The 144,179-nt window shown below is 45.6% G+C and overlaps 1 protein-coding gene and 1 long non-coding RNA gene across 2 annotated transcripts; one reads left to right on the top strand and one right to left on the bottom strand.

The window, feature by feature from the left end:
* Window positions 1-37,586: 37,586 nt before the first annotated feature.
* On the bottom strand, window positions 37,587-81,143 carry LOC106006537. The gene is made up of 4 exons (XR_001180639.2): window positions 80,932-81,143; window positions 63,966-64,120; window positions 40,886-41,009; window positions 37,587-38,062 (listed from the first exon to the last, which is right to left on the bottom strand). It is a non-coding gene; the product is annotated as an uncharacterized LOC106006537 (long non-coding RNA).
* SIAH3 (siah E3 ubiquitin protein ligase family member 3) lies at window positions 70,574-142,140 on the top strand. Its single transcript, XM_004759217.3, has 2 exons — window positions 70,574-70,867; window positions 136,018-142,140. The coding sequence occupies exons 1-2, from the start codon at window positions 70,733-70,735 to the stop codon at window positions 136,684-136,686; spliced, it is 804 nt and encodes a 267-aa protein (XP_004759274.1). The 5' UTR covers window positions 70,574-70,732; the 3' UTR covers window positions 136,687-142,140.
* Window positions 142,141-144,179: the final 2,039 nt, after the last annotated feature.

Here is a 144,179-nt window from a genome sequence, read left to right as displayed (position 1 = left end):
GCACATGGAGAGTCCCTCAATGACCAAGAACAGTTTGAAGCAACACAAGGGTTATCCCCTGACTAGCACCACAATGTCCCAACAGACAAGACACAAGTGAAGAATTGGTTATCATGATCTGAGCCTCAACTAAACCCCATTTTACACATGAACACGAGGTTTGCATTTTTTTCCTTTTTCTTTTCTTTTTTTTTTTTTTTTTTTTTTTTTTTTTTTTTTTTTTTGCACAAACTAGAGTTTCCAAGGACACAGCTGCTGTGTAAATCAAGGAAAGATTGCACTTTGTTTCTCTGGAACATTACCAAATGTTGTTCATCACTTCAGAAATTCACAGCACTGTTGGCAATGTTGCTCATGGTATTTGAGTTGCCAGCATAACACACAACCATCGCCACCAGGCACCGTCATTCCCAACCCCCTAAGAAGTGTAAATTTCTGCCTACTTCCCTGTATCTTCTAGTGTAAGTGTTTTTGAGCATATATAAAAATGCATAGCATTTCATTTAAATTACTTTCCCTTTGGGGCACCTGGGTGGCTCAGTCAGTTAAGCGTCCACTTTGGCTTGGGTCATGATCCTGGGGTTCTGGGATTGAGACCTGCATCAGGCTCCTTGCTCAGCGGGGAGCCTGCATCTCCCTCTGTCTGCTTCTCCCTCTGTCTCTGCCACTCCCCCTGCTTGTGTTCTCTCACTCTCTGTCAAATAAATAAAATCTTTTAAAAAAATCTTTCCCTTTGATCCTTCTATATTACAACTATAACTTAATATTGATTTTTTTTTAAATGTGTGTGGATAAATTATGCTACCATAAAGGGGGGTCTCACAAATTTTCCCGCCAAAAAGGCACGTATCTGATAGAATTAGAAACCATCCCTTGAACACGTTCAAGGGAGGTACAGGGTGACTAGGATGGTGGGCCAGGAGCAGGGTAGGTACGATCAGCAATCCCATGGGAGCCCAATGCCTTGGATGTTGGTGAAAGAGCCCTGAGTACATAGAAGAATGCACTTTGGAGTCTGGCAGATTTGACTTCGAGTCCCAGTTCCACTATGGGCAAAGAATCTGAATAGATAGTTCTCCAAAGAAGACATAATAAACGACCAACAGTGGGTAGAAAGGTGTTCAACATCAGTAAACTTTGAGCAAATCACATTAAGCCAAAATCACAATGGGATATTACCTCACACCAAGGGGGTGGTTTTTACATAGAAGGAGGACAAGCTGAGGATGTGGACAAGAGGGAACCTCTGCGCACTGCTGGTAGGAATGTAAATTGATGCAGCTGCTGTGGAAAACAGTATGGAGGCTCCTCAAAGATTTCAAAAAGAACTACTGTAGGACTCACCCCTCATACTTCTGGGTATTTGTCCAAAGGAACTGAAATTAGAATCTTGAGGAGATATCTGCACTCCTAGGTATACTGCAGCATTATTCACAATGGTCAAGATTTGGGAGCAACCTAATCGTTCACTGATGGATGAAAGACTAAAGAAAATGTGGTATATTCATATGATGGAATATTAAAAATACTAAAAATATTAAAAATTGAAGCCTTAAAAAAGGAAATCTGACATTGCAATGACATGGATGAACCCGGAAGGACATTATGCTCAGTAAAGTAAGTCAGACATGAAGATATGACAGGATACCTCTTATATGAAGAATCTAAAACCATCAAACTTACAGAAACAGAAGCAAACTTACAGAAGGTATTTTCCAAGGGCTGTGGAGGTGGGATAAATGAGGAGGCATTAGTCAAAGAATACAAAGTTTCAGTATGTACCAGATGAACAAGATACGTAAATCCTAGAGCTCTACTGCACCGCATAGTGCCCAGAGTTAAGAATATTGTGTTGCATACTCAACACTTTGTTTAGATGGTAGATCTTATGTTAAGTCCTCTTACCACACACAAATATGGTGGAAGGAAATTTTGGAGGTGATCAATGTATTTATGGTATCGATTATGGTGATGGTTTCACAGATATCCACAAATCATCAGGTTATATGCATTAAATATGTCAACTTTTTGTATGTCAACCATACTTCAAAAAAATGGTTTTTTTTTAATTAAGAAAAAAGTAACAAAGACCAGTTGACCAAAAAAAAAGTTAACCTCATCGAAAAACATGCCCACAGAAAAACCAACAATAATGTTTGACCAAGTATCTAGGCACCCCAAGGCCCAGTCAAATTAACATATAAAATTAGCCATCACAGGGGCACCTGGGTGGCTCAGTGGGTTAGGCCGTTGCCTTCGGCTCAGGTCATGATCTCGGGGTCCTGGGATCGAGTCCCGCATCGGGCTCTCTGCTCAGCTGGGAGCCTGCTTCCCTCTCTCTCTGCCTGCCTCTCTGCCTACTTGTGATCTCTGTCAAATAAATTAAAAAAAAAAAAATTAGCCATCACAGTTAATATAATGTGAGCCCACTGACCTGTGAGCTCTGTGAGAACTAGTACTAGTGTTTGTTTTATCCCCAAATCAGAGGGTGAACCACAGCCAATAATCATTTATTGACCCCGTGAAGGGCTGTTCTGGTCCCAAACAGAGAGCTCACATCTCGAGGTAAGAAAATGCTACCTCCCCTGTTTTATCATTCTTCTTTCATGCAAAGTCATTAATGTGTAGGTGTAACAGGAAGCTCTGAACTCACACTGAAATGTAAGCCCACTAAGTCTGGCATCGTGGTCCGCAGAGGACGGAGAAGTTTGCCACGCCTCCACAGTACTAGGCTCAGCATCACCTCGAGCAAAGGAGGATGAGAGAGCTTCACGACGCTTCCCCTAGCGGCCTACCCTCATTCATCCGAGATCACCACCCCTCCCTCGAGCAGGAGAGCCCTCTCGTGGACACATGTCCGCTCCTCGGACACATGCATACTGAGAAGGGGACAAAGACATCTCAAAAAATAATTAAGGACCACATACTATATAGAGAGTGTCTAATTTAATTAACCTCAATAGCCATAAATATTATTCTTCACATTTGACAGCTTCAGAGAAGGGACTTGGATTTTGGCAAAGTAACTGGTAAACCTCTGTATGGTGATAATGGGACTCCAATCTGGCTCTGCCTGGTGTCATGGCTCCTGCTCTTCTGTGACTGCAGGAGTGCATGGCAAAGCCTGGGGACAGCCTCCCCAGGGAGTCGGCAACATGTGGGCCGGTACAGGAGGCTCCTCTTCCCCCAGCAGAGGGCCTGAGCCAAGCTCCCCGGAAGGTCCCCAGATGTGGGCAGCAGACTTCCCCAACCACAGTTATAAACAGCTGGTGCCAAAGCTCAGATCATTCAATGGACAGATGCGGACTGCTTTCTGCCCTGAGCTTCAAGTCCACTGTCCTACGTATTCCACAGGAAAGGAGAGCGTTCTCCCTGGGAGGAGGCTCTTCTGTAGCCCAGCAGGCCCTGCTCACGTGCACCTGAGCATACCTGTCCAGGGCTGTCCGGGAGTGATGGCTGCACAGCCACAGGCTCTCCTGTCGAAGGTTCCACTCTGTACCAGCGACATCTGCTGGAGTTCACCCGAGCCTGTCATGTGGCCTCTCATCCCCCCCTTACTTTGAGATGGCACTTTACAGTCTACTTTCCCATAGATAGAGTTCTTATTTCATCTGCTAAATCAGGAGCTGGCAAACTATTGCCAGGGGGCCAAATCCCGCTTACTGCCAGTTTTTCCTATTAGAACATACCCAACCCCATCCTTTCACGGTGTGTCTAGGGCCACTTTTCCTCACAGCGGCAGTAGAGACCATTACGGTCCACAAAGCTTAGAATATTTACTATCTGTCTCTTAACAAAAATTTTGCTAGCCTGCTCTAAACAACCCCAGGAGGTAAATGCAATTACTATCATTTCCTAATTATAGGTTAAAAGAAATTAGATAAAACCAAGTTGCTTAGAAAATCTAAATGGTTTCTTAAGGATACAGAACCCGTTGGCAAAGTCAAACTGAAAGTCAAAGTCATATTTAAGCGATGGGTGTACAGCAAAGGTTTGCACTAGGGAGGGATTCTCTTAAGATGCCTTCTGGGTCCAGTGAACTTGTGTTGGTGAAAAGAAAAGGAGAGGCAAGTTTCTGTTCTTTAAAACATGGTAGACAGTCAATACCTTCTTAGCCCACGGATCAAGAAAGCCAGCCTTGAGCTTGAGGCTGCAGAGTCTGAAATGCCAGCCGAAAGGGCCTGGAATATTCAAAGTTGATATTCTGTTTACTTTTAGTATCCTATTTCAAACAGCAAATAAAACCCATACAACCCCTAGATGTACAAGAAATAAATGTGAGAAAGGTGTGTGAGGGGAAGGATGGCATGAGTTCTTTGGTGTGGCCAGGGAAGCAAATTTCTGGGGGTGGCTTTTCTCACACATGATTCACTCCTTCCTCGGGCCCAGCCCCTCAGCACACACATTTTTAAATGCTCAAAGTCCGCATTTCCCCACACTGTCTAGAACCGAGATGTGTCTTAAGGGCTGTTTTCGTGCTGATTCGTGTTTATCACACAGAGACTTGGAGCCTTTTGTCTCTGAAAAGAATTTCTTTTCTAATGACATTTAATAACAGCCACACACTGTCTCCTTATAGCTCCAACCAGGACGGTCTCCTTGGCACCAGTCAGCCTGGTGAGTTTAGAATGGTCTGGGAATGGATGGCCAAGAGCCCACGGGAGACTTTGTTCTCAGTCTTGGACACCAGGGACCGGCGGAGCTTTAAGCAGGTGGGCCAACTTGTATAGACAAGAGGGGCCCTTGCTGGGGAGCAAGTCCTAGTCTTAAAGCAAACAGATGAAGGAGGAGTGCCTTCGAAGAGAGACCAAAACAGAAACAAAATGAACAAACAAAAACAGAAAGCAAGGCCTGGGCTAATGAGCAAAGCTAACCAGGAAGGGAGAAGGGAAGAGGCTGCCCACAGGAGTCAACCCTCCTGGGCTAGGGAGTGGTTGAATCTGCAAAAGACTCCTTCTGACTGGTGTAGTGTGCAGACTGTGCAACCATACATAGCAACCCTGAGAGGTACCACCTTGGTTCAAAAACTTCCAGAAATAGATTTTGGAAAGGTAAGATTGACTCAAGCTTAACCCACATAAATATACATGTCTTTGTGTATAAGAAAGAAGCAGAACAAAAATAAAAGAAGCACCTCTGGGCTCTTTGTGCTTAGCTGCATTATTAATGATCATGGCCTTGCCTGGGAGACAGCCGTCTAATAGGAGTTTTAAGGAGTCATTTTGCACAAGCAGGTCAAAGGTGAAGAGCAGTAGAGGGGACGAATGGAGAGGCAGGTTTCTCCCCGGCGCCGGTGGTTGCTCTTCTCTCAAACAGAACCTGGAAACAGGCCCGTGTTTTCCCAGCCAGCCCCATTCTTTACCTCCACGTCAATATTTTCCAAAAATTTCTTTCTAATGCCCTTAAAAACCAGCTGTTATTTGCTATAGCCAATTTCTTACAGAATTTGAGGAATTATACACAGGGCTTGCTGGGAGGCAGGAGTGCAATGGTTCTTAAACTTGCTTGTGCTCAGAGTGCCCCAGAGGGCTGGGGAACTCCCGGATGACTGGGCCCCAACCCGAGTTTCAGATTCAGTAGTTCTGTGCGTGGAGCCAAAAGAATTTGCATTTCTAATACATTCCCAGCTCTTGTTGATGCTGCCAGTCCCGGGAACCACACCCTGAGAAGGAACTGCATGATAAACCAGGAGACTTAAAAGCCAGGGCTTTGGAGGCGGAGTGCCTGGGAGTGGGTCCTGGCCTGTCCTTTACCACCTCCATCTCTGTGGAGTTATAAAATGGTGTCCTGACAGGGATTAAACTAGTCAGTCATACACACAGAGCCCTGCCCACAGACTGAGGAGAAGCCATTGCCTACCTAGCCTCCTTCGAAAAGAGAAAAAGTTAAGGAGGCAGCAACACAATCAAGGGAGGGAAGGGGAAGGGGTGGAGGGAGAGAGGCAGACAGGCAGGGCCAGGGACACCTCTGCCCTGCCCCTCAGGGCAGGCACAGCCCTCTCACAAAATGCCCACTGAGGGCCATGTTGCTGCCTTCCCCCCCCACCCCCCCACCCCCGCCAAAGGGAACAGGAAGTAGAGGGAGGCGACTGCTAATGTGACTTCCTACCTGCAAGGCACTGCCCCATCTGCCGTCTCCTTTGGTCTTCCCCACACCCCTGTGAGTTAGGTCTTACAGATGCAGAGCCCCAGGGCCCAGAAAGGTCAAGTGACTCCCCTGCCAGCACGGTCAGGAAACCAAGGCACCCACTGGGTCCAGACCAGCCGCACCATCAGGCACCTTATTTGCACAACTGGCCAACAGCTCAGCTAGCGCCTCTTCCCCTTTCTTCTTCTAGAGTCAAGAGTCAGATCCATGTTTGCGGGCGCTTTCTGGGAAAGTGGCCCTAGCAGAAGGTGACTAAGGGTGACTCCTCTCCATTGAAGAGGTCTGGGGACATCCCAACCCAGAAACTTCTCCAGCACCCTGAAAAGGCCTAAGGGAACCACACGGGGTGGGGTCCTGTCCATGCACTTGGCCTCGAGTGGCAGGGCTCTGCTCACTGAGAGTTCATGCAACAGGGTAGTGGGGCGAGCCCGAAAGCTCTCAGGCACACCCACAGGCTGCTGCGCAGAGGCTCAAGGTTGGTGTCAGGAGGGATGGGGGTGGAGGGGAGAGATGTGGGGCTGGGGAGGCTGGAGAGACGGTCTCAGGTTCACCTTGTGTTTTCCCCTGGCCACCACACATTATGGAAACCTGCCTCTAGTAAGGGGTACTTGCGTGTGAGGGACAAGGTGGCAGAATCCAGAACCTTCTCACTCCAGGCCACCCTCACCAGTTTCCTTTCTTCCTGTCTTGCCTGACTACCCTCCATTTGACCGCCCTCCCGTGAACTGCTCCAAGAGCTACTGCACAGTGGGCTGGAGGTCCGACAGGCTGGGCCTTTTCCTCCCATGGACAATCTTCTACCCTCTTCAATTTTGTTTGGTGCATCCAGTGTGGGTAAGACCATTAGAACACTGGGGAAGCCCTGTGGATGTGCCCACATCCATGGGGGCATCCTGCCTGTTCAGGCAAAGTGTCTTCTTGTTCCTGCTTTCCTTCTGATCTGATTTCAAACCAAGTAACATCATCAGAGGGACTTGCAATGCCCACAGCCCAAAGGCTGTCATCGTGAATTGCTTTCTGCCCCACTCAACACGAAGTGTGATTCCAAGGAACATTGTAAATTGCAACTGGTGACTAAATACCACACAAACATGTCACAAACCTCATAAACTCTGTTAGAGTGATGGAAACAAGACTGAAAAATTAATATGTCATATACACATCTCTGGCTGCTCTGTTTTTCTGGTTTAACCACATTTATGCTTTTTTATCAGCACAAGATCATCTCCAACCACCACATGGTCCTTCTGGGACTGTAAAGATCTTTGAAATGAACGTTTACCCTGCACAAATCCCCCACGTATCAGAAGAGCTGGAAGGTAATTCATGATGGGATTTGAAAGGTGCTAAAAGGCACTCCCTGTCCCCAAACTTCTTCCTTGCCTGCAATTCCCACCATCATCAGAGAAAGACCATTATCATATGATCTCACTGACACGCAAAATTTAAGAAACAAAACAGAGGGTCCTAGGGGAAGAGAGGAATAACTAAAACAAGACAAAACCAGAGAGGGAGACGAACCATAAGAGACCTAATCATAGCAAACAAACTGATGGCTGCTGGAGGGGAGGCGGGGGGGGGGGATGGGGTAACTGGGGCATGAGCATCGGGGAGGGCGTGTGAGGACATGAGCACTGGGTGTTATAGAAGATTGATGAATCACAAACCTGTACCTCTGAAACCAATAATATATGCTAATTAATTGAATTTAAATTAAAAATCTGTTTAAAAATAAAGGCACTTATTTGGGAGAGGATATTGAATTGAAAAGGCATCTTCTAAAATAAATTCAATGACATCACTCAAAATAGGGAGCAAGCTGACCGAATAGCACACAGCCCTCCCTGTATCTCCCTTCCCATTCTTCCTTCTTAAATATTGAGTGTCTGCCATGGATGACCTTGGACATTCTTAAATGAGGGGCCCAGATATGGGCTTCAGGGGTTCCATGATATGGGCTGCCAGTTTAGTGCATGTATTATGTGCACATAGATCTCTAGAGAGAAGTCTCTAACTCTCATTGCTTTCAAGGAGATCTAGGACCCGCCAAAGGGTGAGTCTCATTAAATTTACTGTATTAATGTAACCAGTTTAGAAGGTGAACCCAGGTCCTCCAAAAAGAGACAAAGACCCAGTGACTTGGGAGGAAGAGGCTCTACACTGTTGCCTGGAGAAAGGGGTCAAAGTCACATTTGAACTTCTTTGATTACACTTAAGATGACCGCTTCTCACCCCTCATCCTCACCTTCCCCCTCCCAACAACTATATATACTCTGCAGAACAATATATAATTTATTAAACATTTATTAAACAACCATGCTTGGTACTACATACATTCTCTTAATCCACACAGCGTTCTGAGATCCATTCTGTTGTTGCTTCATTTTACCGACAGTAAAACTGAGGCTTGAGTAATTGAGTAACTTGCCAAGGTCACCAGCAAACAAGCAAACTGCAAAACCAGGCTCAGGCTGCCTTACTCCAGAACCCATGCTTTTAACCATGATGTCAGTGGTTCTTAAATTTAAGTAGGCATCAAAATCACCTGGAGGGCTTGTGAGAACTCTGATTTCTGGACTCCACTGAACAGGTCTGGAGTAAGGCCCAAGAATTGGCATTTCCAACAAACCTCTCCACCCCTGCCATCTCTACGGCGAAGCCCCTTCCTTGCACAGGCTCTTTGCACAGACTCCTCCCAAGGACCCTGGAGGGATCCTAAAAATGTATCCATAAGATCATATAATTTTGAAAAATTTACTTGTATATTCTTAAGGCAGATCCTTAAAACTGTATTTGCTTTGGGCCCTACCCCCAACTGAAGCCTGGATTTGCCCCAGACCCTGGGGTCTTCCCTCAGTTATATTTCTCTTACTTTTATCTCAGAACCTGGATCAAGTTACAGGTCACACTAAGAGCCACAGTTACCCCAACAGGCTTGGGTTTCATGAAGTTCCTCAGTCCATAGGGGTATGTCCACAGAAAACATCTGAGGGTTTTAGATAGAGACAGATCTAACAAAACTTAATACATTGAAGGGTCTATCTCAGACTTCCACCAGAACATCCTGATGGCCGAGTTGGGATCTAAGGGATGTCACACACACCCCTGCAGGAAGGGAAGAAAGACAGGGAGACCCCTTCTGATGCCTGGGCCAGTGATAGTGAGGGCACCCCTCTCTTTAGTACAGGATAAGGCCAGAGGGAATGAATGTCCATCACATCTGTTGCTTCAAATCTTATACCTGGAGAGAACCCAACACCACCTTGAAGGCCTGTGAGCATAGTGTTTGGGAAACAGGAAACAGACAAAGAAATAAAAGCTTGACCAGACCTTTCTATGGGGACTAGAAGATCCGTAGGAGCTTGGGTTACTCCCTCCCCATTCCCACCACTTTGAGGCAGGCCAGTGCTGTCCAATAAAGAAACACACCTGGAGCCACAGATGTATGGGTTTCATTTTCTGGCAGCCACATCAAAAGGGCCAGAGACAGGTAAAATGTTAATATATTTAATCTAATATAGTCAATATTTTATCATAACACATAATCAATATAAAAACTATGAATGAGATCTTTTATGTTCTTCTCTCCTCCATAGTAAGTTCTAGAAACCTGGTGCATCTTTATACTTACTGTGCATCTCAGTTCAGATGCTGAATTTTCAATGGGGTCCTAACAATACCTTTGTGTTTAATGGAAAAATATTTTCTATTACTTCCATTTTTAAATTTATATGAAATTAAAACTTCAGATCCTCAGTTGATCTAACTCTATTTCAAGGGCTTGGCTAGTGTTGGAAGCACAGCTCAAGGATAAAACAAACTGATTTTGTGGGCCTCCTGGAATGAGAATATCTCTGTTTTAAGACAGTGGTAGTAAAAGTAGTTGTCTGGAGACATCCCAGGGAAGAGGAGGAGGGATTTAGAATTTGGAGAAAATCAATCTGGCGAGGATTCCTAGAAGAATTGCATTTCTCTACAAGAACTCATTTGTTAGTAATTACCATGTTGATATGTTGTATGATTGGTTGTTTAGAATGGGACTCCTCTAGTAAACTGTAAGCTCCGGGAGGGCAGGAAATGGGTCTCATATTCAGGATTACAGCTCTTGAGCCCAGCATAGTGCCTGCTGTCATAGTTCTCAACATGTTGAAAGAGTGAGTAAATGATACTAAATCTTTGAAAGACATGTGGTGTATATAGGGCTGCCTGTACATAAGCAAATCAGCCCGCAAAAAATTATCATAGCAAGACTGGCAAAATCTGCACACAGCCTATAGTTCAGCTAGAATCAGGGAACTACCAAGTTGGGCTGAATATCTCCATTTTGTAGATTAAGTAATTTGAATTATTGATACTAATGGTGACTTTTTAAGTCCTAAATACCCACAGAACCTGATGTGTTTCCATTACCCACAACCCTAAGGCCACTCTCCTTCCCTCTCAGGCCCTGTTTTTTGGGTCCTTCTTCTGTTATTTCCTTCAGCTACAGGGAAATCATGGCCAAGCACATCAGATTTTTAGTGGACACTGGGAAAGGGCCACTTATCAATGGTAGGTTTTGTCCGCAATTTGGGGGGCAAAGGACAGAAACTGAACCTGACATTGAGGGGGATTCACTTCAAAAGGCAGGCCAGAGAACCCTGGACAAGAATAGAACTAGGGTTGCACACAGCCAGTCGGTCGGCCATCTTGCTTTGTCTTTCTATCCACACAGACTGGCTTCCTCTCCATTCTGAGCCATGCGTTAGTGAATTCCCTGCACCACCATAACTGAGCTTTCGGGCTTCAGTTTTCAACCACCAGAGATCCCTCCCAGACGCTGGCACAACCTTCCCAGGTCCAAAAATTCCAGAATCCCTCAGTGGGGCCTCTTTGGTCCAACTTGCCCAGGGGCCCTACCCTGGATAAATCAATGTGGCCAGGCCCAGAAAAGGATACGATAGTACAAAGGATGTTGAGGAGACTCTCCTTTTGCCCTAGATTTGTTGAGTCCAGCACTAGGAAAAAATACGAGGTATTTGTACACCCACTTGGTCACTTCCAGAGCATGTCCAAGGGACTGCAAAGCTGGCCAGCCATCACTCCAGGAGGGCCCTTACCGGAACATTTAACAAGGGAGAGAGAGAGGAGCAGTCATCTGAGTTTTAGACCTTGAGTGGAGTGAGAGGATTCAGGGGATAGAGGGGGGCGCTTTCTTACCCTCAAGCCAAGAGAGGAGGAGAAGACCACTGTAGTAGTACACTGGCAAGGAGGGGAGCTTGGCAGGCAGGGCCAGCTTCACAGGGCTGAGGGTCATACAGTCACTTAGGAAGATTCCATACTTGGAGACAGGACAAGCTGGGCTATGAAAATGCCTGGGAGACTGGAAGTTTCAAAGGGGGCTGAAATAATCTTTAAGATCTAAAGTGACCTGAAAGTTGTAAGATCTGGCCTAGATGCTCTGAAGACATCTTTGATGCCATTGGGGTGCAGTGAGCATCCCATAGGCCAGCTGGAGCAGAGCTTTCCATATACAGAGGGCTGAGTTGAGGTCATTACTTTGACATAGCAGCACCATGGAATCCATGATGGGGGGGGGGGGTCCTGGCAGACCCGCCAGACATGCCCACACCAGGAGAGGGTGTACTTCATCCCCATGTCCCATACTTGGGCTCAGGGGCACTCAGGCCAAGTTCCAGTGCCCTGCTAGCCTGGGGTCCTAGTGCCACAGGGGAACTGTTCTGAGACCCATCTACCCTCCCCCTAATCACTCTCTAGCCTTATATTCTGCACATTGCAGTCTAAAAATATCTTCCTCATTTCTCGGTTTATTCTGTCTCCTCCAAACAAATGTGAGGCCAGGTTCAGGTATCCCTGCTTTTTTGAAAGTTTGCGCTATATTATGCTTTTACAGAGGATATATAATTACTCCCTGTCTCCACTAACTGATATCCAGAAGATTTTCTCTTTTGGGAAAAAAGGCACAAAGTAAGAATAACATTCAGCATTTATTTTGCAGCAAGCCATTATAGAGGCAGCACACACCCTGAGCAACAAGAGTGGCCCCACCAAACTCCTTCTCCAGGAACTACACTCCAGGAACTACATCTCAGCAGCCAGCCGCCACAGTTTTGAATTGTGTTTGTGAGTACATGTGCTTTATCCCAATTTATTGTGTACGTTCATTGGCAAGACCTGTCTGAAGATTTCAGAATAGCCTCTTTTAGAAGTTATTTTTTGGGCCTGGGAATGCTCAAAAAATTTTTCCATATAAATTAATGATAATTGTTTCTTTATGCCATCGGTTTACAAAAGATTTCATAGGAACACTACGCTTTTGGATAGCGGGTGAATACTGTACCTTTTCTGTCTTAATCACGGCAAACCCACAGTATCTACAATTGTGCCTGGCATGTTGTAAGGACTCAAGTATTTCCACTGAATGAATGAAACATAAATATCTTAATAAAATGTATGTATAACTGATATTAGCAAGAGAAATATTCTGAGACATTCACATTTCTCTCAAGTATATATTCTCTCTCAAAAAAGACATCCAGTTCTAAAAAAAAAAAAAGACAAAACAACACTGAGTTACTCCTCCTAAGTGACTGACTCCAGCTCATCAGTTCTTACAAGGAGTCTAGAGCTCAGATGTTAATTCCACAGATGTAAGGTCTCTACTCTTTCCACAGACCTGAGATGGATAGGAAAGGACTAATATTCCATTAGGGAGTCAAGGTCTTTGTGATCACACTGATAATTTTCTTTCCATTAAGATGTTGAAGCATCGTAGCTGTTCTAAGGAGGACAGTAACACTTTCCTAAGTAATGGTCTTTCCTGGTACAAAAATGCTGTAGGTAATAAGACTGCGGGGAGGGGATTGGGCGGGTGAAAAGAGGAGAGGGGCGTGGCCTCTCACTTCATCTGTGTATGCAATTGGTGTTGCTGTCCCTGGTTCTGAAGTTTTCATAGGACTACCCCATGGATCACAGAATTTTCAGGAATGCTAGATGTTGTTTTATTATTTTTAGATCTACTGACTGGAAACTGAACAGAGTAAGGTGATAACTTGTCCTGAGCCTGAATCAGAGCCAGCTAGGTTGGGCAGGGAGGTGAGACCATGAGCCATACAACACAGACCACTAGGTTCAAGACAAAATTTCTGATTGTGGTTTGGTGCTTCCCTCCCCTTCCCTGTAGTTCCCATAGTCTGTACATGACATGCACTGCCTGGCCTTTCTCTGAGCTGCTTTTCTTCTACCAGACTCAGCTCTCTGCATTTCCTGTGGTGGCAGTGAGATTAAATGGGAAGAGGAAGGGACAAGGGACCCAGCCCAGAGGAAGTTAGTAGACAGGACCCAGGTGTGGCCTTATAGGAGTTCTACTTAGTGCCACTAGGTCCCATCTATCATACCTCCTTCCCACTCAGGTCTGTCCTCTCAACTCTTCTTCACCAAGCTGAATTCCCCCCTCCTTCTCCTCCTAATGAATCTCTCTACCTGACCTAGATCACTATCTTCCCTCTGAGATTCACTGACTTCTGTCAGGGCTCTAAGAACTGATATATCCATCTAAGATGGGCCTAACTTCTTTGAGAACATCTTCTGCCTCTAATAAGCCTAAAACCCTTCCTGTATTTAATAAAGATGATGGGTGAAGACGAGGGGATGGGGGCCCACAAGGAACAGCATCAGAGGAGCTTAAGGAGGTGAGAAACAACCAGAGAAGTTGGGTGATCAGAGCAATGGAGAGTTAAGGATGTTGGATGGAGAAGGGAAGATGAGACAGATGATGAAACTATGCAGAAACAGGGAAAGAGAGAAGGAGAAGTCACCAAAAGGGAAATTTTGGATTCAAGAATTAAGAGATCACCAGAAAACTTGGAGAAAAGCAATTTCGGCATAGTTCCAAGGAAAGCTAGATTAAAGACACTAAGAAGTAAATGAAGGGCCGTACTCAATGTCGATAAGATGTCCTTCCAAGCACTGCTCAAATATAAATTGATGTGATGGCATAGTGAGGGCTTTAAAAGTTATTCTAGGCGTGGCATATAGACAAATTTTATTTCTAGGCATAGCATATAGACAAGATGTAAGCATAAGAATTTTAACAGAACACTACTTATAATCATAAAGTGAAAGAAATTATATTACATTTACAAAGTATAATCACCTAGGATTACAATATCAGGTTTAATCAAACTTCAGAATATAAAGTGCTATATTCAGTAGGAGTTAAATTTTATAAAATAAAAAATTGGGTTAGATCTCTCCATCCATCCATCCATCCATCCATCCATCCATCCAACCATCTACTATTTTTGTATCTAGCCCCAAAAGACTAAAAAGGAAACCTGCTAGAACATTGGTAGTCAGTGGTTATATATGCACTGTGGGCTTATGGGTAATTTTCCTTTTCTTTTTTTTTTTTTTTTTTTTTTTTTTTTAAGATTTATTTATTTGACGGAGAGAAATCACAAGTAGACAGAGAGGCAGCCAGAGAGAGAGAGGGAGAGGGAAGCAGGCTCCCTGCTGAGCAGAGAGCCCAATGCGGGACTCGATCCCAGGACCCCGAGATCATGACCTGAGCCGAAGGCAGCGGCCTAATCCACTGAGCCACCCAGGCGCCCCCCTTTTCTTTTTTAATATTTTATGTATTTTCCAAATTTCTGTAGTAAGTATGAGTCATGCTTATAATCAGGGAAACAGAAAAGGTTGATTTTAAAATAGAATGAGGCTGTGGTGAGGAAGTAGAACCAAGGATTAAAGATGGTCTTTTAAGAAGTTCAGAAGATGCGAGAGGATTTTGGTTCAAGATAGTAACATAGGAAACTTCTGAATTCACCTCCTCCCAAGGACACACTGAATCTATAGCTACATATGGGACAATTTCCTCTGAAAGAAATCCATAAACTAGGTGAGAGACTCCTACACATCAGGCAAATGAGGAAAATCCCTTATCTCAAGGAAACGGGTAGGAGAGGCTGAGAAACAATTTCACCGTAAAGCCCATGCCCAACATGGTAATCAGCTACTAGGAAGGAACTCACAATTCCCAGCTTCTTCCTGAGGAGTAAAGAGTCTGGACAGTGGGGCTGCTTGGGTGGCTCAGTGGGTTAAAGCCTCTGCCTTCAGCTCAGGTCACAATCCCGGGGTCCTTGGATTGAGCCCCACATCGTGCTCTCTGCTCAGTGGGGAGCCTGCTTCCCCCCTCTCTCTGTCTCTCTGCCTACTTCTGATCTCTCTCTCTGTCAAATAAATAAATAAAATCTTTTAAAAAAGAGTCTGGACACCATATCTGGTGTGCAAACTTTTAAGACTCCCACCTGAGAGATGGGTTCCCAAAACATCTAGCTTTGAAAGTTAATAGGGCTTATCCAGAAGACCCACTAGGCTATCAGGAACTAAGAGACAACTCTTAAAGAGGTCACATGGGCTCCCACACATTCATCACTGCTAACTCCTCAGGGCCTAGTGGAAAGGCAGGAGACTGAAACAAATCCCGTCTTTCCACGAAAGAGTTCTATTGGCTTATCTTAAAAGCTCTGGACTGAGAAATAAGGCTACTACTTTAACACATAATTAAGGGATGACTACTACACTTTCCAGAGACCAGGGATGCTAGAAGGCACTATCTTTGGGTTCTCCCTCTGCCTGGCTCTGTGTTATTATTATCTTCGAGAAAGGAGTTTATGCACATGTCTAGCATTCTGGGTTTTGCAGCTACTACCCAAGGGACACTCTGCTTGCCTGGCTCTGGTGGCTAATGAGGCTTATGTTCATGGGTCCCACAGGGTTAGAACAGAGAAACAGTACTTAACCAGTGATTCTCCCAGGACACAGCTCAGAGGCAGCAAACAAAAATACCCACCTCACACTCTTCCCTTGAAAGAGGTATATTTGTATACTTTACAAGGGGCTGCCTGAGGATCTAGCTTATAGTTAGCCTGCATCGATGTGCTGAGTGACATTCTTCCCTGTAGGACACTACCAGATCTTGGCATACCCTCAACTACTAAGTCCACTAAGAACAAAAAAGGTTGTTTAGTTAATCACAAAGATTTGAGAGACTACCAGGAGGTTGCCACACTTATGGCTCGGTGGGGAGGGGGACTCAAAATCACAAATGAAAGAGGACAAACAACAGAGAGTCATCACCTAGTAATTGCTCTACTGGGTACATAATTCCAAGATGCAAAAATGCTAATTCAAAGGAATACACACACCCCTATGTTTATAGTAGCATTATTTATAATAGCCAAACATGGAAGCAGCCCAAATGTCTATCCATAGATGAATAAAGATGTGACACACACACACAGGAATATTATTCAGCCATAAAAAGGAAGGAAATCTTGCCATTTGCAGTGATGTGGGTGGAACTAGAGAGTATTATGCTAAGTGAAATAAGTCCGTCAAAGAAAAAGAAATACCATATTTCACTCATGTGGAATTTAAGAAATGAAATGAATCAAAACAAAAAGAACAAAGGGAGGAAAAAAAGAGAGAGACAAACCAAGAAATATACCCTTAACTATAGAGAACAAACTGATGGTTACCAGAGGGAGGTGGGTGACAGAATGAGTAAAATAGGACATGGGGTTGAAGGAGTGCACTTGTGATGAGCACTGGATGATATATGGAATTTTTGAATCACTATATTGTACACCTGAAACTAATATAACCTGAAGAACAGGGGTAATGGAACAGTTATTGAACAACCAAAGACTGAGAGAACAGCAAAAGAACAGGAAGAAACAGACATGGTAACAAAGGGCACCCCCCTCTCCCCAACTCTGAATGGCTGTGGGGAGGAAAAGAAACTAGGAGCAGATTCCTTTGTCCCTTTGCACAGAAAAAAATCCAGGTTTAAAAGAGTGACTAACATGTAAAAGAGAATGCTAGAACTCTGCCAAGTGGTGGAGGAGCCATGAGAAAGTGCTCCAGTTCCAAGTGACCAGAGAATACCATGCTTTATGTTCCTACTCTGCTTTGAAAGACTAAACTGGAGCAGAACCTAGACACCATAACAAGTGTGTCTGGTTGCTGCTGTTGAGCTTGTGACCCAGGATTAGCAAATCAGACCAGTCCCAGTCATGCTGGAAGACAGAGAAAAAGCCAGGATTTAAACAGGCTGAGGAACTGTGGGAACGCTCTCTCCCCCTCTATCCTAAAAGCTTAGGCTAAAACAAGGTCCTGCTCATAGTGAGTTTGTGACGTCAATGAGCCCATAGCTCTTAAGTCCATACCAGCTTTTGTAGTGCTGGAGCTCAGAAAACAAGCTCTTAAACAAGTTTTTAAGGTTTGTTTGTTTGTTTAACTAAATTTTTAAATTATTTTATTTCAATCTTTTTTATTTTTCTAATTTGTCTTTTCTTGTTTTGCTTTAATGTTTGCTCTTAGGGGTTTTGATTTTTTTAGCTTTATTATTTTCATTATTATTTTTTTTCCCTGTAAAAAGCCATGGTTTAAAAGAGTAACTAGCATGTAGAGCCACAGCTTCAGCCAACCAGCAAAAGTCACCAAACACACAAAGTCAGCACAAAGGACACTAGACACAGATCACTCCTTCAAGTGTAGAAGTAGCCATTCCACCTAATCCATAGAAATAAGCACAGAAAATCAAGCAAAATGGGAAGACAGAGAAATGTGTTCCAAAAGAAAGAATAAGGGGAAAAAACTCAAAAAAAAAAAAAAAAACTAAACTAAGTGAAATAGAGATAAGTAATATACCTGATAAAGAAATTAAGTAATGATTGCAAAGATGCTCACTGGACTAGAGAAAAGGGTGGAAGATCTCAGTAAGACCTTCAATAAGGACGCAGAAAATATTAAGAGCCAATCAGAATTAAAGAATGCAGTAACAAATAAAAAACACTAGAAAGAATAAACAGTAGATTAGAGGATGCAGAAAAATTGTTATCAATGATTTAGAAGACAGGGAAATGAAAAGCACACAAGCTGAAGAGCAAAAAGAGAAAAAAAATTAAAAACCTGAGGATACATTAAGAGTTCTCTTAGACAACATCAAGTGACCAAACATTCTCATTCTAGGGGTTTCAAGAAGAAGAGAGAGAATGGTATAGAACACTTATTTGCAGAAATAATAACTGAAAACTTCCCCAACCTAGGGAAATGAAATAGACATACAGATCCAAGAATCACAAAGTTCCAAACAATAAAAATTGCAAGGAGAGCCACACCATGGCACATAAAAATTAAAATGTCAAAGGTTTATATAAATAGAATCTTCAAGGCAGCAAGAGAGAAATAAAAAGTTACCTACAATGGAAGACCTATAGGCCATCAGCTTATTTTCAACAGAAACACTGCAGACTAGGAGGGAGAGGTATGATATATTCAAAGTGCTGAAAGGAAAAAAAAAAAAAAACCTATAACCAAGAATACTCTACCCAGCAAGGTAGATTTAAAGTAATATCAAGAGTTTCCTAGACAAACAAAAGAAAAGCAGTTTATCACTATTAAACCAGCCTTACAAGAACTATTAAAGGTACTTACTTAGGTAGAAGAGAAATAGCCATAAATAGCATACAAAAATTATGAATAAAAAGATGGACAACATACACACAAACATGGAGAAGGGAATAAAAAGGGAAGAAAAGAGGGAAGTCTCTTTTCCTTTCTTCTTCTTTTTATAAGAGTAGTTTTTACTGTGAGGATTGTGGGAGGGTGGGCAAAATGGGTGGACAGGAGAGGGGGATATAGGCTTCCAGTTATGGAATGAATAAGTCATGGGAATGAAAGTCATGGCATAAGGAATACAGTCAATGATATTGTAATAACAGTGTAACAGGAGAGAGGAGTGAGGCAATTGTAGTGAGGCAAAGCATAATGTATGAACTTGTCAAATCAGTAAGTTTTACACCTGAAACTAATGTAACATTGTGTGTCAATTATACTATAAGAAAAGCAGTGATAGCTTGAGAGACTTACAGGACAACATAAAGAGATAAATGGTCCCAGAAGGGGAAGTGAGCTTGTTTGAAGAAATAATGGCTGAAAACTTTCTTTACAGGGAGAGGAAAACAGACATCCTGATCCAGGAATCCCAGGGAGTTCTAAACAAGATAAATCCAACAAACTCTTATGAAGACACATTATAATTAAGTTGCCAAAATTTAAAGAGGAGAGAATCTTAAAAACAACAAGAGAAAAACTTTTTGTTGGATATAAAGAAACTACCATAAGACTATCAGATTTTTTCAACAGAAACTTTGCAGACCAGAAATGAGTGGCATGATGTATTCAAAGCTCTGAAAATACAAGCATAGTCTACCCAGCAAAACTGTCCTTCAGAGTTGGAGACCAAAAATTTCCAAAGAAGCAAAAGGTAAAGGAGCTAACACTGGACCAGCTTTACATAAAATGTTAAAAGGACTTAAAGGGACTTCTGTAAGCTCAAGTGAATAGGTGCTAATTAGCAACCAGAAAACATGTAAAAGTATAAATATCATGGGTTTTAAATGATAGTTAAAATTCTGAATTCTTAAATTCAGAATAACAACCTAGGTTGACAAGTCACTTACAAATTTAGTATGAAGGTTAAGACAAAAATAGTAAAAATGACTACAGTAATTTATTAATGGATACCCATGATAAAATGATGTAAATTGTGACATCAAAGATAAAGGAGGGGGGTAAGAATAAAAATGTTGAGCTTTGGAATGCACTCAAACTTAAGTTATTATTAAGTTTAAATAGACTGTTATACCTCTAAGATGTTTTATATAAGCCTCATGGTAACACCAAAACAAAAATCTGTAGCAGATATATGAAAGAGAAAGAAATCTAAGCATACCACTACAGAAAATCATCAAATTACAAAGGAAGAGAATAGAAGAAAACAAAAGAATTACAAACAAGACAGAAAACAACGAAATGATGATAGTAAGTCCTTACCTATCAATAATTACTTTAAGTGTAAATAGACACAATTCTCCAATTGAAAGACAGCAAGTTGCTGAATGGATAAGAGAAAATCTAACTATGTGCCATCTACAGGAGACCCACCTCAGCTTTAAAGTACATGCTGTCTACAAGAGACACATACAGACAGAAAGTGAAGGGATGGAAAAAGATATTTCAAGCAAATAGAAACCAAAAGAAAGTGAAGACAGCCCTACTTCCATCTGATAAGAGACATTTAGACAAAGAAAGTCATTATGTTAGGGTAAGGTGGTTAATCCAGCAAGAGAATATAACATTTCTAAATATTTATGCAACCAACATACAAGCAACTAAATAATAACAGACTTAAAGGAAGAAATGGACAGTGATATTATAATAGAAGGGGACTTTAACACCCCACTTTCATCAATGGATAAATCATCCAGATAGAAAAAAATCAATGAGCAGGCTCTAGAATTAAACAACATGTTAGATGGATTTAATAGACATTTACAGATCTTTCTGTCCAAAGAGAGCAGAACACACATTCTTCTCAAGTACCTATGGAACATTCCTCAGGACAGATCATATATTAGGCCACAAAACAAGTCAATAAATTTAAGAAGACTAGAATCACATCAAGCATCTTTTCCAGACACAATGGTATGAGTCTAGTAATCAATTACAAGAAAAAACTGGAATATTTGCAAATATATAGAGATTAAATAACATTACCAAACAACCAAAGGGTCAAAGAAAAAAAGAAAAAATATCTTGAGACAAATGAAAATAGAAATACAATATTCCAAATCCTACGGGAGGCAGAAAAAGCAGTTCTTAAAGGGAAATAAACAATGATAAAAGCCTACATTAAGAAACAAGAAGGGGAGCACCTGTGTGGCTCAGTAGGTTAAGCATCCAAGTCTTTCAGCTCAGGTCATGATCTTAGGGTCCTGGGCTCCCCGCTCACCAAGGAGTCTGCTGGTCTCCCTTTCCCTTTGTCCTTCCTCCTTCTTGTACTTTTTCTGTCTCAAATAAATGAATCTTTAAAAAAAAGAAAGAAAGAAAGAAAAAAAGAAAGAAACAGGAATGATGTCAAATAAAAAAACCTAATTTTATACCTCTAGGAACTAGAAAAAGGAGAATAAGTCCAAATTTAGAAGAAGTAGGCAAATAAAGATTAGAGTGGAAATAAATGATATAGAGAGTAAAAAGGCAATAGAAAAGATCAGTGAGACTAAGGGAAGTCTTAAAAGATAAACAAATTAGTCAAAATTTTACCTCAGCTCAAAAAGAACAGAAGATGGAGAACTCAAAATTAGAGATGTTACATCTGATACTACAGAAGTATCATAAGAGACTACTATGAACAGTTATACCAACAAACATAATCTAGAAGAAATGGGCAAATTCCTAGAAACATGTAACCTACCAGGACTGAATCATGAAGAATAGAAAATCTGAACAGAGCGGCGCCTAGGTAGCTCAGTGGGTTAAAGCCTCTGCCTTTGGCTCAGGTCATGGTCCCAGGGTCCTGGGATCAAGCCCTGCATCAGGCTCTCTGCTCAGCAGGGAGCCTGCTTCCCTTCCTCTCTCTGCCTACTTGTGATCTCTGTCTGTCAAATAAATAAATAAAACCTTAAAAAAAAAGGAAAGAAAATCTGAACAGAGCAATAATAGTAAGGAAATTGAAACAGAAAAACAAAAACAAAACAAAACACCCAACACACACAAGTCCAGGAGCAGAGGGTTTCACTGGTGAATTCTACGACACATATAAAGAAGAATTAATACAAACTCTTCAAGTTCTCCCAAAAAAAAGAGAATGAAACACTCAAACTCATTTATGAGGCCAGCATTAACCTGATACCGAAACCAAAGACACTAACAAAACAAACAAACAAAAACAAAAACTCAAACTTCTCCCAAAACCAAAAATCATTACAGGTAAATATCCATGATGAACACAGATGCAAAAATTCTCAAAGTATTAGCAATCTGAACTCAATATATTAAAAAGATCATATACTATGATTAATTGGGATTTATTCCAGGGTATAAGTATGGTTCAACATCTGTAAATCGATGTGATATATTAATAAAGCGAAGGATAAAAAGCATGTCTTGATAGATGCAGAAAAAGAATTTGGCAAATTTAACATCCATTCAGGATAAAAAAAACTTTCAAGAAACTGCATAGAGGGAAAGTTCTTCAACATAATAAACCCATATATAAGCCAGAGACAACGTTGTATTCTATGATTAAAAAATTGAAAGCTTTTCCACCACGATCAAGAGTGAGATAATGATGCCCATTTGTGCCGTGTTTATTCAACATAGATTTGGAAGTCCAAACCAGAGTAATTAGGTGAGAAAAATTTAAAGACATCCAAATATAAACAGAAGTGAAATTATCTCTATTGTAAAGGACATGATATTATACATAGAAAACCTTAAAGATACCACCAAAAAACTGTTAGAACAAATAAAGTTGCAGGGTACAAAATCAATATACAAAAATCTGTTGTACTTCTTTATACTGATAATGAATTCTCAGAGATATTAAGAAAATAATTCCATTTATAATTACATCAAAAAAGAATGAAATATATAATACATTTAACAAAGGAGGTGAAAATTTGTACCCTGAAAACTTTACGACACCAATAAAAAAATTGAAGAGAACACACAAAAATTAAAAGATATTCTGTGCCCATGAATACAAAGAACATTGTTATAATGTCCCTGCTCTCCAAGACTATCTACAGACTCAATGCAATCCTTATCAAAGCTCCAATGGTGTTTTTTCACATCGAGTCAACAATCCTAAAATTTCTTTGGAGCAACAAATGACTCAACAGCTAAAGTTATCTTGAGGAAAAAAAGAACAAACTTGGAGGTATTGTAGTTCCTGATTTCAAAGTATATTACAACACTATGGTAGTTAAAACAGTATGGTATTGGCATAAAAACAGACATATCCATCAATGGAAGAGAACAGAGAACCCAGAAATAAATAAATAAATATATATATATATATAATCTTTTTTTCAATTAACTTATTAGAAAGGAGCCAAGATTATACAATAAGGAAAGTATTTTTTTTCAATAAATGGTTTTGGGGAAACTAAACAGCCACATAACAACAACAACAACAAAATTGGACCACTACCATATACCATACACAAAAATCAACTCAAAATGAATTACAGACAAACATAAATCCTGAAATTATAAAACTCCTACAATGAAAAATGGAGGTAATCTCCTTGACATAAGTCTTGGTGGTAATTTTTCAGGTTTTATACCAAAAGCAAAGGCAACAAAAACAACAACAAATGAGTAGGACTGCATCAAATTAATAAGCTTCTCTATAGCAAAGAAAACTATGAATAAAATGAAAAGCAGCCTACCAATGGAAGGAACTATTTGCAAATCCTATATCTGATACAAGGTTAATGTCAAAATATATAAGGAATTCCTAGAACTCAATAGCAAAACAAACAAAAAAACCCTGATTTTAAAATGGAAAGAGAACTAAATAGACATTTCTCCAAAGATATCCAAATGGCAAACAGGTACATGAATATAAGCTCAACATCACTCATCATCAGGGAAATGCAAATCAAAGCCATGATGAGATATTACTTAACATCTGTTAGTAAGAAAGAGTATTATCAAAACCACAAGTGTTAATAAGAATGTGGAGAAAAGGAATCCTTGCACACTTTTGGTGGGAATGTAAATTGGTGTAGCCAATATGGAAAACAGTATGGAAGTTCCTCCAAAAATTTATAAGATAGGACTAATATATTACTCAGCAATTCCACTTCTGGGTATTTATCTGAAGGAAGTGAAATCACTACCCCAAAAAGATATCTGCACTCTCATGTTCATATCAACATTATTCACAACAGCCAAGACATGGAAACAACCTAAGTGTCCACTGATGGGTTGAATGGATAAAGAAAATGTGGTACATTTAGAGAATGAAATATTATTGGCCATAAAAAGGAAGGAAATACCGCCATTTGTGACAATGTAGATGGCCCTTGAAGGCTAAGTGGAATAAGTCAGACAAAGAAAAATAGTGTATGATATTACTTATATGTGGGATCTTAAAACAGCCTGACCCATAAATGCAGGGAACAGATTGGTAGTTGCCAGAGGCAGAGGGTGGGGTGGTTGAAACAGGTGAAGGTGGTCAAAATGTACAAAGTTTCAGTTAAAAGATGAGTAAGTCCTGGGGATAAAATGTACTGCATGGTAACCTTTGAATATATATATATGTATGTATATATATATATCTTTTAAGATTTTATTTGTGGGAAGTGGGAGAGGGAAAGGAGAAGCAGACTCCCTGATGAGCAGAGAGCCCATCTTGGGACTTGATCCCAGGACTCCGAGATCATAACCTGAGCCAAAAGCAGACGCCTAACCAAATGAGTCACCCAGGCACCCCTGTATTTTTTTCAATTTAAAAAAAAAAAAGTTCACTGGGTGAGGTGCATAAATAATGAATTTTGGAACACTGGAAAAAAATTTTTAAAATTTCAAAAAAAAGTTCAGCTGAACGGATGGGGAGAAAAAAATGGTAATTCAAAGGGTAGCAAGGTTTGGGAAGGATTGATTAAACTTTTTCTTAAGGCAAGGTACAACAGAGCATCCTTTTAGGCAAAGAAGAATACAATAGGGACAGTGAAACCAAAGACTCAAAGGGCAAGAGTAGTTAATGAGAATGACCATGGCCACAGGAGCAGATCAATAGCTGGAGAAGAGACAATCTTAGAAGGATGAGGGACTCTCCATGCCTGAAATGTTCCAAAATCAAGAGGAAGGGAGGGGAGAGGAGCCCAGAGTAGCCTCAGTAAGGATTGTGTTTTTGTTTTTATTTTTTTTAAGATTTTATTCATTTGAGAGAGAGAGAAAAAAAAAAAAAAAACATGAACAGTGGGAGGGCAGAGGGAGAAGTCCCGATATGGGACTCGATCCCAGGACTCTGGGGCCATGACCTGAGCTGAAGACCGCCACTTAACCAACTGAGCCACCCAGGAGCCTCAGGACCTGTTCTCCGGTGCAGAGCATGGTGTCCATGATTGATGTTAGGCTTGGCTTTAGTAGAACAAGAAGCACCTCACTTTGTCCTTGAGTCACACCTGAGATCAGGGTCCTTCTTACCTTATTAAAATACATTCTAGGCACACAGAGCTGTGTTCCTGCTTTTCTCCCTTCCACAAAATGTTGCATAAGCCACCGACATATGGATGTAGTAGGTTACTGCCTGTAGGCATATTGCGTGTGGCAATATGCATCTTGGGAGAACACAGAGGAATGGCATTTCTTCCTGGAAGACACTGCAAACTCAGCTGGTCTAAAGCTGAGGCCATCACCACCTGCCCAGGCCACCTCCCCTCACAAATTGCTATTCTTCTGTTAAAAGGCATTGATGACTGGACATGGGGCTGAAAACCAGAGCCATCTTTGACACCTTCCTCCTTAAGGGTCCTTAGAACTCTTCCTCCTGGTGTTTTCTGTGCCAATCTCAGCGATATTCTCACTTCCACTGTTGGCCTCAAGTCCTGATCACCTCTCAAAGGGATGATAAAATTACCTACCACTTGGTCTGTCTGCCTCTAACCTATTGCTGCTGTCCCCTCTCTGTAATGCCTTGCTCTCCTTGGACAATGCCGTTCTCTCCCAGTGAAATGCCCTGTCTTTTCTTGGCCAACTCCTAGTCATCTTCCAGATTCAGCTCTGACCCTCCCATTTTGGGCCCAGCCTCTTCCTGACCCCAAGTGAACTCTTGTTACCTTGACTTCTCTATGTAACCTTCAAAGTGGTGTGAGGACAGGAATGCAGTTCCACTTTTTATCCCTGCATCTAACCTGGTATCTGGCACTTAGTAAGCACTTGGTAACTGTCTGTTCAAGAGTGAGCTGAAGAAACGGGTGCTGGTCACAGCTTCATCTACTCAAATGACCAAGGGATGGCAAACAACATGGCGCTAGGTCTACTCTGGGCATTACACCAAATACAGTATCCTAAGTGCTCTGGATATACAGTTTCAGTAAGTCTCAAATTAGCGCAGGGAAGTAGAGGTTATTATTTCTCCACTGCAGAGGAGGAAGCCAGCTGAGAGGGAGAGAATTTATTCAAAGGTACCCAGTTTGCCCTACTGGCTCCACAGTCCCTATGGTCATGGTCTGTGTATCATTACATTCCATCTCCCTCCTCAATTAGACACTCTCATAATTACAAAGCTTGAGGAACTAGAAAGCTACTCCTTCGCATTGCTTAGGGCTTCTAACAAATAACTTAAATCATTTGTGCATCTTTAAGTATCTATTTCTTAACTTTACATCAAGCTGAGAGGTCCCCACAGGCAGGAACTATGTCTTATTCATCTCTGTACAACCTACAGTTCTTGGCAACTTGTAGGTATTTTGTAAATATTTACGGACTTGACTATCAATCAAATTATTTGTTGATTTATTAAGTGAAACTATGATGCTGGATTTTCTGGAGTCAGGGCAGGAAGTGGTTTTGAGCAGATGGCCCATTCCAGCACCCATCAAATTATACTAGATGGGTCATTTTTGAAACATGGGGCCAGCCCTGGGGATGCAGCTAAAACAAATTTAAATTCATGATGAATTCATTAAAATTCCCAGGGCAAGGTATCGTTCAGGAGCGCTAATGACATCCACATTCAAGACTACATTAATTCTGTATGGTTTAAATGTTATTAAAATGAAGTGCAAACAAACATAATTGTGACAAGGCCCTGCTTCTGAAAAGGAATCCATTAAGAGACTAAATCACAGCTCTTAGCTATTCTTTACTACTACTTGATGACTTCTATGTTGCATCATTTTTCTCTGTTGAGTTTTCCAACGTTTCATTTATGGAACACTTGTTCAAACAACACAGGGGACGTGGAGAATGCAACACAAACTAAAATTGTGGTCCCTGTGCTGTAGGTCTTGGCTGTGCCAAGGGTGGTCTGAGAACCAGCATGTGAAGAGTTCAGCCCAGATACTCTAGGATTTACTAGCCTCAGCATCCATCTGGTGTGGCCAAGCAGTCTGCTGGTACCATGAACTGCCACTAGCTCCTCAGGTGGGCACATGCCCAGGATAACAGCCCAGAGAGTCACAGGTAAATTTAAGATCCTGATAGGACTTCTCCAACAGCCCTTGTGATAAACATTCTCCCCTGCCTCCCAGGTCTTCCTCTTGGCTACCATGAAGACAAAATTCCCAAGAAGCTTATCAAAATTCCACTCTTTTCATTTGAATGGACTCATCTTCTCTTACCCTAGGAAGCCCAAAACACTCCACCACCAATCCTAAAGTCATGTGCCCAAGCTTCTGCGACTCTCTCTGCCTGCACCCCACCTTGACCTCCCCAGGTGTCCCCTCAAAGCATGCTGTGTACGTCTTCCAGGACCTGTGAATAATACACCTAGGTCAATTTCCTCTGTGGTCTTCTGTTGAACTTCTGTTCACCATCCCACACCCCAGTGCTGTATGTACTAAACAAATATTTACCAATGCTAAGAGAATACAGCAAGCACAAAAATGCAAAGGGGTTTGTGGTGGGAGATGGGACCCCAATTTTCCCTTTTGCTTCTTGCCCAAACACAGCTTGGGCCTCAGTCTCAAAACAAAATCAAAACAAACAATTCTCCCCCCTCACCTTCCTTTCCTCACAACTCCCAAATATATAAACATAGCTTTTCTTTTGAGGGAAGCACATTTGATTTTTGTCATGAATATTTAACAAACTGCTGTGAAGGAGATACCTGTATTATGTTACGTTCCCTTCTGTAAAACAAAAGGCGCACCAAGAATCCCGTCACTGGAACACACCATCTGCCTCAATAAAGGTATTACATAATGTTTTGTGTTGTTAAGGTACCCGGTCCTGGCTCTTAACAGAGTTCTAAGCTCTTGAGGGAGGGAATCAGGTCATAGATTTCTGCATCAGTGTGGAATCATTTTAAAAAAAAAAAAAAACAAAAACTAATTGAAATGAGGCCAAGTTAAAAAGTGTTTTATTAAGAGTTTATGGGACCACCTCACAGAATCAGATACAGGAATTCTAGTCAGGCCTGAGTATGATGGGAAAGATAGAAGGCATGAAGCCATCTTGCCATCCCTCAGGGCCAGTGGTCCCCTTCCTTACTGGGTTTCTGTCTCCTTTCACAACACTGGCTTGCTGTCCATGCCTGTGCCCCCAATACCCTAACCAATTCTTTCTTAGAGATCATGTTTTTCCAGGGGGGACACCACTGGCAGCTCAGTTGGGGCAATTCTTCACTGAGCTATTGGTCCAATGCATAGCTAGAGTTTTAGCATGCCCTGCACCTGCCCAGTGAAAGCTAGTAATGTCTCCTTACAAATTCATTGTAACAACCAAAAATACCTTCATGCCTTTCCCAGCACCCCGAAATCTGTAATGGAGGTAAGCTTCCAACACAGGGTCTTAGCTCCTGATGCCAGAAGAGAAATTGATTGATAATTTGGAGCCATTAAATCGGACCTGAGTCTGCTCTAGCCATGACTGCAAGTGTGGATTTGAGTCAAGCACAGTCACAGGATACACCCAAACCTGCCAAGACCTGCCTCTTCCATGGGAGCTAAGGGTGGGGATGGTCCCAGACAGGGGACGATGCCTAAGGGACTAAGAATCTGAACAGACTAAAGCACAGAACTAGTGGGAGGAATGCTTGGGGATCATTTCATTTGCTCAGCGAGTCCCACCACAATGTTCAGTATCTTGCCATACTTTTGGAATCGATGCCCAATGAAAGGTCATCTAATTCCCTTTCCTTCTCCTTTGAATGCCAACTTTACTCCAACTTTCTATTCTATTTCCACTAACTCTCATCTTATAATAGCCTAGGTCACCCCGCAACCTTTAGGTCCATAAACATGGGATCCTAGTGGTCCTGGCTCCCCTTGCATAACAGATAACATAGCATTTATTTACTGAGACTTGAATGAACTATTCTGTTGTCCTAAGAACATAGGATAATGCCCTAATTTAGCCCCCAAATTAACATAGTTTTTGCTTATGCGTTTGCCTTGCACAGCTGTTCAGCATTTGAAGAGGCCATCATAGTGCTCAAAAGATAATCAAAGAAGCTACTTAAGAATAACAGGCTGCCTTTCTAAAAAACCAATGCCCATGCTGAACTCAGAATGCTAATGAGCTCAGGCAGGAACCCAACTGAGACCTCCTCGGCCAACCCACCCAGCTGGGATATTTGCATTTTATACAAACCATTTTATGATGCTATAAATTTCCCAATTTTACAGTTACAGGTCTTAATCATCCCAAATACCATTTCTGCACGTATCTGTGGTAGATGGAATTAAAATTTCCACATGATCTGAAAATGCTAAATTGTTAATAGCTTCTCTAGGGCTTTGTGACTTGTTCTGACCTCTTTGATGGTTTCATCATTGTTTATGCATATAAAAAAATCACAATTTAGGCTCATGAGCCTAATATAAATCGCCAGGCATTTTTCAGTCCATTTTTGCTGCTTTTTTATATTCTTCAAGACAGAGAACAGAGGTTTGAAGGGCAGGGAGCGTATTGGTTGAGATTTAGAAATCCCTTTCTCATACCAAGTTATGTTATAAGCAATCAGAGTACAAAATAATGAAGACACCAGTTTTTAACCCCAGCATATATTATGAACACTATCACCTAATGCCACACTTTAAAGCATTTGTTTGTAACATGCATTCACAGCCGGTAATCCATTTTTGGTCTTCTCGTTCAGTATTTGGCTCTTAAGTAAATCTGCTTTTCCACTTAGAACCTCTTTCCTAGAGACTGCTTTAACTGCACTCATTTGTGATTTTCAAACTGTTCTATCTACATTTGCCTACTTTTTCAGGTCACAAAGCTTTTTGGAACAGACTCAAATTTAACTCTAGATAAGCACAGGATTTAAAGATTATTTTTGAGCTGCTTAATAACTATTTGTGTGCATTACAGGCTATTCAATGGGAATTCTGAGTTTTTCATTCTCTTGGGTTTTCTTCATCAGTTCTGTGTGTTTGGGGAACACGGAGAATATATTCACAAGACAATAAATTTAATAAGCGGTTTTCTATTTAACCATGAAAGGAAAGCTTGTGCTTCCTTGAAAAACATCTTTTGCATGAAGTCAATTCTTTGTGTCGTTATCGCCTGCCAGGGTTGGTCAAGGAATACTTGGTAAGTTCTAAACGGTCTGGCTCAGGAGCCAGATCTTCAGCCCTCACGCGATCTTGAGGAGGCGGGGCTTGAAAAGCTATCAGTGTGTTAACTGAGGCTTATAAATCCCTTTTCACACAGGTGGGTGTGGATGATGGAACAATGGGGCAAGGAAGAGCACGACATAGACTCCCATGGGAATAAATGGGGACTGAAGAATCTGGACACATTTGTAAAAGGTCTGAAGAGTCTTGCCTGTGCGTCGGACAAAGCCATCTTGTCCTTACAGTACTGCGCCTTCAGAGATGCTGAGTCAGTCTTTTTTTAAGTTAATGGAAGAAGAAGGGGAGAAAACCCTAGCTCATCTCACTGGCTACAGCCTCCCAGCCATGCCCCTAGTTTATGGTTCTCAAATGGAAATGAAATTTTATTACATCCCCTCTGAAACTCTGAAGAGTTTCCCTATGGCTTGCAGGGAAAACCTGCAAAGGAGTTGGCAAGACCTCTCGAGCTAGCAGCATTTGGCCTCTGGCCACCCCTTTGGCCACATGTCACAGCACTTCCCATTGGTCCACTCCATTCCAGCTGCGGGAAACCATGTGGAGCTCCTGCAATGAGCTGTTTTTCCCTTCCAGGGTACATATCCATCCTACCCCCTCCAGCCTTGACCGGTCCCAATAGCCTCCTAGCAGACTCCTTTTCTACCCTTTGAGACCCAGTCCAAACAAAATTTATTTATTTGAGACAGAGAGAGAGAGACAGAGACAGAGAGAGAAAGCAGGGGAAGGGCAGAGGCAGAAGGAGAAGCCAGCTCCCCACTGAGAAGGGAGCCCCATGTGGGGCTTGATCTCAGGACCCCAGGATCATGACCTGAGCCGAAGGCAGCCTCTTAACCGACTGAACCATCCTGGCGCCCCATTTTGAGGCCCAGTTCCAGCATTACCTGGGTCAGGTTTTCCCCAACCACCAACCCCCTCCCAGCAACTGAATTCTGAGACCCTTCCCTGCTGACACAGCTCTGTGTTCAGGACTCTATTCCAACCCTTACCATGTAGTGTGGCAACTATTTTTTTTTTTTTCCAACAAGCCAGTAGTTCTCTCGATTATGTAAACATCAACTGGAAAGATTTCCCCCCACCCCACACCACCTATTGTTAGGCTGCATCCTTGAAGATTCTAGCTTAGTAGCTGGGGAAGGCCCAGGAAATTTTTTTAAGGGTTCCGAGTGATTCTGATGTGTACTCTGGTTTGAGAATCACCATACTGAGCTAGGAGTTCTGAGCAGGTCAGGACTGGGGACTGGGTCTTACTCTTTTTTTTTTTTTTTTTTTTAATTTGAGACAGTGAAAGCATGCGTGCCAGCAGGGGGAGAGAGAGAGGGAGAGAATCTCAAGCAGATGCCCCATTGAGCATGGAGCCCCACGCAGGGCTCTATCCCAGGACCCGGAGATCGTGACCTGAACTGGAACCAAGAGTTAGACAGTCAGCCAGCTCACCACCCCCCACCTCTTGTTCATTTTTGACCTGTGGCAAAATGGCACTTCGACTTCCAGTCACTATGCAGTGACAAAAAGAAAAAAGAAGGGGGAGGAGGGGTAAAGCAGGGAGTGTTCTAGGATTATCAGAAGAATGCTACTCTGGGGGTGGGGAGGGAAGTATTGCAAGTTAATACAGGAGCTTTGTGAAAAGAAAACTTCCCGGTTTAGTTGTAAGGAGCAGATCTACTCCTCAAGAATTTAGGAGCCAGAAGATAGAGCCACTGAGAAAGGCATGCTGGGGTCTGGTGCGTGGGCACAGCCAAACCATGGAAGCTATTCCTGGTCTTCTAAGCACCGATCTAAACCAACCACAGAACACACATCAACCAGCCTCCAGAACTCGGGGGGCAGTCCCTCACTTCTCTCATAGTCTAGCATCTAGCTTAAGCGTCTTCTACCTCTGTGACACACAAATTATTTCCAGGCCTTGCCCGATGTTCCTACACTTGAGCCAATATCTTTGGCTCCCCCACACCATTCTGCAGGACGCAGGGACCAGCCTCTGGGCTCCACGGACCTTCTCCCTGCTCTGCCCCCGTCCTAGTCCCCAGCCCCAGCCCCCCAGCCAGGGTGATTTGCTCTGCTGTCAGAGATCTGTACTTGGAGGGAATTATGTAGGATTAGACAGGCAAGAGGAGACTGTGGAGTGGAATGGGAGAGAAAGCTTCCCCCCTCTTGAGGAGTTTTCCAGCTGCAAGGAATGCTACCATTATTGCCTCACACCAGGACTGGACCTAAGGGCCAGGCAAAACCAGCCCCCCCGGGGCTGCCAGACTCGGACAAAAGCAGAGCTTTCTCAACTTCCAGGACCACTCTGCCTCCTGGTTTTCACGATCACTGGAAAACAGACCTGAGGACTTCATCGGCCAAGAGGCCCAGCATAGCAAGTCTGGTCGGAGCTGACCGGAATTGCTAAGGACTGCAGGTTTTTTTGTTTTTAAATACTTGCCCTGGTTAGGGAAGGAAAACTCACTGTGCGGGGTGTAGCATTCCAAGCACAGGACGTGATAGGAGGAAGAGTTATGACTGCAGCAAGCGCAGTGCAACTCCACGTTGGGACTCTGCCAGCGTTCCCATAAAACCCTCCTTCTTCTTGAGTCTACACCACGCGCTCTTATGTGATCAATTTAAGAGGCTTTTATGAGATGCCAGAGCACGTTACTTAAAGCAGTCCCATTTATTTTGCTTCACTTTATGTTTTTATTACATAGAATTTGAATTAAATCCATTTGGCAACGTTTTCCCATGGAGGGAGGTGGGGTCCTTCTGGAGAGGAAAAGAAGTGTGTTGTTGAGGGGAGAGCTCCCTTGGACCTCAGTGGAGTGAACAGAGGGAAGGGGCCTCCGGGTGAGATTTGGGGAGTTCCTGATGGGTCACCAGGCCTTTCCTCCCTCCTACGATCTGTGGTCATTTTTCTAAAGTTCCGCCCATGATTGTTCTGTTCAAAAACATCCAAAGATGTCCAAGATTGTCATCAGAATAAAGCCCAGATTCCACAGGGAGGACAGGCCTTCCATGACGAACATTATAATCTGCCTCCACAATCTGATTCAGGATTTTTCCCTCTCCTCCCTCTTGCTCTCCAGCTAAACATGAGCTACTTCCTGTTGATGCCTCCTACTCAGTCTTCAAATCCTACCCTATGATCAGGGCCCAGACAAAATGTCATCTCAGCCTCCACATTTCATCTAATCCTTCTGGAAGGAAGTAGTTGCTTCCTGCTTGGAATGTCTGTGGCATTTTATTGTACTTCTGCAGGACAATGATCACTTTTTACCCGAGTTCCTACAGTGCTGCATTTTATTTTCCAAAATTGTAAATCTAGAGCAAGAGTTGCCTGAACGTTTTCTCTTTGAAGCATGCTCAGCCCCTAATATGACTTGAGCATCAGAAGGGACCCAGTAAATATCTGTTCAATAGTTATGCAGATGCTGACTCCAAAAAGCAATTTCAGAATTCGGAGGCATTTGCCACTTACCTATAAATGGGCCGCAAGTGCTCGTTTTAGAGGCTTCTACCAAGCCACAGCTACCCACCTACCACCTCAAGAGCAAGCCTGGCAATGACAGAGATTGAGCCCGGCGTTCCACTGACCAGCCCAGAGCCACAGTCAAGGCTGACTCGGTTAAACACCAGAGGGCCGCCCTCGGAGGGCATCTTATACAAGAGGACGGATGAGCGGGATTGGGATCATTTGGTTGCAATAAAGAGAATCTTGCTTGGCCAGCATTATTGAAACAGGGCTCACCTTGAGGATTCACGTAGACTGTAATTAGGCCAAGCTTTGGAAGACACTCCTGGAGTCCGGATCTGGGGAAACTTCCCTTTGGCCTTCCACTCTGGTCAGGCCTGGCCACACCCCTCACATCTGCTTCTTCTGGCAGGACCACCAGCAGCCCCTCCATGCAGGTGAGGTCTCCCTGTGTCTGCCTCCACTCCATGACCATCCAGAGGTAGTTCTTAAAACCAGTGGGCTTTTAATTTCTTAAAACCAGTGGGTGGCTCAGACGGTTAAGCCTCTGCCTTGGTCCTGGGTTATGCTACCAGAGTCCTGGGATGGAGCCTGTGTCATTGGTCTCCTTGCTAAACAGGGAGCCTGCTTCTCCCTCTCCCTCTGCCTCCTGCTCCCCCTGATTGTGTGCTCTGTGTCTATCAAATAAATAAATAAAATCTTAAAAAAAAAAAAAAGTGGGTAAATGAATGTGCTGTCTCTATTTTTCTTTAGTTTGAATTTCTGAACGAAGGAATTTGATTGGTTCAGCCAGCCTGAAAGCCAGGGGACTATAGTCCTTAGGTCAGGCACCTCCCTTGGGGGGGGGTTCAGTTGCACACACAGGTGTGTGCACTAGACACTGATGGGCAGCAACCACTACACCCCTTTGGAGTATTGCTGTCTGCTTTGCATGAGGACCCTTCAGCCAGGGAGACGGGGAGGTGGGCTCTGCTCCCCACGGCAGCAGCAAGAGAAACAAGGTCATCAGAAGATGGGGTGGCTAGTTCACCCAGGTGTCCAGGCTCTGATGCCCTGCATGAGGGCTGAGGGCAGAAATGAACTGACTGTAGGTGACCCCAGATTTGCTTGACGCTCAATACTGAAAACACACACAAAGGAGAAAGAAGGGAGAAAACAAAGTACGTTAAGCCCCCTAATTAGCAGCTGAAGTCCAAGAAGAGTCTTCTGAACTGAGTGATACACTCAATAGCTTATTAAAACCTTTGAGTTCATTTGGTCCTGGGTATTTTTGACTCATAGTCTGCCCTGGGTCCTCATTTTTTAAGACATTAGAGATCTGTTGAGATTTGACTTTGGCTATTTTAAAAGAAAGAAAAAAAATAACATCATAAGCTGTTGCCTGATTAATGCCTAAGACACAGCAGTTCCTGATGTTCATTGCAAGTTCTGCTTCTAGAAGGGGCTAATGCTGGCCGTTCTTAACAAGCTCCCTGTGCTCACGTCTCTCGCGACTTCGCGACTTTATAATCACAGATGGAGAGCCGTGATTAGCTGCTCAATCTGGTGACCACAAGCACGAGTTATTTCCCTTGGCAGGTTCAGGCAATCGCCCTCCTGTATCTCTGAGGGGAAAAAAAAAAGAGTCTGCTAAGATCTGATTGCCGGGCACTAACGATCTTGGGGGGTGGGGCGGGCACGGCCCCTCCCCTGTGCTCCAGGAGCTTCTTTCTCTTTCTCCCTTCAGGAATACTCCGGCTGAGAGGACAAATCCAATCATGATCATAAGAGCCCACGTCCACTGAATGCTTAATATGTCCCAGGCACCCTTATAAGCACTCCCATAATTACCCCCTTGAATCCTCAGGACAGCGCTTCAAGGAGGGCACAGAGCGCATCTCTAATTTAGAGGTCTGTTCTATTTTCAGAGGGGGCTTCTGAAGCAGAAAGCAGGTAAGCAGCCTGTTCAAAGTCCCAGCCCTGGCAGGAGGATGCCACCCACGCAGGCCGACCCCAAGCGCAACTCCAGGTCCCCAGAAGCTCCTCCACTTACGGTCTGTGCCCCTCTCTGTCTGGGCGCTGGGAATGGAGTCGGGAGAGGGGGGGTGAGGGGTTACAGAAAAGTAAAGGCAGGGCAGGCACCACACGCAGCAGACTTGGCAAAACTGACAAGACTGGTGACATGAAGCGAGTTACTTACCCTCTCGGTGCCTCATTTTCCTTGTGTGCATAAGGAGAAGAGAAACAAGACCTACTTACTTCCTAAGGCTGTTGGCAGGATTAACTCACACCTGGAACGGAGGTTGCCATTCACGGAAGTTTCAAACATTGCCCTGACGTTATCGTGTTCTCATTCCTCACGCAGGTGTCATATGTGGCCCACCCCAGGACGGCCGTGTGTCCTGGGGCAGTGACAGCAGCAGGAAGCAATCGACACCGTTGAGTTCCAAAGGGATGCCCGGAAGGGAAGCTTTCTCTGGGCGGAACTTCTGGATCTACAACCAGGTGATGGGACAGGTTGTGGCAGGGAATATTAGTTCATTTAATTTGCGCCACAGCTGCAGAGATAATCCATGCTCTTACCTGCCTATAACAGGTGGGGAAAGTGAGACACGGTGAAACTAATCAACTCATCCAAACTGGGTAAGTGGAAGAGCCGGCATTCCAACCCAGGCGCTGAACCGGTCGCCCCCCCCCCCCGACCCCATCTCAGCTCCCTGGATGGTAGGGACAGAATGGAGAGCATGGGAATATATCCTAAGGGATCTGCATTTAATCAAAGTGATGAAGTTCTTGAACCTAGGTGAGGTTCGGTGGGGTGAGGTTCAGAGCCGATGGCTAAAGAAAGAATTCTTAAGACGTCTCTGGTGCAAAAAGGTGGTTTATTAGAGCACGGGGACAGGACCCGTGGGCAGGCAGAGATGCGGCTGCCCAGGGCCTGTGAGGAGTGTCTGGTTATATACACAGGAGTTGGGTAGGTGAGGACAAAGGGGTGTTCAGAAGGGCTACTGGGGTAAAGAAGACTGTCAGGGTATTGAAGTCCTCGTTACTATCAAGCCAAGGCCACTTTCCCTCTAATGAGGCACTAACATAAAGACAATTGGAGTCTCCTGGTGGAATGTTACATTCCTGCTATCAAACGTCCTTGTTAGTGAGATTTAGGTCTTAAAAGAAATTTAACTTTATTTACTTTTCCTTCTACCTCCGTCTCCTTCGGTTTTTTATGGAGGGGAGGGTGACGTTAGGGCTTGAGGAACTGAATTATGTGTCTTTGGAAATTGGTCTATTGATAAGGTAACTTCTTTGTTGTAAATCTCAAGGACATTTGTAAACCAAGAGAGACTCCTGCCTTGCAGGACTGTGATCTTTGCAAGATAACCATTTGTTCTTCTTTTAGGGCAGTCAGGGGTGCCTGTGAAATGTCACACATATTACCAAGGGGAGTGGGTGGAGAGGGGGTGCAAGGCGCCAGCCCCTGCTCCGTTCTCAGACAGCCTCCTACTCCCTCATCAAAATGGCCCTCTGTCTTTTTGGTTTTGGTCTGGTTTGGTTTGGTTTTCCAACAAACAAATCTGCTGCCTCCTGCTCCTGAAACTGGCCCATCCTCAGGGTCCTTGGTCCTCCACGGTGAAGCCCAGCCCAGCTGCTCTGTGGACACACCTCCTGCTGGGGGGGGGGGTGGTTCCTTTTCACCTTTCTCCTCCCCCATATCACCCCCACACCACATACAGGCCACAAAATGACAGGGAAAGAAAAATACCCTTTGTGCGGCCCGGAAGATTAGATTCAGGCATTAATCCCACTTTGGCACCAAGACAACAGAAATACAGGATGATTACAGGATATTTTTGTCAATGGATTTTAATTTCACCTTACTTGTCATTTACGATCTCGGGAAGACTTTTACAATCTCCTCTTCTGTCCCGTGGGTGGGTATCTTGAGATCTCTCTCCTGTCCCTCTTATTATTTTTACTTTCATCCTCCTTGAAAAAAACATCTTTTCCACTCAGTCATTTCTTGGGGCTCGCACGAAACCCATAGCCCCAGTTAGAACCGCAGCAGCATTAAAATTGACATCTGCGTTGCAAGTCTCACCTGCCACCTGCCAGACATTTCTCATCTCCTCACAGCCCAGGCTGGGAACACCTCCCCGTCCTTTTCTTTTCCCGTATCTGCTGACTGAACTCTGCTTCCTTTTGAGGTCCATAAGCTGAGCGCAGAGCAGCGGCTCAGCTGAGATGAGTTCCAACATTTGCTGCCTTTTTGTCAAGACAGCTGAGGTGATTTTCGAGCAAAAATTTGACCAGTTATTTCCATCTCCTGAAAAAGAATTAAACTCTGTTAAATTCAGTTTTTGTTCTTCCAGGAGAAAGATCCCTAGGGGTATTGTTCCGGGTATTTCAAACTGAGGCGAATTCCATTTCATAAATAACTCTCTCAAAGATAGGAGACCCTCAGCCAATCAAATTTGGGGGCTTCACCCATGGCCCGAGACCGTGGGTGTCCTTTGCACTTTTCCTGTCTTGAGGGAGGAAAAGCAGGGGTCTCCTAGCGCAGAATCTTTGGAGAATTCATTGTTTAACATGGAGAGCACCTCTTCTGTCCCAGGCAGTGTGCTAGGCACAAGGAGGGAAAACAGACACTCCTATGGCTCTAGGAAAGAAAGAAATTCTACTTCCTTTTCCATTTTCAAAGTCCAGAACCCATGGAGAGACACATTCGCACGTGAGACAAATGGAGATGAAAATATTCGCTTTATTATTGGTAAAAGCAGATGGAGGATGTGGTGTGGATCTGCAGCCTTCTATTGTCTTCCACACCTGTCGAACCCTCTGCTGCAGAGCCAGACTCTTGCAGGCTTCCAAAAGGGGTGGAGCGTGCCCCAGGAGCTCGCTGCTGGGCCCCAAGCAGGCTCCTCCCCAGGGCCAAAACACAGAAGAGAAAGAAAGGGGACAGCCCAGCAGACCAGGCACTTTGCGAAACACCCTGGGTTCCCCACACTGCAAAGAAGGATCGAATGAGGATGACAGTGGGTCAGGAAGGTACAATGTCTGCCTGGAAGCATGGGACAGGGGACTAGAGAGGTCCCTTAACACACACACTGCATCCCCTCATGGAGAGGACACCCCTGCGACAGGGAGACCAGAAAGGAACTCTAGAACAATCAGATAATTGCTTTACGGAGCAGGTGGTCTCTGGGCTCAGGCCAGGATGAGTGCGGCCCTTGCCAGCTGGACAAAGTTGCACAAGGATGAGGATGGGCCAGGGCTTGGGGCCCGACATAAAGAGGGTGAGCGCAAGGCCAGGGGACATGCAGGAAGCCATCGAGGTGGACTTTGTCCCTCTGGCCCTCTGAGGACCAGCTTCCTCCACTCCATCTCGTTTGCAGTCAAGGAATAAGGAAGTGAGCATAGGAGCCTGGAGGCAGATGCTCCAGGGGGCAAAGACTGGGGCCTGTCATACGTGGGCGCACAGCAAATATTTGTTCTTCAGACTTATGTCTTATCCCTCTGCACGCCTGGAATAGACCAAGCTGCCTTTATGCCTCTTGCTCAAACTGCAGAGACCCCACTCCAAGTCACCTTCTCACTTCCCTGAGCCTCTGCAATGATCCTTCCAGAAGTTATGTTTGCATAAGCCTGATGCTCTCGGAAGCACGGTTCTCTGTAAATACAGAGTTTTATTATTAGAAGATGATGAATTTTTAAAATGCTAGTTCTGGCCTTTTCACCATGACAGAGTGTAACTCAAGTCTGCATACACTTTGCTCCTTCTTTGAAGAAACCTCACAGGTCTCCGCTCCAGGCTGAGGGCATGACTTTGTGTACCGGTCCAGGCTACGACGCCCAGGGAAATCAGGGACATCTTGTGAATGATGGAGCCCGCCCAGCCACCCAACTCCTGGGAATACCTGGGAGTATTTGTTTTCCTTTTTTAAGGAAAAACAGAAAACTCTATATTTTATGTAACATTTCCTGAATGTTAGTGACCTCAAACTCAAAAATTAAAAAAGAACACTGTGAGGCCCTAACACAACACATCTGAGGGCCGGGTTTCCTCCCTCCCGACATATGGGGCCCGACATAAAGAGGGTGAGCGCAAGGCCAGGGGACATGCAGGAAGCCATCGAGGTGGACTTTGTCCCTCTGGCCCTCTGAGGACCAGCTTCCTCCACTCCATCTCGTTTGCAGTCAAGGAATAAGGAAGTGAGCACAGGAGCCTGTGCTTACCCCCTTACCCCCTTACTTCCCTTACCCCCACACCCCCCCACACCCCGTCCCATACCTCCCATCCTCGCTGCCAGCTGGCTTCTGATGTATGCAACCTTGTCCTAATACGCAGTTCAGTCGTTGGACCCCGTGGCTGGAAGGTCTCGAGGCAGTGAGCCTTGGTCACCAGGGAGGGCAAGGTCTGGGCCATGCATATTTTAAATGACTAGTTCTTAATATTTTCAGCTTTCTGCTAATGTTCCCTTTAATGTTTTCAGTTGGAGGGCTTGTCCTAATTCAGGTTTAGGCTCTGTAGCACTGGTTCTTAGCCAGACAGGAAGGCTGTGGGGTGAAGCCCACACAAAGAGCCTGTGCAGGGCCCCAGGTCTTGGGTCGAATCCTGACTCCATCACTTCTTGACTTCGTGATTTAGACAGATCTCTTCATCTTTCTGGGCCTTGTCAGCAAAAGAGGGATGGTTACAATGCCTGTTTCAAAGGACAACTCTGAGGAATACCTACAGTGAAAGTACCGAGCCCCTTCTTGGGCAGAGTGAAATCCCTAGAGGATCTCCTTCCCCTCAACACCTCATGCCCCTAACAGACCACCCCAGAGCCTGTGGAAAGCCAGGCAGGCAACTTCTGGAGAGAGAAAAGTAAGAGACCAGAATCAGCCCGCAGTTGGAGCACATCCCTCATTCTCAGCAGGTTGCTGATCGAACCCGGACACTACGTGCCAGGTGCCTAACTGGCCTCTTCTACCGATGGAATAAAATGCGAAGACAAAGCCTGAGGCATGGCATCCTCATAACCATGGGTCCCTGCGTGGGTATAAAGTGAGTCCTTCTCCTGGATGGAGATTCTTTCCTTTGCACCTCCTGGGCTTGCACCAGAGAGTTTGATGGGACCGTCTCCCAGGGCATGCACTGCTCTACCTCATTCCACAGTTGTCTGCGGGCATTAGAATGTAAGCTGGCTAGACAGCGGACAGTCTTCATCCCATTCATCCTTGTAACTCCTTCCTCCTCAGTCAGCTTGCCTGGCTGCCAAGTGGTTTTGCTAAAAACAAAACAAAACAAAACAAAACAAAAACCCAAACAATTCTGTTAAGGATGGGGCCATGGAGCATTAACACCAAAGGAACTAAATTCTCTGTCAGTCCACTCTAGTTCCTGTCCGTTGATGGTTTCCTCATCCTTCTCCACTTTAAAGCTCTTGTTGATATAAATTATTGCTTCTATCATAAGATTATTGCCTGTCTCCCTCATTATATGATACATTCTTTGGATGCCCATAAAACTTTTTCGAAAGATTTCAGTTATTTATTTGAGAGAGAGAGAGAATGGCAGGGAGAGGCATTGGAAGAGGGAGAGAGAGAGAATCTCAAGTAGACTCCCCACTGACCGTGGAGCCCAATGCAGGACTCCATCGCAGGACCCTGAGATTGTCAAAACAAAGAATCAGCCACTTAAGTGAAGGAGCCACCCAGGCATCCCATGGGTGCCCATAAAGGTTGAAACATGAAACTCTGGAAATAATGGACTGTGAGGAATAGGAACTGGTTCTTTTTAAAAAAAAACTTCTTTACTGAGGCAAAATTCACATAACGTAAAATTAACCATTTTAAAGTACACATTTCAGGGCCATTAGTACATTCACATTGTTATGCAACCTGACCTGCCTCTAGTTCCAAAGCATTTTCATCATCCCAGAGTAGATCCTGTACCCATTCAGTGGTCACTTCCTGCAGCCCTCCCCCAGCCCCAGGCAACCACCCATTTGGGTTTGGTCTTCTTAGACTTACCTGGATATTTCATGTAAATGGTATCCTATTATATATGGCCCTTTGCATCCGGCTTCTCTCATTTAGCATAAATATTTTTAAGGTTCAACCACGTCGTTGTATGTATCACTACTTCATTCCTTTTTATGGCCGTGTAATATTCTATCCTCTATGTCATCTCTTATTTATCCATTTCCTGTTGAAGGGCATTTTAATAGTTTCCACCTTTGGGGATGATGAATAACGTTGTTCTAACCATTTTCGAGGAACTGGGTCTTTTCCACCACCGTACTCTCAGTGCAGTGAGCTTGCCATAAATACTTGTGGCTGTTCAAAAATTCGTAATGTTCAAAAACTGGTTGTGAAAAAAAAAAAACTGGTTGTGAAAAAAAAAATATGCCAGTGTCATATATGTATGTTTCCTTATAAGCTTAAAGGGTCCTGCTACCTCATCTCCAGCTCCAAAGAAAACTGCTCCCAGTGTTCAGGGTTTGGCAGATGTTATAGATACTGACCATGGGGACAATCATCACAATAATAACAAAGAAGAATGATGTAGCACTGGGCGTCACACAATCATAGATGATGGCAAGATTGGGTCACTTCTTTTATTTACTGTCGTTTTTAAAAAAGATTTATTTATGGAGGGGGAGGGGAAGACGGAGAGAATCCCAAGCAGACTCCACACTGAGTGGGGAGCCTGAGGAAGGCTCCATCTCACGACCCTGAGATCATGACGTGAGCTGAAACCAAGAGTCAGCTGCTGAACCGACTGTGCTACCCAAGATTGGGTCATTTAAAGATAGGCTGCCTGTGTTGTAGATGTTCCTCAGCTCCTGCAGAAGTCCATAAAAAGAAAACAAAAGGTCTGAGATAGGAAAGGACCTTCATGTTTGCCCCACAGCTGCACCAAGAGCCCAGAGAGAGGAGCTGGAACATGGTGGGATATAAGCCTGGTGGAGTCAGGCCTCTGGAAGTGATAGGTGGTGGGCACTGGGCTAGCTGGGGGCTGACAACAAGCTGACCTTCAAAGAAAAGAAGCTGTGGATGGAACCCCAACAGGCCCTGGGACAAGAGCAGTGTAGCTGTGAACCAAAGAACAGTCACCGCGGGGAGAAAAGCGTAGCATGCCTTGGTCTTTTCGGTGGAACCTGAACAAATGCTCAGTAACTACTCTCAATGTATCTGTGGGAATATAAAGTGTGTCCTGGTTTATGTCCCGTTTCGAAGTGCAACGGATGGCGCAGTTCTGTTGTTAGCCTGCCCTTTTCCAGTGGGGAGAGCTTGAAACAACCAATGATGCCATGTTCATGTATTCTATTCACTCATCAAACATTTACGGGCCAACAATGATGTGTGAGGCACTGTGCTCCATAGTACGGGATGACTAAGAGGATCTCCAAGCCTAGGGAGGCAGGCGGTTTATTCTCAAAGACTGAATCAGAATTTACCAGATGGACGTGAGTTGAGGAGAGGCAGGCACAGGACTGAAAGCCAAACTTTGGAGAGGTGGGAAGACAGGACACAGGCACGGGGTTTTTTGTTCAGATAATACAGTGATTGATTTTAAGACCTTTGAGATAATCTGTAACTGGACAGTATTTGAAGAAAGTGATTTTGGAGTAAAATATCTTTCGTACTTGTAATTTATTATATACTAGTTATCTGCCAATGTTCAAAAAATAACCGAACTGATTTATAGTAAGAATTCTCTGTTCTCAGTGCAAGAGAAGGCTCCATGACCTGATGTTACAGCAGAGGCTGCTGACAGTCAACGTATGGGCCTCACCATCCCTGCACTCAGCTGTTTCTGACTGCCGCTCTACGGCTCTGCCAGAGGGCTCTCAGCCCGTGAAAGAAGACAGAAGAGAAATCCTCCAACTTCCCCAGGTGGGACAACTCTGAGATGCATTTGACACTGTCTCCTGGAGAACCCCAAAGAGGACTGAGCCCCAACTGCCCACAAAAGCATCTTGTTCATTATTGCACTCCATATTGGCTTTCTTCCCTTCTCTTTCTCACTTCTCTACTGACTCACCAGTACTTCCTGGGATCCCCTCAAAAATCTATCATTTGCATCCAAATCTTTGTCTCAGGGTCTCTTTCAGGAGGAACTCAGCTGTTGTGGATTGAACAGTGTCTCCCAAAAAGATACGTTGAAGTTCTGATCTCTGCCCCTAATCTGTGCACGAGATCTTATTTGGAAATAGGATCTTTGCAAACAAAACCAAATTAGGATGAAGTCACCCTGGATGAGGGGAGGCCCTAATGACTGGCATATGAAGAGGAGAAGGGACACAGACACACACAGGGAGAAGGTCATGCGAAGATGGAAAAAAGAGACGGGAGTGAGGCATCTGTGTGCTCAGGAAGGCCAAAGATCGCCAGCAGCCATCCAAAGCTACAAGAACACATGCAAAGGATTCTGAGAATTTCCCCCAAGGAACCAACTCTGCCAATACCTAGAGTTTGGACTTCTGGCCTCAACGACTATGAGAAAATCAATTCCTATTCCTTTAATACATCCAGTTTGGGGTCTTGTGTTAGCATTTCCCTAGGAAACTAATACACCAGATCTACAGTAAAAGTGAATGCTTCATTCTTCTGGATTTTCTGAATCTGGGGCTCTTCGGTTATTTGCTTCACAGTCCCCTTATAGCGGGAGTCCCCCCTTGTTCCTGCATGGGGGGTCATACTGTGATATCAGGAGGGATCAGGCAGATAGAGATGGGAGAAAGTGGTGAATGGACACTTCTGGGGGTCTTCCTGGGTGATTACAGCCGTGAAAATAACAATGTGACCATACCTTACAAACAGAAAGGACTGGACGTGGCTGATGTTTCTATATTTGTAGATCTCTTCTATGCACTCACATGCCTCAACTTTATAAAATCCATCTATGAGAAGCCCACAGCAGATATCATTCTCAATGGGGAAAAGCTGAGAGCCTTTCCCTTGAGATCAAGAACACGACAAGGATGCCCACTCTCGCCACTCTTATTCAACATAGTAATACAAGTCCTACCAACTGCACTCAGACAACAAAAAGAAATAAAAGGTATTCAAATTGGCAAAAAAGAAGTCAAACTCTCTCTCTTCACAGATGACATGATACTCTATGTGGAAAACCCAAAAGTCTCCAAGCCTAAATTACTAGAGCTCATATAGCAATTCAATAATGCGGCAGGATACAAAATCAATGCATGAATTACATATTTCAAATATTTTGGCTGTGCGTATTTCTATTTCATCTCAAGAAGGGAGGGGGGAGGGGAGGGAAGAGAGACAAAGAAAGAAAGGAAGAAAGACAGTCATTGAGCTCTGCTGAAACTTATCTTAATCTTTTATCAAAACCCAATTCCAGTTTTCAAACCTTCAGATGTTTCTATCTTCTTTTTTCTCCCTTGATTGAGCCGGCTACCTCTTCCCTAACTTGCACGGCAGTGTTTTTCTATAAGAAATACATCTACTTTTAAGTGTTTGACCTTGAGTCTGGAAGATGAAGGAAGGACAGAGGAAAAGAAGCATAGCCTGACAGAGACATTGCAGGGGCGGGACGGGGGAGAAGTAGGGGAAGTGTGCGTCCTATGTTTTGGTAGCATTGACTTTTCCTCCTGGACTCCCCAGACCCTAGACCAGAGTCATCAGCTAGGGACCCAAAGCAAAACGCTGCGTGGGCCTGTGGTTGAAAGTGGCCACACCAATTTGGAAGTCTCTTTTTAAAGATCTGATCCTGTCGTCCTGGAGGCGAGGGTTGCCATGGTAACTCTCCGGGGGCATTTTCAACTAGACAGAGACATTCCACCAGGCAGAGACGGGTGGTTAAAAAGACAATCTATCATGACATAGAGTTGGCGTTTTAATTTGAGGCCAAGTCAGAAACTCTGCCTGCAGCTTTGAGTGACCCTTGGAGCAGGAGAACGCATGATCAAAGTCATCCGTAACGTCGATAACGAGACTCCCAAAGCGGGGAGAGCACGGTCCCCGATCCCTTTTGGGGGGCCTCTCCCTAAGAAAGCAGCTCAGCAGGCTACACAATCTGTAAGTGCTGGGAAGAGCAGATGTTGCTTCCACCTGGACCCGGAGATGGGCACCACCTGTCTTTTACTCTCTGACTCACTCACCCTCACCATCTCCCTTCCAGAATCTTCCTGCCTTTGCAGGTTCTCTCTCTCTGCAGTGATATGCCATATCGGATTTTGGATTCATTTGACGGCGGGGTTCAGTCCTAGCCGTGTGACCCTGTTCCTTCACCTCTTTGGGGCCACAATTTCCTCACCGTGACATGAAACTAGCCCAGTGGAGGAGGCTTGTAAATAGTAAAGGAAAGGCCATCTGTAAGTGGCACGCAAAAGGCGCACAGAGCTACCCAGCAAACGTTGGTCCCTTCTCCTCTTACAACTTTTCTTTTCCCTTGTAGTCTTTGTGTAAAGAAGAGTGACTATAAATTAGAGAAGAAATCTGTCCCTCTACTTCTGTGGGCGCTCTGCTGAAGTAAATGAGCTTGCTGGAAATGACTCTCCAGTTGGAGGGCAAACTCTCACAGGAGAAAGGCACGACCTCCCAAGAGAGTTGGAAAGGGACAAGCAGAGATACCACTGAACAAAATCTTGCTCTGACCACTTCTAGTGAGTTGGGACCACAAAGGGTGCAGGTAGGAGGAATCGCAAGTGTCCCCAGTAGCACGACAAAGTGAAATGTCCCAGATGCCACTATATAGCTCACTTAAAAATGCAGAAGACTGGGGTGCCTAGGTGGCTCAGTGGGTGAAAGCCTCTGCCTTTGGCTCAGGTCATGATCCCAGGGTCCTGGGATCGAGCCCTGTATCGGGCTCTCTCCTCCGCAGAGAACCTGGTTCCCCACTCCTCTCTCTGCCTGCCTCTCTGCCTTGTGATCTGTCTGTCAAATAAATTTTAAAAAATTAAAAAATAAGAAAAAATGAGGAAGATGGGGAATTTCATGTCATGCATGTCTTACCACAATTTTAAAAAGATGTGTCACAAGTGATTGCCTGGGGATTTCATTCCAGATTTTTCTTAGAGTCATGCAGTTAACTCATTAAGGGGAAAAATCCATTTAGATTTCTTCATTAATGACAACAGTGGCATCCATAATACAGGTGAACTCACAAAGGAAAAAAGGCACCGTAAACTTGGAAAAGCTGGTAAGAGACTGAAAACTTGTTAAATCCCCCAAATCACGAACCTCTGCTCAGATTCCTTTGAACTAGGATCTTAGGCACACACAATCCCGGTTCATCTTTAAAACGTGGTTTTTGGTTTTCTTTCTGAATGTGTCCTTAGTTCACCCCCGAAGGTAAATTAACCTGCATGAAATTGCAAAGTTATTCAGCAACTGCTTCTCTGATGTCGGGGCTGGAAAACATCAGAGGGCTTCTGGGTTCTCTTGCTACCCAGGCATCCAGTCCCAGGGAACACAGCCTCCTTCCCAAAGAAGGCAGCTTCTCACCTGCCTGAGGGGCTCTGGTGAGGCACTGATAAAATTTCTGTAGTAAAGGTGGCTCGAAGGCTGGTTGTATTAAATTACCGCTTAAAATGGCAGGTGCAGTAAATTATTTAGTGAATCTTCTGCTATAGCATGTGGGCCGTTGTTTTCTTCAAATTAAAAATGAAGAAGAAGAAAAAAAAAAGCAATTTCAGTGACTCTGCTCAATGCTTTTCAAGCCTGTGGAGTTTCATTACCACCTCTATCCCCAGAAAAAAAGCACGTCACTCACAGATCCAGGAGCCGAAAGGGGACGAGCTTTCCAGAGGAGTTCTGGCTCAAGCACGGGGACAGGCTCCGGCAGTCACGAAAAGGTTTTTGCTGGTTCTGGGAGTGAATGAGGCCAGACATTTGAGGCCACTCATTGGCACCGAAAGGGACAGTAAGAACTGCCCAGGAAGAACCTGTTCCTGCCCACCGGCTCACAGGCTTTCTGGAAGGGGGAAGGGAGGAGCATTTCTGGAGATGCTGAACTTGAGTGCTCTGCACCTTTCTCTGAGACTTCACACTCACTTTGCACAGGAGCTACAACTCAGCCTCTGATGCAGGTGGAGAATGGCTCAGAGTGAGGACACAACTTACCGAAGTGAATCCAGATGGTAACATTTGGGACTGGAGGACTCGAGAGCTCTCCCTCCTTCTGTCCAACTACCAGCCCCATTCTGTAACCCGCGGAGGAGGTGGTTTTCAGTTCAGGGGGACTGTATGAGGTAGAAAGCAGCAATGCAGTGCAATGCTGCTAAAACGAAATAAAACAAAACAGCAAGAACGCCCTCAAGGCCAAGTGCTTACTGCTTGTGTTGAGTAATTAATGGGGAGCCATTGAGGGTGTATGAGGAAGGGTGTGCCCATGCCAGATCTTGAGTCTGGAGGGGCAGACTCAAATGGAAGGATTTTGGAAGAATGCCAATGGTGTGGCAGTGAGTTGGCTGCCGGGTTTAGACTTTCTCTGTTTTCTGAGCAGTTAGAATTTCTCTTTTCTGCACATATCCCTTCGTAGGAGGAGGCAGAATGGACAGCTGGTCACTAGCTCTGCCAAGATCTGCCTCCCTGTAGCTGTGTGATTTGGGGTAAATTACTTACCCTCTCTGAGTTTATTTTCCTCTTCTATAAAATGGGGAAAATAATATGCATCTCCTAGGGTTATTGTGAAAGATACGGGAGGAAAAATCCATGTAACACTTGGCAGAGTGTTGCATATTTCTAAGTGACGGGAGCTATTATCACTGTTAGGAATGGACAGTAGTCTTTGCTCTTTCAGTACACCATGGTGAGCAGGTCTGACCAGAATCGAAACTGCAAAGTAAATGAAATTAACCTCTGGTCTCCCTCTATCGCTCCCATCTATACCCCCAAGCTCCAAAAACTCATTTGGCTGCAAAATGTGACCTGAAGTCAAGGGAGCATAGCAACAGACTTCATGTTACTGTGAAATGCATTCATTCTGCTGCTGGGACTTCGTGTGTTTGATGACGGGGCCTCGGCTATGGTGCTCAGGTGTTCGGTCAGTCACTAGTCTAAAAGTGGCTGTGAACGTATTTTAAGGATGAAATTAATCCCTGTAATCAGCTGCCCTTTATTTTTATTTATTTGAATTTTTCCTTTTAAGTAAACTCCACACCACACGTGGGGCTCGAACTCACAACCAGAATCAAGAGTCACGTGCTCTACCGACTGAGCCAGCCAAGTGCTCCTTAGCTGACTTGAAATGAAGATTACTCTCAATAATGTGGGTGGGCTGCCATAAAAAAAGATCTCAGCCTGGGGGGCCTAAACAACAGAAATTTATTTCTCACGGTTCTGGAGGCTGGAAACCCAAGACCAAGGTGCCCATAGCTTTGTTCCCTCCTGAAGCCCCTCTCCTTGATTCGTAGATGCCTCCCGCTTCCTGTGGCCACGTGACACCACGTGTATTCCCACCCCCCAACGCACCATGTTACTTCCTTTTCCTATAAGGACACCAGTCCTGTTGGATTAGGGCCCCAAATTTGTGATCTCGTTTAACCTGAATTATGTCTTTAGAGACCCTATTTCCAAATACAGTTAGGCCTTAAACATATGCTTTTGGGGCGGACACAATTCAGTCCAGATCAGCCCCACCCAATCCACCAAAAGTCTTAAGAACAAATATTGAGGATTCTTGAAGAAGATGGAATTGATGCCTCAAAACTATAACACAGAAATTCTGAGTTTCCAGCCTCCTGTTGCAAATTTTGGACTCACCAGCCCCCCACAATCACATAAACCAATTCCTTAAATCATATCCCTATCTATCTATCTCATACATATGTGGTATAGAACATAAAATATATACTAAGGGGCAGGGCTGTGCACATACCTGCCTTCTGGTCCCCCTCAGGCTCTCCAGACTGCTGTCGAGCAGCTGAAGGCCGAGCACCTAAGGACTCAGGGTGGAATGCTCTGGGACCAGAAAGAATGTGGGGGAATGTTGGTTCTCCAGAGAAGTTCACTGAATATAAGTCCTTAATCAATAGGGACGGGTCCTTTGAAAGTGAGTCCCATTTGAGTCCATGGAAACTCCGTCATGTTATTTCCCTCGATAACACATTTTCTCAGTCTTCAATGATCAGTCCTTCCCACCACCCTCTCTTGCCCCCTGGACTTACAAATGATTTCAGTTGTGACTCTGAGCTACTAATTAAGTCTGTGGAACACAGTGAATTTCCTGCTTCCAGCAGTGCTATAGAAATCGACGCTTTTGCTGGTGACTAATCTGTCTGAATATATTTATTATTGCGTGAAATGTTAAAGCTTTGTGAGCATTCTAAAAACATCCTAAGAATACCTTGATAATGAAACATCTCCCCCATGATGGGCCTTTTCATGGTCAGGAGAATGTCTCATACCAAAGGAAAGCTTCCGTCTGTGTTAGGCACATCAAAACAAGCCCTCAAAACCAGAATGCACAAATGTGCTTCCATATTTGCATCTGTGGGGACGGGCTGGATTGTCCCGTAGCAGCAATCTCCTGCATTTCCTCAGGGTGCCCAGTAAATGTCTGGTGAATGAACGAAGATTGTCCTCTCTCCCTGCTCCCATCCATGCTGGATTTAGTTTTGAATGAAGGGGAACCATTCCTTGCCTACAGGGAGCCCCCTTAGGTCTTGTGAGAAAAGTGTGGTGACCTGTTTAGGATAGCGTCCAAAAGAACTCCCACTGGGATGACCACTCAGGCACTGTCTTTGCCAATGGAAGAGCCAGCCCTGCTCTACTCTGGCAATCTGTGGCCAAGGTGGGAAAAGATTTCTTCTGTGCAAACATCTCTCTCTGGCAGCAGTTCAAGTAGCTGAAATTTCACCATTAGGAGCAGTATGGGGTGGGGGGCTGACACTCACCTCTCCGTGCGTGGGAGCGGACACGTGAAAACGTTCAGAGGGGAATGGCTGATCCAGTCCTCGCAGGGAGAGGGCATTGCATAAAGAGCAGAGATGGTGAGGAGCTGGGGAATGGGAGGAGAGGTCTAAGCACAGGGCAGGAGGGGCGGGTGTGAGGGTCCGAGCGTCCGGAGAACAGGTGTGAGCTTGTGCCTGAGTGAGAGATAATGGGCACTCTCCGGAAGACATGAGGTTTCCTGATTAATGGTGCATCTCCCCCATGAAGCCAGTGCAGCCCTGGGCCAAGCCCATGAGCCAGTGAGGCAAGGAAGCGCAGCCTGGAGAGGCAGAGGACTTGGGAAGAGCGCCTAAGGTGGGAAAAGTGGTCAGGCTTTGGAGAACGACCGGCCTAAGGTTCAAATTCCAGCTCCAGCATAGCCCTTGCTACGCACGTGTTCTCTGTTGTCTTTGAACCTCAGTCCTTCTCTAAGTGGGATTTACCACATCTCACAAGGCTGATGTGATGACAAGAGAAAGAGGGGCAGCTGGGTGGCTCTGCCGGTCAAGCATCTGCCTTCGACTCAGGTCATGGTCTCAGGGTCCTGGGATCGAGTCCCACATTGGGCTCCCAGCTCAGTGGGGAGCCTGCTTCTCCCTCTGCCTGGGCTCCTCCCCCTGCCTGTGCTCTCTTGCTTTCTCTCTCTCTCTGTCAAATAAATAAATAAAATCTTTTAAAAAAGGATTTAGGAGAAAGCACTTCTAATGTGGTAAAGTGCTGTGCTCTAGGCATGGCAGGTGACAAGTGCTCAGTGACGTGAGCATCCTTTTATCCCTTTTCCTGCCCCGATTTCCTCCAAGCTCACCTACACACACACACACACACACACACACAGAGAGCACAATAGAAAATTCTTAGTCTTATAAAAGGACCATTCTTACCTTAGGGTCTTCAGACATGTTTTCCAACTTTGAGGGTCACGGACCACAGTCAGAGATAGATCTGAACAGAACCACATGTGGGCTGGTGGGGGAGGGGAGGACGGGCAGAAACACGGACCTCCACCCCATCACATAGAACACGCAGGAATCACAAACCCAACAGCCCTCTCCCATGTGCCAGCGAGACTCCTCCACAGATGTGCCAACGAAATGAAGGAGAAGGTTCATAGTGGCACTGTTTGTAAACACCCAATCTGGAACCATCCCCAGGTCCACCAGCCCCAGGCTGGTGCACACATTGTGACGCAATCACAGGAAGAAATGCACACACCAGCAGGACAAAATCTCAAGAACACAGCCTTGAGGGAAAGAAAATCCCCGGAGAACTGTTAGGAAGAGCTCAGAGGCAGACTACGCTACACTCTATTTTTCCTGATGGGTACGTAGAGGGTAAAATTCTACCCAAAGTCAGGGGATGATTATCGTACAAGTCAGGATAGCCGATGCATCTAGGGGAAAGAGAGGATGAGGTGAGGAGGGTCAGAGAACAGGTTTCTAAGGTCTCAGCTCTGTCCTAGATCCCCACCATAGTGTTGGAAATTCAGGGGTTTTCTTAGTCTTTAAAATAGAAATGGTATACACGTTGCTAGAGTTTAACAGTATTTACAATTAAAATAAAGGTTAAAAAATAAACAGAAATACATTAACGCCACACACCAGTACACACATTTACATATCTCTGTGTGTCTGTGTGTGTTTATACTAAAATGAAATTTTCACAAAGAAATCAACCTTTATTACATGAGCTGTACCCCTGTATGTCTCTTCCAGTCTATTTGGTTCGATTCCATTTTTTAATGCAGTTGTAACCTACTAAACTGTTTTCAGAAGCCCCTAGTGGATCACGACCCATAATTTAAGAACACTGCCTCAGACCGATGATAAATATCAACATTCCCCCTAGCCTAGATGAGCAAAGCTATTTGAAATACTTGGCAAAGCCCAATGTGGCAAAGACAGAGCTTGTTCTCAGAAGGGAGTTACTGCTTTTGATCAGCCATTTGCATGTCAATGGCAGAGCTCTTCCTCTGGGAAGCCTGTCTGGTAAGTGATTGCAGGTTACGGTGGAGGAATGGGGCACCCTTGTCATCTGATTCAAACAGCCCAGGAAGAAGACCGCGGAATGCAACAGTTTGGGGGCTGAGTCTCTGGAGTGCAATCACAGTGTTTCCAGGAGACAAACCGAAGTGTATCATCAGGAAATATACAAGGGAAGCTACTTACTGATGCAGCCGGGAGTGAGAATTGCTGCAGGCGTACCTAAAGGACAGGAACGCTGAGATGAAAATGGAGCATAACAGGGCATCCCATGGAAGACCATTTTGTCCTGTCGCGGTTGGCAAATTATGTGGAGGGAGCAGCTTGTGGATGAGAGAGCTGCTTGCTGGCCAGATCACAGAGCAGCAGTAGGAACAATCAACAGACAACCAGTGAACACTCCTTTTGTGTCCAAATTACTCAGAATGTTCCTCTCCAGTGCTACGGTGTTAGCGCTGCTTTTAAGATTCAGCAGGACCCTGGGCAGAGCCAACTCTCACAACTCAGGTCCATGTGAATCATGCATTTGCTCTAAGAGACCACACACCTGCTTGGATGGCCTCACGCTCTTCAGGACCCCTGAAAGGGATCTGGCCTCTGGCTTTCTTGCAGTCTCCTAAGTTCAGCAGATGGTGACTCTCTCACAGGCTCTAGAACCCAGACTGGAGTGGGAGCCAATGGGATGCCGTCTCGGAGGCTCCCAGTCCGTCTAGCAAAACCTCATATGGCTATTTCCGATACCTCTACCATGAGCTAGTCTCAGGTCCTTCTCCAGGGAGTGACCAGAGTTGGGTAGACTCTGGGTGCACGTAAGTTCTCTGGGACATTCTGTTCCAGCCTTGAAAAGGCAAATGGATGGAACATCCAGGCGCTACCATGGGAGAAGTCAGAGTTAACTGATGCCCTGTCCCTGCCCTGAATCAAAGAAGGCCGAGCAGGTGGGCTGGGGAGATAGGCTCCGAACTTTCGACGTCAGCTGCCAAAAGGCAAGGGAACCATCTGGGCTGTAAAAGGTCTCTGTCATGGTGATGTCAGGGTGGTCGGAGTCCTGCCTAATCACAGGGGCAGTTTGCAGTAAGACAAGGGCAGGAATGAGAGAAAATGAGAAAGGAGAAATGACTGAACTCTCATGTTCCTCTCTTTTCTTGACAATCACTGAAAATTTAGAGCCAGAACAATAAATCTTAAGTTCCTAGACCCTTTTCATCCCAGTGCTTCTCTTCCTAAGAGAAGAGAGATGTTCTGCAACATTATCGGCACTCTGTGAACCTCATATTCTCTTCTATGTGGAGGAGACCATCCCTGGGTGCAGCTGGCCCATAGGCACTCAGAGCCTTCCTTGGGCATCAGGGTATATTGCAAGGCAGGAAATTAGGAACCTTCTGTCATTTGAAAGAATCCATGAGGGAGGTCTGCTGAGATGACTTGAAAGGTGTCTCCTTCATCCCCAGAAAACGTTTTTTTCATCCCCGGAAATCTATTAATGCTTCTTGGTTTGCGTTGTGGATAGAAGGTTGCAATGTTGCAGGTGTGTGTGTGTATGTGTGTGTGTGTGTACATCCGTTTGTGTGCACATGTGTCCACAAACTGGAGACAGAATAAGCTTCTGCGAAAGACCAGAAAGGAATGGAAATACAGTCCGTTAAGCAAATGTTGACACAATCAGGAGCCAGGTACCACCGCCGGTTTTAGATCAGGGGGCTCTCTCTCCCTAACAGCAGGGGCTCTTGGTTCTTAGCCCAGCCTCTTGGTCAGTAATGCCTGCTTCTAACCTACTTTATATAAAAGACTTATATATACATTTTAGGTAGCTCCTTAAAGGAAAATCAAGGTTTGAGAAGCTTTCTGAAACAAAGACAATGATTCACAGGAATTTCACTGTTCTTGATGATACCAGAAATTAAGCTGCAGTAGATTTTTCGGATCCTACTTGTAAATGCGTCCAGAGGGTAATTAGCCATGAGCACATCCAATAACTCTAATAATTGAATAATAAATAAGCATCGAGTCAGCACAGACCGTGTGTGAGGGAGCGAGGCCAACAGGCTGAGCAGCACCTCGCAGAGTGGCACGGAGGCAGGCTGATCCCGATCGAAGAGGAAATATTAGCACAACCCTCTGTAGATTTCCTGACCTTGGCACTGGTCCAGGACAACGCAGCTGCACACAAACTCCTAAAGGCGCACCTAGCACACGCCACTGACCTCCTTGCCACTCTAAATGAGCCTGCTGAGCATGTGGCGGTTTTAGCGGGGGCTGAAGACAGCTGCTGGCGGGTGCGGCCCAATTGCCTGGAGTACTTAGACCATCACAAAATTGGATGGATTCTGACTTCAGCATCAATCAGCCTCTTCCCTGGGTTAAAAAAAAAAAAGTGCATGTGTGAGTGTGTGTGTGTGTGTGTGTGTGTGTGGCAGGGGAGTGGAATTAGGGTACTGAGTTAGAAGAATTAACATAATGGAAGGAAATGAGGAGCTACACGGAGTGCACGAATTCATTGCCATATATAACTCATTCCTGGAAAATTGTTTTTTCCTTTATGATTCCTGGCAGTGATTTGGGGCATGTCTGAGGCTCCATTTAAACCCGAAGTAAGTAAGGGAGAGGAGAGTGGAGCTCCTTCAGTAAAGAGAGATCTACAGGCAGCCCCAGAGTTGGGAAGGCATGGCTGGTACGTGCGTGAGCTGGAATGCGTCATTCACACGTGTCAGGGGAGCTCAAGGAGGCGACACTACCTAATTACAGCGCCAGCCTCCCTCTCCCAGGAGCTTCTATCAGGGACACCATGGCCCCTTTAATAGAAACACCTGGAGCTTGCCTGTGCCCACGCTCCTTTGGAGCCTATGAGAGGGAAAGAAGCACAGGGTCAGCAAATTGTTGTACATTCTATTAATGTTGTTAGCATGTCCTTCAAAGTAGTGACAAAGCACCAGGCAATCTTTAGAAATGGAAGATGCCGTCTCTGTTTCAGTCCACAATGTAAAACTCAACCAGGAAAACGGTTCTTTGGACAGGCATATATTGACCTAACACTTTCCTGTATTCATTTTACACACTTAGCATAGTACTCTGTACCCAGGGCTTTTGGTAAAGGTTGTGGCTGATGATTGGAGGGGGAGGGAGAAGGGGGAAGGGAAGGAGGAGATAACGATGATGATGTCTTGGAATGGCTTGATGCAATCTTCTGCAAAAAGGATGGATTACATTATCTACGTTGTGTCTTGTCATCTATGAAAAAAACACCTTGCTGGTCAGTCCCAAAATTCCGTGAGTATTGTGCCTCTCAGTATTGTGCAAGTAAAACTGGGCTGGTTTTATGAACCCATATAATGGGTTTTAGATTACACAAAGCCTGTTTCACCATTAGACAGCTTGTTAACAGTGGAGGGAGCATGGTGGGCAGAGAAAAACCAACTAGGCAGAGCCCCTGGTGGAGAACAGGTCCTTGAATAACAAGTCCGCCGGTTTCATTGCTAAATTCACCTTTTCTACGGAGAGGCGAAGAGTAAGAAAGCATCAAAATAGTGATATCAGGGATAGAAGAGCCCACTCCTTCCTTGAGAAGGGAGAATCACACACCCTTAAACCATCAGGAGATTGGAAATCAGCTCCCCCCCACCCCCAAGAGGTACAACTTGTTCTCTCTGCCAGTGGAAATGAGCAAGTTTTGAGTGTCTATGGTTTATTCATCCCTTCATTTATTTGTTCATTCAACAGACTTTTTTTTTTTTTTTTTTTTTACTGAATCTGCTAGGTACTGTACATGATCAATGCCAAGCCAACCGAGAAACCGTCAGGGCCCTCAAGGAGCCTGCAACCGAGAAGAGTCTAAGAAGTATCCATATGTTACTATAGCACAAGGCTGGGTGAAGGGAATGTCTTGAGAGAGATGCAGTGAGGGCTTGTAGGTGGTAGAGATATGGCAAGAGGACAATCTACCATCTCCATCTTTGCAGGAGAGTGGAGGCAGGAGAGGGGCCCATCAGAAGAGATCAGGCACATTCAGGGTGGTATGGCCATAGACGAGAGTGTCCCATCAGTAAGCAGAATCCTGTCTGCCATGGCAGGTATAAGGGCAGTATGTTAGCCTTCCCTACCTACAACCCCCCTGTCCCCTCATCTGGACTCACTATTTGTACCCTCTTAAAGAAACAAGTGTGACTTTGGGCTTTCGGCTTTGTGTTTCAGGATCTAGAAGTGTGAGACTACTCCAAGTGGTCTTAACATTTGTGCAGTCAGAAGACAAAAATCTCTTATCACAGGCCAAAAGCCCAAAGGAAGGACAGGGTAACCCGACTCCATGCTGACATTTCTGCATTGTCCAACTTGCAAAGTGTTTTCTAGGTTACCTACACTATGGGCACTCAGGGCGAAATGTCCCCGTGTTATCAAGAAATAGCAGCATTTCAAGCCCTGTCATTACACACACTAAAAATATCAGATCTCATGATCTGCCAAAAGGAAGAAAAATATCAACCTTCCTTATAGGAATACACACCCACTTGTCACGGTCTCTCAGTGTTACCTTTGTTTATCTTCCTCACTTCAGGTTTTTACATTAAAACCCCAGAATCATCTTGATGAATTCATGTCAGCAAACCTCAAAAAATCACAGTCTTTATAATAATATGAGGACCAGTGTCTCTTTATGGGCACCGGATACGATACATGGCTCTTCACCTTGGAATGGCTCATGATCCGGACTCTTCAGAAAGAGCTGTCCGGGGGTGCCTGGGTGGCTCAGTGGGTGGAGCCTCTGCCTTCAGCTCAGGTCATGATCTCAGGGTCCTGGGATCCAGCCCCTCATCGGGCTCTCTGCTCAGCACCAGGGAGCCCACTTCCCCCTCTCTCTGCCTGCCTCTCTGCCTACTTGTGATCTCCGTCTATCAAATAAATAAATAAAATCTTAAAAAGAAAAAAAGAGCTGTCCGGTGTTAGTGTCTGCTAAGAGTTTCTTTTTTACGGAAGAAAGGAAATCAATCTGCGGGGTTACCATCAACACTGATGTCAAAATGCCAGTTGGAAGTTGAAAAATAACAGAAAAAATGCCAAGAACAATTTTCCTTCCCAGATGTCCTGATGGTTCTCAAGAATACACGGAACTCCCCCTTCCAATCAAAAGTATGGGCTGGCCACAGAGAGATAAATAATCTGAGGAGGCATTTTGCCCCTTATTTTTCAGGTATACAAGTAATCCCATGTTCAGTATAGAAAAAAATAGAAAACACAGATACATAGAAAGAAATAAAAACAGTCAACCAAATTTCTACTGCCCAGTGAAAATCACTATAAATATTCTGGTGTATATTTATCACTGTAGACTGAATGTTTGTGTCCCTCTGACCCCCACCCAAAGTCACCTGTTGAAATCCTGACCTCCAGTGATGAGGAGGTAGGGCCTTTGGGAAATGATAAGGCTATGAGACTGGAACCCTTATGAATGGGATGAGCGCCCTTACAAGAGAGCCCCCCGAGAACTCTCTCCTCCCTTCCACCCTATGAGGACGGACGGGAAAGACTGCCATCCAGAAGTCGGAGAGTGGATCCTTACTAGATACTGAAGGTACTCTTGCCTTGATCTTGGACTTCCTGGGTTTCAGAACCAGGCAAAATACATATACGTTCTTTATAAGTCACTTTTTCTATGGAATTCTATATAGCAACCCAAACTATTAAGACAGCCACCAAAACTTGTTCATTTCAAAACTTTGTGTGTGTTTATTTTTTAACAGGATTCATCCTATATTTAATATTAGTGACCTACTTGTCTCTTAATAGGTTATGAATATCTTCCTATGGTTATGTGCGTGCGAGCACACACATCGTTTTATTATCTCTAACGGTTCAGTAACTCTATTCTCAAGATGAACTGTAATTCAGTCCTGTATACTACTGGACATTTAGGTTACTGGCAACTTTTTGCTCTCAAAAGACCATGATGAGTATCTCTGTATGTACATTTTGCATACTTGTCTGTTACTTTCTTAGCATAAACTCATTAGAGTAGAATTGCTAGGTACCCTTACTGAAAACATGTTACTACGTATTTTCAAACGGTCCTCCAGGATACTGTACTGACTTGCACTTTTAGCCACAGTGTCTAAGAGAACCTCTTCCCCTAGACCCATGAAAGGCACCTCTGAAAATCCTATGTGCCCTCTTTGCCCTTGGACTCCCAGCCCGGACACACTCCTTTCCCGACAGCAGCTGACAGAAAGGGCTCTGTACCAGGCGTGTGCTCCAGACAAAGAAAGACGGGCAGGAAGCCATGAACTAGAAGGATAATGGAGAGGCACTGTCAAGACATAGTGAAACTTTGCTCTGGAGAATGAAAGAAAGAAAGAGAGAGAGAGAGAGAAAGAAAGAAGGAAGGAAGGAAGGAAGGAAGGAAGGAAGGAAGGAAGGAGAAAGGAAGAAAAGGAAAGGAAAGAAAAGAGCAAGATGTCAGCCTTAGAGTCATGTAGTTCAGTTCTTTCCTTCCTTTCTATTTTAAAAGAAGCAATGCTTTCTGTTTAGCACGGCTCTTCTGAAAAAGTTAGATTACCCCAGCAAGGTTTTAGCTTCCAACCCTTTTCCTAGATTCGAGGACAGTTAACATCTGTGTGCTTTTTCATAGATGATCAGAGCAAATCCTCCCCGCTACTGCATGACTTAGGGCAGGTACCATCATCCCCTTCGCTGTGGTTTAGGACTGACGAAATTCTGGTCCCTCAGGCTCCCCCAGCTCCCTAAATACTCTTCTCTTTCACTTAACATGTAAGACTTGGAATAAATACACATGAGCCCCAGGATGTGCAGTAAAAATTGCCTTTTTTTACAGGATTTCTGCTATCAACTTTGGTCACACTTTGACCTTCTCCTAATGAAGGGGACAGCCCAAATAAACACTGAGATCTGGTCCCAGCTCTCCGGTGGATGTCATGACATTGACTGCGTTAATGGGACCCTATTCATTGTATGAGTGACTCTCTAGGTCATGGTTACTCATTTCTGAGGAGATACCAAAGTTTGGACAGTGCTCTAAGGGCCCTGTGGTGGCTGATTTTTCTGTCAACTTGGCGAGACCATGATACTCAGCTATTTTGAAAGTAGTTTTGTTTTTTGTTTTTTGTTTTGTTTCCAACGAATTGACATTTAGTATCAGCAGAGCTGGAGGGAAGCAAATTACTCTCCGTAAGGGAGGCAGGCGTCATCCAATCATTTGAAGGGCTTCATTGGAAAAAAACTGACCTCCCCCAAAGATGAGGAAATTCTGCCTTCAGACTGCCTTTGGACTTGAACTGCAGCATCAAATCTTCCCCGTACCCGCACAGGCTGCTCGTGTGCCCTGCAGATTCTGAGCTTACCAGTCTCCAAAACTGTGTGAGCCAATTGCTTCAAATAAACTCACTCCAATTCTCTCTCCTAGACAGATAGACCGACATATTGATGATATAGATATAGTTACAGACCCCCGTTGGTTCTATTTCTTTGGATAATCTTAATAGAGGCCCATCATGAACTTGGGACAGAGCTCTCTGGTCAGGGTTTTTCTCTTATCTACTGTCACTTCCAAATCCAAGAAGCAAGCATAGGTGAACTCCATACCTTCCCACTTTTCTAAGACGAGTTGAAATGACAAGGATAAGAATAGTAATGTCCTAAATGCTGTGCCAATTTCACAGCCCAACCCTAGGAGGTTGGCCTATGAGTCCACGTTGGCAGAAGAGGAAGATGAGGCCTAGGGCGGGCAGGCTGAGCTACCAGCTGCTAACCTTGTAAATGTGACCCCGCTAAGGAGTCTGAGCAGCTCCAGGTGGCAGGCCTGGGTCCTGATCCAGGTTCACCTGACTTGCCTGACTTCCAAGTTTAGGCTTTGACCTATCTAAGCCACGTTGCCTTGTTACGTAAGTGGTTTGGTATTTGAAAAAAAGTTCAGTCCCCAATGGCCATGAGCAGGACTCTAAATTCAATTCTCTTTACTTCTGAGCGTGTGAAAAACCGCCCAAAGACTGTTCCAGGTTCTGAACACGCAAAATGTGGTTCAGGCAGGAGAGAGAGCGTTTGCCAGAGCCGTGGGTCAGAGCTGTCAGTTTCTCCACCTGGAGAAGGACTGAGATGCTCAACGTCTCCCACTGACTGTTTCTGAACCTCTGTCTTCATGACCAGCTCTGATCTCACTTGAAGGCTCATTATATGCAGAGCTGGGCTCCTGACTCAGCTCTTCCCCTGGCTCCCAGTGTCCCTATGGGGGCCGCCTTCTGGCAAGGTAGCCTGTTGGCTGCACATCCCGTTGGCTGAAAATATCTCTAGCACATTCCCCAGACCTGCTGTTCTCTCTCTGTTCACTGCCACACTCTCCTTCCTTCATCCTCTTCCTTGGCAGCTGAAATGAACCAGAGTCAGGCGCCAAGGGGAGGAAAAGAAGAGGAGGAGGACCAAGGCTACTCCTTTCCTCTCTTCTTCCCTCTCAAGTCCAGACACAGTAAAAACATAATAAGCATCTTTCAGCTTCCTGAATAGACACTACAGTAACTGTCACAAGAAAACGTCAATGTGTTTTCACACTCAGGGGGATAGAGCTGTAAGAAAGCCCTGTCTACCGCTGTTCGGAGCGTTGGAAGGGAAGACAATATGACAACAGATGCTGGACTGCTGTTTGAGTCTAGGCCGATTATAATATGAAAAACACCATTTGCCTTTCACTGGTGACGCTTCACGTGTTATGGAAGTATGCTCACCCTGAAAATATTCAATATTTTATAGCATTCTTTCCTCTTTTCCTAGGAAGGGTTTACAGAATCATTCTGCTTCTTCATTTCTACGGTTTTCCCCCTCCCCCACCGTCCGCCACGACAGAGGCAGCTGCTGTTGCCTTGGCAACATTACAGAATAAACTTGTTGCTTTTGGACCATCTGTACCCAACCTGAGCTCTGCTGAAGCGGTTTGTTTCCTTTTCCTGTTTGTCATCCGCCAGAAGTCAGGCTTCGTGTGTAGATGCTGACCTTCCTGAGCAGTGCTGTGAGAGCTGACTGAACTTCTCAGATGTTCTAGGAGAACTAGCTCAAAGTTTAAAAGGCTGATTCATTCCTTTGGATTCAGGTCTTTCCATAGGACCCTTGGTAAAATATATGCCTGCAACCAGGGACCCAGGATCCACCAATACATTACAGTGCAGTGGGATCAGTGCACGTTCTTGTAAACAGAATCTCAATGGACAGAATCACAGGACCACCATGGGAAAAAACAAATACTTCACAATGATATGCACTTTTTCCTGACTGTAGACATATTTTCACTAATTCATCTATTTGTCCTCTTCCAAAAGAGCGATAATGTAGTGATCGTAAAATAGTATTTGGATCTTAAACCAGATTGGGCAAATACAGAACAAGACTGAAATATTACCAACAATCCTGCTGCCCACAGACACCGTTACTATTTTTTACATTTTTTTCTTTTGTACCGCATGTTCCTTTAAAAATAATAATAAATTTATTTTATAAATACAATTTTATATCCTGATTTTCCTAATTCAACATACATTGGGCATTTTCACATGTTATAAAAATTAATTGAAACCTGATTTCTCGATCCCTCCCTCCCCTCTCTCTCTCTCTGACTTTGCAATATACTTATTATTTGTTAAAGAACCCAGTCATTTTTCCTACAACATGGATATTGCTAATTAGATCCCCATGATGTCATTTATCCTGTACCTCTGTCCCCCGTATTTCCTAATAATTGGTAGCTAAGTCTAGAAGTTCGGTCAGATGCACATTTGTTACTTGGCCAGAATGCTCTGCGGGCAGTGCTGTAGACCTCCCAGGTGACGCCCAGGACCTGGCTGTCTTTCTGTGATGTGAGCAGAGATACTCACTGCCCAGATCCATTACGTCATTAGGAATTTCAAAAAAGTATATTCTCATTTTACCATTATTTCTTCATTTGTGAACTAGAGTACTTTTAGGGTATCATTCATAGAAGAAAGGCGAGATAAAGGTCTAATTTATTCCTTGAATGCACTGGTTATCAAAATAAATGAATTAAGAGCCAAGCATGATCCAAAGGGAATATAATAGTTTTTCTAATATCACTACGAATGCATGGATTTAAACATATTTGTCGTGATTTAATCCTTTGCAGTTATTATTCTTAATGATACCTCAATTGTCCATCTTTAGCCAGCAGGGGCCTCTTCGCATTGTTTTCTGAATCTTTAGGAAGACCCTAGCATTTTTTTCTAGTATTTTTTTTTCATTACATCCTTACTTTCTGGTGTGATAAGATGTTCTAGGCTCATCTTAAACATTATCTGCTCCAGATCTGGAATTAGACATTTTTTCAAAAAGATCTAGTTTGCTTTTAAGTGGGAAAATTTATATGGAAGCTGTGATCTGGGTTTTAAAGTACTCATTTTTCAAAGGCTCTCTGTGGACAGAATTAAGAAACTTTGCTTTTGCTCTCCTTTTGCTCCTCCACTTCCTCCTTTCCTCTGCCTGCTCCTTAACATAAAATGTACCATTGCGATTACTGGCATTTGAATTCAAGATTACAGTATTTTTTTGACCTCATCAATTTTTTTAAAGGTTTTATTTATTTATTTGACAGAAGAAATCACAAGTAGGCAGAGAGGCAGGCAGAGAGAGAGGAGGAAGCAGGCTCCCTGCCAAGCAGAGAGCCCGATGTGGGACTCAATCCCAGGACCCTGAGATCATGACCTGAGCCGAAGGCAGCGGCTTAACTCACTGAGCCACCCAGGCGCCCAACCTCATCAATCTTAAACCCATGGCTCCTGTCTCTTACCCCATCAACCCCAACATAATTACTCATTTGCTTTGTCAACAATACACACACTTCAAATTACCCCAAACGTAATGGTGCAAAGCCACCAAACACACTGAGTGATGTCATAGTGTCTACGAAGTGGCAAATCAGAAGCAGCTTGGCTGCATGGTTCCTGAGTCAGAGTCTCTCATGAGATTGCAGACAAAATGTTAGCCAGAGCTGCCATCATCTGAAGGCATGACCGGGTCTGGGAGATCTGTTTCCAAGGGAGTCTATGTAAATGGCTGGACATTGGCAGACCTGGTTGCTCTCAGAGGGCTATTAGAGGGTCCTCATGACATGATTTCTAACTTCCCCCAAAGTGAGTATTCAAGATGGCAATGCCTTTGATGATCTAGTCTCAAAAATCACACTCTATCTTGTCTATCACGTTCTGTTATTACAAGTGAATTACCATGTCTGCTCATATTCAAGGGGAGGGCAATTAATCTCCATGCATTGAAAGGGCAGTGTCAAAAAACGTGCTGGCATATTTCTTTCTACTCTCTGGCTTACTGATTTGCATTGTAAATAAAAAATACACATACCTTTCCAAAGATGCCCCGAAATCATGGGGCAAAGATGCCCCATGAGCTTGAGTTCAGGATCTTGTTAACTAAATCAGGTCTTGGTGTGGAGATGCCTCAGGACTCCTAGAGTAGAGCTCCTTGAGTGTGGTTCCTCAAAACCTAAAGACCTAGATCTAAAAAGAAAAGTTATTTGCTACCTTATCATACATACTAACACTTAACATACAATACATACAACATACAATAGTGGGACAAGCACAGGATAACTACTTGGGACCACCCTCCCAACACACACACAGACACACACACACACACATTTTATTTATTTTTAAAGTCTTCCCTCTCTCTTTTTTTTTTTTTTTTTAAGATTTTATTTATTTATTTGAGAGAGAGAAAGAGAGTAGGGGAGGGGCAGAGGAGAGGGATATGCAGGCTCCCTGCTTGGAAGCCTGATGTGGGGCTCAATCCCAGGACCTTGGGACCATGACCTGAGCCAAAGGCAGACCCTTAACCAACTGAGCCACCAAGGGTCCCTATTCTTTCACTTTTAAAGCATAAATAACAAATACAACCCCCCCCCCCAAGATAAACACTTGCATGTTAGGCACAAATGTCTTCACATTTTTTTTAAAGATTTTATTTATGCCAAAATTAAATAAAAAATAAATTTATAAAAAGATTTTATTTATTTATTTCGACAGAGAGAGATCACAAGTAGGCAGAGAAGCGGGGGGGGGGGAGCAGACTCCCTGCTGAGCAGAGAGCCTGATGCGGGGCTTGATCCCAGGACCCTGAGACCATGACCTGAGCCAAAGGCAGAAGCTTAACCCACTGAGCCACCCAGGTGCCCCTCTTCACATTTTTTTAATCTATTAATACCACTTGAATTCACTCCATAACAGTATTTGGAGATAACTGTCATTTCCTTTTAAGGCTAATGGCCACCATTATATAGAGAAATAGATTTTATGCAACCAATCCCCTACAGAGGGATAATGTGGAAGTTTCTAGACTTTTAGTATTATAAATAGTGCTGCAATGAATAGCTTTATGCATATGTCTTTCTAAATTTTTTCCAGAAACTTATTTTTATAGCCATAATTTATTCCATGTTTTGAATAGATGTGTCTTAAAATATTTAAGGATACTTCCATTGTGGACACATAGGTTTTCTCTATTGATTCCACTGGTATAAGCAGTACAACAATGAATATCCTTGGAATGAAGTCATTGTTGACATTTCTGCTTATAGCACAAGAACAGACTCCCACAAATTTAGTTAATAGGTCAAAGTTGATGAATCTCTTCAGGCATCGATACATATTGTCAAATTGTTTTCAAGGAAAGGACACAAGTTTACCCTCTCTGAGTTGGTAAGTGCCAGTATCTGGCACTGGAGAAGTCCAGGCTTCAAGTCCTGCCTTTACCATTTACTAGTTGAATAACCCTGGACAAGTTCATTTTCCTGAGTCATGGCTTCCTTGTCTGGAAATAAAGAAAATAATGCTTATCTCATGGGTTTGCCATCAAGAGCAAAATAAGACATAAGGTTATGGATACACTTGCATACAGAAGCTGAGTATTTAGCATAGTGCTCGACATACTCCAAGCATGTATATGTTTGTTACTATTGGTCTTGTCGCCAGTAGATAAGAATGTCCGTCTCACAAAAGATTCATCAACACTGCATAGTATTGTTTAAAAATAAAAAGTGCCAATTTGATAAGCAAATGACGCTATCTTGTTTTAATTGATGTTTCTTAGAATTCTACTTCTAGTAAACATTTTTCGTTTATTAATATTTTTATTTCTGGGGTGCCTGGGGGGCTCAGTCAGTTAAGCATCTGGGTCTTGGTTTTGGCTCAGTCATGATCTCAGGGTTGTGGGATCAAGCCCTGTGTTGGGCTCCACACACAGTGTGGCATCTACCTGAGATTTTCTCCCTTTCCCTCTCCCTCCCCATCTGCTCCTCTCCCCCTTCACACCCTCTCCATCTAAAATAAATAAATGAAATCATCAGAAAAATATTTTTATTTCTTCTCCTGTATAATCTGTTTATATCCTTCATTTTTTTCCCATAGAATTTTAGTTCTTTAAAATGCATATACAACAGTTCTTTATCAGGAACACAACTCTTTTCTTGTCATAATTCCTACAAATATATCCCCTGACATGTTAGGTGTTTGTTTGTTTTTAATTTCAGTTGTTAGACATTATTTCACAGAATTTAACATTTTATGTAATCAAGTAGTTCCCTTTTTCCTTCAACAGACTTTTTAAATCTTAATGAAGGACTTCACTATTCCAAACACAATTATGTCCTCATCTACATGTTACTTTAGTGTTATTTGGGGCATGTATCTCTGCCTTGATGGTTAAGTTCATAGCCTAAAGAATTTTCACAAAATAGATGTTTCCATGGTATTAGTTTGCTAGGATTACTACAACAAGTACCATAAACTGGGTGGCTTAAACAACAGAAATCTACTGTGTCCCAGTTCTGTAGTAAGATATCTGATGTTAGCAGGACTGGTTCCTTCTGGAGGCTGTGAGGGAGAATCTGTCCCACACCTTTCCCCTAACTTCTCATGATTTGCTGGTCATACTGTGTGTTCTTTCACTTACAGATGTATTCTGCCAATCTCTGCCTTCATGTTCATGGGAGATTCTCCCTGGGTGTATGTCTCTGGATCCAAATGCGCCCTTTTTATAAGAACGCTAGTTGTATTGGATTAGAACTTGCACTAATGACCTAATTTTAACTCGACTACCTCTGGAATGACCCTATTTCCAACTAAGGTCACATTCTGAGCTCCTGGCAATTAGAGCTTCAGCATATCTGTTTTTAGGGAAACAATTTTAACCCATAACATTCACAAAATTAGAACACAGACCAAGAAACAGAATATACTTAGCTTTCCAAAACCAACCTTGTGTCTACTTCAGCCATAACCCTTTGGCAAGATTACCACTGCCCCTGGTCTCCCACATCATAGATTACCTTGTCTATGTTCTTGAACTTCATATAAATAGAATCACACATCATGTATTCTTTCACACATGGCTTTTCAACCTCAGAATTACATCTGTGGGATCCACCCATGTTACTGCATTGTTGCACGCAGCAAATAATTCACATTTTCATTTGTATGTAGTATTTAGCAAACAGAGGACAATAAGGTAGTTTACCCATTTTTTTTATTGTTGATACTTGTGTCTAGTTTGTAACCACTGTGGATATAGCTGCAATGCTGCAATGAAAATCCTAGTGAAAATCTCCTGGTGAGCACATGCTCACATTGCTGTTGGGCACACTGAGTGGACTTTCTGGGTCATAGATAGGGTATGGACATGTTTACCTTCAGCAGATGTTCCCAAACAGTTTCCCAAAGTGATCAAAATTTTTGGTTATTCCACTACTTTACCAACACTTTGGGCTGACTTGAACGAAATATTTTTGATGAAAAGATGATAATGATGATGATGATAGTAACTTCTCATTAAAGTTCATACAAAAACCAAGCACTGGGCTGGTCACTTTGCCTATGTTATCTCATGTCATCTTTAAGGTACTTTTCAAGAGCACTATTAGCTTCATTTTGTAGACAAAAAAAACTAAGCATCAGTGAAATAAAATACTCCGTAACAGTTAGTAGCAATATAGGGTTTAAATTACAATTTTGTCTGGTAACCAACCTCAGCGACTCTCTAGTCCAGATAAAATGTAAATCGTCCCTCCAGAGGTGAAGGGGAAGCCCTGAGCATCACAGTTAGCACAAGGGCATTGGTATGATGACTGCAGAAGGGCAGCTTAGTGGGACCCAGCTCTATATCTCTATTTGAAGGCTGGATTATGTCACCCTATTTTGGAAATATGTAGCATAAGCATCTGCTGTTAGGGTTAATTCCAAACATTTCTCAACGGGTAATTGTTTTGAGGGCTGATTCTGAAGACAGACGATGTGTTTAATATTCTAAAATAGAGGGACATAAACCAGTGTTTGGGTAGAGAGTTAAAGCAAGGGCTCAAGTCTTGGACCACAGAAGAGCAACCACAAGAGCAGGTCAATGGCATTGTCCTCACTTCTGATGTCAACACGCACTCCTCAGTCCCTCAGCCCTCTCTCCCAGGCCCAGTCTCCAGGCCATATGAGGAATACCTACCCTTGAGAACACAGCAGGAGCCATGTCCACTGTTTTCATGACTGCATGCCCCTCAAGGGTTACATGAATATCCATGGGAAAAATATTTCATGGAGCACGAAGAAAAAACATGCTGCCAAATAATTACCCTTCCACCAGAGATAAGAGGTAGACTCAAGTATTGAGAGGCTGCTTTAAATCAGGCACTGTGCCAGACACTTCCAGATACATCATCTTAGACTTCACAATGACCTTGAGAGACAAATATCTATAACCCCCAGGTGACCTGTGTGGGAACCAAGCCTCAGTGAGGTTAAGAAACCTTCTGAGGTATTACAATGAGAGAAACAAACGACATAATAGTTTCATTCTAACAGAGGATCTAGAAAAGAGAAATCTGGGCTTTTCCAAATTGTACATTGTGTCTTTAAGGAGTCTATGGGCGCATAGGCTTACATACATTTATTTATTTATTATTTATTTATAAAGACTTTATTTATTTAATTGACAGACAAAGATCACAAGTAGGCAAAGAGGCAGGCAGGGGGCAGGGTGGACAGGCTCCCCACTGAGCAGACAGCCCATGCGGGGCTCCATCCCAGGACCATAAGATCATGACCTGAGCCAAAGGTAGAGGCTTAACCCACTGAGTCACCCAGGCACCCGTATTTATTTATTTATTTATTTATTTATTTATTTTAAGTGAGGCAATGGAAGAACACTGAGTGCTTTCCCACTGAACTGCTGAAAGCTTGCTCTGGAAAATGAAAACTTCAGAAAAGCAAATTCAGGTATCATGGTCCAGCAACCCTTATTTATGAACCATGTAATGAGAGGTTCTAGGGACTTATCTCCTGTAACATTGTATCACATTATATGAGTTTCTAATCAGTTCAAATGTTGTTACCTTCTAGTTTTGTGTCACTGCAATTATTTTCAGAAAGTACAAAGTTTCCATTAATTAAAAAAAGTACCAGTTAGATGCAAACATTGGTTTGGTTTTAAGTTCAAGTTAAAACTAATGCCCGCCTTTGTCTTGGTTTTAGTAAACCTATGCATTTTTCTGCCCTATATTTTCATCTGTTGCTGTTTCAATTGCCTGACCAGGTCATAGACGTGGGTGTCCTAGGTGTGGGCATACTTTGCGTACATTACAACCCAAGCATTGAGAGTCATTCAGGATGGGACAGTGGGCTCATAGGTGTAACCCACACACACACAAAAGGCTGATCCATCACACACAGGTGATGGGTGACCTCTCAATAGAGAAACAGCTAAAGACAAGGGGAGACACAACACACTCAACTCTCCTGTGTTTGTGGCGAAGACTAACTAAGCCATCAGAACTAGTTCCCTGGATACTCTAGGACACTTGTGTGCTGCTTAGGAGCCTTTCTTCCAGAACCAGTGAGTGGGCTTAGTGCCCCCCCCCCACCCGTCAGCCCCATTCTAGAGAGGGAAGGCAGTCAGGAGACTGGAATGCCCCCTGCCTGCTGGAGCCCAGAAATGTGCTACTGGCATTCAGGGAGACAAGCAAATGATGTGGTGTGTGTGCTCCTAATCCCTATTCTAATGTCTCCAACAATCTAGTGGTTAATTAGCAATTTGCTGCCCACCAATATGCAAATGAATGATAAGCAGAGGCCCTCCACATCTGTAATTATTTTGCTGATTTACAAGCCACTTTCCTCTCTGTGTAGGTTTTTCTGTATGTGTGCATTCATGCATCAGGGATTTCATTATTTTTAAAAGCATACTCTGTGCGTTTCTATGCTTTAATATTTTCCGGCTTCAGTAATTACCGCATATATATATATGTATATACACATATATATGTGCATTTCTATGCTTTAATATTTTCCAGCTTCAGTAATTACTGCATATATATATATATATATATATATGTATGTATCCCCTCTCCCACACCACCTCCAAATGCTTTTATTTGTTACAGATTCTTTCCTTTGATAAAGATTGGAAAGTAAGATTTATCAAGGAGCTGAAATCCAAATTGCAGAGAGCACAAGATTGAAAGATGCACATTTCTATGCTGCCAAATCCTTATCTGGAATCGGGAGTCTTGCAATATTTGATTTTCTCCCAACCAGCTCTGGTGAGCCGAGCCACGATCTGCGTTATCCATCTGCCTACTTCGGAGCAGGGTGTTTTACTATTTGGCGGTTTAAATGCTTTACGTTTTTGCCAGCGCATTAAGAAAGGCTCTCATGTTAAATTAAGTCAATTAATAAATGGAGACACATTAAGCAATCAATTTTGTCAGCCTATCTCCCCAGCATTATGTATGGTTGGCTGTAATCACAAGATAAATGCAATGAGCTGATCTATGGTAATGTTCAATAATACATTCTCCGCCAGGCTCAATTCATCAGGGAGTTTCGGTAGGGGAGGCATTTGTTATTGGCTGTCTCTGCACCTCAAGGATAACATTTCTGTCCTTTTGATTGGCCGCCTCACTGCTGCAAGGTTCTAACCGTCTTATTTTGATGATGAATATGAAGGCACGCTAAGCCGGGCTGGAGCGGAGTGTCTCAGAGGCTGCGCTCCTTCCAGAGCCCAAGGACTTACAGCTTCTTCCGCTGCCTCCCTGTGCCAACAACCCCCCCCCACCCCCAAAAGTTGTGATGCTTTTCTTTACCCAGTGCTTTGGGGCTGTGTTAGATCTCATTCACCTCCGCTTTCAGCACTACAAGGCTAAACGGGTTTTCTCCGCTGCTGGGCAACTTGTCTGCGTTGTAACCCCCACGCACAACCTAAAGGTGAGTTGCTGTCTATCATTTTATATTCGCGCAGTTCGGGTTCCAGTCGTTTCTCCGTCGTCGGGGACTCCCACATGAGCCTGGATCTCCCAGCAAAGGCTCCTCGGCTAGGTCTCGGACGCACCGGGTACCCGGTGGGGTAGCCCGGCTCATTCTGGCTTTCTAGGCGTCTTGTGCTCTCGGCGATAGCGTGTTGTTCCCCGATTTGCCAGGAACAACTGGAGGGATGGTCTGGCCTCTTCTCCCTCTACAGCACCCCCACCCCCGCCGCTGTCAGCCCAGGAGTGGGGTCAGGGTCACAAGTGAAGGTGGTGGAGGGAGTAGGGGGCGTCCTCTCCTTGCTCCCAGATATTCATGGCCAAGTGTTCAGAAGACAGGATTTGAAAAGTTACCCAAATTGCAGACTGTCCCATGTGTTTGGGAAAGCAGGCGAGCACATGGATTTTGGAAGCCCCTTCTGGCGACCTCTGAAGTAGCTGGGGGAGGGGGGGGGGCGGCGGGGCAGGAGCCCCCAAGAACGGAACTGGGAACTGGGTGAGAGGACTCTTCCTGCGAAGTGTTTATCGTGCTCAGCCTCAGTGTGACTGTGTGTGTGTGTGTGTCTGTGTGTGTGTGTGTGAGAGAGAGATTGAGAGAGAGAGAGCGAGCTGGGAAGATCGGGAGGAGTTTGCTTGCGGGGAGCTGGCTGCGCCCCTCGCTCCGGGGACAGGAGGGGGCAGGATTTGCTTCAGTTGTGTAATACTGAAACCGGCTGGGAGCTGCTGCTGTCTGAATCACCGCAGGCCGCCGGCTGCTGCCGGTCTGGCGCCGCCGCCTCTGCATTTGTGCCTCCAGGCCAATGCCCTTTCGCCAAAGAGCCCAAATCAGAGATCTGGAGAGACGCCCCCCCCCCCCCATCACAGCCAGGTCAGGGAGACGAATGAAGAGCTGTTGGCTTGGGGCGGTGCGGAAGAGAGGAAGACGGTGCCGGGGTGGGGGTGGCGCGGATGAACTCCCCAAAGAGGAAACTCTGAGCCCACGGTGGCTCTGTTTGAAATTAAACGATGGCCCCGATGGGAGTTGCTTTCCTGTCCTCCCCGCTGCGCGCAGGGCTGAGTGACAGGGAGGAGCGCGGGTCTGCAGCAGGAGCCACGGAACGGTCTCCGTGAGGACAGATCTGTCATTCTGACCCTCCTCTCGGGTAGGAAAAGTGTTGCTTGTTGCTCATCGCTTTATCAACTCCTACAAAGCGTCAGACTCTCCTCAACCGGAGCCCCTCAGGTCAGCCCTGATGGGTGCCCCTCCCCTCCCCGCACCCCAGTTCCTGGAAGTCCCTAGGAGGTACGGCTGCCCAGAGGCCTTAGAGGTGGCCAGTCCTGGGTGGAGGGGTGAGGAGCTGCCTTGGGACTGGGGCAGTGCCCAGATCCAGGAACTGGCCCTCTGAGGTACCCAGTCTGTGACCAGCACCAGTCACTCTGTGACTCTGCTCTGGGGCTCATGCTCTCTCCTTCCTAAGCACTCGCTCGTTTGCTGGCTCTCTCTCCTTCCCCTCAATCCACTGTCTCTTTTTGCCTTCATGGCTTAGTTTTATAAATGAGAATCCACTGCCATTCACCCTTAGCAAAGCAAGTGTATGGCGTACATACTAAAATATGATTCTGAATTCCATTTTATGGCCACTTTTGAGACCGCATTCCAACTCCCATTATTTTGTCACTTTACATTAGTTACTTCCCTATGGCAAGAAATTTTGTTTACTCCTATTTTGCATTTTAACACCCTTAAAAATTGTTTATGAAACTTAGCCTTTTCCAAGTTTGAATTTATATGTTTCATTGACTGCGGCTGATGATGGAGGAGAGGGGTGCTGAGATCTTGGGGTGCGGTGGGGTGAGGTGAGGTGCATCTGTGAATATCTTGCAGGGATGTCTGCCTGGATATTGGTAAGTTTGTCCTGCTGCGTGAATCCCAGGAGTTCAGAGTCAGGGCTAGAGGTCAGGGTTGGCTCTGACCAGCTGTGTGCCCTTGAATGATTCAATCTCTCTGAGCCTTCCCTGCTCACCTTTAAAATGGACATAGGAACGAATAACTCCACAGCTCTGGCTCATGGCTAAAAAGGATTACTAGAGGTGAACGTGCTTTCCAGCACTCTCTTCCAGAAAAATTTAAAAAAAAAAAAATCATGTTGGGACGCCTGGGTGGCAAGGTCAGTTAAGTGTCTGCCTTCAGCCCAGGTCATGATCCTGGAGTCCTGGGATCGAGTCCCACACCAGGCTCCCTGCTCAGCCAGAAGCCTGCTTCTCCCTCTGCCTGCTGCTCCCCCTGCTTGTGCTTTCTCTCTCAAATAAATAAATAAAATCTTTTTTTAAAAAATTATGTTATTGTGCATAACTTGTGGGGTTCCATGAGGAACTTTAGAAGTAGCCACTTAAAGCCTTGAGCCCACTTAGAAACCATATAAGCAGCAGATAAAAATAGGTGACACATGCTTTGGGAGGCTATTTCCGTGGCTCACTTTTTCAAATACATCCTCATTTGGCTCTTGATTTCCCGTAAAAAACCACTTAGAGGTTTTGCTCCAACAAGCGTCAGCAAGGTAAACAAAGCGAGGTGAGAGTGGCTGACGCTGCGGGGGTCCGATTCCCCTGCATCCTGCCAGGCACCGAGAGCTCTGGAACCCAGAGCACCTTGATGGTGTCTCCATAAGCACATTGTGTGTTTCCAGGGTCCAGGAGGCCCATCAGGTAAGTCCTACCTGCTTTGCAGAGATTTTAGAGCAACAATTCTATAGGTGCGTGGCTGGCCCTACCACTTACGTTAAAAAGCAAATAAAACTCAAAGGAAAAGTGCTCCTTCTAAGCATTAATTTCCATAGACAGATCACAGAAATATGCCTTGGATATAATAAGCTGTGATCTACATGGGGGAAAAAATTCTTTTTTTTTTTTTTTTTTCCCAAAGAAAAAAATTGTTGTGGCAATGTTAGCCCTGAATAGCTATTGATCTGTGGTGCCTCCCTACACTTGGTATGACAGGCTGGTACACGAAATGGTGACCAAGGACAGAGACAGCAACCTTGCTTTCAATTTTTTAGGTTGTGTGCAGCTGCAGTGAGGGCTGGGAAGCCTGTGTTGTTCTTTGTGGAAGTATATTTGCACTTTGTCCTTTCCCGGGCTTTTCCCAAGAATGCTAACTATATTCAAGGACCGGAGGCAAGTGCTGAGTTATAATCAAAATTCACTTACTGAGCAGAGAAAATCGTGTATTTACCGTGCTTCTCTAGGTCACCTTCATTCTCAATCTTATTATGGCGATTACTCAGTAACCTGGGATTCCTTCAAGCAAGCTGATGCCTTTCCTTCTAAGTGGAAAGCAGAAGCCTTCCTTCGAAGGCAGACACTCTGGTTCAAGCCATTACACCCCTTAAGCCCACCCCTAATTAAAAGGGCCATTTAGAGCAGCTGGACTGGAACACGAGGGATCGGAACTCCGGGGACCTCTGCTTTAAGCAAGGCACAGGCAGAGGGAGAATGAGCAGCACAGCCTCTCCATGGAGTGCAAATGACACTCTGTGTTGCCCTGTGTCTCTTTCTGTCTCCACTGGTATGGATGGCTCCTTGCACAGATAGGATTCCAAATGATGCCCCCCATTTCCCCTTCCCACTTCATGAAAGGTGACCACCGAGAAGCCAGTGTCCCTGGCTTGCTGCCCTCTGCTTCATTCACAGAGGTTACAGAAATGTGGCTAGCAGGCTGCAGGCTGGCACTGGGGAAGGCTCCAGCTCCTGGTCCTGATTCAGCATTCCTTTCTCCCTCGTGTTTTCTGCTTATTTCCAAATCAAGAAAGCCTTTCTCTCCTGGCTCCTCTCCTATCTGCACTAGCCACTTCTATAATGCCCTGTCCAGGCAGCTCACCCTTCTCCCAACCCATCTCTAGGATGTCCTTCAAAGGGTGGGATGGCCGGTCCCCACACCCAGGCCTTTCCAGGGAAGGGTCTGTAGCAGTAGCCAGAGGCCCTCAAGGGTCAGTCCTTAGCGCTTCCCGAGCAGACTGTCCCCGTGCTGAGGCTGGCTGGACAACTTCCTCCTCTAAACCACAGCCCTTGATAAACAGGTTTCTAAAAGCCTAGCAAAAAGCATTCTGGCAAACTTCTGAAGGTCCCTGCCAGTACCAAAGTCATTGGTAAGATCCCCCGGTGCTCACCCATCCCAGCAGCTAGAACAAAGGGTATAACTGCCCAACTTGTCCTGGAAGGCTACTCACACCTCCGTCCTGCTGATCCTAGACCTCTTCTTTTTCTTTTCTTTTTTAAAGGCTTATTTGAGATAAAGAGTACATTGCACGTGTCCGGGAAAGCAGGGGGGAAGCAGAACCAGAGGGAGAGGGAAAGGAGAAGAATCTCAAGCAGACTTTCCACTGGTTGCAGAGCCCGTCCTGGGGCTCGATCCCACCACCCTGAGGTCATTAGCCAAAACCAAGAGTCTGATGCCCAACCGGCTGAGCCTCTTGCCGCTCCCCAACCCAGACCTCTTCTTTATTGTGCCTGTTAACCTTGGGCTTATGGACAGAAACACGCAGATACACACACCCCCACACATAGGCACGCACGAGATGGGAGGGGCCTGTGGGACAACAATGGCTTTCATTTCAGTGCCTGCCTGACGCTAAAGCTAAAATCCAGGCATTTTAGTACCATTACTTGAAGCATACACATGTGTTTCATTCTAAGACCAGCCCAACCAGTGTGGATGAATGTGTGTTGAGTGATGGGTGAAGGGGGGGGCTCTGCATGGAGGAGGAGGGGGATCACCCCAGGAGGGAACCGAGGAGAAGAGCTGTGTGGCAAAGCCCAACATCGCCTCTGCTGTTGGTGGGATCATCATGGGAAATCCCGTTCTCGCCCTGGGGCCCCCACTAACTCTGCTCGACATGCGCGAGGCAGGCAGGCTGAATGAGAGCTAAAGACCTGAACATTGTTTTTAGAGATTTACAGGGTGGCCTTTGGAGTGTTCAGCCTCAATACCTGTTTTAAAGCTGTTTAACGTTTCCGACAAGATCGTTTAATAGCTAGTGTGTGGCTTACTCAGCCCTTGTTGACATAACCCACCTCTGAGAATCCCACTGCCGTTGCCTGGAAATGTCACCATCTTCCCTCTGCTGCCCTGTCTTGAGTCTCTTTGCGGTTCATTAGCACCCTGGAGGGGCCGGGAAAGAATGGAGGGGGGCTGAAACGTGGTGGTGGTGGTGGTCGCTCCCTGGGCTTTCTTCTGTAAGCTTCCCCGAGCAGCCTCTTCCAGCCCTCAGGTTCCTGTGACTAGTGTAGGACGCCCCACTCTGCGGGCACGGAGCAGTTATGTAGCTTTTCTGGTTAATGATGATTGCAAATGAGGCTCCTGAGTCCCATAACTAACAACCCCAAGCCCCGGGCAGTCATTTGGCTAGCTGGGAGCTAGTGATGGAGTTGCAGGAAGGCTGAAGCTGGCGTGGAGGGGAGGGGAGGCGATTACCTCTGCACTCCATTTATCCAGCAGCCCCAAAGCAAATTCTGTGCAACTCCCTTAACCACACGGCCCCTCAGGGTGCAGAAACTATGGCGGAAAGGAGGGAACAGGTTCTGAAAGCATTTCTTGAAATCCACAAAGAGGTCAGAGCTATTTGGATCACTACCGCGGGGTAAGGCAGAGTATTTTTCTAGCAATTAACAATAGGGGAAAAAGAATAAAATAAAATAACTGCCTGTGAAGGAATTTTACCCTTCACAAAGTCATTCTGACCCCAATAGCTCTGTTTCTCACAGGCAAAACAGGTCTGTTTCGACGCTACGTGTCACCTGGAAGGGATTGATCTGGAGGACGGAGACTTGTCCTCCCACAGGGGCTGGGGCTCGGGGAATGACAGGGAGCAAGTCAGAGCTGGGAGGTCACACCTTCTTATTGTATAGTCTAGGAAACTGAGGCCAGAGAGGGGGAGCGATGTATATTTTTTCCCAAGAACTGCTGTAACGAACCCGCACTTCTGGGCGGCTTATAGCAATAGAAGCAAATGCCCTCACAGCTCAGGAGGCCAGTAGTCCAAAATCAAGGTGTCAGCAGGGTGGTGCTCCCTCGAAGGCTCTCCAAGGAGGAATCTGCTCTTTGCCTCATCCAGCTTCTGGGGGCTCCATGTGTTCCTTGGCTTGCAGTCACATCACCCCAATCTCTGCCTCTGTGGTCCCATGGCCTCCTTCTGGTCCCTGGGCATCCTGTCCTTTGTGTGGCTATCCTACAAAGTGACACGGGACTGCATTCAAGGCCTACCTGGTCAATCCAGGATAAGATTCTCCTCTCAAGATCTTTAATTTAAACCTACCTTTGGTCACACCATACTCACTTGTTTGCTCTATAAATAGTCACAGGTTCCAGGCATCAGGATGTGAACATATCAGCTTATAGGCCACCCTTCAACCCACTATGGGACTTTTGCAGAGTCAACCCACTGAATGACAGAAATGGAACCATGAGTTGGGTCTCCTAATGCCAGGCCAACATCCCCTACGCTGTCCCAGGCTGCCTTCAAATCAATCCAAACTAAATATCCCTTGCTTGGGTGCATGCTGTGAGGAGAAAATTGCAGCGACCCCCTTCCTGTGACCCATCAGCCCCGGGCCAGCAGTCTGACCTTGGAGTTGTATCACATACCCTACCATCCCCCCTTCACCAAACCCACATTTCAGTAGCAAATCGAAACCTCTGCATCCTCCTCCCCAGTTCCCTGACCCCCACCCCCCGCCACAAATCTCTTTTCCTTTCTTTTTTGAATTATTTAAAAAATAATATAATTAACAGGAATGTATGCACATTGCATTTTTTTAAATCAAAGAAGAAAGAGACACATAGTCAAAAGCATAGACCTTTAAATCTGGCAGATCAATACAGATAGAAGAAGTGGGTGTAGGGAAAAACGACAACAACAACAAAACATGGTCTTTGGGGCAGCCAGACCTGAATTCAAATCCAGACTGTGCCACTTGTAGATGTGTGTGATTTTGAACAAATGACTTAGGCTCCCAGATGCTCCATTTGCTCATGTTTAAAAGGGAGGAAAATAATATCCCCCTGCGATAGCAGCATAAGGCTGAAATGAGCTCACGTGAGGCGAGCGTCTGCTGGAGAGAGTCTGTAAACAGCAGTGGTTATTGTCAACATGGTCATTATGAGGAAAGCAACTGCTTGGAAGCTGTTGGCAACTCCCCACTGCCCAACCTGGCTGTCTTTCTCTGCCTTCCCTCCCTCTCTGCAAGCCTCCTGCTCGCTGTTTCTTGATATTTGTGAATTGCCCTTGGTCTTAAAGAGAACAATTATTGTTCATGCCTTATATAAAAGTAAGATTTGTCCCTACTGCGTAGCTTCAGATAGAGCCCCTGAAATAGAGCGTGGCTTGGGTTCTGAGCCCATCCGTCCCACAGGAGAGGGGCTGGGTCTCAGGAGGACAGAGGTGCCTGTGTCGGGACGGGATGGAGAGCTGGGTCCCCTGTCATTCACAGAGCCAGGAGCCGTGCAGAACAGTCCCCATCTCCACCCATCCTGAAACTTGCCCCTCATGACTTATGCATGACTTCATTAGTGGCAGCTGAGTAGGCCCGTGGGTAAGTGGCTCTGCGAGGGGCACCTGATCTGGAGGGTGGGGACCTGAGCGGAGTGACACCACGGAGAGATTCAGAGGGGTGGGGAGATGGAGGTGGGCAGCAACCGCACGCGCCCAGGGAGATGGGACCTTTTCTCTTTGCACTTCAGTCCATCCTGCCTTGAGAAGCAGCTTGCCTCTGTGCGGGGCAGGGATGAAGTGAGAACGGTCCTCCGTCAAGGTTGCAGCCTCTACAATCGAGGGAGGGCAAGAGACATGCTCTCCCCTTCTGAGCCAAGGAAGAATTCCTGGATCCCACTGTCGTAGGGGAGTTTTTAACAGTACTGAGCTCGCCCGTTGGCCCGGGTCCCCTGCACTCCACCCTGAGTTTCCACCCACGCACGCACACTCACACAGTCAATGGCGAGTCGGAGGGTGCCAACCTCTTTGGACCCTGCGTGGCATCCAAAGAGTGGGGCAAGATGACAGGACGCAAAGGCCAGTGGACGGGGAAACGGGACCCCCAGCATGGCGGAAGAAAGAATAAGACGGAGGTGAACAAGACCCTTCTGCCCTATCCAGTCTGTAACTGGCCACTCCAGTCTCAGGAGAGAGGCAAAGGGAGAAAGCAGCGTAGGGAAAGAAGAGAGTGCTATTCTAGCTGAGGCCTTAAACTCTGACTTTTGGAGTCAGATGGATCTGGGGTCGTGTCCAATGAGGCTGCTTTCCTTGAGCGATCGCTCTGACCTCCTCTAGCCTGCATTTCCTCACTTGTAAAATGACTGCTTTGAGGACAAAGTCATGTGACGGGCATCAGGTGTTGAGTGCAGCCCCTAGCACGTAATAAATACTCCCCTTAGAGGGATCACCATTACTATGAAGCTGGTTCCGGTACTGATGTTATCTGGTGTCCAAGGGCTGACCGAGCTTCTTTTGCCCAGCATGTATGCATGACCAAACTTCTCCTACTCCAACTGGACAGAGGGAAGGGGCAGCACTGAGATGACCTGTGTTGAGTGACTAAGATTTCAAAGCACAGTCTGTTCAGGGAAAGAGAGCTAGAGCAACACCCAAGTTCCAGGTCCTGATCTGAAAAACAAGGACCAAAGGAATGAAGTGACTTGCCCAAGGTCACAGCTGATGAGGGGCACAGTCAGCTGCTCTGTGACACCATACTGCTTGGGGGTGAGGACGCTGGTTAAGGACACTGCCGCTCTAATATGACTTGGTGGCAATGCTGGACATCTTCCCAGGGGGTCCTTGTCCCCAGGCACATGCCTGGATGGAAACCAGTCAGGCAGGGGTGGGGCATCAAAAGGTAAATATTCCTTGGGTCTCTCATACTAGCACAATTACACAGCGAGAGCACAGGGATGAGGCGCCAAATGAAGTCACCAAATCCATGAAGCCCTAGCCCAAGACTTTCAAATAGCAGATGGATCAAGTTCTACTATAAAAAAGCTACATTTTCATCTTACCCATGGGCCCCAGATGAAAACACGCTTCACGAAAACAGATCTGAAACCAGCCTAATGTTTTTAGCCTTAGAACAAGGTCCTTGTGGATCATTTAGAATTGTGGTCTAACTGGAAATGTCAGTTTTACTTGCAAGATGCTGTATCTCTTAATAATCCCTCTGTCCTTTAATGTATTTTTAATCAGGAATTTCTGATTAGGAGGGAGCTGTGTGCTACAGGCTGTCTCCAGCCGAGGCAGCGAGAACTCCAGCAAGGAGAGAGTAGCTTGAGGAAGGGGCAAGGCTGGGCTTCCCAGGATGAGACTGGAAAATGTCCTCTAGTGGAGGAGAGAGGCCACTGCGGACCCCATTTGAAGGGAAGATGGGCTTCACTTGGCATCAGGAAGGCCCACATAGAGAGAACCATATAGAGATCAATAACAGATTTTGTAAGACTGGCCAGCAAGTCTAACCACCTGTTGCGCTTGGCAGCCAGACATCAAGGCCCCCAAGATCTAACTCCTACAACCTCACCAAATATGTGCCAGGAAACCTAGAACCTCAGGGATCCTTTCTATAAATCAGGGGTATATTGAGACTTACAGTAAGCTAAGCCAGCCACACATCCCGAAACCTTTAGACAATCATTTTCTGCTATCGCAGGTATGCACACAGTCACAACAATAATGACATTAAGAGCCCCAAAAGGGCCACCATTCACTGAAGGCAGGCTATGTCCAGGACCAGTGTTAAATCCTGTGCGTTTAATTTGCACCAGGAAGTGCTGTGTTATTACTGTTCTCCATTATACAGAACACCGAAGCGGAAAAAGGTAGAAGAGCTTGTTCATGGTGGCGGAGCCTTCTTAAATTAAAACGTTGTACTTTTAAGCCCTTCTTGCTAAGTCACCTATTAGTATCCTCTTTTCACAACGAACAACAGAGCCCGCTTGCTTGGCCAGAGGACTAGTATCAAGTACATTATATATAATTTAAAAACACTGAAGTGGGATCCTGAATTACTCACCCTTGTGTATGTTCATCAAGTCCACACGTAGATGCTTCAGCTCCTGGAGCCTGGACTGGAGGACGGTCCTGGGAGGCATTCTCCAGCCTTCTCTATGCTGCTGGGTGGAACCAAGCCCCTGCAGCCTACAGCAGTGACTTCACTCCCTCCCCTGCTTCCTGGAATTGCCCTCCAAATAAACTACTGCACCCAAGTCCTTATCTTGGGCTCTATTTTGGAGAACCCAAGTTAAAACTAGTTATGTGTGTGTGTGCTTCTATTATTATTATTATCATTATTAGCTAATGTTTACTGAGCACTTATAAACTGCCAGCTGCTGTGCTAAGTGATTTCCCAGAATTGCCTTTTTTAACATCCTCAGAACAATGCCATCAGCCTATCCCCAGTTTGCACAGGAGGAAGCTGAGGCACTGACAAATTAAGTAACTTGTCCAAGCAGTCGAGTTTAGCTGGTGCTTTTAACCTCTGTCTTTTTTTTTTTTTTTAAGATTTTATTTATTTATTTGACAGACAGAGAAATCACAAGTAGGCTGAGAGGCAGGCAGAGGGAAAGGGAGAAGCAGGTTCCCTGCTGAGCAGAGAGCCCAATGCATGGCTCCATCAGGGCCTTATCCCAGGACCCTGAGATCATGACCTGAGCTGAAGGCAGCTCACTGAGCCACCCAGTCACCCCAATTTTAACCTCTGTCTTAAGCTGTCTCTCCCTCTTGATGAAACAATTGTTTGTCCTGGAATTTCCACAAAGAGCACAGTCTTCCAAATTCAGGCTCAATAAAAATGATGATTTGCATTAAATACTTCAGGGAAAACTTTGCAACAACTTTATCTACATGCCCAGCTCCAAATTATTCTGCATAAAATAAATTTGTCCTCTATGACCATTTTTTTTTTTAAATGGGTGCCCAGCAAAAGAAACCATCAACAACATGAAGGCAGCCTCCTGAAGGGGAGAAAATATTTGCAAATCATATATCTGATGAGGGGTGAATATCTAAAATGTATAAAGAACTCAACTCAATAGCAAAAATAACAAAAAAAAAAATTTAAAGATGGGTGGAGAATCTAAACACAGTTTTCCAAAGAAGACATAGAGATGTCCAATAGATTCACGAATAAGTGTTCAGCATCACTCATTATCAGGGAAATGCAAACCAAAACCACAGTGAGGTATCACCCCACACCTGTTACAGCAGTTATTAATTTAAAACAACAACAACAACAACAAACAAGTAGTAACAAGAGTTGGCGAGGATATGGAGACAAATGAATCTTCGTGCACTATTGGTGGGAATATACATTGGTACGGCCACTATGGAAAAGAGTGTGGAAGTTTCTCAAAAAATTAAAAGTAGATCTGCTACCTGATCTAGCTATTACACTCCTGGGTATTTATCCAAAGGAAATGAAAACACTAACTCAAAAAGTTATATGGACCACTCTGTTCATTGCAGCATTGTTTACGTAGCCAAGATAAGGAAACAACCTAAGTGTCCATCAATGGACAAGCAGATAAAGAACATATGATATCTATCTGTACCTCTATATCTGTCTCTCTGTGTGTACACACACACACACACACACACACATCTATAAATATCTATATCTATAGACACATATCACACAATGAACTACTATTCAGTCATAAAAAAGAAGGAAATCTTATCATTTACAAAAACATGGATGGACCTTCAGGGTATTATGCTAAATGAAATAAATCAGACAGAGGACACAGATATTGTATGATCTGACTTATAAGTAGAATCTAAAAAAACCAAAATGAAACAAAGCAAAACTCACAGATACAAAGAAGAGACTGGTGCTTACCAGAGGGAAGGGGTTTGGGGGTGGTTAGAAAGGGGAAAGGGGTTCAATTGTACGGTGACAGACCGACCTATACTCGTTGTGGCAATCACGCTACAGTGTATTCAAAAATCAAATTACTATGTTGCACACCTGAATATAACATTATATACAGGTTTACCTCAATATAAGTAAAATAGATAAATGGTTACATTTTTTTTTTAAGATTTTTATTTATTTATTTGACAGAGAGAGAGAGATCACAAGTAGGCAGAGGCAGGCAGAGAGAGAGGGGGAAGCAGGCTCCCCACTGAGCAGAGAGCCCGACGTGGGGCTTGATCCCAGGACCCTGAGATCATGACCCGAGCCGAAGGCAGCGGCTTAACCCACTGAGCCACCCAGGTGCCCCTAAATGGTTACATATTTTAACAGGCAGACAGATGTCTGAAACTAGCACTGACCCCCAAATCTGGGGCATGTGATTATCTTGTCCACTTGCTTCTCAATGACAATGGGAGCTGGTTGACCACATCATAAAAGAAAATTGCTCTCTAAACATGGGGATAACAACCAACAGGCCACAAAGGAAATTTTTTTTATACAAAAGCGAAAATGTCCTTTAAGAGAGCCTCTCACTATGTCACACCCATTCTTTAAGAAGATCCGCAGGCCTTTGAAATTTCCTGTCTCATTGGCCACCATATTTATTACTATCTTTTTTTTCCAGAACCAAAGAGAAAGGAAATTTTGATGACCAATTTCTATCTAATATAAACTCAGCCTCCATCTTGATTCCTGGTAAACCTTTCCCCAAATTCCTAGCGAACACTGTGTCTTTCCAAAACTCCTGTGAGACACACTGAGGGAGGGAGGCATCAGTCTGAGAGGTGAGCTTATCAGAAGAAATGGAAAAATGTTTGATGTGCGTGAGCTTTGCTTCCAGGGTGAAAGCTGGAGAAATGCAGAGGAATGTTTATACTGACTTTGGAGAGCAGAAGGAAAACACTGAAACAGACACTGCCAAGCGGAAATCACAAGAGTGAACCCCAGACCCCTCTTCCAGCAGCCTGACATCTGGGGAGAGGCCCGGAGGGCTGCCATGGGGCTCACAGGGGACCTGGATGTGGAAGGAATGACAGGAATTCTAAGGAAAATGCCCCCACCATGAGTGAAGTGCCATGGCACCCCATCCCCTATGACCCTTGCCCATCCCCACGCCCCCCATGGGGATGGGATGGAAGACAGTGGGGCACATAGTGGCACCTTAGGACCCCTTGCCGCCTGCCATGCCTGGCCCGGCCTCCCCATAAACAGGCAGGCTGATGAGCACAATAAGAACCAGCCTCATTGAAGCCAAAGTGATACATCTGTTTATGGTAATTAAATAAATGCCAGTTGGACCCTTCTCAGCGTGCTTACTGAAGCAAGTGCCAGATACATGCGGCTCTCCAAGAATCTGAGAGAAATTAGAGGCGAGAAAGCGAGCTCCCAGGCACTTCCACCCACTTCTTGAAAATACTTGGCTGAGGAGCTTTTCTCAGAACCAAGAGGCTGAGCTTTTCTCTGCAGTCTGGCTCAGTTCCCGCTGGGTCTTGAGCAAGTCATTTAACCTTGGCTTCTCCATCTGTCAGGTGAGAAGGTGACACTTGCTCTGTGCCTCCGTGCAAGGTGACCTTGGTGTGCAGAGATGGGTCTCTATTGTTGACCCTAACTCCAGGCTGCCTCTTTTCTGAAGAGGTTAGAGGCAATTTACACCAAATGGCACAGTGGCAAGGGAAGTCGAATGGTGAATGCAAGTGGGTCCGCTGTAGGAGCCTAACCCATTTATAGTAAGCGACAGCGATTTGGTAGCAAAGGGAAACTCCATGGACATATTTTAAACACCTCTCAATATACCGGAAGGGTCATGGCCTCTGGACTCAGACGTGGTTTCAGATTTAGCTTCAAAGTTCCTGTGTGACCCTTGGCAAGTGCCTTAACCACTCTGAGCTTCATTTTCCTTGTCTATAAGAAGGCATGCAGTGTGAAGCAAAGAGAGGACTAAATGTGGCAAATACATGGAAATGCATCTAGACCAGCGCCAAGCACATAGCAGTGTCCTCATAAACACTGACTTCTTTTTCCTGCCTGCTTTCTTTCCTTCCTTCCTCTCTTCCTTTCCTCCCTTCCTTTCTGCCTTTCTCCTTCCCTGTTTTTTCTTTTCATTTGTCTTTCCTCGCTAAATAAGAAAGTCTCCAGGAAATGCTTCTGCCATAATTTGATTAGTGGGTTAAAAGGGCCTCTCTGGGGATGAGAAAGACTTTGGGATGATGAAAGGAAGAAATCCTTGTCATGCAGGGAAGGGAAAATTTTAAAGATGGGGAGTGACGGAATTAACTTCTCCAAAGTTACCAGGTGAGTCTTAATTGGTAAGATGGATCCCCTCGTACACCTCAGCTCTCTCAAAGGGATCTAAAGGATCCAGATCTAGAGGATTCTAGAAGGAACACCAGGACAATGTGCGTTCCACACGATACTGGGAATACCAGGGATGGACTGGGCTGCTGTTACGGAGGCCAGGGCACAACTCCAGACACACGGGATGAGTCTAGGGGGCACTAGAGGCCTCCATTCCCCCTGCCTGAAGCAGGTGTTAGGACCGCAGATGCCTGCACCATTTCCACTAACCAATTAGAAAATAGAGGTGACAAATGCAATTCTTTCTGACTCTCTGAGGTCACCTGGGCATGTCCAGACAGGCAGGCGGAGATGTCTGCAAAGAGACAGCCAGCAAGAATTCCCAGCAGCTGGCCAGCATCAGAGGCGCGTGGCGGCAGGAAGGAGCCTGTGCAACCTGCTGGGTGAAGCCCTCCCTGCCAATCTCTTTCCCCGGGGATAATCAGACCTGCCTCATCTACCTCACGGATTCCACGCTGGTTTTAACTGCAGTCCTCGGACTCATTCACTCCATGCGGTCATCTGCATATCCAGGTCCCTATCAGACCATGAGCCCCGTGAAGGCGCCATGTCCTCAGCCTGAGCGTAAATGAATGACACATAGTAGGTGCTTAGTAAATGTAGGTCTAATGAATAAACAGGAGGCTCGGGACTGTAAGAACAAGGCTGGGAAGCCAGAGAACAGAGAGGGTTATCGAGATAGAGGCTCTAAAACAGAGCCCTTGTCCAGAAGCCTGCTCTAAGCTATGAACTCAGTATGAAGAGGGTGGTCAGGTTATACAGCTAGAGCTAGACAAACAGCGAGACTTGGTCCCAACCCCCACCAGACCCTTCCTGCCTGAGGATAGGGTTGATTTTCTGAGCTTGGACTGGATCTGCGCTCATGGCCAAGGTCAATGATACAGGAAAACGTAGTGTGGTGCTAAGTGATGGACTCTGGAGCCACACTGTCTGGGTTCAGCAGCCATCGGCTGCTGACTTTGGACTTGTAACTTGGCTTATCTTACACCTCAGTTTTCCTACCGGTAACATGGGAATGATACTAGATACCTAGATACCTACAAGACTAAGTGAGCTGATGTGGTAAAGAACTTGGCACAGTGTTTGGCACGGAGTGAACGCCGTGTTATCTCCTAGTATTGCCACTGATGGTGGTGTCATCATTACCAGAAGCAAGGGGGGCACATAGCCCATCCCTAGGTCCTGCCGGTGACGCCGCAAATGGAGAAAGGAAGCCGGCGGGTTCTGGCGTCCAACCGCCACGTTACTGCTGCTCCAACTTTAACTGGTTAGGAGTTGACCATCTGAAGATTAGTTCTCTACATGCTGTTGGCAAATGTTTTAGATTCCACTTTTGGAGAGTTGGGGCTAATCACGACCCCAGGGGTACTGCGGGTTGACTTTGAAAAGAACAGGGGTTTGAGGTTTGTCTGTGGATGCATTCAAATGAATCAGGGGGCTTTGTGGTTTAGGGGATGGGGGATTAAGCTTACTGTCCTTATAGGCTCTCTTGCGGGCTCCTGGACCTAAAGGGGACAAAAGAACATTAAAAATCCGTTCAATTGTTAATCGAAAGGAAAGTTCTTCTTTGTTTTAAATATATCCTTATAAAGCACTTACTACATGCTAGGCACACTATTCTAATTATAAATATTAACTCAACCTTCAAAATAACCCTGTGAAATAGAGCTCTCTATAGGTGAGGAATGAGGCACAGAGAGGGTAAGCAATGTGCTCACAGCCACACAGCCATTAAGGGTGAAGCCAGGGTCATGGACTTAGGAGTCTGGTCCCGGAACAGCTCCTGTGTCTCCTGCCAAGCCACTTCTCAGGAAGTCCTAAGTTTGGGGAAATGCACAAAAGGGAAGCTGGCCTTGTCCAGTCCTGGGTGAGGTGAGCGGCCCATTAGTCCTATCTCCCAATCAGAGCAGCCCTGTCTTCCCTGCTGGAAGGAGAAATCCCACAGACTCCTTCAGATTCGCACATTCCTGCTGACTCTGGGTCCCAGCTTCAGAAGGAAGGTTTTGTGCCCCAAGACACTGAGCCCCTATAAGGACAAAGACACTGTCTAGCAAACACAGGCCCCGAGCTCCCAGCTAGCCCTACTCTGGGGCCTGAGACCCCCTCCGCTGCTTCTTCCTCTTGGAAGTCTATCTTCTTAGTCCCGGTGGGAGAACAGGTAGGGCTTGGTGCCTGGGGGACTTCCTCCCTCTTCTCCAAGCAAAGGGGAGGAAGCCCAGGGAGTCTGCTGATGTCAGTAAACAGGGCGGTGTGGTTGTGGGCCTTCACAATTGGACAGCCTTTTCTTTCCCCTGATAGAGATAAATGTTGATAACTCAATGATGATGAAAACATTGTAAAGTGCCAAGCACAGCATGTTTAGTTACAAAAGCCAGGAATAATTGCTTCAGCCTTGCTGCTAAGAAAACCAGTTGTTGAGTCCAGGATAATTCTAGTAAGAAATTGGCATTCGGGGATTAATTGTTTAGAATGTAATGACTGCTACAACCCAAACTAATGGGAACAGAAGGCAGTTTCCAATGTGAATTTCGGGAATGAAATAGGCTCTGCTAGGCTGGCTGGTGCAGAAAAAAAGAGAATGGAGGGGCTTTTTTTTTTTTTTTTGACCTCAGTTCTGATTGGGTGAAAAATAAGAAAGCATTTTGCAAGAACAGCTTCTGAGAAGACTAGCCAAAAGTCTGTGCAAACGCCTCAGGAAAACCTGATTGATTATTAAAAACCTGGCTGAGTTCTTCCTCAGGGCCCAGAGCAGGTGTGGGGACAGCAAGGCAGGGGTGAGTCATGACTGTGCTGCGGAAAGGTGAGCAGGCACTGGTCACGGAGTCAGACACTTCCGCTCTGTCCTTCAGTGGGTCACCTCTCCTCTCTGAATCAGTCCCCCTGCAAATAGTCCTCATCCTGCCAACCTCAGTGGCTTATGGTGAGGCTCCAATGAGAGAGAGCACAATGCTCTGCCATCTTTAAACCACAATGTGGCTGGAGAGAAGTATTTGGATAAATGACCGCCTTCCTCATCCTTTTATGAGAGTACTTAGCCCTGCCTTGTTCTAAAAAGGACTCAGGGCAACTTGCCTACATTTTTCAAATTTCTTGCAGAGCTGTGAGTACCATGTAGAACAACTGTCAAAGCAAGCACTGGTTCGGTACCAGAGAAGACCAGAAAAGACCAAAGTAGACCCAGGATGGTTGGTGGGGTCCACTAGACAAGAGCCTGAGGGCTCCTGAGGGAGTAGAACCCTTGTCAGGTCTTCAGAAGGGGTACAGGTAATAGGTGAGGGGGAAGAGAAGATGGAGTAGTCCCCTCATTCATGTGTCTATTTATTCGGCTCCGACTATGAAGATATATTTATTTGTTGGGGGGCTGTTATGGGAAGCAGCCCTATAATAGAGAGATTAAAAGGACCCTCATAAGACCTACTTAATGGATACTTCATGGGACAGGCCCCAAATTCTTCCCCAGTTTCCCAATTCTTTTTTTTTTTTTTTTAAGATTTTATTTATTTATTTGATAGAGATCACAAGTAGACAGAGAAGCAGGCAGAGAGACAAGGGGGGTGGTCTCCTCCCATCCCCATCCCTGCCTTCTAGCTGATGTTGGTAATAGAGATGCTGAACAGTGTTCCCCTGAAGTATTTCAACTGGAACACACCCTCATCAAAGTCCCACCACAGGTGAGGACTCCCCAGATTGCCTGACAGACTTGAGGTCAGAGAAGGTTCTGAGGGATGATTTAGATGTGACACTCTTAGGATAAAGGCAAAGTCATTGGAAAGTCGTAAGTGCTGGCCAAGGATTCGAGGAACTGGAAAACTCATATGCTCTCAGTGAGAGTATGAAATGGGGCAGCTCCTTTAAAAAACAAGAGGTGCCTGATGAAGGTTCCTCAAAACATTTAACATAGAATTACCCTGTGACCCCACAATTCTACTTTGGAATATATACCACAAAGGATTGGAAATGGGCTTGAACATATATTGGTACACCAACGTTCAGAGCAGCATTCTTTGCGATAGTGGAAAGGTAGAAACCACTCAAGAGTCCATCGGTAGACTAATGGATAAGCAAACTATGGTCTACACTATACCATGGAATATTAAGCAGCTATAAAAAGGAATAAAATTCTTTCACACATCCACAACATGGATGAACCTTGAAAATATGATGCTAAGTGAAATCATAAATATCATTGTTATATTGATAATACTATATGATTCCACTTACACAAAATACCTCAAATAGGCAATTTTATAGAGATAAAAGGTAGATTCAAAGTTACCAGGGGCTGAGGGGAAGGGGCAGTAGGGAATTATTCTTGCCTAATGGTCACAATTTCTGTTTGGGGTGATAAAAAAGTTCTGGAAAGAGACAGTGGTGGTGGTCATACAATGTTATGAGTGTAATTAATGCCATGGAATTGTACAGTTAGAAAGAGTAAAACTGATGAAGAAAGGAAGAAAGGAAGGAAGGAAAGTCAAAGTTCTTGAACAGAACTGGGCACGGCAGGCTCCTTGCTTGCCTGGGTGGCTTCCCTCCAAGCCTCTCTCCCCCTACCCCTCCAGGCACTCGAGGCTGGTTCAGCCTCAGTGCTCACCTTGCTCCCTGCCACCCCTGGGCCTTTGGGATGCTCCTCCACCCACCCAGAGCAAGCCCTTCCAGACCACTCAGGGTGGGCGGTTCCTCGGTTCCATACTCTCAGAGACCCATGCTCTGTCTTCAAAGTACGAGCTCCAGGGATGGAATATTTGAACGACGTCTGGTGCTCCCATGAGACATCAATGCTGTAATCACAGGGACAGTGTCTGTGGAGTCTCTCTACTGTAGTGCTCCCACCCACGTAGGCCCTCATTAAATAAATATATTCTGGATTTAAAAAAACGCATGAACAAATGAGTCACTCTGTCCTTTCCCCCCAACTCTACTCCATCATCTCTATCCTATTATCATTATCCATCGCATTTAACATCTGTTGAAATAATGTGTAGTATTTATTTCTTTACGTATCTACGGTGCCCTTGCCTTTTCATCAGGATGCAAATCCCTTGAGAATAGGGTCTTTTTCTGCCCTGACCCCCAGCAATACCCCTGATATCCAACAATGCCTGGCATGTAGGGCTTAGTAGGCATCTGTCGAATCAATGAATAAGCAGATCTTCATTAATTTCCACCTGGATTATCTTCTACTCAATTTCATTGTCTCCATTCGTGTGACAGAGTCACATTTCTACAAATGTCAGTGTGTCCTTATCTCACTTCTGCTCTAAGTCTCCACTGCTCCCCCAGGGCGTGGAGGTAAGGTCCACACTCCCAGTAGAGTGCACGATGGTCTCTCCCCACACTACTCAGGTCACCCCTGAAACCCTTCCATGCTCTCTGTATAGACCATTTTTAACTCATGCTGTTCTCTCTCCCTGCTTCTTTGTCTTGTTAGTACCTTCTTATTGTTCAAGACTGCTCAGATGTCATCTCCTTCCAGAAGTCTTTCCTTGAAAATGTATGTTTCTATCATGACATGAAACTCTTAACTGATGGGCTCTCCCACTAGACTTGAGGTCCTGGAGAGCTGAGATCAAGTTCCATCCATCTCCACACATGGCTCATTGCCTGACAAGCACTCATTGAAGAGGGCTTTAACCACTCTTCAGAGTGACTCTGAAAATGAAGAGGATTATCTCTTGGCTGAGACAAGTGATCTCTGTTCTGTGGAATCACCCTTGGACTGGACAAGAGGGGATCCTAAATCCATGCTCTGTGGGCCTTACCTGGCCCTCCTCAGGCTGTGGCCCACCATGTGAGGAGAGGAATCTGTAGCCCCAAGTGTATGTTCCTACCTGGACCTCACACCTCCCTTCCAGGCCTTTCTCTGGGTATCCAGAGCTTGTCTTCTGTAGATCTAGCCCCCCAAGCATACACCATGCCACCGGCATGCATGCCCCTAGGCCTGGAAGGTGGTCAAGGCTTCCTTTCTATGGGTACTATGGCAGAATCTAGGTGAACAGGCCAGGGTGGCCACGTATGTTCATCAGATGTGGGACAGAGCCAGAGACCAGAAGAAAAGGGAGGTGGGCTGCCCATGGCTGACTCTCTCTCCATTTCCATGTTCCGGAACTCTGAGGAATTTGAGTCCTCTAAATTTATGGCTATCTGATGCGCTGTGAAGATGTTTATTCATTAAGATAGGGAGAAAGGATGTATTTTATTTAATGGTCTCATGGCTTGGTATATAACTCTGAAACATCTAGATGAATGGTCTGTGAGCCTCTATTATTATTAGTCCTCAGTCGCGCTAATGTTAAGGGTGGGGCTGCCCCTGAGACAGGAGGAAGGATGTCCTCACCACGAGGAGAAGGAAGGTGTCCTCACCATGAGATATGGTTCTCATGTCCTAAACAAAAAGCCTCTAAAAACACAAGGAAATTGCTACACCCATAGGTCTTTTTCAACAAGCTAGATTCAACGGCATGCTCTAGTTTCCCTTAGGAAATTCCCTTAGGATTGAATTTGGTTGCCTTAGAATGCCTGACAGTGAAGGGAAAATCTTCACTTCATAAACCTTTACATAGGGGTGCCTGGGTGGCTGAGTGGGTTAAACCTCTATCTTTGGCTCAGGCTTCAGCATCGGGCTCTCTGCTCGGCGGGGAGCCTGCCTCCCCCTCTCTCTCTGCCTGCCTCTCTGCCTACTTGTGATCTCTTTCTCTAATAAATAAATAAAATCTTAAAAAAACAAAATTTACCTCTTGAACAAAAAAACCTTTACATATGTCTGTGCATACATATATACATACATGCGCATGTGTGTACGCACACACATATGTATGATCTATTGACTGACCTGAGAGAAAGAAGCACCTCTTGGTCTTCTCTGAAGAAAAAAATGCAGGAAGGGCTGCAAGCAAGGCTGATTTGCCTCAAACTACTTGCCGGAGACAGGAGTCAGAAGAGGAGTCACCTGGAGGTGGGGGCGGGGCAGGGGGACTGACTGAGAAGGGGGCTCGAGAGACACTCCCAGGATGCTGGCAGCGTTCTGTGTCTTGATCTGAGTGGCAGAGACTGGGTCACACACACTGAAAATCCACGAAGCTGCACACCTGAGATTAATGCACTTTACACACCAGCAGTTTCTGGAGTCAGTCACCTTGGGCGGGCCAGCTCAATGCCCTTGAGTGAGTTACTTATCCTCTTAAACCTCAACTGACTTAATCCACAGTGGGTAAGATCAGCACATCTACCTCGAGGCTCCGAGGGAGAGGTGGAAGGAGTCTGTGCTCGGTCAGTGGTGGTCCTTTATTCGGTCAGCTGTGTGAATGACTACCGAATTAGCTATGGGAGCTGCTGCTTTAAAACGCTTGAAACTTCGAGACCTATGGATTTTTTTTAAGGTAGCTTTTCTTAGAAAAACAACAACAAGATGAGTTAGCTCTAGCCAAAACTCTGCTCCCTTCTAAGTAGTCTGTCAATATCACTCATTCGCGTGGACTGGTTTCTCTTAAACCAGTCTAGGTGTCGAGGTTTCTGCCTGGTAAGCAGGTTTCTGCTTCACCATCAGGCATGACGATGTGACAGAATTCAATCCTGAGGGGAACTGGAGCACTCGGCTGCTGCGGAGACCGGCTTATTGAAAAAGACCTTTATTGCTCTCACGGGGGACCTCACCTTGGCCCCGAAAGAGCCTTGGTCCTGGCTACCTCTGATTCCTATGGTAATGCTCTGCTCTTATCTCATTCCGCACTGGAAGCTCAGCGTGGGTGCAGAGGAGATTTTGACTATTTTTTTCATTATGTAAGCTGGAATGGCCATTTTCAAGTCTCCAAAACACTGAATATGCTTTCCTTATATCGCTGTTAAATTATGCTGTTCTCTAAATCAACCTCAAAACGAGAAGTGGGCTTTGACAGAGTTCTAGGAGCCTCAAGAATAGTATTCATATGTTCATCAGACCTTTCTGGGTGCCTGTGAAGGAAGAGACTGTCCCAGGCACATGGGAGGAAATAAAGAGGCTCTTGGCCCTCAAAGAGCTTAACTAGTCCTTTTCTAGATGAGGCGTTGGGACTGTGAACTTCAGCCGTGCAGCTGAACGTGTGGTCAACGTCATCATTATGAGTCAGGCAGAAATATGTACTCGAGAGAAGGAAGCTGCATAGGGCACTTTGGCTGGCCGGGCTCCGTGGGGCTGCTTTGCTCATGATGTCTCATTCAGACCTCAGAGTCTGACAACCCTGCAAAGCGGTTTTCATTATTCTCATTTTGCAGGTGAGGAAACAGGCTCAGAGGAGCCACGTCATGGCCCAACTTCACAAAATTCCTAAGTGGAGGACTGGTTACTGTTAGGTCCGTGGTCAAAGGAGCGAGACTGATAAAAAGCGAAGGTCAAGCAAAGCTTTATTTCATGCCAAGTGTAGAGAATCAAACCGACCATTCGGGGCTGCCTCTTACAGAGAGAGAGCGAGCAACTCCCAGCCTCACAGACTAACTTTTATAGAGCAAAGGCCATATGGTTGAGCCTGGCCACACACAGGGGGCCAATGAGATTGCAACACTCAGAGAAAGCTGCACAGTCATGCTAGGTCACACACGGGTGGCCAGTTGAATTACAATTCACCCCATAGTAGCTATTTGAACTAGCCTATCACCTTGGTCAGAATTGGCACCCGAAAGGCACCCAAGGCAAGGCCCTCACTCCTTGGTAGCTAGGGAGACAGTAGACACGCTCCACAGATTGGATATTTCCACCTGGCCTGACTCATCCCTGCATCCAGGCTTTGTTATCTCCACCTGACCTGACCCGCCCTTGTATCTGGGCTCTGTTATCAGGGGCTGGCTGGTCGGCCATATTTTACTAGTTTCCCAGACTTGCTTCTACGTAAGTTCCTGGGGGGGGGGGGGGGGCGGTGCAGGGTCAGTTTAAGTTTTACTGCATAAACAACAAAATCACTGTTTAACTGAGATTAAATCACTCTGGCTAAATAGACCCTTACAGTTACCTAATTTGTAGGGTTTTGATGCAATGTGAAAATACAAGGCCTTGGTTAAAAAATTAAGAATTTCCCGGTAGTGATAGCGGTACATTAAATCAAGCCTGGGGGTCCTTCTAGCTGGGGGCCCAATGCAGCTGTGCACGTAGGATGCTCATGAAGCCTACCGTGAGTAGGGGAGCTGCAAAGACTTATGGGAGCACAGAGGAAGGAGGGAGGGACTAATCTTCCTGTTCCTTCTCATGCAATGGAAAGCCTTCTTGATAGAGGCAGCAGTGAACTAGGCGCAGAATGTTACTTTGGTTTCATAGAGATGGACATGAGGCTGCCCTGATGACCCTTTTTTTTTTTTTTTTAGGATTTTATTTATTTATTTGAGAGAGAGAGCATGAGAGGGGGAAGGTCAGAGGGAGAAGGAGACTCCCCGCATAGCCAGGAACCCGATGTGGGACTTGACCCCAGCACTCTGGGATCATGACCTGAGCAGAAGACAATTGGCTTAACCAACTGAGCCACCCAGGCGCCCCCTGGTGATCCTTTTCAACCAGAGCCTGATGCGGCCAGGAGCTCAGGTGTCTCCTGAAACCTCTGGGGCTGAAGTGTCTGTCCTAGGAACAAGCTGCCTGTGTGAAGGTAGGGAGGAATCCAGTTCCTCACTTTATTCTGTGCTGTCTGGAACTTTCTCAGTCCCTCTCTGAACTCTGTGGCCTCTGGACGAGCTCCGGGCCTGGACTGGCCCTGTTTGTATAGTTCCCCATCTGTAAGGAATAAGATCCGTTGCAAATAACGGAAGGATCCAGCACCAGTGGCTTGAACAAACAGAGGTTTATTCTTCACACAGAACAAAGACTAGGACCAGAGAGCTTCTAGCATTAGCTCAGGTGCTCCAAATACTAACACTAGCCTCTCTGAGGAAGATCTTCTTGCTCTTTCCCTGGGGGCGTCAACAGTGTAGTTACAAGATGCTCACTGTGGCTCTGGCCATCTTGACTGTATTCAAGAATACCAGGGGAAAGGATGACACTGTGCCCGAAAGGGAAAACAAAAGCTTTCTCAGAGCCCCCACCTCCAAAGGATGCCCCGTCCATTTCACTGACCAGAACAGGGTCACAAGGCCACCCAGAACTGCCAAAAAGGGTTGGGAAAACAGAACAGAGTGACTGGCTCAGACAGGCCATGAACGAAACTGAAGTACTATTAGCCATGGGTGGGGAGGGGGGAAGAGCTGGGATTGAGAAGACACTCTGTGGACCAACCTTGTACCCTGAGCTCATCCCAGTGCACTTGTATGTCTCCCAGAAATAGTTCTAGGGACCCTGAGGTCACAGCAGGCCTGAGGGTGCCTATGACCCCAGGAGTGTGGGAAGCTGGCAGCCCGTGGTCTACAGTCCCACAGTACTTCCTCTCTTCCCGTCGGGGCACTTACAACTCACATAGAGGGCAAAGGTCCTTCTGAGTGTGCCTTCCTCTCCTGTGGGATTATAGACACAAAGGGGGCAAATCCATGTCCAGTTTGAAGAAATGTGCTTAAGGATGCCAACAGTGTTAGGAGTTGTGATGGTGCTACCGTTCATGAATGTGTAGTAAAGGCGACAACATGGGCCTGAGGTGGGTGAGAGGAGAAAGGGCAGACTGCCTGTAGTAACATAGCTTGGACAGTCTAGGAGGGCTTGCCCAGAAGTCAACTGATCCATCCATCCACCCATCCCACCCATCCACGCATCCGTCCATCCATCCATCCTCCTCTTCGTTCACTCAAATACTTATTTATTTAGCACCTACTATAGGCTAAGCACTGGGGATGCATTTGTGAATGAGATAAACAGGTCCCCGATCTCATGGGGTTGATCTCAGTCTAGTCCAGGGAGGAAGACAAAAACCCAAAATAAAGTATTTAATATTACAGAGACTTAAAACAAGCTTCTGTGGACTGGGTCATCTAGGAAAGCCTTCTCTAAAAGAAAGGGACATGCGACCTCGAATCTGAAGGAAAAGAATGTTCCTAGGATGAACCCTTCAAGGCTCAAGGGAAAACACCTTCTGGGCAGAAGTTAATGAGAAATAGGAGAAACCAAGAAACAAAGCTGCAGGGGTAGGGTACTGAGGGCCAGAGGGAGGAAGGCAGGACCCCTGAGAGCTGAGGTTCCTGGGCTTCATCTATGAGTGCATGAGCCTCTGGAAGAAGAACAACTCTTAGAGCATGAATCCAGGTAGCAAGGAGGGAGGAAGAAAGGCCATCCTGCAGCCAAAAAGAGATAATGACAAAGGCCCAGAGGTTGTGTGTGGCTGCAGCAGGTGTGATATGGGGGAAGGAGAAGGTCCCTGCCCTCAACTCTCGGGAGCTCCGAGAGTAGGGGAGTGAGTAGGAGAGATACCTTCAGTGTGTTGGCAGCCGGGACCGCGTTGAGGAAGGGTTGGATGGGAGACCCGTGAGAGGTGTCACAATATCCAGAAATTACCAGGGCTTGCACTGTGGAGGGGGCTAGGTGGTGAGAAACACAGAGATGACCAGGCTTCCGTCTCTGGTCGCTCTGCAGCGCCCCCCATCCGGCAGGGCCTTACCCATGACAGGTGCATACTCATGTCTGTGGAAGGAACAATGGACAAGACAACTGGGAAGCCGGGGAGAGCAGAGGCAGCCACAGAAAGGGCTGCCTTCTGTGTCACCTCCCGCTCACCAAGACGGTTCATGACAGATCCGGGCTTTCTGACTCCAGCTTGGGTGACAAGGGGTTTCCCTTGCCACGTGTTGTGGTGAGAAGTGGACAGGGAAGGAAACTCTGGTGTGGAGGCCGTAGTCCCTTCCCTGCCTTCCCTCTAGCCTCTTCATTCCCGTTTATTAGTGTGATGCTCCCAGAGTCGAGATAATGATTTAAAAGCTCTAATTTTGTTACATTCTGAAGCCTGTCTGCCATCAAGGCTGATTGTAATGAGATCTGGGAAGGAGCTGGGCTCTTAGCTGGGGTCAATTCATCTCTGGGAGAAAGTGCTACCATCAAAACGCCCAGGAATTATTAGCACTTAGAGGACAGCTGAAGAGGCCTATTAACCTGAGATGCGGGGAGGGGGGAGGCCTGAAGTGTGTGGTGCAATTATATTTCTTCTTTATTTCCCCCGGCTTCATATTTAAGGGTGAAGAAAAGATGGGTGAGTAAGAGCCATGATGAAAATCAATAAGTATTTATTAGGTGCCTATCATGGCGTCATAGCTCCTTACGTCTGTACGACGCGCCGGCGTTCACCAGCGTGAACACGGTAGCTCTCTTCCTTGCTTCTCAACCCAGTGCAGGTCAACCTGTTTTTTCTACATTTGTTTCTTTTTCTTTCTTTCTTTTTTATTTATTTAAAAAAAATTTTTTTTAATTTTTTTTTCCTTTTTTATTTATTTGACAGAGACAGAGAGGGATACAGAGCGCAAATATGCCAAGCATCAGGCAGAGGGAAAGGGAGAAGCAGGTTCCCCACAGAGCAGGGAGCCTGATGCAGGACTCGATCCCATGATCTGAGCCAAAGGCAGACGCTTAACCAACCCAGTCACCCAGGTGCCCCTCTATGTTTGTTTCTTAATGAAGGAAGAATTCAAGGCTCAGAAAAAATACATTCCTATCTCTAGTCAGTGAACTTAAGTCTGGGTCTTCCAATCCCATCACAGAACTTTCTTTAGGTTCTTTAGGTTTCTTTAGGTTCTTTCTTTAGGGTTTCTTTAGGTTCTTTCTTTAGGTTTCTTTAGGTTCTTTCTTTAGGTTGTGTGTGGCATGGTCGGGCGGAGCCGAGTGGGTCTTAACTCTGCTTGCATGAGAAGCTCATTTGGGAAGATTTAAAAAAAAAAAAAAAAAAAAAAAGCCGAAAATGCTGAGCCTGGGTCCCTCTCCCAGAGATTCTGCTTTGATTGGATGAGGGCAGGCCCAGACCCTCTGATTTTCAGAGTATGGGAGAGTGCTATGGGCCCATTTCAGGCTTACAACAACCAATGCTGGGATCTGGCAGGTCTTTGCAGGCTTACCATGACTGCAAGATGCCTGCAGCTATAACCATCAGGAAACTGAGAAACTAAAGGGTTATCACTTAGAGGGCCTGGAAATTACTCCAGGCGGGCACAGTGACCACACAGCAGGTCCCATGTAGAGGGAGGGAGGGAGGAGCCGGGACAGTGAGTGAGAGAGAGAGACACCCGCCAGGCCAATGGCCTGGGCTCTGCTTTTATCGAAGTTGAGGACTTCACTCTTTATTGGTGATTTTAAAACATAAAAGCAAGAATTGAAAGCAAGGGAAGAGAAACAACAAGTGGCCCAAAGGGTCAGTCATCAACATCAACCAAGATTTCTTTTTTTTTTTAAGATTTTATTTATTTTTTTGACAGAGAGAGATCACCAGTAGAGAGAGAGGGGAAGCAGGCTCCCCACAGAGCAGGGAGCCTGATGCGGGGCTCGATCCCAGGACCCTGAGATCACAACCTGAGCCTAAGGCAGAGGCCCAACCCACTGAGCCACCCAGGCGCCCCTCAACCAAGATTTCTAAAATGAAGAGACCTCAGAGGGGGAGGCGGCCTGGCTCTTTACCCAGCTGTTTTGGGGGGGATCTAGGGGAGAGGGTATCTGAAACAGGCATCTTTGAAGTGGATGCTGAGGCCCTCAAAGCTTAAGTCAGGTGCTTACATTACAAAATACAAAAACAAAACTAAATAAAACAAAAACTGTCAAAATTTACATGACAGAGAAAGGAAGAGGAATATGGTAAGACACTGCTGGGAGGGGGGTTTGCTGGGGTGACTCTGTGTTTAATCATCCAACAGATTATTGACAAAATGACCAGTGCCAGGCCTCACCGCCTTCAGTCCTACTCATAACCTTTTGACCCAGGGGACACTTATTGACACTTTTAGGGAACTTAATACGGCCTAGGGAGACAAGCAAAGGGTTTGGAGCCAAGAAGAACTGACTCCAAAACCAAGTTCTGTCAGTTGCCATTTGTATGATTTTGAACAAGTCACTGAAACCCCTTTTCTGCCTGGTTCGTAAAACAGGATGTAAAGATTTGCCATAAGTTAGGTTGTGTAAAGATCAAATGGAAGAAAGTCTATCTTTGAACTTTGCAAGCTCTGCTCTGTGGACCCATAAAACATCATCCCAGTGATGCAATGGGGAAGAATACTGAAGCTCAAAACCAGCAAGCTATTTGCCCAAGGTCAGGCCTTCGGTGGGACAGACCCTCCTTCGGATGGGACTCACCGCACTCACTGCACCGTAGGGTCTGTGATAGGATGAAGGCACCAGATGGACAATTTCACAGCTACTTGCCTGCCCAGGAGGCATTCACGTCTTTTGGCCTCTGCCTAAAAAGGAAGGTGGGACAATGTCTGGGTGGAGAGAGGCTGGAAAGGCTTTCTGTTGTTTCTGGATCACTGCAGTTTCGAGACCAAAATGTTTCCGGGGCTTGGGAAATCACAGAATAGACCAGGCTCTCGAGAGTTGAGAGTTTACATTCAGATAATTGAAGAATTTTAAAGCCGGAAGGCATATCAATTGCAGCTTTCACAGAAAAGAGAGAGAGAGAGAGAGAGAGAGAGAGAGAAAACTGGAGAAACTCCAGAGGTAGAATGAGATTTAAGGTTTCTAAAGTAGTGCCTATAAAAAGACTTGCCAGGGAAACTAGGGCAGACTCGCCTCACCCGACAGCAGCCCTAAGCATGGGCTGAAACGGTGGACAAGAGCTTTAAAAGATAAGTCGGAAGCAGTGGTTCTCAGCTCTGGCGGCATATTAGCGTCACGAAGGGAGCTTGGACAAGACCCTCGGAGCGGGAGCGGAACCCCACCCCAGACCAATGAAGTGGTGCTCTGGGGGGGAAGGCCGGCAGTAAAATCTCCTGGACCAATTCATTCAGGCAGTTGGAGCTAAGAACCTGTGGTTGGAAGCATCATGCAAATATGAGTTACAGCTCTGTTATTATGCAAGTGGATCCAGGACTATCACGGAATAAGGTGCCCACCTTCTGCTGAGGTTCAAATAAGAACTAAGAGCTTTGGGGCGACTGGGTGGCTCAGTGGGTTAAGCCGCTGCCTTCGGCTCAGGTCATGATCTCAGGGTCCTGGGATCGAGTCCCACGTCGGGCTCTCTGCTCGGCAGGGAGCCTGCTTCCCTTTCTCTCTCGCTCTGCCTGCTTGTGATCTCTGTCTGTCAAATAAATAAACAAATAGATAAATAAATAAATAAATAAATAAATAAAAACTAAGAGCTTTAATCGATAGCAGAAGGGACCAGCCTAAGGAGCTGACATCAGAGGGGTAATAAGAGAATTCCTACTGCTCGCCTCTCTCCAGGGTGACCCAAGTGTAGACTGCCGCGGAGAGCCATGACCTCTAGTCTTCATCTGTTCTTTAATAAAAGAAATAATAAATAGAACTGCACACAGGTAATAGTTAAGGCTGGGGCTGGAGACGATGGGGGCAGGAGGTGGAGGGTGGGAACACAGCAGCTTTAAAACCAGTTCCCACTTTAAAATCTCTTCTAGAGTGAGGATGAGTGTCTATCTTCCAGAGCTGCTGCACACCCGACTCACACTAAAAATATTTGTCACTTGTGCTGCAGATTCTGACTCTTTTTTTAAAAGTATGATTTTTCTGTGCATTAAAAATACATGTTCATTTTCAAAATTTGGGAATGAAAACCCTGAAAACTTTAAATCACCCATAATCCACTGTCCAGGGGCAGTCATTATTAATATTAATGCTATTTTTGCCTTTTGTCCCAGTTCTCATACGGGTCTTGGGTAATGAAAATTGAAGCCCACTTTCTGATAGCACTGAACCCTCTTGAGAGATAATCCAGAGCAGAAGCTTCCAGCAAAAAAAGATTCCAATTCAAATGCAGTTTATTTGACTATGAGGTAATTCCTTTTAGCGCAGTGTTTTCACATGATCCAATATGCTGCCTGCTACACTTTTTAAAAAATCATGAATTAATGGGAAATACATTAACCTCTAAGAAAGTTATCTTGGAGCCCAAGAACAAGTCCCCAGATCACATCCCTGAAAGACTGCAGTTTGCCTGCTCATTGCCCCCAGGTTGTGAGAGTGGGCTAGTTACAGGTCCGAGGCCCCAGTGTCCTCAGAGAGGGCCACCGCTCATCGGACTGTTAGCTCTGGGAGCCGGACTTCTTTCTCTGAGACGCCCTGGGTCCCACTAGTCACTTACAGCGTGGAACACGCGCCCCAAGAGCCAAGGCCTATAGTCTGAGCCAGGAACACGCAGGGATGATGAATTCCCTGTAACCGCTGCTGAGGGCCCCATAAATCACTCCTGGCTGGTCCCCAGGCCCTCAACCCCACTTCCTGGAGGGTGGTGCGGAGAGACAAGGAAAATCCATTTGGTGCAGGAGAAAGAACCTTGGGGTATCTCACTGGGGAATGGGGGCTCTCTCTGCCCCGCCCTCATGGATTAGCAAACCAATAGGCCATCACTAGGTGGTGAGACAGGAGGGCCACAGAGTCATTTAAATAACAATTGCTCATAATTTGCATCTACGTTACAGTAAATGAGGATGACAGTTAAATTTGCACTCTGCAGTCTAATTATTCTTATGGTACCAACCTTTTTTTGGTGGCCTACTATATATGTACTAGGTCCTGGGGCAATATAGTGTGCCTACCCCCCTTCCCCCCAGAGAAACTGACCTTTTAGATGGAGAGACAAGAAACCACATCAATGTGACCCACTGTGCTTAGGCTAACCTGTGCTTGCTTCCTGGGGCCGCCATTACAAAGTGCAACAAAGTGGGCAGCTTGAGCCTCAGAAATCTGTTGTCACACAGTTCTGGAGGCTAGACGTCCCAGATCAAAATGGCTACAGGGTTGGTTTCTCCTCAGGGCCGAGAGGGAAAATGTCCCGTGCCTCTCTCCTAGTTTCTGGGGGCTTGGGAGTTCCTTGGCTTGTTGATGGAGTTCTCCCTGTGTCTTCACACCATCTTTCTCCCTTAATAGGTCTGTCTCTGGGTCCAAAATTCCCCTTTTTATAAGGACAGCAGTCCTACTGGACTAGGGCGCCCCTTCATGACCTCACTTAGCTTGATCACCTGCTAGAAGCCTGTTTCCAAATAAGATCCCCTTCACAGGTACTGGGAGTTAGTATTTCAATATCTTTTTCAGGGACACAATTCAATCCATGATGGCACCCGTCCATATTTACAAAGCAGAGAGGCGACCACAGAGGTGGGGCAGCAGAGCTGGTGGAGAGTTCCAGGAGGAAAGGAGGAAAGGCCGGAGGGAGGGGTCAGTCGCCTGGAAAACTAGACCCTCTGCCCCTACAAACGGAGCCTCTTGACCACCCTTTGGCTTTGGGCACGTCCCATGCTGGCTTGGTCTATCCATCCTCGGGAGGAGGCCGTGCCTGGCACAGGCACTGCGGATTCTTTGCCCCGTGTACCGGCACAGCCAAGCAGGTCAGAGGGGCAGGTTCAAGGGCTCTGCTGACTGAACCAAAGGCCTATTTTACCCCTGAACACAAAACAGCTAATTGTGTGGCTCCCTAAGAAATCGCTTTCTTCTGAATACCAACTTCTGAGAACGTCTCTTTTCTAATTTTCCTCAGTCCTCCCCTCCAAAGTCTGACTTCCTCTTGGCTATTTTTTTTTAATTTAGGATTTCTGATTTCTTATAGAGGCCCTTGGTGATCTGATTCTTCCTCAATGACCCCTACTCCCTGCAAACACCCACAGTCCAGCCATGCCTGATGCTGGGTGGCCCTCGGATGCACCCACATCCTCCTGCCTCTGTGAACTGGGGCCTACTGCCCTTCCTTTCTTCCTCACATGCTCTTCCCATCCTGTATCTGCTAGAAATCAAGTTCCACAGCAAATAACAACAACAAAACAGTGGCTCACGTGGGATTTACTGTGTTGCTACATGAAAGCAGGCTAGAGGCAGATAGGCAGCCCTATGGGGGTTGGTGACCACACAGGCCATTAGGGCCCTGGGCTCTTGGCCTGTCTACACTGGCCTCTCTTGCTTCCTTTCTCCGTGTTGCAAATGGTCAACAGCTGTCCCTGGCCATCTGGACCATCATCCTCCTGGCCATAAGGAGGAGAAAGGACAAGGGTTAAGGGCACACTCACTGAGCCTGCTTTCCCTTCAGGAGCTTTCCAGAAAGTCCAACCAATAGCCTCCACACACATTTCTATGGCCACCCCCATCTATATGGCAGGCAGGAAAAATGTACCACCTGGCCAAGCCCATTATGACCCCCAATAAAACTCAGGCCCACTTCTGGGGGAAGACAGGGACACTGGATGCTGAGTGGTCACTGCAGTTTCTGTTCTGCTAGCACCAGTCTTCAGGTTTGACTCAAGGGGCACTTCCTCCAGAAAGCCCTCCACGCCTTGCACAGGCTCAGATATGTGCCCTTCTCTTTGATCTCTCAGTGCCCTCTTCATGACTGGTTCAGCAGCTAGTTAGTACCTTGTAAAGGTATGGTTTCTTGTCCATCTCTCCTCAACAAATGAGCACCTAGGGGACAAAGACTGCTTTATTCATCCCTGTGTCCCCAGCCTTCCAGCATCTAACAGGGCTAAGAGTAAAGTTCCTTTGCATGAATTACTATTTCATTATGGTAGACTAATAGTGGACCCCAGAGATGTCCACGTCCTAATCCCCAGATTCTGTGAATGCTGCCTTATATGGCAAAGTCTCTGCCCATGTGATTGAGTTAAGGATCTTAAGGTGGAGAGGTTGTCCTGCATTACCTGGCCCTAACTGCAATGGCACGTATCTTCATAAGACAGAGGCAGGGAGAGATTTGGCACAGGCGCACAGAGGAGAAGTCATATGAAGGCAGAGTGGGGAGAGAACTGAGCATGCTGGCTTTGAAGACCGAACCTGAGAGACACGGGTGGCCCCCAGAAGCCAGGACAGGCGAGGAAGGATTCTCCCCCAGAGCCTCTGGACAGACACACGCCCTCCTGACACCCAGATTTCGGCCCAATGCTTCAAATCTCAGATTTCTGACCTCTAGAACAGTGAAAGAATATCGAGTTTATGGTGGTTTAAATTTGTCACAGCAGCCCTAGGAAAATACCATCTTTATTTACCACTTAAAGCATCATCACTTAACACAACCACATATATAAACACAACAAATACATGGATGTCTGTATATGCATCTTAGTTTGGGCTCTCCAGTAGCAAACTCTGAGACAAGGACATGAACACAGGTGGCTTATCCGGCAGGTAAACTGAGGAAATGCCAGTAGGGGAGTGAGACCATAAGACACAAATGGAAGACAGCCACGTGAGATGCGTGTGTGAGCTCGCTACCACTGCGGGCACCTGGGACACAGTTGCCCTGGGAACCCAGTGGGAGATGTGGGACACACCTCAGAGTTCTCCCTTAAGGGGAGAGGAGTTCTCCCTTAAGAAGGAGGAATCTGGGTATTTTCCCCCAATTTCTGGTCATCATGTGGCAATGGCTGCCCCTTGGGGCCGAGTCACAGACACTTGCAGGATGAGGCACTGGCACATTAGGGACACGTGGGTGGCCTGGGGATGCGGGGGTGGGTAACAAACAGGCGGTCCTCCCCACACACGTGCAGGAGGCGGCCACCGGGCCCAGCATGTGACCGCAAGGTCTCAGGGCTCAGGCAGACCTCACTTCACAGTCTCATCTGTAAAATGGGAGTAGCAATGCTGCCCGACTCGTGAGATACTTGGGAGGAGTGAAAAACACATATAAATATAAAACTATGTATAAAGTATGAATACACATGATATTTATTAAAGTGCTTACAGTGATCCAGATGCTATCCTAAGTATCTTATACAAATGACTCATTTAATCCTAAGTAACACTAGTAGGCTTGTGGTCTTCTTATTCCTATTTGCCTATGAGGAAACTGAGGCACCAGCTAGCAATTCGCAGAGAGGGGATTTGGTCGGTCTAGTGCAAATTCCTAATCATGATGTAGGATCACCTGCTTTCAATGAAATAATATTACCTGACTTGGGGTAATAACTACTTGGTTGGTAATAAGCTCTCAAAATAGTATTATTACTGCAGTCGTTGCTGTCATTATTGTTTATGGCTGCGACCCAGAGGCACGTGTGGTGACCACAGATGTTCCCTGAGGGCTCTCTTCCAGCCACGCTGGATTGTCTGAGCCCCCTGCTGAACCCAAGTGACATCAGAGCGGTCCCATGGGCCTTCACGGCCTTGGAGGCCAGGCAGGTGAAGGTGATCGGAGCGCCCCCTTGAGGCCCCGCCTGGAGCAAATGTCGTGAGGGCTGTGTTGATATTGACACTCAGATGACCATGAGGGCTGTGTTGATATTGACACTCAGATGACCATTAGCCCTCTCGGCTTTTAGAACTCAAGGTTCTAATGCCTAATGAGACTTGTAAAGATAGATGCATCTGCAGAGTTTTCCAGTCCCCAGGTCAGTGAGAATAAGAGGCTAGAGATGCGTTTCTTCTTCTCCAGCTGGGGCAGTAACGGGTGGCACCGGCTCAAGCCGGCTGTGCCGTGTTTATTCAGTCTAGCCCTCAGGATCCTGACGCCAAGAGGCCTGCAGAAGCCTGGCCTCCAGTCTGACGGACTGCAGGGCACCAGTCCTTGTAGGTTTGTGAAAGGAGGGGAGGGCCCCCGGCAGTGGTACAGTGTTGCCTCACAGAACAGAAACACACATGGGATGGAGCTCCAGCTTGGGCTCCTTCTGATCTCAACCCAGGCCTAGCAGAGCGGGGAAGCAGAAAGGCTGCCTCAGCTTCCTAAGAACCTGGGCAGGAAGGTTCTGTGAGCTGAGCTGCTCCGTGCCTCAGTTTTTTTATCTCTAGAGTAGGATTGATGATAATTCCTAACACATGGCTTTGCTGTGAGATGATGCTTGTAACATGCTTAATGTGACTTTTGATTTTTGGAAAATGTTGTGTAAATAGTATCTGTTGTCATTTTTATTATAAGCATCCCCCATATGGCCATGTCACCATAGCAGTCTCTGTGGGCCATGTGACAAATGCAGAAAAGACGCCTAGGAAGTTAATCAACTTGTCTAAGTCTCACTACAGACTGGGGCAAGAATGGAATTCAGGGGTGTTTCTTCTACATCCTTTGAGATCATAGTGTCAATACTTGTAATCAGTGGGAAAAGCCGGAAAGGCTAGTCTTTCCTGGTGGATAAAATGGAATGCTTTGAAATGAATCAGGCAACCCAAAGGTGCCAGGGCTTGACCAGTGGGTTAGTCAGAGTTCTCTGGAGAACAGAACCAATAGTATCTATATACCAAAAGAGAAAGAGAGAGATTTATTATAAGCAATTTGTTCATGTGACCGTGAGACCTGTCAAGTCCAAAGTCTGCAAGGCAGGTGGAAGGCTGAGACCCAGGAAAGAGTTGATGCTGTAGTTGGAATATGAAGACAGTCTGCAGGCAGAATTCCCTCCTCTTCACAAGGAGGTCAGTCTGCTCTCATTTAAGGCCTTCAACTGACTGGATGAGGCCCACCCATGTTATCAAGTGTAATCTGCTCTACTCAAGGTTTAATTCTGGGTCTAATTCTCTACTCAAGGTTTAAGATTTAAATGTTAATCTTACGCAGAGGCGCCTGGGTGGCTCAGTTAGTTAAGCATCAGACTCGATTTCAGTTCGGGTCATGACCTCAGGATTGTGAGATTGAGCCCGGTGTCCAGCTGCACAATGAGCATGGAACCTGCTTAAGATTCTCTCTCTCCCCCTCCCCCCCTCTCTCAAATAAATAAATAAATGTTCATCTTAACTGCCCCACCCCAAAAAATACTTTCCCAGCAATATCTGGACTGGTGTTTGACCAAATATCTGAGTACTTGGGACTAGCTGAGTTGACACCTACAATCAACTATCATATTCAAAAAGATGAAATCCCTCAATGTGACTGCTCCCCAGCAAGCACCCACTTCTGCTAGATCTTTATGAACAAATAAACGTGAAACTTCCTCCAGTTGTCTAGAGCAATCTGAGCAGCCTGGTGCTGTGGGGCGAGCCGAGATCTGGGTAGGTGAGAGAGAAGGAAGCCCACAGACTAGAGCACTACCTTTTAAGCGCTTTTCCCCACACCAGCAAGTCTGCTCCCCTGTTTCTTCCTGCTTGCCCACTTCCTGCTCCTTCTCTTCCCAGAGGTCATTTCCTCCCGTAAGCCTTCCCTGATGCCCAGAGAGGATGTTGGTTTTCCCCTTAAAATCCTCTGGCCCCCAGCACTTCCCCCAGGCCAGGGCACCTCTGCTGTGTACATAATTGCTTAACAACTTGTCAGTTTCTCCCTCTGAATTCTTTCTGTTGTTTTCAGAGAGAGTGAGTGAGCCAGTAAGCATGCACCCGGGCATTTGCAGAGAGAGGAGAGGGAAAGGGAGAGAGAGAATCTTAAGAATCTTGAGCAGGCTCCATACTCAGCACAGAGCCCAATGTCGGGCCAGCTCTCACAACCTGGGCCAAAATCAAGTCAGACACTTTAACCCCCTGAGCCACCCAGGAGCCCTACTCCGACTGAATTCTCAGTGTCTTGGGGACTATGCTCCTAAAACATTTCCTGCATGGATGGATGTGTGTTATGGACTGCGTGGTTGTACCCAACCCCCGAGACTTACACACTGAAACCTAACCTCCAGTGGGGTGAAATCGGGAGTTGTAATCTTTGGCGGGTAATTACATTTCGATGAGGCTGTCAGGGCGGAGCCCCCACGATGGGATTCCTGTCCTCACAAGAAGCGGGAATCTAGCGCCCCCTCTGCCGTGTGAGGATACAACAAGAAGATGGCCATCTGCAAACCAGGAGGAGGGCTCTCACCAGACACCAGTCCTGCTGCACCTTGATCTTGAATCTTGATCCCCAGTCTGTGGGAAGGGACCTTGGACTATCCCAGAACTGTGAGAAACAAATTGTTTAAGCCGCCAGTTTCCTGCATTCTGTCACAGCTGCCTGAACTAACCAAGAAAGAAAAGCAAATGGGAGAAGGAATGACTTGTCAGGCTGAGTAGAAAGGCTTGTCGTTACAGCGCTGGCTGGAGGGGGTCTCAGAAGCAAGACCACAGGAACGATGTTCTCCATGCCATTGTCAATTCGGACTTTGATGACAAAGTACCACAGACTGGGCATGTCATAAGCAGCAGGAATTTATTACTCCTAGATCTGGAGGCTGGAGGCCAAGTCAGGGTGCCAGTGTGATCGAATGTCTTCATGGCACATGGCAGAAGGGGCCGGGGAGCTCTTCAGAGACTCTTGAATAAGGCAGTAATCCCACACCTGATGGCTCCGCTCTCACGACTTAAACACCTCCCAAACACGCCACCTCTTAATATCATGTCGGGCATTGCGATTTCAACATATGAATTTGGAGGGAATGAAAACATGCAGACGAAAACATCTGCATTCCCTGGCCCCAGGTCTGGGGTTTTTTCTTCCTTCCTACACCAGGGGACCCGACACTCGACCTCTCCCCTCCTCAGCTGCAGGACAGTATCACCATGTGGAGCTGAGGCCGGCAGTGTGCGAGGACCTGGTCCTCGGGCGGGCTCACAGACTCCATCTGGGACCAGCCTACCGGCTTTAGCATGGACAGTGCTCATACAAAGGCCAGGGACTGTTCTCCCTCCCCAGCAGCCCCTGCCGGAGCCTAGAAGGCATGAGGGGGCCTCCGCCCACAAGCTTGCTTCTGCTCCTGAGAACAGACAGTAGCCTCACCTTTCCAGCCCAGGAGAGGCTCAGCACCTTCATTTGCTGCCTGCGCTTCAGCCTGTGAAGACACCCCAGACTTGCTCTAATTGTGTTCACACCCTGTGTGTTTGTGTGTCACCTGCAAAGGCTTTTGTGTCACTTGAGCCTCAGAAAATCCTAGGGCATAACTGCTTTCTAGTCCTGGGACCTCAGACCATGTTCTTAGCACTCAGTTGCCTCACAACGTTGCTCTTTGGTGCAGGTGTGTGTGTGTGTATGTGTGTGTGTTTGTATATACACACCCATGTGTGTCACAAAGAAGCATGACATTAAGGAAGGTGTGCCATGGGCCCCTAGTGATCCTGTGTCATGATAACGATCATTATAATCATTATAGTGTTAGCCACCCGCTGCTCCAGAGCGCCTGTCAGGATTAATGGAACGCTTAGTAAAGTGCCACGAGCCCTTGGGGAGAGCTCTTTAGCAGGCACTCGAACTTCTTTCAGATGGGGAAGAAAATATCAACTAGGAATGGAGCTCCGTCCTGCCCACTGCCCCGTCATGCCTTAGTGGGGGGGCCTTAGGCCAGTTAGACCCTCTCTGACTCTGTTTCCTCATCCATCAAATGGGCGCACAGGGCTTGTCTGTCCTTTCTCTGGGGGTTGGGGAGGACAAAAACATCAAGTGAGTGAACAGCCTATGAAAAGTAGCATTATCAACTCTCGGGCCAAGTTTCTGCATCAGCCAGCTTGGGGATCCACTGACAGCTCTTTCTCAGAAATCCCTATGTTTGTTCAAAGGTGACGTACTTTCTTTCCACCTCCATGGGTGCTGGGAGGTGTCCTTTGGATGAGTGGCTTTGGCCAAAAAAGAGCACATGGGGATAGTCTAGCTCTATTCACTGATACGTCCTCAGCCCCCATGCCTTGGTGATATGTCCCTCCCTCCCCAGTCGATAGCTAAGGACCCTGAAAACCCATGGAGTACCTTTCCACAGGGTTCCAGTGTGGTGTAGTGCTCAGGCCCTGAAGACTCTCCCAGCAGGACCAGGCTACACCTTTTCTGGTTTCCCAGAGGCAGAACCACCTTCCCTTTGGAAGACTTTCTCCACAGCGACTTCTGAGCCCTAGGTCAATAGAGGTTGATACACGTGGGGAGCAGACGTGAAGCCCCAAAGCAGCCAGCTCCCAGAGAGGACAGGCTTGGGAACTCCTGGAAAGAAAAACTGGATCAGGAGACAACAAAAGCAGTTATCTCCTGTCCCACACCAGAACCTCACAACCCTAAGATGCAGAAGTGGTTTCCTGACACGCAAAGAAAACATCAGCCTTAAGGTTTCACTTAGAGGACATGAAAGGTACTTTTCCAAAATATCTATTTTTCCTATCAACAAAGCCTGGTTGCCAGTTTTTAAAATCTAATTAGGCTGAAAAAATCCATTTCCCTTAAGAAACATCCATCTATGGACACCTGGGTGGCTCAGTTGGTTAAGTAACTGTCTTTGGCTCAGGTAATGATCCTGGAATTCTGGAATCGAGTCCTACATCAGGCTCCCTGCTCAGTGAGGAGTCTGCTTCTCCCTCTGATGCTCCCCATTCTCATGCTCTCTCTCTCTCTCTCTCATTCGCTCTCTCTCAAGTAAAATCTCTAAAAAAAATTAAAAAGACTAAAAAAAAAGAGAGAGAGAGAGAAACATCCAATGCTGCCGCCGTGGCCAGAGCACCAGCTGCTAGCGTCCTTCATCCTCTCCCACTGGTCCTGCTTCACTAGGTTCAGAAAATCATCGTCATCACTATCACAGCACTGAGCAGTCACTACTCTGTACCAGAAATGTACCAAGGTATATGACTCTCCCTTTTAATTCTTGAAATTACCCTATGACAGAAAGTCTATCATTGTCCTAATTTTACAGGTGAAGCTCAGAGAGGTTGAGTAACTTTCCCCAGATGGCACAGCATATGAGCGGCTGCCCTGGGACTCAAACCTAGGTCCCCCAAACCTATGATATTAGCTTCTTCCCTATTTATTTCTCTTGGGAAGAAGAGAATAGTTCCTTGGCCGTGTTCTCATGGAAGCCAACCAGAAGGATACGGGCATGCAAGCTGTGTATTGTCTTTCTTTCTGACTCTGTGCCTGATATCTGGAAACTCTGTCCCAGGCCCTTTTAGGTCCCGAATGTGTGGACCCTCGTTTTAACTAAAAGTTCCATGGAGACAATGAACCAGTGGTCCCTGAGGAAATTTGTGGCCTCTTGTCTCCAGAGCTGCCTGCAACTGAGTCAATAAATAACTCACAAACAAATTTTAGCAGGAGAATTTGTTCCAAGGTATCATTCTCACAGAGTATCAATTTTAGACTCCCAACAGTGGCAGAGTGTAGCAACATAGTATTTCTCTAAGTGGGTTGCCTCTGACTTCAAACTTAAAGCTGTTGAATTCAACCAGCTCCAGGCACCTGCCCGGCTAAAATTCCAGCTCTTGGTTGGCCCAGTCCTTCGTTGGCCGGTGTCTGTGCATTTTTCTATTTCCAGAAGGCGATTTGCTCTGATTCCAGGACACATCAATACCCCACGTCTAAGCCACTAAACACCAGCTGCTGGTAGCAGCGTTTGAAAAATGCCTCCCAGATTTCAAGTATCCAGAGTGGTTTGTGGCAGCACTACATCAGCTCGATAACGCACGCAAGAGTCGAGATATATGTGAGCTCCTGGTGCAAACCATTCCTCACCCAGGCGCCGTGCAAAGGCTCACTCTGGTGCCAAGCAGTTCATCCATCCATTCAGCTGACTAGCCATTATAGAGCAACCCTGATGCACATGAGACAGGACTGGGCCTGTATGTCCCCCACCTTCACCGGGAGGTGCAGGCTGGGCTGAGCAGGTGGAGGACCCTGGCATCTCCTAGGGGAAGGCGCAGAGCTCCGTTTGCTGGGAAAGTCCAGAACAAAATAGTGGCCACTGTGGGCTAAGCTGAAGGCTGCTCTGCTCCCCTGGCCACGGCCCCCTCCCTGGCTTAGGAGTTTGGGTGCCCTGGGTCCGGACGATCTCAAGGAGGGAACCAGCGGCAGCTCTGAGCTTACACTATGGACAGAAGTTCTAAATAAAAGGGTTTGAGGTTTTGTTTATGCTCTGTTTCCTCTCCTTCCTACTCTCTCCCTGTCCCCCAGCATGTTTTTTAAAAATAACATTTTTCTGGGCGCCTGGGTGGCTCAGTGGGTTAAGCCGCTGCCTTCGGCTCAGGTCATGATCTCAGGGTCCTGGGATCGAGTCCCGCATCGGGCTCTCTGCTCAGCAGGGAGCCTGCTTCCTCCTCTCTCTCTGCCTGCCTCTCTGCCTGCTTGTGATCTCTCTCTGTCAAATAAATAAATAAAATCTTAAAAAAAAATAACATTTTTCTAATTACAAAACCAGTACATATAGGGGCGCCTGGGTGGCTCAGTGGGTTGAGCGTCGAATTTTTGGTTTCAGCTCAGGTCATGCACGCTCAGCAGGGAGTCGGCTTGGGATTCTGTCTCTCTACCCCTCCCACTCAAGCTCATGTGTGGGCACATTCTCTCCCTTTCTCTCAAATAAAAAAACAAATAAATCTTAAAAGAAAAAAAAAACAGTATATATAGAAAACCACTAATAAAAACCCTGCCTGTACTCCCACCCAGAGAGAGCCACAATTAACATTTCGGTAATTTGGGGCACCCGGGTGGCTCAGTTCATTCAGCCTTTGGCTCAGGGCATGAGCCCAGGGTCCTGGGTTCCCCACTCAGTGGGGAGCCTGCTTCTCTCTCTCTCTGCCCTTCCCTGCACTTGGTGTGCACTCTCTCTCAAATAAATAAAATCTTAAAAAAAAAAATCTGGTATTTGTACTTCCAGCACCATTTTTAATGTAATATATTTGATTGTATTTTTCTATAAGAAGAGAATTAAATAGTGATATGCCTATACTGTCTTACCTGGTTTTTTAAAAATAACATATCATAAACACTTTACAAGGTCAGAACAAAGGTAGGACCTTCTGGTGTAAGCACTTTGGGCTCTTTTTAGCCCTATATTTCCTGACTCTGCCAGGCCAGGGGAACATGGACCGAATCACTGACACTCCAAGCTGAGTGTCCCCTTGCAGTCAGGAAGCTGCTGACCCTACCCGTGGTCCGGAGCCATGCCCAGACCTCTGTACGCGAAGCCCAGCTCTCCACGTCCAGTGGGCACATACCATTTACCCGGAGTATTTGTCACCACGTCCAGAGATACTCATTTCCCAGATCTACACAGGCAAAAAACATGTCCAGTACTTACAGTATTTCCAAACCACAGTCTATGAATTTCCAATGTAGCCTTAAGCGTGGAATGAAAACGATGGAGTCCATTTAAAGGTCTTGGTTCTGTGGAGCCTCCAACAAGCTCATTCCCTGCCTTAACTCCTAGCAGCTCAGTCAATTACCTTAAGGCAACAACTGCTGAAAGGTCAAAGGTCATTCAGGGCCTCCTCTGGATTTATGCCCACTTCAGGACTCATTGACCCTCATCGACTTCTTTTATGAGTCAGGACCAGGAAGGAACCATCAATATTGTTACAACTGGGTTGGATGCCCACTCATTTCCCACCGAAGCCAGAAACAAGGCACTCTGGCTTCAGACGAGAAATGGGTATAAATCTTAAACATTAATAATTTGAGGTATGCATTAACTGTAACTGAATTTAGTACATATTTTAGGTTCCCATTCCACCCAGAGTGGGAAGTTTATCTTAGCCAACTTGAAGATTCCCCGTTTTTGCCCAGAGTTGTGTCCAAGTTTGGAGGGCCCAATGAAGTGATATTCTGGTAGATGTTTGACAATCAGCTTTGCATTAACTGTAACTGAATTTAGTACATATTTTAGGTTCCCATTCCATCCAGAGTGGGAAGTTTATCTTAGCCAACTTGAAAATTCCCTGTTTTTGCCCAGAGTTGTGTCCAAGTATGGAGGGCCCAATGAAGTGATATTCTGGTAGATGTTTGACAATCAGCTCTGGTGGGTGGGGGTGGGAAGAGAGAAGGTATGCTTACATAGACATACATAGGTTCATTTTAGATTTCACTGACATAAAGGATGTGTGACACGATTTTAGAGTAATAATAAAGACTATACTTTCAGGGATCATTTCTATAGTTTGTTCAAATAATAATAAAATATGCAACGTCTTTCATTTTGAATTCCACACAGCCCCGCAGAATGCCTTCACTGGTTTTTGCTGAATTCTTATACCCCTAGGCAACCTATAGTTGTAATTCAGCCATTATTTAACAGAATCAGATTACAACAACACATCACTGATGAATGTGTGTGATTTCCATATGAATGTTGGTTGATACTTTCTTTTATGTTAACAAGATACAAATGAAACAACAGAGGTAAATGTCAGAATATCACTCACTCGTGGATGATGTGAATAACATCTTGGTTGAACAGGGTAATAACTGTCGAATACTAAAAGAATATTCCATCAATACTGTGTGCTATCTAACACAAAGTAACAGCTACCCAAATGACACGCTTTTTTTTTTTTTTTTTTAATTTTATTTGAGAGGAGAAAGAGAGAGCGCGTGCGCATGAAAGAGCTCGAGGAGAGGGCAGGGAGAGGGAGAAGCAGGCACCCTGCTGAGCAGGGAGCCCTCCCTGGGGCCCAATCCCAGGACCCCAGCCAAGGGCAGATGCTTAACCCATCAAGCTACTCAGATGCCCACACACAACACACTTTTAATTGCCTTACTAGCATTTTCTCCATTGCTTTTTCAGTCTACTCTAGATAGTAAAAAAAAAAAAAAAAAAACAAAACAAGAAATTAAGCCCTGATTCCCAGCATTTGTCAATTTCCATGGTGTAAGTGCTCTCCCCATAGCTAATAATGTCAAGCTACCAACATCACATTGCTCTTGAAGTTGGGAGGAGATGCTTACCATTATTTAGTACTTCCACCATACAGATACAAATACAGATTTATAGATACGTAAATAACCTCAAGAATGTACGTAATAGTAAAATAATTAGGAAGTGATGAGTTTGGGGTATTTATTACCTTTGTTCTTAATATAATTTATCTAATTGTCAATTTACATAATTTTAACAATGGCTATATTCAACAATCAGCTCACAAAATTCCTGAAAGTTTCATAATTAGCTCTTGTGAGCTGATACATGCAGGTCCTGTGCACTGTCAAGTGGTTGGACCTGGTGGGCATTCTTTCTAGCTATTGTCATCTCTCCATAATGACACCTACCTAAGAATTCTCGCTGCCATCTGGCTTCCGGTCATTGCTCTAAGCAGGTCATGGCTATGTCCTGATTTCTCTACACACAGTCTTCTCCAAGTCCATAAGCTCCCTCTCAGTTCACTTCTATGGATAAACGGAGATGCAGATTTTAAAACTTATTAGAATGGCTGGAGAATCTTCTAATGAGATGCAATGCTTTCTGATCCACTAAAAGTACTAAAAAGACCCATACCTATTTAAATTTACTTTTAGACTCTGTGCTGTTCCATTGGTCTGCTTGCTTTTTCATGAGGCAGAATCGTACTGTTTTAAATACTGTAACCCATTCTGTGTTTTATAAGTTGGTCGACTAGTCTCTTTAACTACTACTCACTTTTCAGCAATATCCTAACTATACTTGCATGGGTTTTGTTTTTTTTTTAATATAAACTTTTTAAATCAACTTGCTTGGTTGTGTTCTTTGACCTATGGGCATATTTGTGATGATCTTGTTAAATTTCTGGCACGTCGACATATTTATAATATTGAACCGCCTTATTTCGTGAATAGATTGTACTTTTTACTTATTCAATTCTTTGTGTTCTTTGGTAAAATTTTAAACTTTTTTTTTTCTTATAGCTTGTGAATATTTCCAGTAAAATTTATTCCTAGGCATTGTTTTTAATGCGTATAACTAGTTTGTGTTTGAACATAATTATTAACTTATATTTATTAAACCTAGGCTTTACTGAGTTCTTTAATATTTATAATAATTTTCCAGTTATGCCTCTTCTTTTCCAAATCTTTCACCTCTTATTGCTTTCTCCTATCAAATTGCATTGGCTACTTCCTGTGGAATCTTAAATAATAGCAGTACAATGAGCGTTCTTGATTTGTTCTTGATTTTGGTGATACTTCCAAAGTTTACCCATTATAAATAATGCCTGCCTACTTGTTCAGAAAGTTTCTATCTTGTCCTATTGTTAGTAAGTCTTATTGAAAGATAATTCATATGCCTTCTAATGTATATAATTCCATTGGTTTTTGTACCTTCACAAAGTTGCACAAAAATTTTACCACTAAATAATTTTAGAAAGTTCTCATCACCCCCAAAATAAACCCATACTCCTCCAAAACCAACCCCATTCTCTCCTCCCCCCAGCCGCTGGCAGCCGGAATCTACTTTATAGGACTTTGCCTATTCTGGATATTTCATAAATATGGAATCACACAAGTTGTGTCTTTTGGGAACGAAATCTTTCACTTAGGATAATGTTTTCAAGGTTTATCTATGTTATAATGTGTATTAATACTTCATTCCTTTTGTTGCCAAGCAATATTCCTTGAGTGGATATATATAGTTCATTTATTCATTTGTCATTTGATAGGCATTTGCTTTTTTTCAGGTTTTGGCTATGATAAGTAATACTGCTATAAGCATTTTTTGGGTGAACATCAGTTTTTACTTCTCTAGGGTATGTACGTGGAGCGGATTATATGGCAACTCTATGTTTGAACCTTCTGAGGACCTGCTGGAATGTTATCCAGAGCCATTGTACCATTTTATATCTCCGCCAGCAGTGTATGAGGGTTCAAATTTCTCCAGACTCTCACCAACACTTGTTATCTGTCTTTTTTTTTTTAATTTTAGCCATCCTGTGGGGAGGGGGTGGTTTCTTACTGGGGCTTTGAATTGCATTTCCCTCAGAACTAGTGATACAGAGCATTTTTTAATGGGCTTATTGGCCATTTACATAGCTTCTTTTGAGAAATACATTCTCAAATCCTTGTCCCTTTTTATTTTTTTTGTTTTAAGTTTTCATTTAAATTCTGCTTCGTTAACATTCTGGGTAATAGTAGTTTCAGGTGTACAATATAGTGATTCAACACTCCTCCTTTAATCCATTTTTAAATTGGGTTACTTGTCTTTTTGTTGATGAGTTGTATGAGTTCTTTATATATTCTGGATATAAGTCCCTTACCAGATGGATATTTTCTCTCACTTTTCACTTTATCAAATATTTTTCGACACCAAGGAAGATCTTTTTGATCTATTTAAATGGTGAATCTTATTAATAGCTTTCTAAATACTGAAACATTCTTAGATTTCTGATATGAACCCTTTCTAGACAAGGGATATAAATCTTTCCATATGTTGCTGCTGTACTCCATTTGCTACCATTTTGTTTAGAATTTTACAATGATATTCATAAGTTAGATTAACCTATAGCTTTCTTTTCTCATTAAATTTTATTATTTTATTTAAGTAGATCATTTATTTGGTAAAGAACCCCTCTGAAACCATCTGGACTGGTGGTTGCATCTTGGAAGAGCTATAGGAGAGGAGCACCAACTGTCTCTTACTTCTTAGCAACTGATGTGTTTAGATTTTCTATCTTTCCTGGGAGTACTTTTGTTCATTCATTTTTTTTTTTTTTTTAGAGAAAGTATACATATATTCATATAGACTAAAGCAAAATTCAGTTTTATAATTTCTACAAACTTCCTCTCTGTGCTGATTCTCATCTCATATTTTCACATTGGCATTTAATAATGGCTCAAGTTGTTCTTTGGGATGACCCTGTGCTGAATGCAGTACCCGGGTGCTTTCATGAGTTTCACCAAGGCCTCTGATCTCTGATTTAGAATATTGCATTATCCCTCAGCATCTCCCCCCGGCCTATTGCAAGACATGAACTGTGGCTCCTAGTAACAGCAAACATGGCTTCCCTGGCTAGTGTGTGAATACATTTGTTGAGAATGATCATAATGATCCAGAAGCTTTCTCCCTGTTCTTTTTGCCCAGGGGCTACATCCAAGGTCCAAAAGAAGGATTAATTCAATAGCTCTTTCCCTGCCTCACCCTACCTAATCCTAGGACCCTGTCATCATCAGTTTGGGACCCAATGGCTAGAAAAAACTATACTCCTGTTGCCCTGACACTTTATTGAATTTTCTTACTCTTTGTACTACTTTTCTGGTGGATTCTCCTGCATAATATCCCAGTCCCTAGACAAAGCATTTTCCCCTCCTGCTACCTGTATCTCCCAGAGTCAGCACGGATAGGCACCATCTCTACCAACACTCAGCCTCACTGCTCCTTAATGTTTTCATCTACTGGCCAAGACCAATGCCTGGAATGTAGGGAACACCCACAGCAAATGTTATCAACTGGGCGGCTGGGTGACCTTACCTATATTCAGGATTACCTGAAACACTAGATATGAAAACGCTTTTTAAAATGCTAGTGATGGTTCAAGGCAATAGTTCTTGCCTGGAAAGATGGCGGAAGAATGAATAATGTAACATGTTATTAAATACCTGTGGAGCCCCTGCTGTGTGAAAGGCTCTATACACACCCATGTAACAATGATGACAATTTGTCATAATTTTTAGTCACTCATATTAGGAAGCATTGAACAGAGCCTTTGTGTCATGGTCATAGATCCAGGATATGGAACAGATCAGAAGTGTTGGGAAGCCCTCTCCCACCACTCCTGTCCCCAGCACCCGGTCCTGTTTTCAAAGCTCTCAGTAATCAGGGTGTCCTGTTCCCACCCAGCCTCGGTTCTTGGTCCTGGGCTGAGGCCTCACCAGTCAGGTAAGCCCAGCTCCTGTCTGCTCAAGTGGTTCCCCTTCCTCCAGCAGTGCTCTCCCCTCATCCTGCCACCACCCAGCCCTCATCTATTGTTTCTGGCCCATTTCTGGAGTCTCCGCCGGCACAAGGCTTTTCCTACAGCTCAAGCCATTCGATACTGAAGAGAGCACAGCCTGCTTCACTCCATGAACTTTCACACTGCAGAAACATAGGGCTTCACATATGACAGGCGCTGGTGAGCTCCCTGATGGCCAAAACAACAATGTCAATGGCCACGACTCCTCAAAACATCACACAGCATCCAGTATATTCTAAGTGCTCCACAGGCATATGCTAATTGTTAGAGACTTTGAGAGAAAATGGCTCTGAACCTACAATCAGAAGTGGACACAGCAGAATCTGCCCTTATCATGGGATAGGGGAATAGTCATGGGAGTGGGGCCCTCTCCCTCCGTCTGCCATGAACATGGCGCCAGGCGAGGTCACCCACAAAGACGATGTTTGATCTCATTACCAATTCAGTCCCCGTGGAAACCCTCACCAGGGCCCTTAATTTCTTGTGTTAAAACAACAAATGAGGTGACCCCAGCACAATCTCTAATAGGTAGCATGGGTCAACAATTATTCATTTGTACTAGTGCTTTTCGCATGACGGGCTGAGATGAAAATTTGTCCTCTTCCTGGCAAGAGCTATAAATTAGTTTTATGCTACTGTTAAACCCAGAGGCAAAAAAGGGGAAGGGATTGGGAGTGGAGGAGGGGCAGCAAATAAGGCCTGACCACTTGCAGCCATGAAGCTACTTCTTGGACTGTGTAGACAAGGGGGAGGGGACAGCCGAAGATAATGAAATTGGGCCAGTGAAAAACACGGATGCAGAGTCTCTGACACAAGCCAATGAACTCTTCAAGGATCTGAACGGAATCTTATTTTTCTTGTTAGCCCAATATCTGGCAGATTTGCTGAATGAACAAACTAGTAAATGAGGGGATATATGCAGCAAATGGGTCTCTCTTAGCCAGATCGAAACAAAACCAGTTAGGTCACATCCCTATGAGTTTGTGAGTTCTCTAGGGCCAGATGGAGCCACTTAAAAGGGTGGTGTTTATCAACATTTTTTACATGTATTGTTCCATAAGACATTAAATGGAAAAAAAAAAAAAACCAGCTTATAAGAATTTGCATGTAGTGTTAAATTATTGATGTTTAAAAGGCCTTGAATAAAGGTCCCACCAAAATGTTAATAGTGACATTTGTCAGGACGGTGGCATTCTGAGTTTTCTGTTCTCTTCTTCATACTATGCAGAATTTTCTAAAAATCTGTGTGATGAGAATACTTGCCCTTCTAATCAGAAAAAAAAAAGTGTTGTGTGCGTGTGTTATTTTTTTTAAATCTACCATCCTCCCTTAGTTATCTGCTACAAAAAGAGAACAGCGATGTAGATCATCTAGAAGATGGGAAAAATCACCCATGCTTGACTTTGAATCTGTTACATACATTTTTTCCCCCAGAAGATTTATCTTCCTAATTATGCTTTGCTCTTTACTTAATATTAGGATTAGTTCTAAGTCCCTGAGCTCCCTTGCCAACTAATGAGCTGAACTATATGGCTGGAAAAGTCAGCTTGGAATGAAAAGAAATATGAGCTGCAGATAATCCACAGGCACTTAAGTGAGCGTTGGCTGCAGACACAGAGAGGGGTGGGATGCTCTGGGGGGCTCAGCTCTGGGGGGCTCAGCTCTGTGGGTTCAGCTCTGGGGGGCTCAGCCCCCACGGTCGAAAGCCAGACTCCTGACGCTCAAAACCGAGTTCCGCTACTATGAACCTCGAGGTCTTAGGAAAGCCCCTTAGCCTTTCTGTGCTCTCGTTTCTTGTTTCTTCATTTGCAGACTGCTAGTGATGACAGTCTCCACCTCCCAGAGCCCAGAGGAGGATTAAATGAGAGGAGGCGTGTAATGCATTTAGCATGGGCCCTCGGCAGGTGTCACCTAGATCAACTGTGTGTTGGGCACACCCTGCCATGATTTGTGTCCATACAGTACCTCCTTCCAAATGAATTTCACTATTTATAACACATTTTAACATATTCCTCGTATCCTCGAGGAAGGGAGGCCGATTTCATCACTCTCATTTTACAGTTATAAAAACGAAGGCCTGGAAAAGTGAAAAGAGTTGCTCTTGGTTTTGTAGGGAGTGGAAGGACAGAGACCACATCTCAATTCTCTGCGAGCTGGCTTTGCCCTGCCCTGCCACTGCCCAGAATCTATGTCTCTCCTCCCTTTCTTAGCCAACACACGGAGATGTAGGTTTCATCAAGACATGGAAAGATGAGCCAGGCAATTACTGTTAAGTGCTTGGCCAAGATCAAATGCAATGCAAATGCCCAAGTCTAGTAATGGGGAGAAACTGAAGAGACTTCCGTTCGTTCTGGCTCCTGGACATGAGGCTGGTACGTTAGAAGGGCTAGGACTGAGGACTTGTCATTTCTGCGTTTTATGGAGGAAGGCTTCAGTGCCATTAGCAATTTATCTTCCTTCTGAAATATTCTCCAATATTGGTTTCATGGAAGAATTTTTTTGGCAGTGGTGGAGTGGGGGAAAGCATGGGGAGGAAGATAATAATATCCTTCCAAACTCCCCTTCCTTTACAGGTAGTTCATACAGAAATCAATCACTTTCCAGACCCTTAAAGTCCATTAGCTCCTTTGTTGCCTCCCATCCAACACGTCCTTCTTTTCTCTCTTACCTTCCCTCTCCTCCCATTAGGTTCAGCATTAAGAGAAGAGAAAATGAAAAAAGACGGGGCAACTTGCATTCAACCCTCTGCACGAAACGGGGCAGGATGCCGCCCTGACCATTCTCCTAGAAACCCCTCCCTGACCTCTGACCGCCTCTGCCACCCTCATCAGAAAACCCCGCTTTGTGACAATAGGGACCATGTTTGCTTCGTCCACCAGTTTGTGCCCCATACCTAGTAACTGCTCAACATACATTTGTTAAATGAATGAATGAGTGGACAAATGAATGAATGAATTCATTATAGAGCAGCAGAGCAGTGTGGAAATCATTGGATGCTGTTGAGGAAAGTGCTGTTTGTTTATGCGGTACTACTGAAAATGGAGAGGAGGGGGCGCCTGGGGGTCAGTGGGTTTGGCTCAGGTCATGATCTCACAGTCCTGGGATTGAGCCCTGCGCTGGGCTCTGTGCTTGGCAGGGAGCCTGCCCCCCGCCCAACACACACACTCTCACTTGCATGCTCAGGCTCTCTCCCTCTCTTTGAAACACATAAATAAATCTTAAAAAAAAAAAAAAAAAGAAAAACCACCAAGAGAAGGAAGCTGCTTCTAATTTCTGAACATGAAAATCCAATTAAACTAAATAGCAAATTGCAGGCAGTCATAAAAATGATGAATTTATTGGGGCGTCTGGGTGGCTCAGTGGGTTAAAGCCTCTGCTCAGGTCATGATCCCAGGGTCCTGGGATTGAGCTCCGCATCGGGCTCTCTGCTCAGCGGGGAGCCTGTGTCCCCCTCTCTCTCTGCCTGCTTCTCTGCCTACTATGATCTCTGTCTGTCAAATAAATAAATAAAATCTTTTAAAACAATGAAGAATTTATTAATTAAAGCTAAGCTTTCTGAAAGAGTGAATTTCAACACTTTGGAAAGAATTCAGAAGCTAAAGCAACTTGCCATTCTGTGCTTAAAAAAATTCCCTCAGAGTTATGCTTCCCTCCTGCCCCTCCTGTGAAGTCAAGTTTATGTTCCAAGTTCTGTCTGGCCATGGGGGCTCTGAGGACTGACAAATTATGGGGTGCCTTGTGAATCAGGCAGCCCTACTGCCTGTGTTACAGAGGTACTTTTGAACCTGAAGGACCGGGGGTTGTTAAAGAACCAGAGAGTGAAGAGGAATGTCTGAGATCTCTAAGAATCCTCTGTCTGATGGCAGAAGGGCTGTAGGGCAGGCTGTAAGTAGGCGGGAGGAGGACAAGCTCCTCCTCCTCCTCCTCCAAGTGCAGTTCATGACCCCGCAGCTCAGACCGTGGAGAGGTTGGTGAGGAATGCAGAGCCTCAGCCCCAGCCCAGGCCAGCTGACCCAGAGTCTGCACTTGCCCCAGATGTCCGTGGCACTCATGGGCACACTGCCGGATTTGCGGCGCGCCTGGCTGACCCGCTTTCTGTCCAGCAGTAAGAGGAGTTTTGCAGCTTGTGATATAATACAGGGGACATTATGGGATTTATGCAAGTGCAAGACACAAAACCAGGTGCTTTGGATTACTCTGAGCTTTACATACGCCTTTCCTTCTAAACATTCCCCAGGGCATGGGGAAAAGCAGACAGACAGGAAGCAAGCCGAGCCCTTGGGGTGATCCTAGAAGCCAAGCAGCAGGCGTGGTTGGTGCATACTGCAGCAATCCTGGCCTGCAGATGGGGACCCAATCTGCTTCCCCTTGGGCCGGCTGGAGGGCCTGGAACACCAGTAGAAAGTGAGCACCCTCCGCTGGGGCACGGGGGATATGTGAACAAAATGGGCCCAACACTGAAAGGTAGCCATGGTGAATTCTGGAAGGAAATGCACTTATGGGAACAATTTCAATTGCCTTGAAGTACATTGGGCTAATTATCTTAGCGGACACTAATAAACGCTGTTCCTTAGAGACACACGGTGACTGTAATAACTCAAAGATGAATATTGGATGAATGAGTTATTAGGGACTGGCCAGACTGCTAACCTCCCAAGCCCAGGAGGGCAGCTCTTCTCCCTTCTGCCTTCCTAGGCTTTCCCCCGAAGCCTAAGATTTTTTATTAAATATGTGCCCAGCTACTGGGAGAGCTTTAGAGTCAATAAAACACCTGCCCCTTCTTCGCTTATAGGGATTTACTTGGAGCCGGCCACTTCCCATGGTGGTACTGGTCCTCCATCCTCGACTGCGGCGAGGGGGGTCCCCCCTGCAGAGAAGGAGGGAGCTTTTATTCAGCCAGGCACTCAGCCCAAAGTTACAGTCAGCCTCCTCTAACCCGCTGACATGCACTGGTATTAGTTTCAGTCCTCAGGTGCTAATCTCATCTCAGAGAGTGACTGCCACCCCTAGAATAAATGGGCTGGCTACCCCACTCCACACATGACTGGGAATTCCCCCCCTCTACTGCCTTTCCACCTGGTTCCAGGCCCCGCATCTCCCTGGGAGTGTCAGCCCACAGGACTCTTATGTAACCAGAGTTTGTCCCTGCTGTGATCCTCCTCCCCAAACTCCAGTCCCCTAGGTATTAGCATCACAGGCAACCAGATCTTTGCACAATGTGCTCATTTAATAGTGACCTAGAGACAGTGGCCACATATGCCACTCCCCTTCTTTCCTTTGTTCATATAGAGCTGGCAGGAACATAGAGTGTAACAGTATCTCTATGGACTTACACATGTCTGTGTGTGTGTCCATAAAACCATTACCTAGATCAAGACTTAAAATATGTCCAGCCCCCAAAGTGTCCCTCAGGTCCATTCCCAGTCAATATGCCTCCCCCCACAAAGTCTCTGTCAGCATAGATCAGTTTCACAAGTTTTTGAACTTCACAGAAATAGAATTAGTAAGTATATACTCCTCTGTGTCTAGCTTTTCTTTATTCAACACATTTTTGAAGTTGAGCACATTGCTGTGTGTAGGAGGGTTCATTCTCTTGTTACAGCTGTGTAGCATTGCATTGTGGGAATTTACCACAATGTATCCATTTAAAGGACATTTGAGTGGTTTTTAGATTTGGAGCTATTACAAATTGATCCTTCTATAAATATTCATGTGTATGTTTTTTTCCCCACATAATGCTCATTTCTGTCAAGTGTTGAATATTGCCATTAAGGGTCTGAGGTTTTATTCCACTTGTAGGCTCACAAAGCAGCCTGTCCCAGTTTCACAGATGTTGGTGGAAGACACAAGACTCTTGGGTCAGAGATGCAGGGCAGTTTCTTAGCCCCAGCAATAGAACCACTAGGGTATTTGCCTTTTGGCTCAAGTTCCTTGAAACCCAATTCCCACAGGGTAGTGTAGAGAGGGCAGATGATGTCTGCACCCACAGTAGGTTGCATTACAAAAGCTTAGAGACCCAAACCTCTTCTAATGTACAGTAAGTGTGCCTGCCCTTCACTCCAAAGGAAGATATGGTGTCTGTGTCCCAAGGCTATAAGCAAACCTTTCCTTTGCTCCAGAGAAACTCTCTCTCTATTCAAGGCTGTTCATTACAAAAACATCCTTGAAAACATGGTCTGGAATAAAGGACATTTGAGGGCCATGCTTGCAAGATGTGCAAAAAATTGCAAGAGATCAATGAGATTTGCTTCCCAACAACTGTATGCCCAGGAGTGGAACTGCTGAGTCAAAGGGGCTGGCGAATATGTAGCTTCCACAGATACTGCCAAAAAAGAAAATTTCCCAAAGTGATTGTATCAATGTGCACTCCGAAGAGCAGTGTATAAGAGTTTCAGTCACTCCACCTCCTTGCCCACACTTAGTGTTGCTGATCTGTTTCATTGAAGTCATCCTGATGTGACCATACCTCCCGTTTTTGTTTGTTTGTTTGTTGTTTCTGCTTCCACAAAGCAGGGCTGCTAAAAAGTTATTGACAATGATGGTTCAAATCATTATGAAAACCACTGCCATGGACAGTATAGATCAGAGGCTCTAGGGAAGCAGACAGACACACAGAGCAAACTTCTCTCAGGAAACATGCATTAAAGGTATAGAAAGTACGAGGTAGTTCCTAAGCAGAGCAGCTGGTCTCAAGGGAAGGTACTACCTACCCAATGCTCTCCAGGCTCGCCACCATGGCTGAGGGGCCTCAAAGAGGAAAAAGGGGTGTGCAGGTGGGGAACGTGGGTGGGCCAATGACCTGACCTGCTCAGAGGATTGCCTAAACTTTCTAGCCGCACCACGCTGGCCAAAATGCTGGGGAAGGATGCTGAAAATGAACGATGATGAAGGTGATAGCCATCACTTACTGAGTACTAACTATGTTCTGAGCCCTAAGCTAGGCTCTTTACCTATATTAAACCACTCTGTACATTGCAACCACTCTCCATTGGCCAGGGATGAGATGGAACCAGTCCATAAAAAAGCCTTTGCTAGCGAAAACATTGGTCTTGAGTGAGACTTGTCAGGGAGCTTTAAGGGAGATTTGGAAAGGCTTTGGTGTTTTTATGATTTCATCTAATTCCAGTATGAGCCTAGAAATTATATTGGGTGAATTTCCTTAGCCTACTTCTCAATCAACTAGCTGGTCAACAAGAAAGACAGTAGTAGTGAACACAACAATAATGGTAATAACATCTTCTTACTCTGGGCTAGGTACCACACGACGGGCTTTATATCTCATTCAGTCCTCGCTTCCCCCCTAATAAAATAATTCCCACTTTATAAAGAAATGAAAACTTCGACAGGTTAATTAATGAATCCACAGTCTCACAGTTTTTAGTAGCAAAGCCAGGATTCATTTCCAAGTTTGTGTGACTTCAAACAGGTTTTCTGTCTACTCTGTAGCCCTCTCTTTCCATCTATGCTTCATCGAATGACACAGTTTCTATTTTAAGGACAAGCTTATAGGAAGGCTTAATTTGCTGAAGAAAATTATTTGGGAATTTAGCTTGCTGTTGAAAGATGGTCCTTTGTGTGAAATGACCTCGTCCTCTGCTGTAGATTTGGGCCTTTCTCGTGTTAGTATCGGGATGTGAGTTGATAACCATTCTGGATGGACTAGAGGCCACATCCGTGCCTGTGTGCAGACACAGTGTTTGCTGACAGTGAAGCCATCCCCAGTCTTAATCATCCAGGAAAGAGGCAAGTCCTCAGGCAGGAAACCAGGATCCTAACAGGGGGTCCAAGTGGTTTCTCTCAGAGCCTGGCCATGAAGGAGGAGGGCAGAGTGCGAGCATGAATTCATCAGTGTGGAAAACTTGGGGACTGGGAGCCAGGATGGACAGACTGTAAAGTCCTAGAGGACGGGCCCAATATTATATACAGTAAGTGAGGCCTGACCCTAAGCCCTGGTCCACTTTGAAATTCTAGTCAGAGAGAACTCAGGAATGCTTCTACTACATTCGATTCTGAATCAGCAAATAAAGAGTTCAAAGATACAGCCAGGATCAGAGACACCCATGAAGGAACACCTCCTGGCATCGCCTCCCGGGATCCCTAAAGATACTAGAAATTCCATGGTCCCAGCAGTCAGAGGCTAGGTACCAAAGGCTACTCTAGGGGTCGGGGATGGGGAAGGTACAGAGCTCTGGCAGAGAGGGCAGAATTTGCAGTTCCTGGTCATGATGTCTTAAAAAAACAAAAAACATGGATGGCATATGGCCTTGGAGCAGTCTGGTGGTCAGAATGTCTCACCCAGGACATGCCTCTGCCCCCTCACAGCTTTGAAGTTTCCATTTGTAAATGTAGCCAATTGTAACCACCTGCACGCTCTCCGGGGTGATGGCGTGGACTCCTCGCAGGGCTCCTAGCGTGCATGAGCAGCCCCGCCACCCCAACCTGCGCTTGTCCATACCACCAGAAGCGGTGCTCCCAGTAGGCTAGGCACAGTCCCCTCACATCCCTCCCTCTGTCTTAGAGACATCCAGTGGACATGCTCACAGCACCAGGGCTCCAATTCATTTATTTTTCACCTTTAAACTGCTCACATGAGCACCAGGTTTCACTCACCAGTTGCAGATAGAAAAATCTGATGACACAAAAAGTTGCTTTTAAGAAAAAAGTCTTTCATCTACATGACTCGTAACACTCATTAGCAGGCCCAAAATCTCGCAGATGAAAGGCAGAGTCCAAGAATCAATGAAGACTCTGTTTTTGGACCGCAGTCCCGCCCCTAACATTTGCAGGGATCAAGGCAAAAGTGCAAATGGAGGTCCATATCCTGACAAGTCCAGATACTTACAAGTAAAAATCAGGGTAAGAGACTCTTCAAACATGTTCCACCCTCCCACTGTAATAATTGTTCCTTCATAGCTATCTGCATGGCCACAGTGCCCAGCCAATGACCTGTCTCACTTTCTTCCTAATGAGGCTTAATCCTGCACTGTGAGAGGTCTCAGGCAAAGGCATGGGAGGCCCACTGGCCACACATCCAAGGTCTGTGTATATCCTCCCAAAATATCCCCCCAAAAATCACCCATTGGCCACATCTCAAGTTTAACGGTCCACCTTCTGGATGTTGGATCCCAGGAATAACTTAGCCGTAGGAAGCTGACCTAGAGCTATTGGGTAGAGAATTCCAGGATCCCAGATGTCTGGAGTGTGGGTTACAAGGCCCAGTTCAGAGGCTCTGGGTAGGCACAACCCATTAGTATCTCATCTCATGAGGAGGGGTACAGCTGGAGGAGGGCCAACAAGCTTTGGCTGGACTGAAGTTTCTTCCTGGTGACTGCAAGCAGAAAATAACTAATAAGGAAGTATGGGTGCATTCAGCCTTTTGTTAAGTCAGCAGTCCCACCGAGGCATGGGAGGGAAAAGTGGGTCTAGATCTGTCTAGCAGATAGGCAGATTTCCTGGGCTGATCCAGCAGACTGCCCCTCCAAACAACGTGTAAAAAGCAATCTGCTGTCGATAAAAAGAATGCCTGAAGCTCAGAGTAATCTTCATAAAGAGTAAATGCAAATAAAGTACCTCTCTGACATGAAAAGTATGTTCGACGCTTTCATTTTACTTCCTATGATGACAGCTAAGCACACCTCATTGCCCTCCTCCTAGCCAGAGCCCAGTGCACACTCTATGTCCCATCGCTGTTGGGTTCTAGGCGAGGAGCCCCCAGGAGACCTTTCTGACATGCCCACAGCTGTGGATGCACATGGACACAAACACCCACACTCACCCCAGGCATTTCTGTAGGACCTGAGAATAGAAAGTAGAGGACAAAGCCTCCAATTGAAAACAAACAGCTTTCCCATGGATAGGGTCCAGAACAAGGTTCCATTTATAAGTCACGCATGCATTCATTCACTCCAGCAACAAGATTTTATTGAGTCTACTAGATGCCACACATGGCAAAGTGCCAGATTTGCCCATTGCTGGACTAGGTGTGGGGGAATCTAATCACAGTGCCTTGCCCTCAATGGCGTGCAACCGAGTTGAAGAGAGAAGGCCACGAGCTAGTGATTTTCAGTGTGAGCTTCAGGAAGTCTTCGCTGCTGCTTGAATTCACTGGGCAGGGAGAATGATGGCATCCATCTCACAGAGGCTGATGGGTCTCCCACAGACAGCACCTGTTGGGACGGTGGCTGACCCATACAAAGGACATAAAGGACAAGGACCAGCACGCTTCTCAATGTGAAGCTATCACTAAGGCATCAATGGGCATGACAAATATGTAGCCAGACCTGTTGCATGTCAGGTGCCGTGTTAGCTGCGAGGACATGTGAACAGTAAGTCCCCATCCTGAAGGCTTCAAAAGGCATGAAACTATTTAGCTGCAAATCACCGGACCCTGGGCAGCCAAAGGCCAGGATCTAGGAACTAAAAAAGGTCCCTGAGAGCTCAAGGACTGAGTCATATCTTTTGTGTTCAAAATGTCACCCCCATAACCCTTCCCAGCCCCTCACAGAGTGATACTGTACTGTATTTATACGATGACCAGGCTGGTCAAGAGGTTTTTGAAGTCATAGCAATGGTATCTGTGTAGACATCCATATGGACCCCTCTCGTTGCTCTCTGCCCTTGGACCTTGGTTTTAAACAGTTTTGTCCACCAAAATTGTCACGTTCCTCTTTTCTAACTGGTGAATGTCATACATATCCCAAGACCTGAGGCTTTTGTGCACTTGATAACTGATATCTCCTTGCTCAACTTAAACATAATGTTGATCATCAGTCAAGAAACTGCGGGGCGCCTGGGTGGCCCAGTGGGTTAAAACCTCTGCCTGCGGCTCAGGTCATGATCCCAGAGTCCTGGGATCGAGCCCCGCATCAGGCTCTCTGCTTGGCAGGAAGCCTGCTTCCCCTCTCTCTGCCTGCCTCTCTGCCTACTTGTGATCTCTCTGTCAAATAAATAAGTAGAATATTAAAAAGAAAGAAAGAAAGAAAGAAAGACAGAAAGGAAGGAAGGAAGGAAGGAAGGAAGGAAGGAAGGAAGGAAGGAAGAAAGAAAGAAAGAAAGAAAGAAAGAAAGAAACTGTGTATGCAGTGGTATAACAGAGGCAAGTAACTATAATCTCTCAGAGACAGTCTTTGAGGTTTGGCAGCCAAATACAGGAATATTTAGGGAATAAACTTCCAGGCCCATTCCTAAAGTAAAGAATCCCTCTGAAGCATTTAAACCCATCTTCATGGCTTGAAAGCCACAAATTTCATCAAGGCGAGTCCATTTCTAGCATTTATTATTCTGATTAACTCACTACTAATTTTGCCAATGAAAACCTCTGTGAAATGTTAATTAGTAGCATCTGGTGTAGATCAGAAATATGGATACTAATTGAGGCAGTTGGAGTCATTATCTCTGGAGTGTAGCCTTCCTGATAAAATGCTGGATGATCCCCTCAAAGTGTGAATTCCTGATTAGGGAACTGACAGCCCCTGGAGTGCAGGTTAAAAAAGGTATACATTCATATCACATTCCCTCCTCTGAAGGACTTCAGAGAAGATTACAGACATTATCATGCTGTCCCTAGGAAGATCCCATCCATCTGTGGACCAAGTGTAACTAAGTCAGGGGGAAACGGATCATGACACACATTTGCTAATGAAGATGTCCCCACCCAGGTGACAAAAGCCCCACCGTTGTTTTCTATCTCAGCTGAACTTGTGTTTTGTTTTGTTTTTTTTTTAACAGTTTGGAAGGCATTCCAGAGTCCTTCTGTGTTTTGTGGGCACGTGTACAGTCAGTCTAGGTTTTGAGGAAAAGAGGTAAAGAGCCAGGGCGTCCCAGGAAAATGGAATAGGCAACACTCAGCCTTCCACCTAGACCGTCCTTCCCGGCAACAATGAAAATTTGTAAGCACTACAGAGTGGGACCTGGGAGTAGTTATAATCATTCCCTCATCTTAGCAGACCTGATTCTAGACTTGATTTGGGTCTTGATCTTATCCCCAAACTCTGATACCTGCCTGGAAATGTTACACCCTTCCCCATCTGCTCTTCCTATGTGTGAAATGCACCTCTAGGGATAACCTCACTGCCTCTGCCCCTTTGCTTAAGCACCAGAGTCCCTGGTTAAGGTATTCTCACAAATGAGGGCACGAGCAAACACAGAGCAAACGCCTGTCATTTGAAACTGGGTACAAACCCTCCTTCAGCTGAAACACCATAGCAAGCCTTGCTGCTCAGAGAGAGCAGATGCTAGGGACAGGGTCACGCGATTTTCCAGGGGCAGCTTTCCTCTTTGGAGGCCAGGATTTGGAGGGATAGCCATTACCAACCATGGAAGTGTGGCTGATCAAATTAAGGCAGGCGTTTTTTAAATTCAATTACACCCTCAGTGGAAATGGCCTCACTAATGCTTGGGGAAAGAATTATACCCAGTCCATAAAGCCTAACACTTCTAAACCCAATTTTGTACATTATTCTAAAGGTTAATTCAAGATCTCTCTTCCAAACGGGAAGTTAAATACAGCCAATGGGAGGAAGGCGTCTGCTGACTGACTGAGGAGTTTATCAGTCTGTAAGAGTTCATTAGTTTTAATTAGTGTAATCACTAATGTTGCATTAACAGTTTAGTGAAGAAAAGTAATTACTCACACATCCACTGTATTAGATGGGAAGATTAGAATTCATTTTCCAAAACGATTAGCATTTTGCCAATTAAAAGAATCCTTTTCTCCCTGCCAGGAGCCCTGTGACCTCCGTCACCCAAGGATCGTTTCAATGAAACATATTTTACATCAGAAAATGGAGCAGGACAAAGTGAAGAATTAAGGCAGTGTTTATTCTCAGGGCCTTCTTAGGGCACAGCAAGTGCCCGGGCTCGCTGAGTTTATAATGTCGTGCTCTATTTGCACGGTCATTCACTTCAGTCGCTTTGGATGACGCCCCCAGCTTTGTCTCCCTGCAGCAATTAAAAAATGAAAATAGGCTAGTGGAAGATGAGGCCAAAAGGAAGTAACAGAGAGTCCATGTGGAACAGCCATTGCCGTTCACTGGTTGGAGAAGTATGGGGTTTTTCCACTGGCCCCATCCTGAGTGCACAGGAGAGCTCTGAGGCATGAAGCTGTGTCTCCCGGGCCCCCCTAATGCCTTCCCCTGAGCACTGGTGCCATCTTGGTTTCTCAACTGCTCTCCAGCACTCGGGCCGCCTCTGCTCCATCTCTACCAGCCCCCATCTACCCAGCCACTTGGGACATGTCATCTCTGCTATTTGCCTCATCAGCCAACTTTTGACCTATTTTGTTAGGGCATCCACTCTACACCTTGACCACTGTAAATGTCATTTCTCCCTGACTGGAACAGCTACGTCCCCTACTTTGTACTCAGAGCCCCACCCCCACCCCCACCCCCGTGTCCTGCAGCTTTGCATTCCATATTATACAAACTCAGAGTGAGCTACCGGGGCAGGAGCATGGGTCTTACTCTGTCAGGAATTCTCAGCCCCTTGTGCATATTAGGGGCTGCGTACATTTTTACCAAATGCTTAAATGAATTGTAGGCACGCAACCGTCTCCCCACTCTATCAGCCTCATCAAATTTCAGCCCAGGAGGCCCAGCCTGGTCAGATCAGCAAATACCACAGAGGAGGGAACAGAGACATTCTCGTACAGGTGGGCCTTCCCTCTTCACCTGTGCATCTCACCCAGCACCCTTTCCAAAGGCAGCCGGTCCTTGTTGAGTGCATCTCTGGGCTCCCTTCTGGTAGGTCTCTGATTGGCTTTGGCCATTGGGAGGTGCTGGCAGGAGTTTGGAAGGAGGGAAGAAAGGGACACCAGGGTCTTTCTTCCTTACCCTCTCCCTACTCTGAGTTCATGTATCTGATATTAGCTGTACAGAACAGGATACAGGAAATGGAAAACAAATGAGGAGAAGGGCTTATAGAGAATAATGAGCTCAGAGACCCATTTCTGAGAGAGGAATTTCCGGATGGTCTGTTGTCATGGGTTGGGCTTGTGACAGGAGACCTCAGGGCAAGCTGATGCTGGGGTCTCTGAGCCCTTATGTTGGCCTGGGCTCAGTCCAGAGTGCTCCCCAAGTGCAAGGATCAGTGGACCAGGGCAGAGAGAGACAGGCACGGACCAAGGCAGAAGGCCACCAGAGTAATCACCCCAAACCACATCTAAATGGAAATGCCATCTTGACGTCCTTATTAAAGCTGTGTCACAGGCATTATTTCATTTGATCCCCCAAACCACCCTTGGAGAGAAATATTTTGTTGATAGGAAACTGACTTAATCAGGCCTGCTGGACAAGTAAACAGCCAAAGAGACCAAAGTCGGCTGACATCCAGCCTGTGATCTTTCCAGTCTGTGATCTGTGTCACCTTTGACTGATATGGGCTGTATTCCTGGCTGCTCGCCTTATGAGCCCTAGACTTTGGGCAAGTGATATAACCTCTGTGTTTCTTCATTGCTAAGACAAATGTAGTATGTTTCTCTAGTGATTGTTGTAAAGACAAAGTGAGAAAGAGGAACTTTTTAAAGGCTGGAAGAGGGGACAGAGCTTGGGGCTTTCCATGAGAGGCTGAGACCAGGCCACCTTGAGCCTAGCTGCCAAGCCTGAGTCTGGTAGAAGGATCTGGGCAGGGGCTGGCCCCTGGCTGACAGAGTATGTCAGCCCTGGGCTTTGTACAACCCCAAGGGATGGGAGGAACTCCTCCTCACTCACCGATTAAATGGTACATGCCACCAGCAGGCAGGTAGGAACTAAGCCAGATTTAATTTTTTTTTTTTTAAGAAATTAAAAACTAAATGAAACAATTAATTTAAAAAACACCAAATTTTTGTTGCCTAATTCTTAGTAGTGGCTATAACCTAGTTAGTTCCCTTCCTATATTTAACCCTAAAGGTAAGTCAGATTCATCACTAGCAGGATTCTAGAACACAGCCTCATCCTCCATGGCCCTGGTAGGCATGCAGGATGGGTGACAGCAGGCTGCCCATTAGCTTCTGTCCAGAAACTGGGAGAGAACTCCCGAAAGGGCCCCAGGAGCTCCCAGTCCAGGTCTGCTGCATTCCCTGGGGCAGAGCATGGAAGCAGAGCTGGAGCTGACCACTCCAGGAGCAGAACTAGCTTGACCCCCACCTACCTCCAGATCACCTCAGCCCCACGGGGACCAGCCTGGTGCACCGTGTGGGTGTGTGACTGCCATGGACAGGGGGAGCCCCTGATGCCCTAAAGAAGGAGAAGCTAGCCAGGTCTCCACCATCAGCCATCCCTGGAGCCCAGGCAGCTATAAACCCGGGCAGGCCTTCACCCTCACCCTCTACATGCTGGAGAGGGAAGGAAATGAGGGGAGGAGGCAAGGGCCCAAAGGTACCTGTCATTCTTCTGAAAAGTGCGTGGAGCGCTAGAGCAGAAGGGAACCAGGGCTGGAGGCAGGGATAACCACAGGGAGGGGAAGCGGGAACAGAGCTGCTGTGTGCCGAGTCAGGAGGTGTGCACATGGATGCCAGTCTTTCACTTATGAGCCTTGGGACTTTGGGACTGTTACTACGGGAACCTGTTTCTTCAGCTGAAATCTATGAATCATAGTCCTTGAATCACAAGGAGGACCCTCATGAAAATCACAGTTAATGATATGCACCCTAATGTCTGTGCCCCCCCAGCCAGAAACATGGTTTGTTTTGCTCACAGCTGTACCTCTAGCACCCTCTGGTCTGGCCATAGAAGGTATTCCATAAATGTCTACTGATGCCCAATCCGAAGGAGCCCTCTCAGCTCCTCATGTTTATGAGGGCATTTGTGGACACACCGCCATGAGGAGCAGGTCAAGAGAGTCTGAGGGTGGAGGGTTCCTTGCATTGAGCCCCCAGGAAGCTGCTCTGGGGCTGTGAGCTTGAAACAGGGCAGAATGTGGTGGTGAGGTGAAGTCCCAGGAATCAGAGTGAGGCTCCCTCCCTGGGAACGGCAGCCCTGTTGCACCTAATCAGCTCTGCACCTCAGGGCCTGGGAGAAGGGCACCCAAGACAGCACAGCCCCCGGCTGCAAGGGAAGGACAAACAGGCACTTACCGAAATTTTGTTCTAAAAATAATAACAATGATGGGGTGCCTGGGTGGCTCAGTGGGTTAAAGCCTCTGCCTTCAGCTCAGGCCATGATCCCAGGGTCCTGGGATCGAGCCCCTCATCGGGCTCTCTGCTCAGCGGGAAGCCTGCTTCTCCCCTCTCTCTCTCTGCCTGCCTCTCTGCCTACTTGTGATCTCTGTCTGTCAAATAAATAAATAAAATCTTGTAAAAAATGTAAAAAATAAAAATAATAACAATGACAAGAAAGGGAGGCAGAAATTCCCCTGACCCCCAATGCCTGTGCAAAAATATTAACAGTATCGAAAACAAAAAATATATATATATTTTTTTTTTGCTTTTTTTTTTGTCGTTGTTCTTTATGACTAGTGAACATCATAATGTATGTTGAGGGGGACATTGCCTATTTGTTTCCATATCTTGTTAAAGAATCACCAAGACATAAATATTGTATTTTCTTGGACTGAATGTTCAGAATCGCAGCTACCCAGGGCACCTACCTCAATTTTTTTTTTAATATACTATTATATTTGGAAAATCTCTTTTTTTCAGGAGGAATCTTCTATAGGAACTTCTATTTTTTTTAATTGGAAAAAAAAATCTAGATTCTATACCAAAATGAAATATCATGGAGAAGATTTTATAATGTCTCAGTATCTAAATCTGGAAAAACACTCAAAACAATTAATTGTGTCTCATAAAAGCACTTGTCAAATCAGATAATCACGAGTGTTGGCAAGGACGTAGAGAAACTGGAGTCCTCTTACATGGCTGACAAGAGCATGAAATGGTGCCGTCGCTTTGGAAACCACTCTGGCAGTCCCCTCCTTTTTTAAGAAATAAAGCTTTCTCTGGGCACCTGGGGGGCTCAGTTGACTAAGCATCGGACTCTTGATCTCTACTCAGGTTGTGATCTCAGGGTCGTGAGACTGAGCCCGTCAGCCTCTACATTCAGCACGGAGGGTGCTGAAGATTCACTTTCTCCCTCTCCCTTTGCCTTCCCCTTTCTATAGAAGGAAGGAAGGGAGGGGGGAGGAAGGAAGGGTGGGGGGGGGCGGGAGGAAGGGGGGAGGCAGGAAGGGAGGGAGGAAGGGAGGGTGAGAGGGAGGGAAAGCAAGCAAGCTTTCTCTACCTGCCCTGGGACGTCTGTTTTTAACCCTTGGCATACCTGGGGAGCCTCGGCGATGCCAAGAGACCGGCCTCAGCCGCTGACCCTCTGCTCTCTCTCCCACAGTATGTGTCCAGCTGCCGTGCCATCGCTCAGAGCGCGCCAGAGCAAGGCAGCTTCCCCCCCCACCACCTCACCCACCACCACCGCCATCACCGTCCCCACCATCACCTCCGCCACCACGCTCGCCCGCACCACCTCCACCACCAGGAGGCAGGGCTGCACGCTGCCCAGGTGACGCCCTGCATGTGCCCCCTGTTCTCCTGCCAGTGGGAAGGCCACCTGGAGGTGGTGGTGCCCCATCTACGGCAGATGCACAGGGTCGACATCCTCCAGGGAGCGGAGATCGTCTTCCTGGCCACAGACATGCACCTGCCCGCACCAGCCGACTGGATCATCATGCACTCCTGCCTGGGCCACCACTTTCTGCTGGTGCTTAGGAAGCAGGAGAGGCACGCAGGGCACCCCCAGTTCTTTGCCACCATGATGCTGATCGGGACCCCCACCCAGGCCGACTGCTTCACCTATCGCCTGGAGCTCAACAGAAACCATCGGCGTCTGAAATGGGAGGCCACCCCCCGGTCTGTCCTCGAGTGCGTGGACTCAGTGATCACTGACGGGGACTGCCTCGTCCTCAACACCTCGCTGGCCCAGCTCTTCACCGACAACGGCAGCCTGGCCATCGGGATCGCCATCACGGCTGCGGAGGTCTGCCCGTCAGAAGCTGAGACGTGAAGCCGGAGGCCACTGGACGTTCAGGCACAGCCACCTGCCCCCAGACGCTCTACCTGTGTCCCTGGGAATCTCCGGAGGCCGAGACCCCAGGCTTCTTTTTATTCTTCTCCCTCCTTCCCGCCTTCCTTCCTTCCTTTCTTTTTTTGTCTCAGGTACTTTGTGGTATTTAGTATTTGTCCTCCGTGGGCATTAGAGTAGGTAAACAGCCTGTGATTCACGATCTTGGTGTGAGGCCCGTCCTGATTTGTCCGTATAGCTTCACAGAGCATTTGTAACCCGATGCGATCAGAATGGTGAGTTCCCGCACCCCCAGTGCCCTTCTCCACTGCTTCCCACATAAGCAAAAGCCACTGAGACCACGAAGAGGACTGTTGGGGTTGAGAGGAGGTTTAGCGTCTGAATCCTTTCTTCCTTCTCTCTTTGTCTATTTCCAACCGAGCTACCTCTGAGGTGTGAGGACAGCAGGTTGGGGAGGGCGACCTGGCCAGCTCAGAGTTATGGTTTCAGACCAGCCAGACACAACTCTGACACCTTCCCAGGAACCTTAGGGTCAGAGCTAAGCTGCCTGGATGTGAGGAGACGGGGTCTCCTCTGAAGGCCAGGGCACCAGACTGCCGGGGACATCCCATCATGAGGCTGCCAGGGGGACCTCTGTTGGCAGGCTGCCAGAGGCTTGCCATCAGCTTGGGCTGTCCTTCCCTGCACTGGGTCAAAGCCCTCATGTTTATGGTGCTCTCCTGAAAACCTCTTTGCCCTCTGTTGAGCAAGTAGGAGAAAAGAACAGGCAAGATGCAGGGGATGAGAAGCCGCTGAGAAGAAAGATAAATTAATCTCCCACCTCTGGGAGGGCATTCTCTCCTCGGAGGTTTTATTATCAAATTGTAAAATCCATCAATCCTTTCACTGGGGTGGAACTCTTCCGTAACACGCGAAGAAACCCACTTTACTCTTGATATCCTGTAAAGCAGAATCATAACTCGGCATCAGACCAAGGAATGGGGAGGGTGTGCCAGGACCTCTGACCTCTGGAGGTCAGAGGTGACTCATAAACATGGGGCAGGGGAGAGGAGGTCCTCTTTCTTTCTCTTACAGCACACAAACATTGTCCCTGGTCAGCTATTGCCAGCTTCCTGTTGCAGTGCGAATGGAAAGGTGACAAAAATCCATCTTGCCTCTACATAGACTGCTTCCTCATGTTTGCTTGTCAGAACAATTCAACACCTTCTTGTAGAAGTTTCTCTCGTGTATTTGAAGAGAGTAAGCATGTTTAAATGGACTTTGTCTCTTCTGTTTAAAGGTGAACACTGTTCAGCCTTCCCGGTATACCCTCTTCTCCCTCCTAATATTTGTGTTTTCTTTGGCTACGCTTTGGTCGTTGAAGAGCATGGCACCAAACCCCACACAACACTCAGCAGAATTGAGTGAGCCTTCTGCCACACAGATGTGGCTCTCTGGCCCGTTCCCTCACCCCAGCTATCTCGGCTGCGTCTGGGCAGCCCTCCAAGTGAGTACTTAGTTTCAGGCAACTTGCCCTGGTTCACCATCAGCAGTCTTTTCCCCACTAAAAATAATTGATCCCGAAACACAACACCCCCCCCCATATTAGATCATCCTCCAGTCACCTCTGCTGCCAATCCACACCCCAAGCACCAGAAGGGTGGTGGCAGTCAGTAGAAGATTCCCTAAACCAGCCCCTTCTAGTCACACAGCAATCGCTGAGGCCAAATCATGGGGCCAAACTTTGGTCAGGTTAGAGCCCCAAGGGGGCCCATAAACATCGTATCACTGCCTGAGGCCAACATCAGGTCACGGTCGCAAAGAAGGAGCTGGAATCTGCTCACTCTGTCAGAACATCCTACCAGGGTACCAGCTCTGCCCTTGAACCACACAGATGCCCAGGAACAAGCTGAGGCTGGCTGGCCAGCACAGGAGAGACGGGCTCACTTGGTTCCTTCCTTTACCCACAGGCCCTTCCCCCAAACCTCAGATCTCCTTGCCTGTAAGTCATACTTCAAGAAGCCACAGTTCCACCCCTGGTTCCTGATACTCAGCAACTCTGAAACATTTCTGTAGCATCACAGATGCCCCAGACAAACCAACAGACAAAACCTCAATGAGAATATAATTACAGTCCACAGGGCCTTAGAATTCCTGCAGACACCACCTCTGCCTTCTTCTTGTGCTGTTACCTGAGCCAAACTGGGAATAACTTCAGGTTATTATTGCACAGAAGACTGGATTATGAATGGGGGACCCCAGACAGGAACTTGTATTTTGGGTACTTAGGAATGTTTAGAATAAAGGGTAGGAATGTTTCCTTTTCATCCATCTATGATGTTCCCCAGAAGGCCTCCCTCTCCGTAGCCACACGTGAGGAATTAAAGAAAAAGAGCAAACCAAAAACAATGACGAGAGAAGAAAAAACAGCACCAACAGTGTGTTGTGGTGAGCTTTACCGCTAACAATGGCTCCCACATTCCAATCTCGGGTTAAGTAAATCCTTGGCAGCATCCTCAATTTACTAGAAAAAACAGAGATTCAGAGACACGAAATGACCTTCCCAAGGTCACACACCAAGTGGTTAGGGCCACGATTAGAACCTGACCAAATGACTACAAATTTGGTGTTCTTGGAAAAGGAAGACTGACCCCAAATATTCAGCAGTGTTCCCTCCCACCTCCTCAGTGGACTAATGGTCCCAAGGGTCAACCTGGTCTTTGTTCTGGGATACCTGAGGGATCAGGGAGAGAGAGAGAGACTGGAGCACATTTGCTCTTAAAGGCAGCTCTGCTGGAAGAACTGGTCGACCTAGAAGCAGAGGGTGGGGTGGTGGGAGCGGGTAATGGCTGTGGAGTCTTCCATGCCCTCGGGCTCCAGGATCCTCATTCTTAGATTTCCCAGAGTCTGGAGTCTATTGGTGAAGAGCTCTGGGATCTCATGACCTCATTCATACCCAGGTGCTGACTTAATGACTCACCCTCTGAGGGGTATCTGGATTTTAAAAGTAGGCCTAGGACGAGAGCCCCACTTAGAGCAAGAGAGGGTGAGTCACCAGTGCTTAAATTCCAGGCATCTGTGAGAATGATTCTTTTCAGGAGGTGTGGACAGTTCTCCTTGGAGGCTGTGTCTACATAAACAGTCGTTGCTGAGATGGAGGTCGGCCCACACAAAGAAGGTTGTCTTGAATGGTCTTGGCGTGAACCTGCATCTGAAATAGATCCCATCACTCTCCATGGCTACTTTGGACATTTTAGAAATGGGCCAGGTTAATAATAGTAACAGTACTCGTGGCTCCCATTTATTGAAAGTTTAATGTGTAACAAACACAGTAGGTTGAATGCTTTGAATATATTATTCTCATTTCATCCCCATAACCTTATGAAACAGGTACTTTTGTTATACCAGTGAGAAATTTGAGCTGAGAGAGTTTGGACCTTGTTTAAGGTCACACCGCCAGCAAAGAGTAGAGGTGGGTCTGGAACCCACATGTCTAACCCGCAGTCCCAGGCTCCTGACTGATACCACCTTGTGCTATTTCTATGAATTTGTGGACCCTGAATGGCATAGAGGCCTTTTGGGGCTAACTGTGCCCTTTTGTTTCTCCTGTTTCCCCACTCTTCTCTCAGCCCAAGACCAGGCTGCTGGGCTACAGCTGGTTTGTATACCAGTTGCCAAACCTTTTAGGAATTCTACAAGCTGACTAAGCACAGCCATCACTAAAAATTAAGTTATATAAATGTACAATTAGTTATAATGAAAACAAGGGTAACAACTATTCAAAACTCCTCACTTCCTAATTGTCTCACTATTCCCTTATTTTCTGTGCTCTTGAGACTGCTTACAGTTACCATAACTGTATGGCAAACACCGCACAGTGATGCCCCGTGGACTCCATATTGGATGATGTCATAGCAAAAGCTTAAAACTGGCTGTGGTGGTAGTGTTTACACTCCTGGAAATAGGCAAACATGATAAACCAGGGCTTTTCCTCTTTGGAGAACTAGCTGTTAAATGTTTACCAAGACATCTCTTTTACACACAGAGTGTAGAGGACAGAGGACTTTGGGAGGAGAAGTAAAATTCTGTTGGCCACACTGACAGAGACACAGACTACAGCCAAGCTAGTGGAACATCAAATTACAGGGAAATCACAGTCTGTTCTGTAGAAAGGAGTCTGGGGCCTCTAGGCAGCTTCAAGGGCATTCCTTGCCCAACCCTGTACCCAGTTCGATTGCTGTTAGTGCAAGAAGTTCTATCTGATGACTTTCATGCAAAAGTCACAGTTCTACAAAACCAACCTATTGGCCATCCCAGTCCAGAAAGTAAAATCAAGTTCTACAGGAGTGGATGATAATGTTACTTGTTCTTATAGGTCAACTTTCTTATCTCTACATGTAGACCAAAACCCCATCTAAAGAAATATTTCACTTTGGAAAGAAGAAAAAAAATATTTAACTTGGAAATTAGTGACTGGAAGTATCCCACATCTGGAAAGGGCACCATGAACAGTGGTGTCAAGCATCACAGAAAATGTGTTACCACTGAAGTAGGACCCTTACACTGCACAAAGCTGAGGTACAGAAAAGGTAATGAGTCAAGGAACATCATGTAAAGAACAGAGCCCAGTACCTCATTTTCCTACTCTGGCTCCTTCACTCCACTGTAACCCAACAAAGGCTCCTGTTCATAATCTATAGCTGAGTCTCACCAATACTCTTTCTAAATGAAGGGCATGGTTCCCACTAGGGTAAAAGTCACAGGAAACTCTGGGCTGTGTTTGGAAGTAGGCAGAATCTCAAGGTCAACAGCAAAATCAGTTACTCTGACCCCAGTGGTTTCATTGTGAGGGATGGAAGGAGTGAGGCTTGCTGAAGCTTCCACTTAGATCTAATTTCTGGTGGAAGGAGAAGGGACTGTGGACTGGACATCACAAAACTACACTTCGATTGAAAGTTTAGCTACAAATGACATTGAAAATAGCGTCTCCCAGTAGATTGTTAGACCTTCAAATGATTTGTTCTGAAAATTTCCATCAAGAACTAGTTAGTTCTCTGTTGGGCTAACCTGGGGAATGGCCACCCAAGAAAAACCTCACCAAAAAGAGATCCAAGAGATCTATTGTAGATAAGCATCGATCCTTTTCCCCCAAATCAGGCTATCACGTGGGTTACCTACATGAGTTCGAGTTTGTCTTTTCCAGTATTGTATGAAAATATTTTTCCTTGAGTACTGTAAACACCCCCTTTTTTTTTAACCTTTTTTTAGGGTATTGACATAAGAAAGAGAAAGGAAACTGAGAATCATTTTATTTACCCTGACTTGATGTATATATACTTTTCTAGGCTTTCTTACGATGTTAAAGACAGCAAAAAGCAAACGTAGAATGCTACTTTACCTCTATTCTGTCTCCCATGAAGAGTGTTATTAAAGTGCAATTGATATTGTTTTCCTGAACACTTTGGAGTTGTTTTTTGGTGGTGGTAGTGTTTTTTGCTTTTTTTTTTTTTTTTTTTTTTTTTTTTTTTTTATTGTCTCCCTACAGGCTACGGTACAACATGCGGGAACAGAAATAAAATACTACAAGGGAAAGCAATTATCAGAAATTCGCCAGCTGCCATATTTGACTTATGTTTCATTATCTTCCTCCCCTTTTCATTTTTGCCTCTATTTTAAAGTCGTAATTGGATGTAAGGAAGAGAGTGCTATAGAGGTGAATAAAAGCCTTGGCAACTCTAGCTCAGTGCGTGGTTCAGCCCCAGGGGGACCAAAGCCGCTCTCACTGGATTGCAAAGAAAGGGAGAGGCATTTGCTCCCCTTCCTTCTTTCCTTCCTTACTTCCTGGACCTCTTATCTCGGCTCTCCCCTCCTTCTGCCTGACAACAGTGTCCCTGAAATTTACTTCTGGACCTATCAGATCAGTTGTCAAGGGAGCCTTCATGGTTTAATTCTTTAATTTCAGGCCACTGTTAGTTACTCGCAAGATTGGGATTGAGCAAGAGTGCTAATCCTATTGCCTGTCAATTCACGTTAACCTCTATCTTCTTCCTACCTCCTTATTCCCAGAACCTGTTATGCACTCTCACAAAGCTTTACAGACATGGCCTTGAATTGATCTGAGTGATCACACTGACCACATGGCTGGCATGAATATTCATGAGCCAGGTGACTTCTCAGGCCCTGGCCTCTCTGGGGACAATTCTGCATCCCGGGCTGTTCCAGGTAGCTGCCACTTCCCTCCAAAGACCTTCAAAGCCATGCACGAAGGTTGTTTAGTGCTAGAAGGAGACTCCACTGAAAGGAGGGAGAAGCTGACCTGCCTGAGTGTGACCAGAGAGGGAAGCCCTGCCCCGGCCCCACTCTGGGATCTGGGGTTTTCATTCCCAGACTTTAGCGTGCTTAAGAAATATCAGAGCTTAATTTTGGGGCCCCAGAGCCAAAGATCTCTGATTAAAGAGGTTCAGAGTGAGACCCAGGATTCTGATTTTTAACACTCTCGTCTCTGGAATTTTGCTAAGGGTCTGGCTGACCATTAAATTTTCAGATCCAGAGCTGAGCTCACTGGCGACAAAACCACAGGAAACCAAGGAGACAATAAAGATTCCCAAGAAAAAGAGCTGGTCCTTCCATAAGAGCGAGGAAGGCAAGAAAAGAGGTGACGGGGAAGTGGCTGACATTTCATTCTGATGGAGAAGCAGTAACCACTTAAATAGAGATCAGAAAGGATCTAAGAAGGGAATTCAGTAGGGGTTCCCTATAAGCAAATAGTAGAAGGGACTATTCTTGCATCATTCAGGGACAGACACGGAGGGCTGTGGGGACCGACATGGAGGGCCGACGGACCGAGGAGCAGGAGAAGTGTCTGTGTGGGCAGAGAAGTCTGTGTGGGCAGGATGCCAGAGCTCATCAGCCATGACCCTGACCCAGGGCTAGCTGAGGGAGGCCAGCCCAGGACAATTCCCAGTACCATGTGTCACCCAGCGACAACCCCTGCAGCTTGGTGCCCTCAAGAAAGGACTGTGTAAATCTTCCCAGGAGCACTGAAGGGGCTCATCTCTAAGTCCCTGCCAAGTTGGAATGATAATTCATATTTAAATCTCTGCCCCCAGCGCTGACAGGGAGTTACCTAGCAAATCCCCAGGGAGGCATTTATTTATCCTGCAAATCTCGCCAGGATGCCTGAGCAGGATCACCGTCTCAAGGCCCTCCTTGGGGAATGTAGAATTATCAGCACACTTTCTGAGGCAGCTCAGACCTAAGCTCCATGTAAGCCCTGCCTACAGGGTGAGAGAAAAGGAAATCACTGAACTGCTTTCTTATTAGCCTGGAGGAAGACAAGATACCCTCTGCAGAGGGGCCAATGGGAAACACGTCTATTAAGGATCTAAACCAGGGGCATGGATTACCAACCACGTGGGAGACAACTACCTCTTCCATTCTCTGCTCCTCCTGGGCTCCGGGACCACTTTCTTTAATACACAGGAGATAGACAATTT

Source organism: Mustela putorius, unplaced genomic scaffold, assembly GCF_011764305.1.
Source record: "Mustela putorius furo isolate JIRA1106 unplaced genomic scaffold, ASM1176430v1.1 tig00000179_pilon_pilon_pilon, whole genome shotgun sequence".
NCBI classification, from domain to species: domain Eukaryota; kingdom Metazoa; phylum Chordata; class Mammalia; order Carnivora; family Mustelidae; genus Mustela; species Mustela putorius.
Note: the sequence above shows the minus strand (reverse complement) of the source record. Positions and strands in the feature narration are given on the sequence as shown.

Coding starts and splice junctions, on each gene's coding strand:
- SIAH3 (XM_004759217.3), top strand. CDS start 70,733: ATGCTTTTCTTTACCCAGTGCTTTGGGGCTGTGTTAGATCTCATTCAC. Junction 70,868..136,017: donor CCCCCACGCACAACCTAAAG/GTGAGTTGCTGT, acceptor TCTCTCCCACAG/TATGTGTCCAGCTGCCGTGC.